We start from the raw sequence: 144,179 nt of genomic DNA on the forward strand, positions 1-144,179 counted from the left end.
TTTTTAAATAAGTGTGACTCCTTAAAGGGCCAAGCTCTAATTATACTGATCATCACATAATTGGGACAGTTTACTTTGAATCAATCCTGGAAAAAATAATGCATCATACAACAGCAGACTTTATTATGTTTTTTTGAGCAGAGTTCAAACTGTGGTATATGAGAATAATGAGCTATCATTTGAGGTTTAAATTATACAGATTTATACGGATTGCACAGTTGAATCACTAGGGTGATGTAAAATAATTGTTCTGAAATGCACTGTTACTGTTAAGCAAAATACTCCCACTAATGTGCCCAGTACTGTGCTAGGTACTGGATTTATTAGTATTAACTTTAAAAATTGCTTTCACTTTTAAGATTGTAAAGATACTCCAAAACTCTCATTCATATTTTTAAAGGTTAAATGAAATTCTAAATGCACAACATAGCCATTATATAACAGGCATAGAATATCTTTGTATAACAGTTAACAGTACTGTTTTATGACTTGGATTGTTTTTTAAAAGTACACTAGCAACTCTATTTTCAAAAGCTATATTATTCTAAAGGATATGAAAACTTACATGTAAGACTGGAGTGCCTCATCCGCTAATGTGTTTTGTGTAATATGTGTTTTAATACAGGTATGCCATTTCAGAGTTTAAGGTGAGGCTAAACTGACTTTGGCTTTTTTTTTTTTTTTTTTTTTTTTTAAATCAAGCACAAATTCAGCAACAGCACTAATTTCCTCTGGTAATTTTTTTTTTTTCTTGGCGAGTTACTAAATGCTAGACGCCAGAGTCGAAAAGAAACGTGACATCAGGAAAGGTGTTGAGGGGTGTTAATAGATCTAGGTAGATATTGGGGAGCATTGAGGATAAGATTTTGTAACAGCAAATACAAGACGGGGGAAATCATGCCGCCGTATGACTCTCTCCTCCCTCAACTTTCTCTCTTTACCAATCCATATCCCCCCAAATTAGAGGCGGGTTCAGCGAGATTCGGCTGCAGGAAACACAGAGGCTCTATAGCGCTGCCGCCCGGGCCTCGTGATGTAATAGCTATTTCTTCTTTCGAGACTGAACCGAGGCGAGCAGCCGAAGAAGCGGCAGCCCTGTTCCTTTTGCCGCGTCTTGTGGGGTCAAATTCTTCCCCGGGATGAGTCGATTCTCTGACAGACTCCGAAGGAGACTTCGCAGTGACAAAGCAGCTGAAGATACACCCTGCTCCTGGGTCCTACATCCGTCCAAGGAGCTGAACGGGGCACTGCTCAGGTCTCCCGCCCAATTTGTTTCTTGGAGTCACTCCACGTTTATTCCTGGGTGCCTACTACGTGCTGGGCATGGGGTCAAAGTGACGAGTTAGTGCCCGTCTTCCCCAGCCCCCAAGATTAAAGCAGGACACGCAGGTGGAAGTTAGGGGTGAGGGAGCCCAGAGAACGCTGTTGTGGGGTGAGATCGGAGGAGGGGACGCCAGTACTCAGGCGGGGATCCTGGGCGTCCTGACTCCCAGGCTGTGCTCTGAAAGCGAGCCTTTGGCCTGTGTAACCAGAACGACGCCCCAGGCCCCAGGGAGGAGCTGTCCAGGCGCCTTCAGCAGTCGGGGGGCGGCTGGACAGAGCCGGGAGCCAAGGGGGACAGCTCGGGCACTCGGAGCACCCACCCTTCCACCCTTGGCCGAGGCGTTCCTCCCGCTGCCTCGGGGCCCTGCAGCCCCGCCCGGCCATCTGGAGGGCGGGCAAGGGGAAAACCAACACACAGAGGGGTGTCCTCGGCTCCCTCGAGCTGCCCGGACCCGAGTGGCTTCCTCCTGCCCTGGTGACAATGGGAGGGAGGGGGAAAAAAGGGTTAAGAAACTTGGCAGAATTGCTGAATGGCGTGGAGAGGCGAGGGGGAGGGACTGGGCCGCAGCGGACTCTGCCGGCGGGCGGCGAGCGAGGCGCTCAAAGTCAGTCTCGCAGACATTGCAGCAGAGCCCCGAACTCGGGAGGCGGCAGTAGCAGCGGCGGAGGAAGAAGAGGCGGCGGCAGAGGCGGAGGGACAACCCAGGCCCACGCCCGCCGGTGGCCTTGCGTCCGCCTCTGTGCTTGGCAGCGCTGCCAGTCGGAGGGAAGATCTCGCCGGGGCGCCAGGGGAGGAGGGGCGGCGGGCGCCTTCGTGGAGTGAGTCTACCGGAGCCCGAGGCTCGGAGCTGCGGTGGCCTCGGGTGAGTGCGGCCGCAGGCGGGGGGCTCGGAGGAGCAGCCGGCTGGGCCGCCGGAAACGGCCGGGGAGCACGGCCCGCGGCGGCGTTGGCTTTGGCGGGCAAGGCCGCTGGGGCGTCTGGACGGTTGGGACAGCGCGGCAGTGGCAGGAGCGAGTGCAGACGGCGGGGTGGGCTCCTCGGCGCGGAGGAATCGTTTTCGGGGAAATCCCGCCTCTCCTACTGCCTTCGAATCTCCCCGGCAACTCTCGGGGCCCCGGCAGCGGGGCTGGCAAGTTGTGGAGTTGGCCCTGAGCTCACCAGCCGGACCGTGCCAGTGCTGGGTCAGGGGCTGCCGCCTTGTGCCTGGTGAGCCAGGTGAGCGGGCCGCGATTGCGCCTCATCGGCTGCCCCCACAGCCCCGTGTGCTGGGCGGTTCTCACCGCGCAGCTCTCGGTCCTGCTGCCCCGGGCGTTCAGGGCGGCGCCGGGCGCAGCTCCCCGCCTCTCGCCCGGGTTCCTCCCTGCTCGGTGCTGCGCGGATTCCTGGCCAGGAAAAGTGAGTAGGCAAAGGAGCAGCACTCCCAGACCCCACCAAAGCCCCTGGCCCGACGCATCGGTACTAGCCCTTCCCTTCCTGAGGGTGAGGCTCCTTGGACCCGAGGCCGCAACCATCACTTGACCCCAGAGCCAGAAACGGGGCTCACGTTTCTGGGTGAGTCCTGGGAGGCTTCGGGAGGCTTCTTTTCTCTCTTTCTGTATCTGTGTTCTCCTTACTACTAGTGAATGTTGTTGTTTTATGAAGGATGCCCCTGGAAATATTCATAGATCCTCCCATCCTTTCCAAAGTGCTTTCCCAATTTTAATCTAGAGTTGGTGTTCGGTCTGAAGGAACAAAGGAATCAACTGTGCCTTAGAGGCGAGCAGGCTGGGAGTCTGTGACACATGTTGATCTCTGAAGCATTACAGGAGTTTCTACCTTCTGTCTCGTTAGGGGCTTAACTGAATTCAGAAGACAGTAAAAGTACAGAATAAGTACTTTTTGGTTTTTAAAATATTTTTTATAATAGGACATTCTGTTTTGGAAAAAAAGTTAAGACCTTTCCAGCTACAAGGACTTTTCAATTGGTCTAACTGAGTTGGAGTTTATCTCCAGTAATGCAAGTGATTAAATGTGAGATTGTTTGTGAAAATTTGTCGTTAGAGGAAGAGAGACTGTCTATAGGTATCCAAAGTAAAATGATTATCAGGTTATATATGACGAATACTCTTTACATTACGGGGGGGGGGGGGCAATTTGTGAAGCAAAGGGCTGGTAATTTATTCTTTAAAGTTATGAATTGCATTGAACCTGCTTATTAGTGAATCATATTTAGCAAGTGGGTTGGATCTTTCTGATGTGATTCAGTATTTAACCACCAGTTCGCTACCTTTGTTGAAGAGATACTGAAATAAGTGGACTTTTTAAACAAAGGGGCTTCAGCTGCTTGGCACCTAATGTGCATTGCTGCCTGTAGTAATGTTGAAGTGTTTTTCAACTTCAAAGTAACTTGCATTGTTTTTGCCCAGCCATTTGGTAACGTGGATTGGGTTTAACTGGTTCTGGCACTACTGGCTTCATGACCAATTGTAACTTTTCTCTGCCTGGAATTAGTTCTTGGAGACAAAGAAGGGTCAGTCAGTGGAACAGCTACTATCCTGCACTCTGCAGGGTTCTTACTCTGCCTTACTCTGGTCTGTTTCATACATTCTCATGGAGAAAGGCCTCTTACCATACTTAGCTGAAAAAGTGCCCTAGGTGTGTGAAGAGGGAAACTATATATATATATATATATATATATATATATATATTTGCTTTTACTCAAATGAGTTCTGTATAGTGCCTTTGAAATAGTTGAAAACCAGATTTAACATCTTTGGGAAGGCTTGATTTAAATCCACTTCTTGCATGTGACTCTAAACTATGCAGAAGCTGGATTTTGCTAATTTAAACACCCTAAAATAGTGTAAGGTCCCAATAAAGAAGTGTCTATAAAAGAAGCTGAAGGCTGTTATGACTCTTGAAGTTTTAAGAGCAAAACATGGTAAAAAATAACCTATACCACCACCTAGAGTCTGTTTGTTAATTTATTGCTCCAGAAGTTTGCTTACATTGACATATCTCTTGTGGTTCTAACAGAATGATTAAGAATTGCTAGCTTACAAAAGGCCATCCAAGAGAACAATTATTTGTGTAATAAATAGCAAGTGCCAATTTAAATTATTCATGCTGCCTTTAGAATGGAAAGTTATGACATATCAAGTTGAGTGGGCTGTTCTCCAAAAGATATTAATTCAGAAGGATTTAAAATAGGAATGAATTTTCAGTTTGTGCTCCAAGGTAGCTCTAATTGCTGAAAAACTTTATACATTGTTACCAGAGATTCAAGGAATCCTTAAGAATCTAAATTCCATTAGGACTTTTTGAGGTCCAGGTGAAACAAAAGCAATGATAAAATAAAAATATAAGGGAGTGTTAAACTGCAAAGGCAAAGGCAAAAGAGAATGTAGACTAACTATAGTAGCGTTGTGGTTTCTAGATGTGAAAAGTAAAATCAGTGTGAAGTGATGATCTGTCTTGCTGGTAGTTCATACAAAATAAAGCAAACTGTTAAATGGAAGATTTTAGGAAGGCAGCCTTGTTGCCATGGGGCTTATCATATTGTTCATGGAGGAAGTGATGTTCCTTCTTTAAAAGGTATAACCATAGAAAAAGATGGCCTCCAAGATCTTTAATTAAATTCCGGTTGAACAGAGAGAACTAGCACACTATTAATTCTGTCAAACTTCACTATTTTAGAACATTGAGGACAACTAAAAATGAATTAACTCATCTGGAGGCAGAGTTTTATGGAAGGTGACAGATGAAGTAAAATATGTCAATCTAATAGAACAAATAGGGAGGCAAGGAGATGTCATCCTTGGCTCTGTGAAGATTAGAGGGAAGAAAGTTATTATTAATTGTATAGATTCCATTGCAAACTAGTACTAGAAGATGCTGGCATAGAAGTAATTTTAAGCCAGAGTGGCTTAGAATATATAAAGTTAAAAGAATTAGGTTTTTAATTTTAAAACTTTTAAGATCGTATGAAACTTAAAGCAATAATAATTTTGTATATCAGGTTCAAAGATAATTCTGCCCAAAAGAAGTTCAGAACATCTCATTTTTATCAAGAAAAATGGTTTACTTTAAATTTTGATAGGTTCAGTTTTGCTTTTCAAACTTTAGGATTAGTTTTTAAAGTGTAGATTAGTAGAAAAGAAGGAGTTCTAGTTTATCTGTCCCTACCTCTTTCTTTTTTACTACTCTCTCACTCTCTTGTCCCCTTTTCTAAAATAAATAGCTTCCACATCTTTGGAAGTTTTCGTCCATAAAAATTGACTTCTTCATTTGTTGCTTCCATTCTTGGCTGTGATGGGGTGAAGGTAATTCTTTACTCTTGCTTTTTCTATATGCCACTTCTCATGGCTAATACACAGTCAACATGGGTTTGGTTTGATTTTAATGGTGATTTACTGGTACATGGATGAAGACTGGGGGGAAACTTTCCCTTCTGAAAAAGTCATCTGTACCCATGACCTTCAACTGGAGAAATATTTTTATGAAAAGCAATTTTTGATTGTTGAAAAGTAGAACATTTTCAACAGAATGGTGAAGGGAGTGCTTTCAGAATAATGAGTTTGAATCTGTGGATTTAATTGCTCAAGCTGCGTTTCCTTAAATTGAAGTTTTTTTGAAGGGACTGTGGGAGGTAGGGGTTTGAGAAAACTCATTCCATAGTATTTAGATAACACAACAATCAGAGAAATATAACACGAAGATAGTCACTAAGACTGGAGAAGGTAAAAATCAGGGGTGTCAGATGATGAAGCAGGCCAGTGGAATGGAACTGAGGATTATGTCCAGAGGTTGCAATGAACAAAAAGTAAATGGAGGAGAGCTATTGTGTTTCTGTGTCCTGTTTGCCTCTGATGCTGAAGCAGGGAAATGAATTGCTGATGGTAATGGATTCCCTTTTATGAGGGCAGCGATATTACATAAATAGTGGTTGTCTGAGGGGAAGAAATGACAAATTTCCCATTTGTTACTGTACACTTTGTTTTCGAATTTCTCTTAAATATATATAAAGGATCAAAATTGGCCGCCAGAATAGAACCAGGAGTTATAGTTTGGAAGAAAATAAATTAATATTAGATTACTTTTTTTTTTAATTATTCTTTTAAGATCTGGCGTTTTCCAAGGGTCTTATTGAACATGCAAAACAGTGCTGAGGTTTGGGAACTCGTACACAGGATATCTGATAAAAATAACTTGATGTAAATAACTACAGAAAGGGTGGTTTTAATTTTTCAAAATAAATATGGGTATTGAGATAAGTAGGGCCTTACTCTGTATTAAGTAAATTCAAATAGATTCCTATACTATTTTGCAAATATTACACACTACAGAACTTGTGTTATTTTAGGGAAATAAGAGACTTTTTTGAGATCATAAAACTTGGAGAAGAACAAGAATAAGAAAAATAGAAAGGTGAAAATTTTACCATTACATTAGAATTTTGTTAAATTAATGGCTTAACCCATGGTAGGGTTAACATTTAGCCTGGAACTAAAAGAGTGATATAATGAGAAGCAGATTTGAAGAATTTAAAAGACTGGCAACTCAAAAATGTAGAAAAAGTCATTCTTTGAATTATGAAAATAAAGATTCCACTATATTTACTTAGTTGTATTAAGATATTTTTTAAAGGCTATGGCAGATTTTAAGATAGATTGTTCTTGAAGATAATGTTATAGATAATCTCCTGTTAAAGAAATTATAATTTAACTGATTTGTTTTTGGGCAAAATAAATTTAAGAAGAATGCTGGAATATGTTGAATCTTACGTTAGGAAGGTGCTTGTGATATCCATTCATTTATCCATCCATCCAACCATCCTCCTTCTTTTCCCACCTTCCTCAATCCTCCCTCTCTCCCTTGTTTGAAATAGAATTGCTTCTCTGATAGGGTTAATAGTTACTATTGAAAGTCAAAGCTAACATGGTTCAGGCTCCCCAGAACATTTTTTAACTTGGTATACCTCAGGGAATAAAGCTCTAAATTAAAACCCATCTGCCTCTTTAGCTTAGTGTCCTTTAGCAAAAATATCTTTAAGAATAGGAGGAAGAGACCCTTATTTGCCTTAAATTCCAGGTCACTGTGTGACTAAGCCTAATGTCTCAAGAAATCTTAAACTAGAAGCCTGCTGGGAATTTGAGTCATCCACTTAAGATACCACTGAGACCAGGACTACTCTCATTGACCTGATGCTGGTGTTTATTCAGAGCTTAGATGGAAAGGAGTCTTTTACCCTTGGACTTCTAACTAAGGAAGTCATGTTTTAGTCACCTGTTAAATGATAATCTGCGCTACTCCTTGTTTTCAAATGTATAATTAGCTAATGGGCTGAGAACAGCTCAGGAAATAAGGAGTTAGGAGCTTTTGTTGTTAGTAGTGTGCTTTGATTATTTTGCTTATATCTTTAAAAAAAAAAGTTTACAGTATTTATTTATTTTTAGAGAGAGGGGAATGGAGGGAGAAAGAGAGGGAGAGAAACATCCATCGGTTGACTCTCAGACATGCCCCAACTGAGGACTGAACCAGCAACCCAGGCATGTGCCCTGAGGAGGAATTGAAGCAAGAATTCTCGGTTTGCGTCACTAGGCCCAATGAACTGAGTCACACCAGTCAGGGCTTTACTCTTATCTTTACCGCTAGCTATGTGAGGGTACCAGGAGCTAGTCAGGTGATCATCTTTAGATAAATAAAAAGTTAAGCCACATTGGAGGTCAGCTAGTTTTTTGTAGTTGTATGCTTTTTATTGTTGAATTTGCCTATACTGTGGTGTAAATAATGTGTGAACATGTTAAATATTACTGCATTAAAAATAATTTAGCATTGCAGCAGTAAGGTAGGAAATTGTGTTTATATTCATTCTTAAAATGGGAATGGTATTATAGTTGGTTTGGTGATTTAATGACAATAGAGGTAGTAGCCTGGACCTGTAACAGAACACAATGAAAGTTTGAGAACTAGAAGTTCAGAATAAAAAACGGACTTCTCTTCAGAGGAGTCAATCTAAAAATTGAGAGAGGTGAAGAGTTTAAGGGATTGCATCTGGTTTTTGAAAAGCAGTCTTTTAGACTTTTCTTTATTCCTGAATTTATAATATTCTAAAATATGATGGTAGATTTACACAGTGGAAAAAGAAACAACTTAAGGGAAGAGAGGAGGACAGAAGAAAGTGGAGAACATCAAGAAAAAGTATTTGAAAACATGTGAAACACTATCAAATGGGGTATAGAAATATCCTCAAAATAAATTAATCACAGTTACATTTTTTCCCCTCAAGGGAATATATTATAGCACAATGGGTCGTATAGGCTCAAGTTTGATTTTTTGAATAACGTTTTAAAAAGAGTATTATTTTTGTTTTGTTAGTCCACATGTACTTTTCTAGCTTAGATTCTGCTACTGAAGCAATATATGTTACAGATAGAAGGAACGTTGTTTTATATCTCTGGGCGACATCTGTAGAACAGTGAGTTGGATTTGATTTCTAAATTCTGATTATATACATCAGTATATGCTCTTGTTGACAATAAACAGTAAAGATTCAAGCCTGTCCTTTTAAAAATAAAGTAGAGGTGATTGGGTAAAAACTTGAAATATGAAACATTTGTTTTCTAGTTACAAACCTTTTGACTTGTCTTTTTTGGGGGGAGGAAGAGCAGGGAGGAGAAAAAGGCTTGGAGCAGTTGCTTTGTGCTGGCCACCTCACAGTTCCCCGGTGACATATGGGCATCATTTTCTCTATTTTATAGATAAAGAAACCTAGTCTTAGAGATGCCTGAGTAACTTGCCTGAGGTCACATGGCTAATTTCATTGATAACAATTAGCTTTTTCATGAGAATATGCCATCTTTTAAAGGGAAAATCAGCCTGTCTTTGATTTTTTAAAAGGTCATCAGAAACCCTGTTCCCAATCTGACAGCCACAGAACTCATGCAGCACATATAGTCTGCACAGCCTGGATTCTCAGATGAGTCTCTCTGAGAAGGGACATCACTTGCAATGTATGATTCTGCAGCAGTTGATGTTAGTTCTCCGAGAGCTGTGTCCTGATCCCTGTGTGTACTGGGGAAATGTAGTCACCAAGGGCTGCTCTGCAGTTTCTTTTCCCTCCCAAATGCTAACCCATGTGAAGTATACCACAGAATCATTGTAGTGTTCTTTGAGGCAGAGAAAGCAACTACGTTTCTTGATATAAATCATTAAAATAGCTTGTCATGGTCTTAATCCTGGTATTCCCAAGGCTAATTATGTTTGTCCACTGCAAGGGGAGGTTGTAGCAAATTCAGAGCCATGACTCTTCCTGGTTGAAAAGTTAAACCTCTTGACTATTGCAGTTCTTAACATGATTTTTTTTATTGCCCTATCTTCATCCACAATAATTTAAAATTATTTTAAAGACTATGCTATACTATTAACCTAGTCTCTGCAATACAAAGAGGAAATTGATAGTTGTTTGTGAATTTATCAGAGGAAAGCATAAATAGAGAGATGAGAGTATTTGGGTTCATTTTGGGAGTAGACCATGGTGAGGAAAGAAATTTTTGAGATGCGGAGGTGTGTAGCATATAATATTTTTTAAGTATACATCAGGCATGTTGTTTTCTTGTTGAGGTCATGTGAAATGGAGTTATAAACCTCTCCACCTCTTTTTACTTGCCTCATTTAAAATTTATGGAATTTTGAACTCAAAAGAATCAAGCTGAGTGGTTCCTTCTACACTAAAAGGTATAGTCAAATTGAAACTATATTGGAGACACAAGCGTGAGTAATAAGTTTCTTATACATAATATTTTCTATTGAGCTTTGCATTTTGAATTGCCAAGGAAATGTTGGACAAACCAAAGTGTTTGCATAAAAGCTGCATAGGAATGTTTCACTGCAATTTATTAAACTAATACATTGTATCTAGCCAAACGAGAGAAACTGTTTAAGTGAACAGTCTAGGAAAAAAATATGTATTTCTGGAGTTCAGAAATATATGTATATTATTTATCTAACCCATTCATGCCTTTAAAAAAATTTAATTAAAATAGGTAATCTGTTTAAGGCCAAGAATTAAAGATGGAAGTTTTTTATTTACCCTATGGTTCTTCCCCAGTATCCAGATGTTTGGCGTTACTGAGGCAAAAGTTAAGCAATGAAACTCATTGTTCACTTTGTTAGTGATATGCTGCTCTTGCCTATCCTTGTAATCCATGATTGACCTGATCACTGTGATATTTTCTTCTTTATTTCTTTTAACTTTGATTATTTTGATTTTTACATTTTTATTTATTTATTTGTTGCTGGGCTTTCACAGATTGAAGTAATTTATAGAATCCTTAGGTTTTTAGGTTGGAAGGGAATTTGATATGGATGCTCTGAGTTACTCTTTTAGAGATACCTTGTTCTATTTAACCATTTTCAAACAGATCAATTTTTAGAGGCATCTTGTGTAATGGAAGAGCACATAAAATAGGTAGTTGTTGTTGACTATAAATCAAATAGTGATAAATACTACCATTTAGCACTTAAATACCTTTTTTCTCCTTGGTCTCTTTTTTCCTTTATTTTGGTTTTCCCTTTTCCCTGTTTTTTCTTCTCAATTTCTCAACCCTCCCCCCACCTTTTTAATTTGTCAAGGGTATCCTTGTAATGCAATGGGGTACATGACGACTGACTTATCTTCCAACAATTTTGTCATTGTTGGTAATTGAAAATTTCTGATACATTTATTGTCTGCATTTTACATAGGAAGAAATTGAACCGCTAAGAATTTAAATTAAACTCACACAGTTAACAGTTGGGTAAACTCAGGATAAGAAACCAAGTCTAGATTTATTTCACACTTTTTTCTTTGTTTATTTTTTGCTAAATCAGTCTCATAAAGAGGGGCTTGTGTACCAGGTGATGAAGAGTGGTTAATAACTTTTGGAAATGGATCCAGCAGTAAAGTCCAAGTGAATAACAAGGAAGGATCTTTGATAACTAGAATAACTGCATCTTCTTGAGGAAAGTGAGAAAAGGCCAATTATATCACCCTTGCTTTTCTAGCCTGTTTTCGTCTCATGCAATTAAAATATGGTCTTCAGAGCAGTCTTATGATCCATCTGAAATTCTGGTACTTGGAATGTATTTTCTGGGCTAGACTTTACAGAGCATTTTTATAGTACAGGTTCACATCTGTTCATCAGTTTTGTTTCTGCATGTTACATATCAGTGGGAGAACTTCTTTTTGTAGATTAACAAAGCCAGCTACCTTTAGTCAGCTAGTGTGGTCAGAACACTCATGGCTGGTTCTACTTACTACTGAAGAGTAATGTCCTAAAATTTTTAGTGGAGGTGGTTGGGTCTTTTGGTTTATTTGGGAATATAATGCAAAGATTATGGGCCCCATTCCACTATTCTCCTTTAAAAAGATAATAAGATGAGAAAGCACAGTGTGGACCATTGCTGAAAATGTGGGCCACAGACTGACCGCATTCCTGACCTTGGTGAAGCAAATGAGAAAAGAATATGTCACTCATTGGACAGTGGGAAAGAGTGTAATGCTCACCACAGTACCCAAGTCTCTAACAAGATCAGATTTGTCCCTCATGGTTCTCCATACCCCTCATTGTTAATAGTTACACTTGTTTAGTTTAATGTATGTCTTCCTCAGTAGAAGCTTCCTCAAGCTTCATGAATAGAAGCATATTCATCAGTGTATTGTCAGTGCTATAGTTGCCTTGCACATAGAAGTCTGTTACAAACACTTGTTGAATTGCACTGTACCAGTAACAACTATTGATAAAATCTGTTTTTTTGAAGAGGGGTCAGGAATGGAACCTTTTTGTGCTTGTATATAATAGCTTCTAATTATTATGTATAACTTGTGCATAATAGCTGCTGCTCAACATTTTTTTAAGTTATTTAAATTAGAATGTCTAAAAGGAATAATATTTCTTAAAATTTATCACCTCTTTTTCTAGGCATATTAATTTGAAGGAAAAAATGAAACTGCTGGTGACATTATAATTACTTGGCACTTGAAATTGTTTTGTAATGCTAAGTTTCTTTAAAAATACTCAATTTACAAGGTAGTAAAAAACATGTTCAGCAGAATCTTTGGGAGCAACATTTAAATTTTTTTAAGGAAATGAAACAAAATATTTTTAGAGCCTTACAGGCGGATTCCTTAGTCACTTCCAGTAGTCATAGAACCCACCAGCTTGACACCTTTAATGGCATGGGATTTGACTGGACGGGCAGAAAGGGGCCTCTCAAATATCATGTCTTGAGTTAATACGGGCATTCAGTAATCTTAAAAGTTAGAGGATACAAAGAATAACTTGATTCAAACCAGTAAGTTATAGGACTTAATATATGAAGCCCATTTGTTATTTTTTTTAATAAATGAGGATTTGTTCTTTTCTAGAGGTGAATCTTCTGTTAGAACACTGTTGTGTTCAACTAGATTAATAATGCTGAAGCAGAAAAGAAAGTTATTCTAAAATGCAGCTCAGAAATTTCTAGACCAGAATTTTCAGATGCTAAAGAAAATATATAGATTATCTGGGATATATATTTACAGCACTGAGATTTAACAAATGCTCTTACAATAACTTTAACCTAGTTTCTTGCTTTGTGAAGACAAAAGTTTTTTACTAAACATAACTTTATGTGTGCATGGAAGTAGATGTCTTTTGTAAACAGAAAGATTATCTCTTCTCATGACTCATATATTTTTCTATCTATTTACATGTTTATAAATCATAGCAAAAGAAGATTTGCAGACTAATGGAGTGTTGTCCAAATTAAAGAGTAAAAATATTAGCACATTTACTATATTTATGTGGTATATTCTACTTACTTTGTGTTTTCATCAGTGCTTATCCTGAGTGTCTGTACGGCCTTTCCTTTTCATTTCTTTGCCTGTCAGTATGTTATAGAGTGCATCAATTCTGTACATTAGTATGAATTCTTCAGTGTTGGATTTTTCAGCAGAGACCCAAACTTAATTTCTGTTACCATGAACTGTCTTTTGCAACTCATGCATGATGTTTCATTTAAATTAACATTATTGGCCAATACAGTAAAAAAAGGCACATAAGAATATAAATCATTACTTTGCTGCTACAAGTGTTTGTTTTAGTTTTGACTACTCATCCATCCATCTGTTTTACATTTTGTACACCTTTGTGTATATCCTCCAAGAGATGCTTTTCTTTTAAGGTATTGTTTTAATAGCATGAACACATTCACTTTGAGTTTTAAACTCTTGTGCCACATTCTTTTTTACTCATTAAAAAGTAGTAAATTCTGGCATTGGAGTTATTCATCATTTTAACACAACTATGAATGATCTTTAAATAATACACATTATCTGTTCTATTTAGTAGTGGCATTAACCTGTAAGGTTCCAAGTTGCTAAAGGCAAAAGTGACCATATTTGTTAATATTGAAAATAGGCAAAAATGAGCCTTTTGGCAGTTACCAAAAAAGATGAAATTAAAATCTGACTTTAAATCTTCTGAAAATCTAAAATTGATATGCATTTCCTTACATGAATTATAAGTAGAAGTCCAAGCTTTATTTTGTTATTAACCTTTAAATTGTTTTTATATGTCAGAGTGAGAGTAGTGAAATTTTTTCTAGTTGTATGAAGTAAATGGAAGGAAAAATAATAGTACATATTACTATATGCTAAAACAAAAACACCCCTGTGATCATAACTTGTTATAGTTTAGACTATATTTTATTTTACTTTACAATGAATTTTAAAGTTTTCTTTTTATTTTTTATAATTCTGGTAAATGTGAACAATAACTCATATACATATAGGTATTAAAAGATATTTTTAAAGATATCCATCTGAATTTGTCCTTTGGGGATAAGTAGCAAGTTGTAATTGCTTTCTGAATCTTTTAGGTCATTTGTCCTATTGAATACTTAGATGAAGCATCAGGAAAGAAAAATATTATATTAATGCACATTGCCTTGTGAATGTTGCAGAATTTAGCAGTTCTCAACGACCATTGCTACGTTGAAAAAGAAAAAGGAATGAGGGGCTAGAAAGCTTTGGTGTGGGGAAAAAAGGAAAAAATTATTTCTATTGCCCATTTATTTTGCTTTAGGTCTGTTTGTGCAGTGTACTCTAGAAGGTGGTGAAATGTAATAATTTGTGGTGAAAATATTAGTAGTTTATTAATCAGAGATACCATGAAGAATAAAAGATTAGAGGTGGCAATTAGATTTCAGTGAGGCTCATCTGAGGCCATGAAATGGGTGAGTCATTTAGTATTTTCCAGCTTCAGTATATAAAATAGGGGGCTTGGATTAGAATGATAATTTGGCTCTTCCCCACTCTAGACTCTAAGATCAGTATCACTCCAAAAGTGAGGTTTGACTGTCACATACATTGAGTACCAGGGTGCATAGAACTACGGGCTGAGAAGATGTCCCTTATGATTTTTTGAGCTTGGCATTTAATTTTTTACAGCAAACTTTTTAGTTTAGCATAATTGAACTTGTACTAGATAGGGTTAATAGGCTAGAACAAAAGGTCAAAGCATAAGGCTTTAGGCTTAATTAAGGGAGAGCAAGAATGGCAGGAGTGTGTGACAGTTAAATGGGTTTCCCACAGACTAATGTCGGTTACAGTGCAACCATGCCTCAACTTAAGTGGGTTATTTTGTGCAAAGGGCAGCAGTGATTAGCAGTTTGACATGCCAGACACTTCTGGCCAATCCCATCTGTTTTAGAGGTTAAAAAAGTACACCTTTATGAGCTGATGGATTGATTTGTGTGCGTGTCTGGTAAAGATTAGAAGTCCAAGGCCAGTGCAGTAAATGTCAGTTATGGAATATTGTACTTTATTTCTTGGCTCATTGTTTTAACTGCCAACTGTTTTATAATGGGGGATAATTGCTATTTATGGAGTTGAATACAAGATGGGTGGGGGAACAGGTGAGAGAGGAAGGAAAATGTTTTCTAAATGGAATTGTTAATTAACATATTCTGTTTCAAGTGGCAATACAGTATGGCCTACTCTAGATACACTTGATTTTATGGAGTGTTTGTGGCTTGTGTCTTATAGTTGGAGTCACATTGTTCTTTTCTGAGTGTTACCTAAGCAATTGCGTCAGTCCAGGATTTAATTTTGCATACTTAATTGGTAGGTATTTAGGTGCCTCATTTTTAGACCGTTGGATAGTTCACTTTCATACCATCATATATATTTTGTTCATTGACCCAGGGAAGAGGAAAGTGAAGAGAAGAGAAAAAATGGAAAGAGACGTACACACACAGAAACACACACACTTAGCTTTGTGGGTAGGATTTACTATGCTCACCTGAGATTGATAGATTGTGTTAAAATTAAGTGTGTCTAAACCTAGACTAAGAGCTATCTCTTTATTTAACTTTGAGAGCTGTAAGAGTGATGCCATTAATACAGTTTATTTTTAGTTCAAGGTTGTAGCCCATTTAAGGATAAACAAAGGCTAGATTGCAGTTTTAAAAATTGGCTTTAACACATCCAAGAAAAGGAAATCCTAATTTTATGTAGATGAAATAGAACTTTAGACATTATGATTATAATCAATGAGCCTTAGAAAAATAAATATTTCAGTCATTTGGGTGGACAGAGGGAATTATTTGAGAAATAACAAAAAGTTATCTTTACCATCAAATTACTGTCAACCTGAGATTTCAGTTCAAACAAAAATATAACCAAGAACACTGAAAACAATGTTAAGAGATTTTGATTGGCTCCAGTGTTTTTACCCTTCATAAAGAATGTTTACCATGAATTGCCTGTTGCAGTTTTACAGATTACAGTCGACCCTTAAAGCCAGGGGTTACGGTGTCAGCCCCTTTGCCCTCCTCCCTGCCCACACTGTTGAAAATCCCCGTATAACGTTTGACTGCTGAAAAACTTAAGTTGTCCCTCCTTATCCTCGGGATTGGCTCCAGGACCCTGTGGATATCAAAACCCACAGATGTTAAAGTCCCTTGTATATTGTAGAATGGCACACAGTTGGCTCTCCACATCCACAGATTCCCAACTGGGGGTTAAAAATGGTACAGGTATTTATGGAAAAAATCTGTGTATAAGTGGACCTGCATAGTTCAAACCCATGTTGTTCAAAGGTCAATATGTATATTATATTAGACCCTGACTTGCTTCTTAGATAAAGAAAACTAAAATATCTAAAGATATGGTCACTGAAAGGTACATGTGGTTCATAATAGTATCTAATACTTGTAAAAATAGATGGATGCATTTATTTTACTAATAAGCTATTCCAAAGGAAATTGACTTATAGAGAGAAATTGAGATATTTTATTTTTTATCTAGAAAAGACCAAGTGACATAATGTTATTGGAGTTTATTTAGGAATATGGTACTTAAATATGTATTCACCTCTCTGTTCTTTGTGAAGTAGCATCAGTTGAAATGATTTGGATCTATTACAGATTTACATGAAAAAATGTCTTGCCCTTCTATGAAGGAAGAGAAGGTACAGAAACATAAATTTTATAATATCATTGCTTCTCTTTCATTAAATCATTTTAAAATTTATTTATTTTTAAGGAGAGGGGAAGGGAGGGGTTAAGAGAGGGAGAGAAACATCGATGTGAGCAAAAAACACCCATTCATTGCCTTTTTCCTGTGCGCCTAGACCTGACATTGAACCTGCAATCCAGGCATGTGCCCTGACCAGGAATTGAACCAGCAACCTTTTGCTTTGCAGAATGATGCCCGACCAACTGAGCCACACCAGTCATGGCTCATTAAATCATTTTTAAATTGCAAAAGATTGTTTTGAGTAGTATGAAAGTATCTGGGTAGTAAATTAAATATGGGATATTTATCTAATTTAATGGATGCATAATTCTTAAATGAATTTCCCGGTGATGTTATAATAAACCTAAAAATATTTGATGATCTACAGTTGTCCTAATATGACAAACATTTTTAATGTACCCTAGATTTTATTCTTTATAGCTTACTTTTCTCCAGTAAACTGAAGTTCCAATAACACCTAGTTTGTGTTAGAATTTTACTTAACTGAAGGGAAATATTTTGTAGAGTTAACTTGTTTTTGTGTTTTGATATATTCTGAGGTTTTTGAAGAATACATATTGTCCCTTGTAATTTGTGGTAATTAATTTCTGTCAATCTATTGTGTTTCCTTACTTTTACTAAGTGGCATTACTGGCTTTGAGACATGTTAATTGTTCTACTCCTCTCAGCAAATTAGTTGGATATATGCTTGTTTAGGTTAAAAAACAACAAAAGCAGAAACTGTTAATATAAAGATGCTCCTCAACTTATGATGGGGTTACATCTGGATAAATCTATCATAAGTTGAAAATGTCATAAATCATGATAGTTTAGCCTAGCCTGCCTTAAAAGTGCTCAGTACACTTATATTAACCTGTAGATAGGCAGTTATCTTGAGTTTTATATCAAAAGTAATCACCATCCTCTTCTTCCCACCAGAAGCAGAAGACACAAATGGACATTTTGTAGACCTGGTGGGATGTTGAAACACAAAATACAATATCCAAAACATGCTGGCAACACAGAACACTGTAGAGTAACAATAGTTTACCCTTGTAATTGCTGGCTGACTGGGAGCTGTAGCCCACTGCCACCGTCTAGTGTCCCAAGAGAGAGGACCATACAGCATATTGCTAGTCCAAGTAAATATCAAAATTCAAAATTGGATGTATAGTTTCTACTGAATGCATATCACTTTTGCCCCATTGTGAAGTCGAAAAAATAAGTTGAACCATTGGAAGTCAGAGATTGTCTGTACTTAGGATGCTGTGTTAGCAGTTCTTGTCCTAAAATTTTTTACAGCTTTGTAACCTGAATTTTAGTTGTTAGCAATTTTTATGAGACACTGGAAAAAATAATAGCCCTATTTCATGTGTTGATTTTAAATGTTGTTAGGGCATGGAATTGTCATTTGCCTTTATTCAGGCAGATCAGTTTTAATAAGGAAGCTGTGATATATGATAAACTTATTCAAATATATGTTATTAGTATATTTTCTATATATTTATAAAATTAATATATATATATGTATATATGTAATACATTTCAGAAAGAGATGTCTGTACCTGTTGATTGCATTAAGCATTTGGTATCCTAATGTCGGAGGGAGAAGGTGCTACCACACTGTCTTAAGTAGATCATTCCTCCTTAGTAAATTGCATACATTTTACTTTTTTGTATTCTGTGACCTTGAGTCAGTGACTTCAGCCCAGAATAGTTTCAAAGTCATGCAAATGAATGCAATTAAGGTATTGCTTATCATCTTTCATAGTTCAGATGGAATCTTATTGGATAGAGAGGTTAGCTTGTTTTATGGGGAAGGTCAGAATAAGGTTAAATTTTATTACAGAAAATGATTTGGTAATGTTTTTATTTAGCTGCTGAAAGAGGAGCGACTTACTAGGAAATTATAATTCTTTTTTATTTTTTAATCAGTAGGAGGTCTCTTCAGGGTGTTTGTTTTTTCTAATAGTTAGGATTCTATTTTAAGACAATGCCTTATGTCTTCTAAAATTTGAGGAATATTCTGCCCTTAGTTTTGATTCTAGGTATCTTGATTTATACATATAGGTGATGTTTTCTGCTGCTAAAAGAGGGTAGCTTAGGAGCTGTTTATATGTGCTTAGGGAATTTGTTTCAATGTCCAGTTACCATGCCAGTTGGTGTAGAACCTCGGATAGCAGGACTGGAGTCCCAGTTCACCTGAAAAGAGACCTGCTATGCTAATTGTAGGGGTTGGCAGAGCATTGACATAAATACTAGAAGAGTCTTGCTGTTGAGGAGCTGGGGTGAGGGGAAAGAGAGCAAGAGAATGAGAAGGAGGAAGAGAAAAAAGTAATTAAAAGAAAGGCAGGTATTCTCTTCATTGTATTATAGTTGAACCATATAACTTTCTTTCCTTATATGGTATTACCTTTATTTCAGCATGGTATATTAATTGATAAAGTCTCTTTAACATTCACTGATTTATTAAACAAACATTTACTGAGCATCTGCTCTATTCCTTCATTGTGCTAGGTATTGAGGGATTTAAAGATGAATGAGGAGTTTATAGTCACAGGGAGAATAATAAGCAAGATACAGAGACAGTGACCTAGAGTACAGTTGTTGAAGAGCCTGGTTTGCTAGGATTTTGAGGAAGCATCACTCAGAGACATTTGGTACCTGTGTATGGTTTTAAGGACACTGAAGGCCATTGTTAAAATGAAGTGATAATGAAAAATAGCTACTTTATTTTGGGAGGTTAAAGTTCAGGTTTATGGATTTGTTTTTGGGCTAAGCTGTCATCCATGAGAACAGATTATAGGCTATGGGATAGAAAATGAGAATTCTAGAAATGTAAAGCAGATGTACGTACAGTGGCTGATACAGATGGAATGTTGCTATAATGGAGTTTGCCCCATGCCTTCCTTATCACCAGCTAGCTTCACTGTCCATTGGCCTGTAGCTCAAGATGAAGTTTCCTCGGCCACCACAGTTATTAAAATGTAGGCTATGTCTTTTGCCCCAAACATTTTCACCTGCTCTTTTGTTCCTGAAAGTATAAACTTTCCCAACAAGTTGATGTCATTTTAGATCTGAGATTGTTCTAATTCTGAGTTAAACTATTTTTGTTCCTTATGGTTTAGGGAAAAAATGAAGTGTTTTCAACTCTATTGACTACTAAATAATTTTAATACTTTTTCTCCCAGAATTCTTGAGAATAGGTGATAGTGTTTATGTAATAGAAAGACAGACGACAGACAGGTAGTGCATTTTGGTAAATAATATCATAATGCAGATTTTTATCAGATGTGATCAACAGCTGTGCCCGAGGAAAACATATAATTAAGAATATTTTTTATCTTACATCTTTTTTGTTGTTTTCTGAGTTAAGACTTTGTTGTAAAACATGCTATTGAATTTTAGATATGATATACTTGAAGTAACACTTATTTCTCTTAATTTTCAGGGAGTGTTTGGATTGTGAGCTACTTCAGAACTCCGTTTCAGGACCCATTATTTTAACATTTGGGAGAAACACATGTAGAAGGTATTGTATTTTGTCTCATTGCTTTATTTAAAAAAATATATATATTGTAAGAAAGAATATTATGTCATACTTTGTTTTTTATTTTTCAACTTTTAGATACCAATAAATAAGATGTTTGATGTTTGTAGCAGAGGAGAGGGATACATTTCAGTATTGGTGAATGCTGAACATAGCCTGAGTGAAAGAAATCTGGTTTAGATGAAACCAGTTTTGCCTATTTTAAACATCTGAAATAATTACATTTTATCTTCTTAGTGTAGAACTATCTTAAAGAATGTTTTGATTAAAAAATGAGATATAAAACATCTCTGTTTATCTGAGATAGTATGAAATAGACATTAAATAAATCTCGCCATTCTTAAGTCCTCCTGGCTATGACAACTCTACCTTCTACTTTAGGGATCAGCTGCCATCTTTGTTTCTATCAGCCTTTCATCAGGACCCATGGACATATACAGGCAGGTCACTTGACTAGGCGTTTGAATGTCTGTCTAGTAAATTTTCTGTCTGGATTGCTACATGTGGTTACATGGATGTAACATAACAATTCATCTGCTTGTTGGTCCCGAGTCTTAGGACATCTGATGAATTACTAGGAAGGAAGGAGATAGATAGTATAATTATCAGTTGAGAAACTTAGCTGCTTTGTGTTTTGTCTTTGCAAACTCAAGATACATGTTAATACACCTGCTAACATGACTGAAGTCAGTGGTAAACATGGTCCCCTTGGGCCATATCCAAGGTTCCCTTCTTAGTGTCCACCTTTATACCTCCCCTAAGTGTTGCCTTTTCCTTTAAAAAATCTTGCTAGCTGTCTTGCTTGGAACATAAACAGATAAAGGAAGGACACATAAATGTATTTAATAAAATAAAGTAGTAAGTAGGTCAACTTCTTTGAGGACATACTTACTTTATTAACTGGATATTCATGAGTTATATTCACCTGAAATAACACAAATCAGTTTTACATATTTTCTTAATCACTTAAGGAGTATGAATTTCTAGAATTGGATGAATTTAGTTTTTTTTTTTTTTAATTTTGGTTTTTTAATTACAGTTGTCCCCTTTTCCCCTAATTTCTCTCCCCCACCCAACCCACCCCCTCTCCCGCAATCATATCCCTCCCCGTTGTCCATGTCCATGAGTCTTTTATGCAGGTTCTTTGACTAATCCCTTCCCTTACTTATCCCCCTTCTCTCCCTCTCCCCTCCCCCCTATTGACTGCTATTCTGCTCTTTGTTCTATTTAGTTCCTTTGTTTGTGTTGTTCTTTAGTTTCCTGTATTAGGTGATATCATATGGTATTTTTCTTTCTTTGCCTGGCTTATTTCACTAAGCATAATTCTCTCTAGTTCCATCCATGTTGTTGCAAATGGCAGGAGTTCCTTCTTTCTTTCTGCTGCATAGTATTCCATTCTGTAAATGTACCACAGTTTTTTGATCCACTCATCTACAGATGGGCACTTAGGTTGTTTCCAGCACTTAGCTATTGTAAACAGTGCTGCAATGAACATAGGAGTGCATAAGTTCTTTTGAATTTAGTTTTTAATGTTTCCATAGCATATTATATTGAACTTTTAAAGTAGAAACTCTTATGTTCAAGATTATTTACTAGTGGGAAAGCAGCATTTTCTCCTTCCTGTCAGTTTTGAGAGGAAGGGTAAAAGCAAATAAGAAATTTAAATAAACACACTAGGATTATAAAAGAACTTGTAAACGAACCCCCAAATATTAAATTTATTTTTTACTTTCTATATAGTTTATCAGTGAAATAAATGATATGATCAGAAACTCTGGAATATGTGGAATTAAAAGTTATCTCTCTTTAAAAAAATATTTTATTTATTTATTTTTAGAGAGAGGGGAAGGGAGGATGAAAGAGAGAGAGAGAGAGAGAGAGAGAGAGAGAGAGAGAGAGAGAGAGAGAGAGAGAGAGAAACATCAATGTATGGTTGCCTCCTGCGTGCCCTCAACTGGGGACCTGGCCCATAACCCTCACAGGCATGTGCTCTGACCAGGAATCAAACTGGCAACCCTTTCATTCACAGGCTGGTACTTAATCCACTAAGCCACACCAACCAGAGCTAAACTTATCTTTTTAAATTTAAAATAAGAATTAACTATTACAGTTAAATATTTGAAGACATAACCATTCAATTTGTTTTTACTTATTAGTTAGAATGAGGATTATTATACTTTTAAAATCATTGTGAATTATTCATTTCTGAAAAATATGTAATTTCAAAATTGAGACGAAATTCAAATAACATTGAACTCTTTACTATTAAGATATTGCAAAGAAATTGAGTTTAGATGCAGAATGAGAAAGACAAATTCTCACATAACTTTGGGTTTAAGTCATTCTTTTGAAAATAACTCATATTTGGCCCTTTTTTAAAAGAATTACTTATCTTTAAAAAACATTTTATTGAAGTATAATCTCTTATGGTCAAATAGACACTCTTATTTGCTAGTTCAGTGGTTTTTTACATAGGCATACCATTCATAATTAATGCTCTACCCCAAACGGCTGTCTTTCCTAGTCCATACTGCCTCCACCAACAGAATAGTCTGTGGTATTTTTAGCATAGATTAGTTTCGCCTGTTTTTGAAACTATATAATTGGAATCATACAGTATGGACTCTTTGGAATCTGAATTTTTAATCAACATTATAACAGACTTTTTATCATTTGTGTCCTGCCCATGCAGTCATCTGTATTCCATTGCATGATTTTATCACCATTTATCCCTTTGGTGAATGGACAGTGAGTATCTTTCCAATTTGGAGCTACAAACAAGGCTTCTCTGAACTTCTTTGTATCTTTAGTAGAAATAAGCATTTATTTCTGATAAATATATGCACAGGAATGGGACTTCTGAAAAGTGGAGTATGTATATATCTAACTTTAGTATAATAAAGACTTGGAATACATTTCAGGATATTTAGGAAATGTCAAGCACTGTATCTTTTTCTAATGATAGATTTTATTGTGAGATGGACTTATTTTGTTCCAACTTTATGTAAACTCTTAAGTTGTTTTTTAAGAGTTATAAATTTTTCCTGTTCATTAAAAATATGTTGCCTGTTTTCTGATTTCATTATGGTGTATTAGATTTACACAATTTAGATTGATCCTAACCCTTATGAAGGAAAATAAGACATAGAACCCTCCTATACATACTTTTAACTGTGGAAATATTGAAAATATGTTTTGAATCAAATTAGATGTTTTGTATAATAAAGCTATTTTATTGTTAAAATTTTGGATGCCTCTTTGAATATTTAAATTAATAGATACTCTAGAGTTACAAAAAAACTTACTTCAGCATTTCTGTTGAATGTTTTTTGCTACATTTATCTGTGTTTGTGTTAATCTGTTTGGCAATTTAAAGTGACATTATTCCTTCTAGAACATAAGTACTTGAGAAATTTTGCATTAATATTTTTCTCAGTCTTTACTATAGAGCAGTGCTGTTTAATAGAAGCATAATGTGAGCTACATATGTAATTTCAAATTTTCTAGTAGGCACATTAAAAAAGGGAAAAGGGAGATTTCTGGTCAAGTTAGCGGCATAGGCACACAGAGCTCGCTTCTTTGCACAACCGCATCAAAACTACAACTAAAACATAGAACAGCCGTCATCACTCAGAACTGGTAGAAATAAAGTTGAATGGAATTCTGACAACTTCGGGATTAAAGAAACCACATTCATTGAGATGGAGCTGGCAAAGTGGTGCCATATCAGAGACTACATCAACCTGGCTCACACTGACCCACCTTAGAGATCCCCAGAGACTCCACCCACCCAAGCTGCTTTTCCAGATGAATGGCTGGTCTTGGCTGAAGTGTCACAATTTCCTAAATCCTATCAAACAAGCAATAGCTGGCCTCAGTGAGCCTCAGGCCAGGCACTAGCAGCAGCCAGCCTAGTTTCACAGCTTGTCTTTGCTTGGGAAAATCTACAAGCTCTGCATCAGTAGCAGCCATCTCATACTGGTATATAGCTCAGGCAGGGTGGCCCCAGGTAAAACACAGGTGGGGGCTGACCTTGGCCTGCACCACCCTGGGAACCCCAGAGCCAACGCACTCAGTGGACAGCTACAGACCATGTTGGAGCACCACCACCCTGCCCTTGTACAGCTGATCCTCCATGGAGAGCAGAGGTTGGTGGTCAGCGGTCACAGCCAGTCTTTGCAGCTGACTGGCCTGGGTAAATAGCTCTCATTGATCTGCAAACAGCAATCAAGGCTCAACTACAAGAGGAAGGTGTACACAGCCCACAGAGTGGGCACACCTTGAGTTCCCAGCTTGCGTTATAGGGAGGCTATGCCGCTTTACCCTACAAAACAGCTACTACATTAGACCACTCTACCAAGCCTGGGGTACATAGCAATTCTACCTAAAACAGAAAAAAACACAGGGAGGCTGCCAAAGGGAGGAGGCAACGAAACATGGCCCAAGTGAAAGAACAGATCAAAACTCCAGAAAAAAAGAGCTAAACGAAATGGAGATAAGCAATCTGTGGACTTCTGGCCAAGATGGAGGTATAAGTAGACACGCTTCAGCTTTTTCCACAACCGTAAGAAGGATTGTATCTATCTCAACACAAAAAACAACCAGAAGTACCAGAAAATCAAACTGGATGGAAGTCCAACAAAGATATAAAGAAGTAATACTCATCCAGACAGGTAGGAGGCGAGAAGACGGGAGGCCGGGGCAGAGAGGATGTGGTGCGGTGGCAAGGCAGTGGCAGCTGCTGGCCGGTGGAAAGAGCAATCACACATTATAAAAGCGGGGAGGGACACCTGGGAGCTATCCCAGTCCCAGGCCAGACCGCACAGCTAATGGTTCCAGCTCCGGGAAAATAAAGCCTCATTGCTTATGTCTTTGAAAACTAGTGAGGGTTGGTGCAGTGGAAGAAACTGCCAGTCTCTTGGGAGAGTCCGTTTAGTGGGCTCCCACAGTCCTAGAACATACGCACCTACTCTGGGAATCATCACCAGGACAATAGCTAGAGGGGTACCAGTCACAGGCAGGAAGCAGGTGAAATGACTGGAAAAGGGGCCAGTGCCAAACAAGCGTCATTGTTCCCTCTCTGATCCCTCCCTGACATACAGCACCATAAGATGGTGAAACAGGGCACCCAGCTCTGGTGAATACCTAAGGCTTTGCCCCTTATAATGTAACAGGTGCTATAGCTCTACCTAATACACAGAGGCAAATACAAGAGGCTCTCAAGTTGAGGCGACAGAGAAGTATGGCCAAAAGAGGGATCAGATCAAGGCTCCAGAGGGAGAACTAAGTGAGGGGGAGATAGCCAGCCTCACAGATGCAGAGTTCAAAACATTGATAATAATGATGCTCAGAGAAATAACTGAGTATGGCAAACACACAAGGAAAGAAGTGAAGATTATACTAAGTGAAACGAAGAAAAATCCACATGAAACCAATGGTAAGGGGAAGGAAGCTGGAGCTCAAATCAACGATTTGGAACATAAGGAAGAAATAATCAACCAGTACAGAATGAAGAAACAAGAATTGAAAAAAACAATGAGAGGCTGAGGAACCTCTGGCACAACTTTAAACCTATCAACATCCAAATAATAGGGATGCCAGAAGGAGAAGAGGAAGAGCAAGAAATTGAAAACTTAGTTGAAAAAATAATGAAAGAAAACTTCCCTAATTTGGTGAAGGAAATAGACATACAAGTCCAGGAAGCACAGAGTCCCAAACAAGCTAGACCCAAAGAGGATCACACCAAGACACACATAATTCAAAGCCAAAGGTTCAAGATAAAGAGAGAACCTGAAAAGCAGCAAGAGAAAAGCAGAGTTACCTACAAAGGAGTTCCCAAAAGACTGTCAGCTGAGTTCTCAGAAGAAATTTTGCAGGCAAGAAGTATTAAAAGCAATGAAAAGCAAGGACCTACAACCAAGATTACTCTATCCAACAAAGCTATCATTTAGAATGGAAGAGCAGGTAAAGTGCTTTCCAGACAAGGTAAAGCTAAAGGAGGTCATCAGCAAGCCCTGTTAAATGAAATGTTAAAGGGACACATTTTAAGAAAAAGAAGGTCAAAACTATCAACAAAATGACAACAAACTGAAAATATCAACATATGAATCTAAAAGGACAAAAACAAACTAAGCAAACAACTAGAACAGGAACAGAAGGATAGATATGGAGATCACATGGAGGGTTATCAGTGGGGAGGGGGAAGAAGGAGAATTGGGGGAAAAGGTGCAGGGATCAAGAAGTATAACTGGTAGGTACAAAATAGACAGGGAGACATTAAAAACAGTAAAGTAAATGGAGAAGCCAAAGAACTTATATGCATGGCCCATGGACATGAACTAAAGGAGGGGGAGATTGCTGGAGGAAAGGGAGTTACCTGGCAGAGGGGGGCAAAGGGGAAAATAATTAGGACAACTGTAATAGTATATAATTAATAAAATATACTAAAAAAAGCAGTCTATGAGATGCAGAGTTCAAAGCACTGGTTATAAGGTTGCTCAAGGAGCTTAGTGAGGACCTCAACAGCTTAAAAAAGATCCAGTAAGAAACAAAGGATACACTAATGGAAATAAAGAACAATTTACAGAGAAACAAGAGTAGAGTGAATGAAGCCTAAAATCAAATCAATGATATGGAACAGAAAGAAGCAAAAAACAAGCAATCAGAACAAAAAGAAGAAAAAAGAATCCAAAAGAAAGACAATGGTATAAGCAGCCATCAGGACAACTTCAAGAGGTCCCAACATTCACATCATAGGGGTGCCAGAAGAGAAAGATCAAGAAATTGGAAATTTATTTGAAAAAATAATGAAAAAAGACTTCCCTAATTTGGTGAAGAAAATAGACATGCTAGTCCAGAAAGCACAGAGAGACCCAAACAAGATGGATGCAAAGAGGCCGACTCCAAGACACATCATAATTAAAATGTTAGAAGTTAAAGATAAAGATAAAATCTTAAAAGCTGCGAGAGAAAAGAAGTTAGTTACCTACAGGGGAGTTTCCATAAGACTGTCAGCTGATTTCTCAAAAGAAACTGCAGGCTAGAAGGAGTTGGCAAGAAATATTCAAAGTCATGAAAAATGGGGACCTACAGCCAAGGTGGCTCTATCCAGCAAAGACATCATTAGAATGGAAGGGCAGATAAAGAGCTTTAGACAAGAAAAAACTAAAGGAGTTCATCATCACCAAACCATTATATATGAAATGTTAAAGGGACTTAAGAAAAAGAAGATCAAAACTATGAACACTAAAATGACTACTGGGTCAAGGGGGAGCAAAGGGAGAACAATCAGGACAACTGTAATATCAATAATAAAATATAATTTTTGAAAAAGGAAAAAGAAGCTGGTAAAAAATATTTTATTTAACCCAATATCTACTAAATATTTTCATTTCATTGCATAATTAACATGACACTGATATTTTACATTCATTTTCAAGACTAAGATTTTGAAATTTTTTGTGTATTTTTACTTACCGCACATCTCAATGCAAACTAGTCACTTTTTAATACTCTTCATTCGATGGGATGTAGTGGCTTCCGTCCTGGACAGCACAGCTATAGAGTTACATCTTGAGTTGTTTAAAGACTATTTTTTCAGTCAAGTTTATGTCTAGTTGAAATTATCTTGAAAAATCCAGTAGGAAGATGCCATATTGTATGCTGACATAATATCTTTTAGTAGATCTCAGTCAACCTGTTTTTCCTTCATTGTTGGAATAGATAACATTCCTTTGGTTGAACACTGGGTAAAGCAATTAGCCAGTGTTTAAGGGGCATGTTGTATGAAAAATACATATCTTTAAACTGTACAGTTAAAATCTGTAACGACAGATTCACATCTTCTTACTCTAGATTATATGCTGGATAGAATTTTACATTTTTGGTTTGTGGGTTTTTTTTTTTTTTTTTATTTAAAGCATGCCTGATTTAATCTGAATGTAGGAAACCATATGTCATAACTACTATCTTCTGAATAAAATGGGTCAGTTAAACAAAAAAAGGTTGAATATATAAATGTACTTAGAACTTTTCATTAATCAGGATATTTAAAGGTTACCTAGATTTTTCGAGTTAATGTTTCTTTATGTACATATTTGTCAAGTAGGATAAATCAAGAACTGTAAGATGTCTTATATGAACCCAGGTCAGATTTTGCTACCAAATTGGTTTGCTTTAAGTGCTTCAATGCTCAGAATTTGGAATGTGGATGAGGTACTACTTACTGACCTGTGAAAATGGTCATATAAGGAGTGGTCCTGAGGAGTAAAGCCCCCTTGGTCAGCACCTGCCATAATTGCTCATTAGCTGTTATCTTGAGTCCCAGATCTGAGGTAGTTGTTTTATAGACCTACGCACCAACATATTTTTTCAGTACTGCCTCTTCCCTTTAAATGAAGTCAACTATACATTTTGACACCCGGTTCTAATAGTGTATCTTATTGACTATTTAAAGAAAGTCATCTCTCTGCTTAAAAGCCTTCATCTCAGTTGCAGTAAATCTCAAGTCCTTGTATTAGCAGATAAGTCTTCTCAATGAGGCCTGGCCTGGTGACCACTCTGCTCAAAGCAGAAGCCTGTTTTCTTTTCACTCTCCTCTTTTCTTTTCCACAGCATTTGTCACCTTACTCCGATTTTTTTAAAAAATGAGTTGCTTATTGCTTGTTTTCCTCTCCTAAAATGAAAGCTCCCTAAGAGCAGGGATCTTTTTCTCTTGTGTTCATAACTGATATATCTGAAAGAATCTGGAATAATGCTGGGCATCAGTTGGTGCAGCTACTACAGAAAACAGTATGCGGGTTCCACAGAAAATTAAAAATAGAACTAAGACATGGAAGTAATCCACATATTCATGAACATTTGCCTGGAATAAGAAAATGTGGTATTTACGTGCAGTGTAATATTATGCATCTCAAAAAGAAGGAAATGCTGTCATTTTAACAACATGTGTGAATCTAGGGGACATTATCCTAAGCGAAATAAGCCAGACGCAGAGGAACAAATACGATCAACTTATATGAGGAACTTGCATAGAAGCAGAGAGTAAAATGGTGGTTACCAGAATGAGGGGAAAGCGGAAACAGGGAGGTATGGGTCAAAAGGTACAAACTTTTAATTATGCAGGATAAATACAGATCTCCTGTGCGACATAATACGTGTAGCTAACAATACTTTTAATTTAAACTTTAAAAATCTGCTCAGACTTAGATCTTATGTTGTGTTCTTACCACACACAAAAAATAAATAAAGCGTATGGGAGGAAACTTTGGAAAATGATGGATGTGTTCATGGCATTAACTGTGGTGATGGTTTCACAAGTGGATACTTATCTCCAAATTCATCAGGTTGTATGTAAATATGTGCAGCTTTTTGTACATCAATTATACCTTAATATACCTTAAAAATGTTAGGCATTTAAAAGGAGCTTCTAAGTATTTATTGACTAAATATTTATTGAATGCATGGAGAAGATAAACTTTTTTTTAACCTTTGTTGATTTTTCTGAGACAGGGTTTAAGCAAGAGAAAATAAAAATCTTCAGTTGTATGTATAATAATGCATTTTGATAATTTGAATTAGTTGAGAATAGTTTATTCATCATACTGGTACATATATCCCTATGAAAAATAATATGTAGATACGAGGTTTTCCAAAAATAGGGTTTATTATCCTGGTCAGATAATTTATCTTTTGGGTATACGTATTTGTGTTTTTCCATGTGGGTCATAAAATAATGTTGGCTAACAGTTTGAGAACTACTTTATAAGTTATTTCATTTGTTCCTATAAAATATGGAAGCATATATTATATTTTCGTATGGATCAGGTAGACCTTGATAGTTTTTATTATGCAGATATTTTCTAGTCTTAGTTTTGAAAGTTTTTAGACTACCTCCAATAAATATTTTTAAAATAGTACAAAAATGTAATAGAAGATTTATATTAAGAAATGGTATTTGCAAACTTAGAATATATTGAAAGGAGATGTTGTCTTTATTGTAGAATATAACTATGAGATTATTTAATCAAAGTGTTTCTTGTAAATTTATTTGCAAGTTTTTGTTTTTATATTATGCCTTTATATATTCAACACATGATAGAGTGCCATATACATTTTCATTAGAACAGGAATAATTGAGAGTTTTGGCTTATTTCTTTCTCTTTACACTGCCATCCTCCAAATTCACTGCCATCTTCCAAATTCAGGCTTTACTATCTCATGGTTGTTATACAGTTACCATAATAGCTTTCTAACCGGTCTTTTGCCTTTTAGTTTTTATTATACAACATATTCTACATAGTGTAGCACAATAAACTTTCTGAAGGAAGTATTACTGTGAACAAAGACCTTTGTCCACAAGATAAAGGCCAAGTCCTGTTTCTCTCTGTCCTGATTATCCCACCATCATATCCCTTTTGCCTCATCCTTAAATGTGTTAATTGCACATTTTTACACTGCCATACTGTTTGTGCCATCTTTATCTCAGATGTCTTGTGACCTGAGGTGTCTTGTGACCACCACTAGTTTTCTTTTATCAATACGCTTCTTGTCCTGTGATTTGTATAATCACCCTAAAGAAAAGAACATATGCCCTCTTCCACTTCCCCTTAGTAGTTGATGGTACAATTCCCACTGCATTTATTTTATTCATGTTTTCAGCAAAATTGTAAACTTACAAAAATAAGAAACCGCATCTTTTATAAACTTGTGATTTACAAAGCCCCTGGCTTGATGGTTCACGTATACAGAGTGATTGGTAAAATGTTGAAACAACTCCAGAGTATATCCTGGAGGTTTAGAAACAATAAAGGATAAAAATTAATCCTGTATTATGTATACTACCCAAGTTATTTGAACTTATTATGCAACAGTTTTTGCATGTGGTGTGTGTGACAATGAAATGATAGTCTGTGTATTAGAAATTTGCAGGTTCCAAAGTGTGATACAAGTATCTGTTATAGTACCCAAACTGTACTTTGTTGAATATTTAAGTTTCTTTGGCTTAACTTAATGTGAAATATGTAGAATGTTATTTTAGTATTTCAGAGAAGGAAAACTCTGACTCCAAAAAAACCTCCGCTGCCTTGCGGCATACCTCTTCAGGGGAAAGGCTAAGGGAGTAAACCCCGACAGAAAATCCGGAGCCGGAGTCCCTAAGGCGGTTTGACGTTGTAGTCAACACCGGCAACTCCTGCGGCGCACCTGAAGCCAAGCTGTATTGACTCCGTCTTTCCCTTGGACCCTTCAGCTGCGAAGAGAGGGGGGGTCTGCTGCATGGGCAACAGCAGACCCTCCATATCACCCTGCCCAGGCTCTGTAGCTTCATCGCCAAATGTCGATTCAACACGGGAGGAGACAGATACGATGTCACTCCCGAGTCGGACTGCACAGCCATTCTCGGCGGTGCAGATAGACTCTTAAGAAGCTACACCATCGTCTCTCGAGACGGACGGCTGCCGCCGCTATTTTAGTATTTCTTACCTGAATAATGGCAAGATGGATTTAATATGTAAGATATAGGTTTCTTTATTCATCTGAAACAAGACATATAGTGCATGTGCCTTTGGTGAAAGTAACAAATTGCCTATGCAATAATTTAAAAGATGAATGAATTTAGAAGTTTGTTAATTTTTCAAATTGATCTATAATTCTTAAAGGTCACCACATCCCTACCAATTCTATTTTTCTGGGCGTATTTAAAACTAAATAGTGTACCTGGCTAGTAGAAGTTCTAAACTGGACTGGATTTGGGATGAGGAAAATATTTTTATTTGATTGGGGTATATTTCCAGTGCTTAAAACCAGTATCTAGGAGTGGGATAAGTTTTTTTGCTTCAGAAAAAGATCTGAGTATCATATGTATCAGGGTGGTAACTGTAAATTAGTTCAAGGAAAGAGATCAGTTGAGGTTCAGGGAGGAAATGAGTTTCGTAAATCCAGCATCTTAACCCATAATGCCATCACATGTAAAGTAGGTCCTGAATGTAGCCTTTCTGGTTTTTGTATTTAAATATTCAGATTTTGGTGACATAAAGTGGTAACAGAGACAGAATTTGTAAGGAGGAGTCGATGATTGTGGTTTCTAAGTCTTCCTTATAACAAAATACGGTGTGCAATTTGGATAATACTCTTGGCAAATAAATAGGTGTGGAAAGTTAACTTTACATAGGCCACCCAGATATAGTGAGGCAGTCAGCGTACAGAGCCTTATTTTATTACCTAGGTTGTTAAAGCTTAGGAAAGATTTAGCTTTTTTTTTTTTGTAAGGGTAATTTTAAAAAATCTATCCTTTGGTTTTATTTTATATTACAGACTAAAATTCTGAAAGAAAGTTTAAATGTTTTTCTAACAGAAATGGATCTAACCTGACAGTAAATGTTATTAAAAATTATTTTGGTAAGTGTATGAAAAATACGTGCATGGAGTTTGTATTACTACTGAGTTCATACTAATTTGCTATTTTCACAGTAATTTCAGGAAATAAGAAATGAGTAATATTTTGTATTATTTAAGTGCTCTCATGAATTTCTGTTAAGCATAAAAAACATCATTACAGTATTTGTTGGAAAATCAAATACAGTTTAAACTGAATCTGGTGACCATAGAATGCTATTTTCTTAGCTTTTTAGTCTTTTACAGTAGTGTAACCACTCTTCAACTTGGTTACTTTAACGTAAAATGGATTATCGTGCCTACTTTTTTTTACACCAAAATTCTTTGGAATGAGTATATGTATGTGAACTGTATAAAATTTCAAGGTCTAGCATTTAGACTTGTTTTTGATAGGTTTATCATATGCTCACTAGTCATTCTTTTGTAAGCTTGTATTTTAAAAGAAAACATTTATTAGGGATAGGGAAGGCAGAAGTAGTTGTTTTGTTTCTGTGTTTTATATAATAAAAAGCTAGCCCAAAGGATATATGTTTTTTTACCTCTTGTGCAGATACTAAGAGTAACCACCGTCATGGCCATAGTTTAATGCAGTGGTATATAAAAGGCTGGTCTTAGAATCATAAGGTTTATATTCGAGCGGTAGCTCACTGCACCGACTATTAGCAGATTATTTAACCTGAGCCTCAGTTTTCTGATCTGTAAAAATGAGGATGCAACCAACATCACAGGAAAGTTATGAAAGTAAATGAAAAAAAGTTTGTTGTCACTAATTAATGATTTAGAAAAGTAACGTGTTATTGACAAATTGTTATTCTATATTTTTAAAAAGAAATAAAATAGGTTTTTGCATGACCACTGTTTTACTCAATAGCACACCCTTTCACACGTTTTGCACTTTTCTTTTTTCTACTTTAAGAATTTTCACAAAGCTGGTTCGTGCTTTTGAACTTCTTGCAAATTTGAATCAGTTAACATCTGCCACCTACTGACCCAATTTTCTTTACTTCCTCCGACTCTGCTCTTGCTTATTTTGTTGGTGATTAAACAACTGGCTTTCATTTGATTTTTCCAAAGATCGAGATTAATACACTATTAGAAACATCAGCTTCTAAATGTGTTTGAACTATAAAGCAAGATATATAGGAGCCTGTAGTAATGCTTCTTTTTCCCCCCTCGAGACAAGTTTTCAGAGAAAACAATTGGTAAAACCCTACATGGACTTGCTTTTTCTTTCATTGTATAGCAGTTATAGGCTTTTAAAGTGTATTTTGCCTACATATCCAGGTTAAAAATGTTCTCAGTATGAAGTTTGTGAAGTGACTTACCACATGTGCAAGTACTTCAAAATGCATGCCCTTAACTATTTGAATTTTTATAAGTTTGTAGTTTTGCTGACTGCAAGAAAATAAAAGGCCTAGTGCCAGTTCTTACTGGGTCAAGATTTATTTTAAAGTATCCACATTTGTTCAGCTCTTTTGATACTTAAAAAATTCTAAGATTCTCCTGCAAAAAAACGGTTTAATAAGCTTTATTCTAGGAAGGGAAATTTTGGGTGCTTATACCATTAGTAACAAAAGCAATGTAGTTGGTGAGTTTGTTCATAGAAATTGCCATACACTAGACTACCTTAGAGATATATTATTATTTTAAGAGGCTAGTGGAGGCGTCAATGACTAATAATTATATTTGTTTCCTCAGCATAGCTTTACGTGCAGGAAATTTGACCAGTGATTTGAAAACAGTCTGTTAGTCTTTCATGAAGTGATCAGGAGACGAGATTGCTCAAGTCAATTGGTCTGACATATGGAGGTTTTATTAGGTAGCAGTTTGTGGAATACATTAAGGAAGCACACTGCTCTGACTTTGAGTCTTGGATTACCCCTCTATCTGTTGTACAATTTTGGGCAGATCACTCTAGAGCTCTGAGCCTCAGTTTCTTCATCTGTAAAGTTGTATAATATTTATTTTATAGGTAATGATTAAGTGAGATAATACATGACTTAGCACTATTGTCAATAACTGGCATTTACTTGCTATTCAATTAATGAGTTGCTCATAATAGCTGGGAATTAAGCCTCCAAATAGTTGTTTAATACATAATTTACATTCTATGTTGAAAGTCATTAAAGTATAGAAATATGTTTGAAGCTTCTTTAATATCTTTAGGAAACCACATTAGAGCCAAAGCAGTGTTTACAAGTAAAGCAATTGAATTTGACAAGGATTGAGACGCTTGTTTTGAACACGTGTGGATACCGACTCTGCCACTTTACTTAGTGGGTTGTTGTCTTTGGGCTAATCATCTCACCTTCTAAGGCTCAGTATTCTCATCTGTAAAATGGGGATACCTTTGTAGTGTTTTATTTTTATTTTTATTTTTAGAGAATTAAAGGAATTAAACCATAGAAAGCACTTCCTGCAGTACATGGCCCATGTGCACAGTAAGTGTATTTATTCTTGTTAGTCCATAGATGCTCTTGGACATGGCCTTGAGTACTTGAGGGAAACATAGTTCTGGATTTTTTTAATGTAATGGTTAATGTTGGAATTTTGGGATTAAATACTTCCTTCATTTGTATAATACTTATGTAGTTGACTTAACTTTAAGATAAAACACTTTATATTTTGTAAAATTAAGCTTCTACATTGGATCTGCTATGGTCTGAATGTTTGCGTCCCCTCAAAATTCTTATGTGGATATTCCAACCCCCAAGGAGATGGTATTAGGAGGTGAGCTCCACCTTCTTGAATGGTATTAGTGCCCATCTTTGAAGTGTTTGTGCCACACTTTTATTTGTGCTATATTCACCCCATAGTCCCTGAAAGCCTTCTAAGTCTTCTGAGTAGTTTCCACGGAAGAACAGTGAAGCTTAACATAAAATCTGATGCCGACTCATTGCTCTACTTGCTCAGTCATTTGGAATGCGATGGCCACACAGTACACATGCTCACTCAACAGTGTCTACCACCCCCACTGAATAGTGCAGTGAACGCAAGTGCATTCCACTCCACTCTCCTTGTTGCACAAACGATTCTCATTATATTATCCATGGCTGTATTTTTTCTGGACAGACATTGTGTATATAAATACATAATCAGGATGAGTGGCCTTCCTTTTGAAGAGAAATTAGTCCAAGGTACCTTTTAATCAGATTATTGAACTTGTTTGTGTTTAATAAGGAGACAATACATAGCTAAGATTTTCAGTGTGTACATTACATAAAATGCTGAGAACACTTCATAAAGTATCTTTTATATTATAGGTAGTCAAATATTTAGATAGATAATTTGATTTAGAACATCATTAACATTTCTAACATTTTAGGATTTTCAAAGTATTATCTTGCATGGAGTAGATATTGCTTGATAATGCAGAGTTATTGAGAAAATTGAATTGTCACTGTTTTGTCAGATAAAAGTACTATTAAGTAAGTGTAAGAAGTTATTTATTGGGCAAAGAAAATTTGCTTTTTAAAATACATTAGGCTCTCCTCATTACACTTTTGGCCAATCAGGGTGAATATATGACTGATGGCCTGTATGACCAATGAGGGGTAACATTTTTATTTAGAGGAGAAATACTGTTTGTTCAGAACATGAGTATGTTGACCCACTGCTATGCAAAGTCCTACTCAACCCAAACCACCCTTCCAGAGTTTGGACTCTGACTCTGGCACCACACTGTTCCCTCCACTCCACCACAGACCCCACCTCACTCTGCTCGGTCCCTAACACCCTTTATTAGGAATAACCTCTATCCATTTGACCCATTTTTAATATAAATATTATAGGGTACACAACACACATTTTCGATACCTAAATCTTTTCTGACAGCGTGCTTTGTGATGTTGTAATTGATCTTTTCATTTTTCTTTGTTGTATTTGTTGATGAATAGAAGTTTTTAATTATAATGTAATTGAATTTATTTATCATATGCTTTATAGTTAGGCCTTCCCACGTCTTAAGAAAACTTCCTACTCTTGAATTTACAACAGTATTCTCTTATATTTTATTTAGAAAACATTCAAGGCTTGCCTTGCTGCTTAAAACTTTCATCCCTCTGAAACTTATTTTATGTTATACAATAGAAATTAGATTTTTTGTCTTCAAATGAGTAACCAATTATTTCAACACTAATGGATGATTCCTCGTTCCATCAATGATCTGCAGTCAGCTTTTGTCAGATACCACTTTTCATGTGTGTGAAGATCTTTTTCTCTCCAGCAGTCAGTCTGTCTCCCTTTCAGGAGCACTAACTTCATTGGTGCCGCTTCATAACAAGTCTCAGTGTTGATAGGCCTCGGTCCCTAATGTTACTCTGTTTTCAGGCTGCATGACTTGTCTTTTAGAGACTTTTTGCTCCATTATAACTTTTAGAATCAACTTATAAACCTTGTGGATTTTGATTGGTTTTGCATTAAATGTACTGGTTTAATTTGAGGAAAATTTTCATTTTATGATATTCAGTCTTTCTGTTATGGACATGGTATGTCATCCCATTTATTTATGTTGTATTTAATGTCTTTCAGTGTATTTTTTTCATATAGAATATGCAGTATTTGCAAGTTACTTTTACTCTTTTTGTATATTTTATTGTTGGATATTTTTAGTGTTATTTTTTTGTTCGTTACTGGTGTGTAAAAATAGTTTATTTTTAAGGGCACAAGGGTAATGGAAAAAATACAATAAAAAAGTACTGAAGAAAAGAAATTGGAATTACATAGTGATACTGTTACTGGTATAGAAAAAGATATCTGGATCAACAGAATAGAGTCTAGACAAAGATAGTATTTTAGATTAGTGAAGGAAGAATGAGCCATTCAATAAAAGATTTTAAAACAAATCTTCATGTATGGAGGAAAAACAGTCAACCACACTAAAGAAAAGAGAAGTTGATTTTTAAGTGATTTATATTTAGCCACAATAATTGAATAAATATACACCTATTCATATAAATGTGAGATATGCTTAAAAGCAAATAAATAAGATTAGAAGTCCAGCCTTTACCCTAAAATTATTTTGATGTTTTAATAAGTACCAGGTAAAAAAGTCATCTTTTTTTTACAGCTTTATTGGGGTATAATTCACATACAATAAATTTCACCCATTTAAAGTATTCTTTATAGTCCTGCAGGTGGGCATCCATCACCACCTAATTTTGAACATTTTTTATGACCTGACACGGAAGCTCATACTCATTAGCACTCACCTCCAAATCTACTTTCTGTTTCTGAACTAGTCTGTTCTAGATATTTCACATAAATGAAATCATTCAACTGTGTTTTTTTTGTGTGTGTATGTGATTGGTTTCCTTCACTTAACATAATTTTTAAGATTCATATGAGTTGCAGCATGTTTCAGTACTTCATTCCTTTTTACGGTTATAAGAATACTGCATTGTTTTGGATCTATCACATTTTGTTTATCCATTTGTCAGTTGATGGAGACTTAGATTGTTTGCAATTTTGGCTTTTATGAGCATGTATCTACAGATTTTTTGTGCAGATATTAAGTTTTCATTTCCCTTCTCTTTATACCTAGGAGTAAGAATTTTGGGGTCAAACAGTATAACTCTATGTTTAACTTTTTAAGGAACTGCCAAGTTGTTTTCCTTAGTGATTGTACCATTTTACATTTCCGTCAGCAGTGTGAGAGAGGTGAATAGCCATCTTAAGTCTATTTTTGCATTCTCCAAAGAATAATTGTTTTATATTTATCTTAAATTATGATCATTTTAAATAATGAGAGAAATAACTTATTTTACATCATATTCAAAAATTTTAAAACAATTTATGATTCTCTTTTGAGCATATCTTTTATTTTTTACAGTCTTATTGAAGTATAATTTACATGTTACTCAATTCGCAAACTTTAAATATTTAGTATAATGATTTTGAGTCCGTTTATTCAGATGTCCAGTGTCAGAACACTTTAATCACTCTAAGGAATTCTTTTGTGCTCTTTGCAGTCAATTTCTGCTCCCTTCTCCTGTCCTAGGAGAAGATCTGCTTTCCTTCCCTGTAAGTTTGGCTTTTCTAGACGTTTTATGTATAAATGGAATCTAACAGTATTTGTGTCTAGCTTCTGTCACTAGCTTCTGTCACTGTGGTTCCTTCTTGTTGCAAGCGTTTTTAGTTCAACATTTGTTGTTGTTGTTAGCCACTTTATGCTCATCCCTTCACCCACTGATGGATATTTGGGTTGTTTATAGTTTTTGACTATTATGATTGATGCTTCTTTGACCATTTGTTTTTGTTTCTCTTGGTTAGATACCCAGGAGTGATATTGCTAAGTCATACCGTTAAGTGTGTATAAATGTATGTTTAACATTTTAAGAAACTGCCATACTGTTTTCCAAAGTGGAAAATATATGAGGGTTTCAGTTTCACCCTGTCTTCCCCAACCTTTGAATTATTTAGTCTATTTAAAAATTTTTATTTATTTTAGTGGAGTGTAGTGGAATCTCATTGTGGTTTTATTTGCATTTCTGTAATGGGTAATTACATCTTTTTATGTGTTTACTAAACATTAGGTATCTTTGGTGAAATGTTTTAAATCTTTAGCCCATTTTTAATAATTGTTTTTTCTTTTTATTCCTCAATTCTAAAGTTTTAGTATGCTGGGTACCTTTTCTTTATCATGTATGTGATTTGCAAATATTGCCTCTCATTCTGGGACTTGTCTTTCATCTAAATAATGTCTTTTGAAAAAGTTGATGAAGTATCATTTTTTAAAATAATAAATTGCATTTTGTTGTTCATATTTAAGAAATGTTTTTCTAACCTAAGGTCACAAGATTTTCTTCCCTATGCCTTCTTCTAGAAGCTTTGTAGTTTTAGTTCTTACGATTCAAACTAATTAGCCATTTTTAGTTACTATTTTTGTATATTGTGAAAGGTTTACAGTTATTTATCTGTTTACCTATTAATTGATTTACTTTTGCATATAAATATATAATCATTCCAGCACCATTTATTGAAAACACTATTATTCTTTAACCCATTGAATTGTCATGATACATTGTCAAAAATCAAATAACCATGAATGTGAGAGTTTATTCTGGGTTCTCTGTGCTGCTTCATTGTCTATATGCCATATCATACTGTGTTGGTTTTTATAGCTTTATAGTAACTTTTGGAATTAGGTAGTTTAAGTCCTGTAACTTTAATCTTCTTTTTCAAAAATGTTTTGGGTATTCTAAGGCTTTATGCTTTTATATGTATCTTAAGATCAATTTCTAAAAAAACAAACAAACAACCCACAATGAGATTTTGATAGATCACTTTGGCAAGAATTGCTATCTTTATAATATTGAATCTTCCAGTCCATGCATATAGAATGTATCTTCATTTAGATCTTCTTTATTTAGATCTTCTTTAATTTCTTTTAACAGTGTTTTGTAGATTTCAGTATGGGTTTTCCAGTTTTGTTAAATTTACTCTTCAGTCTCTTACTCCTTTTGGTACTATTATGAGTAGAATTTTTTAATTTTTATTTTTGCACTATTTTTAGTGTATAGAAATACACTTAATTTTTGTATATGGATTTTGTATCTTCCAACTCTTCTAAACTTTCTTATTAATTTCTGTAGCTTTTAAATAGATTCCTTAGAATTACCTACATTCAAGATAATATTGCCTGCATATACAGTTATAACTTCTTTTTCTTTTTTAATTACATTTATTGAGGTGACATTTGGTTACTAAGAGTATAAGTTTCAAGTGTACATTTCTGTGATGCATGACCTGTATATTGCATTGTGTGCCCACCACCCAAAGTCAGATCGTTTTCCATCACCATATATTTGACCCCTTTACCCTTTACTTAGCTCCAACCCCCCTGCTCTGGGAACCAACATAGTGTGGTCTGTGTCTGAGTTTTTGTTTGTTTTTCTTGTTTGTTCATTTGTTGCTTTCAGTTTTATATCCCACATATGAGTGAAATCACAGGGTTCTTTACTTTCTCTGTTTGACTTATTTCACTTAGCACATTCTCAGGGTCCAACCCATGTTGTCACAAATGGCAGTATTTTATCTTTTCTCATGACTCAGTATTATTCTATCATATATATGTACCACATATTTTTTTATCCAGTCATTTATTGAAGAACGCCAGTTGTTGGCATGTCTTGGCCACTGTCAATAATGCTGCAGTGATCATAGGGGTGCATATATCTTTGTGAATAAATGTTTTCAAGTTTTTTGAATATATGCCCAGAAGGGGGAGGGCCATATGGTAACTCTCTGTTCATAATTTCTGGAGGAACCTCCATACTGTTTTCTATAGCGGCTGTACCAGTTTATATTCCCACCAGCAGTGATGAGTGAGGGTTTCTTTTTCTCCACAGTCTCTCCAACGCTTACTATTTGTGTTGTTGATGATGGCCATTCTAACTTCTGTGAGGTGGTATCTCATTGTGGTTTTGATTTGCATTTCCCTAATATCTTGTGATGTTTAGCATCTTTCCATATATCTGTTGCCATTTGTTCAGGTCCTCTGCTCATTTTTTTTTTTTTTTAGTGGTTTGTTTGTTTGCTATTTAGTTATATGAGTTCTTTATATATTTTGGATATTAAACCCCTGTCATATGTGTTGTTTGCAAAAATCTTCTCCCACAACTTCTTTTTCAATACATATGTCTTTATATTTCTCGCCTGATTGCAGTGAGTACACTCTCTGGTACACTGTTGAACAGCAGCACAGCTGCAGTAGACATCTTTGCCTTTTTTCCAGTATTAGCGGGGAAATATTCAGTCTTTCACCATTAAGTATGGTGTTAGTTATAAGCATTTATCTCAGAAAAGGAAAGTTCTTTTCATATTAAAACAGTCAATTACTATAATAGACCTCATTAATGAATAAAGAACGAGAACCACATGAGTATCTCAGTAGATGCAGATATAAAAAAAAAAAAATCAAGGAGACAGCAAACAAATAAAATAAAGAGTTTAAACAAAGTAAAAGGTGGAGAGGAAGCTATTTTACATAAAGTGATGAGGAGAAGCATCTCTGAGGAAATGGCATTTAAGCTGATATCTAAACAACCAGAAGGCTTAGTCACTCAGCACTTGGGATTGCACTTGTTTTGTTTACTTTGCAATTCCAACACCTAGCACAGTGCACAATCCTGGAAATTTGTTTAACAAATGGATAGTTTAGTATCTTGCTTTCTTAACATTATTTTACTATGTTTGTCATTACTTTTTCTTTGAAAACTTTTATCTTAATGATTGCCACACTGTAAGGATAACAAGGTTATTTAAACATTTTCTTATTTGTAGACATCCTTCTGTATTCGTGATTCAAAACACATCTGAAACATTCAGTTTCATTGACTTGGATTTAAGGCTAGTTTACCTATTTATTAATATAAGACTTTGTAAATATTAATCTTTGAGTAGTTTATTTTATATTATTTTTTGCTAATTTTAATTTAATTTTTTTTATATTTATCTTTCATGTGATCATACATAATGTTCTAAAGGGTTATAACTGCTTTAATAGAGATCAACCATCAAAACAATTCCAGAATATGGCAAAAATAAGACAAAAATTGTGGGCTCTGGATATTTTTAACTCTTCACATGGAAAATGTAGACTTGAACTTTATGTACCATTGCTAAGTGTTTTGCACTACCTGACCTTAGACCATAATAGGTGGGTAGAACTAGAAAAATTAAGGATTTGTGTTCCAGAGAATTGCCAAGGCCCCATCTTTGTTTCAAGGACAATATGCCAGACTTTGAGTACTACTTTAAGCTCATACTAGTTTTGTGATTTGGTTTAACTAAAACTTACGTTTCCTCACCTATAAAATGAGGATGTAATAGCAGTCATTTCATAAGGTTGTTTTAAAGATCATTTATGTAAAGACCTTAGCACAACGTCTGACGACATGGCTAGTCTCTCGTAGTCCTGACCGCAGTGTTGGGAAGAGTGGTAGCTGTTGAGAGTTCCTTAAGCTTCATGGCATCATCAGCAAATACTGACTAGTTTGTCAATAGTGTTCTTTTGAAGATGTTTACTTCTACTCTTGTCAAAAGTTGCTCATTTTCTTCACTGACTATGCCTTATTTAGGGAGTGTTTATTATCTGCACACATACCAAAAAAGATTTAGCCCAAAAGGCAGTATTTTAAAGTACTGTTAAGTTAGTTTTTAACATCAAACTGTAAGTCACTATTTTCAGTGTTCATAAATGTACTTATGGTTACTTTTTCCAACTTTAAAAGGTAATACCTTTATTTTTCAAGAAGGAAAGAAATGCAGTTGAAAACTGAACAATTAAGTTCTACTTGAACTTTAATGGTTCAGTAGGTAATGTTGTCAAGGGGCCAGATGGGGTTGCCTTGAGTATAACTTCCGAGGTTGGGTACTGGGGATTTAGAAAATTTCTAGAGTCCCTGTCACATTGTAATAGGAATATTAATGTGATTGCAAATATGGTTATTTGTAAGTTCTCATGTAAATCACTGCCTTACAGATAATCAGGGGAAGTGACTATTCCCTATTCCTCTGAGAATTCCTATCATAATTTATAGTCAAGGCCCTATTTGAATCCAAGACCTAGAAGTTGGGGGCATGACACTTGGCAGGCCCTGCTCATTGTCTGTTTTTCTTCTAGAAAATGGGGTAATACGTTCTCTGCTCATTGCACTGAGTTATGAAGATCAAATTAGGTCATGTCCATGAAAGCACTTTGTAACTGGTCAAGCATGCAGCTTACTAATTATTACTCCAGTTCATCCTGTCAGACCTGCCCTATTCTCACTGCTGTGTGGTAGGTTGTTGATGAGGGGGGTGACATAATAGCCTAGAATTCTGGGATGTGCACCACCTCTTAGGAATGCTTCTTTTATACCTGTACTAAGGAATGGACAACTGGTAGATTGTTGCCACTTACATCCTTTATTTTGTTACAAAAGTAATACATGTTTATTGTAATTAAAAAAAGAAAACTAGAGAATATAAATCAGTAAAAGAAAAATTAAAATTATCATTAAATGCAGAAATAATTGCTATAAATTCAGTTCTACTGGACACGATGTTCTTTTCCTATTTTTATCATTTAATATGTAATAATTTACATGGAATGATACACTGTAATTATATATTTTAATGGCCACGTTAGTTTCCCACTATAATATATTTAACTAGTTCTAAACTTTTTATTTTGCCACTTACTAGTTATTGTAAATGTTTTACATTAGAAATAATGCATATAATAACATTGTTATGGCTAAAGATTTGTATATATCCTCTTTTTTTCCCACTAGGATAAATCTCAGACTAAGAATTGCTACATAAAAGGGCATATAACATTTTAAGAAATTTGATTTTTTTAAAGCTTTTTTGAGGTATAATGGACATGTAATAATCCACTTATTTATGGTTTGATAAGTTTTGACATATATACACCTAATTAAGATAATGCCCTTTTGTAGTCCCTCCTTCCTGTACCTTCTCACTTCTCCATCCCCAGGCAACCACTGATCTGTTTTCTTTCCCTGTAGGTTAATTTTCATTTTCTACAGCTTTATGCAGATAGATTCTCAGGATATCTGTTCCTTTTTGCCTGGCTTCTTGCATTCAGCATAATTACTTTTGAAATTCATCCATGTTGTTTATATCAACAGTGTATCCCTTTTTGTTTCTGAGTAGTAAATATTCCATTGTATTGACATAGCATAATTCATTTACCTAGTGATAGGCAATTGAGTTGTTTTCAGTTTTTGGCTATTAAAAATAAAGCTGCTTTAGACATTGGTGTATAAGTCTTTCTTTGAACATAAAGCATTTGATATTCATGATACATTTTGTGCTGGAAAAGTTTATAGGTAGTTATTTTGAAACAGAAAAAGCTTGATATGAAAGAAACTAGTCATAGTTTTCTCTTTCTTTTTTTGAAATATAATTTTGGAGAGGATTTAGTATTTTTAGAGGTAATTTAATTGACTTAATTTGACAGAAATTTGAAATTAACAAAGATTAGTAAGTATCTTAGCAACTATAAATCTTTTTTGCGGTTTGTTTTCTTGAAGCATCTACTTTTATCAAGTTAATGTATTGTCTAGAAAGCAAAAATCTGTTCGTTACTTTTAATGAACAATTTATATTTTATAAACAATCTGTATTTCTCTGTCAAATGACTACTTCAACTTTGAACTTAATAAGAGGTGCTAGGAATACTTCACAAAGCTTTACAAACATTCCAGAATCTGGTTTGCAAATAGATGCCAAACTATCTTTTTCTCCTCTTCAGATGTACCCTAGACTGGAGGAGAAGCGGGAATCTGAGGACTCCAGATGACATCAGAGTTACTTTTCAACAGCCTTCTCAACTTTCTTTCTCAGAAAGCAGAGACTCAAACCTTGGGAGACAGACGGTGAGAGTATTTTTCCTGAGTTCTTAAGGCTTAATCATTGTGATTTTAATATATTTTAGACAATCTTTTCTATGTTATAAATTAGCTTATAATCACTAGCTTTGTATTTTGTGTTTTATCTGTGCAAATTATTTCACCAGGCAATGTTTTTTTAAAAAGTGAGTGAGATATAGTTCTATAGTTAAGGAGCTTGCAGGGCAAGGATAAATGTAGATAAATAAATTTAATCAGACAGTAGCAAGAGGTTAAATGCCAAAATATTCTTGAGAATTCAAAAGTGTATATTACTTTTGGAGAGAAGAGTTGGGAATCTTGAAATAAGTAGTGTTTGTATTGGTGACACTTGTTTTTACCAAAAAACAGAGAAAATGGATAGTTAATGCAAAACCTGAAATAGCAATTTGATTTCAGATAAAAAGTTAATTATTGTTTTGAAGAAATATAGAAGCATGTTTGGTTGTTGGTTCATTATAGTCTAAGTCAATGATTACTTTTTGAATTATGTAAAATAGTTACTTCTTACACGGCAAATAGAGTATTAGCATTTTTGAGAAATTTTAAAGTAATCTGATTAACACAAATAGGTGGGCAATGCAACAGAAAGAAAGGACTGAGTGGTTAATTCTACTTGGATTAACACTCTAACACTCTTGTTTTCTAGTATAGCTACTACCTATAATGAATTTGTCAAATCTTAAGCTCTTGAACCTTATGCTGTTTTTGCCAGGGCAGAAGCAATCCAAGTGAGCTGGGAAAAGATATAGTGATTGATTATTGTACTTATCATTAAGATAGCATTATTGTGAAGAGTTCACTTATAATTGGCTAGCTGAAAACTGTTCAGAAGAGAGGTAAGAGATAGACTATCCTAAACTTCAGTGTTTTCGTGGACCATGGTGTTTCAAAAGGGGGGTTGGCAGAGGTTTTTTTGTTTGTTTTGTTTTTTACTATAGGCACAACATGGTTGTCACAGTGATAATACTAACTCCTTTTTATGTATTATTCTGATTATATTCAGAACACCTAGAAGTTTTTAATCATTCTGCTTTTCTTAAAATTTTAATCACTGATTAGCCTTTCTTATCATTTTAGCAAGAAGATCTTTAAAAACATATTTATTAAATAAAAAGACTAAAACTATTTGGTTTTGTAATAAATTGGTTTCTAGTCATTCTTCACATATATTATTCTCTAAATTGAAATATTTAAATCTATCAGACTTTTATTTGTAAATATTAAGCATTCTTTCATTCAGGTATAGTAATGTTTATGACTGTTTGATAGACCAATAATATCTGCTCTTATATTAATGAAACACAATTGATACTGAGCTCCAATTTTCAATTTTTAATTTTATTAAAATGAAAATTATAACCATGTATATTTTTGTTACCCGAACGACATAATTAGTTTGTTGTTGTTCTTAATTTGTCAACACCCTGTTTTACCAAGTAACCAGTGACCACTTATGATAGTTGCTTAAATAAATTTTAGGTAGCCAGCTGGTAAATATACATAATCAATAAACTGTCCTTGAAAAGTGATCAAATTTAGATCGTTCTCTCAGATAGAAAACAGTGTTGAGATTATACAGTGAACAACTTTGAAAGCATGTAAAAATGAATTATTAATGATTATATTATTTACGTATGTTTAAAAATATTTTAAGATTTTTAAAAATGTATGTTTTCTGAAAATGTGTTTTGTTAAACAATTCTTCCCTTTGAATGAGGATCTCCTGGTCACATAAAGTTTGGAGAAGTGGAATCATAATAGTAGGCCTTTCATCAGCCAGGGGACAGTCAATCTCCAAAGGAATCTTGTATATCAGGATACGAGTATTCAGTAGAATACAATTGAAGACTCTGAACTAACATTTCATGAGGTTTTACTGAAGTCTGTCAGTCATACAAATATACTCTGAAAGTAGTTACATTAAACATTTAAATATAGTAATGTTCATCTGAATGAGAGGCCAAAGAGGATGATTAGGAAAAAAGGACAAGAATTATTTGAAATGAATATTGCAAACCATATAAAGCATGAAGTGTTTATAAGGCTTCTTGGTATCTTAGTCCAGATGTTCCTTACTCACTTGTTAGCTCCCCCTTTTGAAAGAAATAGTCATCCCATACAACTAATAAAACCACCATTTATTGTATTTTATAGGACTCCATATACTTTCTATACTGTTTATCTCAGAGTGTAACATTTATTGGCTAATTTGGATAAATATTGATAATACAAAAATGGTGAATAACTCAGATTGAATTAGATAACTGATTGTAAATCAGTTTACCTTAAATACTTAAATATACTCATTTTCTCATTAAGTGGAGTTTTTATTGTTTTATCTCATGATTTCTCACTAGAAAGAGTTCTTTTATTGTATATTTTTTTCTAATGCAATTAAATTGTTGATGACTATTTCAACAGATGTCTTGTGTTAAAACTAATATTACATATAGAAGGATCTGTATGAAAAGTCAAAAATGGCAGTGACTCAGCTGGTTTTAACAGATTGGGGTAGCAGGTTGGTAAAGTGAGGCTAATCGTCTATATAGAATGCTTTCCACAAACTTTATAAAACACTCCTCAAAGTAATGTTTTTAATTTAAGAACACTTTGAAAACATGTTTAAACTACACAAAGTTTTCAGTGAGAACATGGTACTAGTGAAACAATCCAGATCTATCGAGAATCTTGGTAAATCATTTTAGCTAGATTTAGTGGCTATAAAATAACTTGTCTATTTCACTAATGTTCCTGCTTTCATGGACAACATTGGCAAGAAACTTTGGATGCTTGGCTCAAATAATTCATTGTTAGTTTCTAACATTGTTCCCAAGCATTCTTTAATTTTCATTCCTACATCTGGCATCTCGGTTCAGAGTTCATTTCTAACCTTGAGTGTTTGTGCTGCTAAGTAAGCCTCTTTACTATGTCCTCACCACAGTCTCTCCTAGACAGAATTTCCTAAAACTCCAATTTGCTAGTGTTACTTCTGTGATCAAAATAACTCAGCAATCTCAATAACATAATGACCATCAAAAAGTAATAGGCCTTTCTTGACCAATCCTAATTTACTGTTACAATGGGAAACATTAATATAATTAACGTTTTTCTAAATTTCTTGTTTTCAAATAATTGATTTTTCTTAAGTCTTTTATGTAATACCTTAACTGATATAACTAACAACATTTTGGGGGAAAAATTCCCCACTATACCAAGCCTCCATATCAACTCAGGATTTTTCTCTGCCATGAAAGGATTCAAATAAAATAAGTAAAATAATTTTAAAATGTGCTGGTGAAGTGTCAGTTGACTTTCTCTCCTTAGACAGCCCTTTCTCTCTTTTTTTAACTTAAATTAGCTGTATCGAACTCAGTATTTTCCTTGATACTCTACTGTTTGACCTTCAACCATGTGACCTGTGGTTTGCACAACAAAGCGTGATTCTAAGAGCATAGCTTATTATGCACTGTATTTAGATAATTAGAATTTCCCCATCCTCGATTAGAGATATGCTTTTAATTTTCAAAGACTATTTATTTATTTATTTTTGCATCTAGTTATAAAAAGATTATTTATAATACAGTCTATATTGACTTCTAGCTTAAAGCTTTTATCTCCTGCTGTTGCCACTCCTCCTCTATGCCATCTTACCACCGGTCCTCTGAGCTTCTCAAAGTATCAGTGACGAAGGAGCAGTTTTTGTTTGTTTTCATTTTATTTTTTAAATAAATTACTTTTATTGTATTTATAAAAGCTCCTATTTACAACAGATTGAAAATTATGAAAAAGAAATATAAACTGTAAGTCCCAATCTTTTATCATTAAACTCAACAGACATCAAATTTGTCAAATTTTATGCAAGTTTCTAATTATTTACAATTTCTGAATTTTTTCTCCCCCCGAGTAGATTACTTACTTTAAACTTTCTACAACATCCTGTGTGCTACTGTGCTTGCCTGCTGGGGCTGATGTTCCTCCTACTACCTGAGGGATACTTTTTAGCTTCTTTTCCAATGGACAAAGCCTTGATTATTATTAGGGTCAATTCACATGCCACCTCTGATGAGTGCCTACACTAAGAAAAGTGCTCCATGCCTTTTTAAGTTTGTTAGGTCTTTTCTTATAGCATCTCACTGTGTGGCTGATCATATCTTTCCTGAGAGGACAGTGAGCCCACTAAGGGCCAGTTTATCACTTAGTTAACTTTCTGTCTTCAGCTTTTCACACACGGTGGCTTCTTTACTTATTTATTTTTATTGAACTTATTGGAGTGACATTGGTTACTAAAATTATATTGGTTTCAGATGTACAATTATATGAATACATCACCTGTATAAGATCATCTTTTTTATAAATATTAGAGGATTTGTTAATTCTTGTATGGTAAGTTTAGAATAATAGTGACGGGAAATATGGGAGATATTTCATATCCCCTTCATTGCCTACTCATCTTTTAAAAATATCTTTTTTCTTTTGCCTTGAAAAGATTTCTGCACAGAGGAGAGTTTATCTGGCATAGTTACAGTTTAAATTTTTGACAATTAAGAACTAGAAATTTTGTTTGTTGCTTAAAACCAACATCGCACTTCTTGGTGGTTTATTTAGTAGACTAGCAGCAGTTCTCAAACTCTTTGGTCTCAGGATTCCTTTATACTCTTAATTTATTGAGAACCTAATAAAAGAGCTTTTGTTCGTGACAACCATATTGACTAATATTTACCATATTAGAAATTTTAACTGAAAAAAATTTAAAACACAAGAATACACAGGGAAGTATTCCATTAGCCATCAGTACAGTGACACATACCGTGTTGCCTCTGGACTTCACGTTATACTTATGAGAGAAAGGGACAGAAGAGGAGATAACAGTTTAGTATTATGAAAATAGTGCTAACTTCATGTGCCTCCTGAATAGATCATGGGAACTGTTGAGGTCCATGAACCACACTTTGAGAACTACTACTTTACAGGAATTTACTTGTCTAATTGAAAACAGAATATTAATAATGTTTTAACCTAGCTCTTGTATTTGTGGATTAGTAAATCGTTAAGTTTTTAAAATATCTGCACAGCTTATCATATTACCTACCCTTCTATTAATGTCTAGACATAAAATGTACTGGAACTTGTTACTAGTGTTGGCTGGGCAGCTATGAGACAGAGATGCTTACTCAAGGAGAAGTCATTTTATTTGTGGATACTTGGTAAGGTCATTTCTGGTTGTTCCCTGTCAGTACCCTGGCTTTCAAGTGCTAGCCCTTTTAATGACTTATGAACCTCCAAATACTTCTCCTCTGATGATTCTTACTCCAGGGGGTTTGAAGGTCTGGTCATTCTCTTAATTTGATAGAGTGAAGTTTACTTCTTTGGGGGAGCAAGAGGTCTTCCCTTGGAAGTCTTTGCTTCTTCTCTCCTTTGTTTGACCTTCCCCTCCACTTACTTCAACCTGATCCCTGAGGTTGGCTCTCCTTCTCTGAGAGTACAGTCTGCTCTCTGGCAGATAGATACTTGGCCCTAGTGACTCCTGTTCTTTTTCATTCCCACCCTCTTTACCTTGGCTGATACTCTGTTAAATTCTTTCTGAGGTCTTAGCAGGACAGTCAGTCTCTAGAGTATTTGACGACTCTCTTCAAATTGCATGGGTACGGGGCCTTCCCACAGAGTTCTGGGAATGCATAGTATACCTGTCAGTGGCACGGGGATGCCAAGATGGCTGCTGGTTCAGACTCTTCTTTCACTGGCAGCTCAGTATTAGTTTTCCTTATTGTCTTTTTTTATTGCGTGCTGGTGTCATGGTGTGAGCTGTAATTTAGGAACTGACATTGTGAATAATAAACTAGAAATCCAAAGCTGATCAAATCTCGGGGACTTCTTATTTTTTAATTCTATGTCCTAACCTAGTAGGCACTCAATTAATGGCCGAGTTTATTTTATTCTCATTAATGTTTGTATATGAAGATCTTAATTCCAGCCACCACTTAACGGCTTCAGCCAGATCTCTCCTTCTTACATTCAAGGGAAGTATGCCATCACACCATTCTGGAAAGGTACATGTTGCTGCCTTAATAAGGAAAATCCTTACGTGATACTGAATGGAAATTTGTTATTTGAAATGTACAAAATCCAAATCTCTAACAATCTGATTCTGACTCTGTTTAATACCTCTATAGGAATTCTTAGTTTTTTTTGAAACTTTGTACATCATGTCAACAGTTTCTTCAGTAATTATGTTTATCATTTTTCATTTAATGAATTTGCTATTAAAAATACTCTATTTTATGGCACTATTTTTATTATACAGACTGCTTTCTAAATATTCAAACAGGTCTTCACTGTTTTTCAGTTGTCTTTTTCTTTAACTCTCCTGCCCTTACCTTATTTTGCCTTTTTTCTGCTATGCACTAAATTGTCTCAGTTTCTTCTCTCCTCCAAAGCCATCAACAGTTCTATTTTTATTTTTATTTTTATTTTTTATTTTTATTTTTATTTTTATTTTTATTTTTTTAACATGCATTTAATCATACCACTGCCTACCAGATAAGGCCAGTTCCTTGGCATAGCCTTGATTCAAAGTCCTTGGTATCAGTTGCATTTCTAGCCTAATCTCTAGTCACAGTGGACTACCCTCTTCCTGGGTCCTGCTCTGCTCTTACCTGCCTGTTGTAACAGAACCCTTGGGCTGCTCCGATTGAAACAGAACCCATGGGCTGTTTAGTTAGGGGCCCGATTGCCTGCCGCCAGAATCATAACTCTGAATACCAGAGTTTGGTGAAAAGAAAAAGAATTGTTTATTTACACATAGTCCTGCCTCCCCCTCCCAGACCTGGCCAGTCTTAGGAAAGTCAGAAACACCGTTTCCCTACTTCCTAGGCACAGTTCAGCTTTACCAGTGGCTGCCAATCACTCAGTTCTGATTGGGGAGGTCCTTTCTGTGCTGTGGTGCCCTCCAGCTCTCAATGCAGGACCGCCTGGATTCTCAGCCTCCTTGCAAACTGCCTTCTTCCTGCAAACTGCATGGATCTCCTCTCCTTCTCAAAGCAGCCTGGCAAGAGCCTCTTCTTAAAGCCACCTGGAGACCCCTTCTCCAAGCCAGATGGAGGGAGCCCACAAGAGCCAGAGAGTGAGGGCATGAGGGCCAGAGAGAGACTGAGAGAGAGAGCCTCCTAGAGCCAGAGCCAGCCCAAAAGGTCCGCAGCTCCTCTTTTCCTCCCTGCCTCCTCTCTCTCCCACTGCGTCCTCTCACGCAGTGGGTGTTGCAAACAGTTCTGACCATTCACAGAACCCTCCATAGGCTCTGTCTGCTTCTTCCCTCCCATCTTCCTGAGTCTTAGAAGTAAAGCGGATCTTTGCAACAATGTTTCCAGCCACTAGCTCCAGGCATGCAAGGGCATCCTGAAAGCTGCTTCCTGCTCCCTATCTCCCAGCAAACTCTGGGGTTTGTTTTTGGATTCCCCTGTTTCTGTAACACTGTGAGTTACATGTCTGCAACCTGACATGGCTGCCCTTTTCTTCTGCTCTTTCTCATTGTTTTAACCATCACTGACTACCCTCTAGGGCACATACACATATGAACTGAAAATCTAGTCACTGCCCGCTTTGTGTTCCTAGAGCACTTCTAACAGACTTCAGCCATAACATTTAATACAGTATATACTCTTGACTCCTTTTGCATGGTGTCCAAAGAAGAAGCTCACATACACTGTTCACTCTTATGTGTTATCTACTTACTAGGTAGTACTTTTTTCCTGTTCCATTCAGGAAAGCATATCTGAATTCAGGTCAGTGGTTGTTATCAGCATAATCTTGAATTTACTTATTTTTCTAAAAAGGGCATAATTTGCAATCTACTGGACTTCAATGAATTCTTATGTTTTACTCTAAATATGACAACACTGTTCATGACATACCTTATATCTGCTGATGACAAACTAACATGTCATAGGTGGAGAAACGCTGATTTTAGAACATTGCATTACAGCTGTTTCTTCTCCCGGTTTATTTCTCCAAAGCTATAGCTGCTAAATTAAACTTTGAGAGCAGTGCCAGGGAATACTCACACTCTGCTGGCATTACTACATTCTCTCTGGGCCCCTGCATTGGAAATACTGCAACACAGCAACAAAACAAAACATCCTGCTGATTTTTATCACAAGACTGAGATTGTTTTATCTTGCTCTACTTAATGTTCACTTTCACTATTCTGATTCCTTCCCCCTCTTAACAGTGTATCCATTGAGTTAGGAATTAGTCATTGAGTAAACATGATGCAATTTACTTTACCTGTTGTAATTTTAGTGAACTATATAATATGTATGAAGTCTGTGACTTAATCGGCTAAAAGCTATTCTTTAAAAAATTCTAGAGATTACTGTTGATGGAAACATTTCTTTATCTTAATCTATCACTGTGCTGCAAATCTAAAAGATAACAAATAGAGCTTTAAGATTTATATTTCACAGCACTAAAATATGGTCAAGAAAAAAGTCCACCAGATTTCTTTAATAAGCGCAATGGGAGGGTTCAGTTTTGAGGACTAGTAGCGGCCCCATTTTCTGTGATTGCTTGCTTACATAATTTGTTATGAAAGAATGCTTCTAGGTAAACCATCTCTCCAGAATGCTTGTGATTTGTTCTGTTCTGCTAGGGAAGGGTTAAGAGGAGACAACATCCTGTCAAAGACCTTGTTTTTAATTTTGCTTCTTTCACTGGCACAGATCCTGCTAAGAGCAGCCCAGATTAGTTCAGAAAACCTTTGAAGAGATTTAAGATGTCCTTCAGCCAGTTTGAAGGTTTTTGTCTTGCAAATCCAGTACAAGGGCGCCTGCAGGCATCTCGACCCTTGCTGTGCTGCTGATGTAGCTCAAGGTCACACTAACCCGCCCTGTGACATTCAACAACAAAAAAAATTATGCGGTGAAACTGCTTCAGCATTCAGCCATCCAACAACTTCCTTTAGTGAGGAACTAGGGAAGAAATCCCCCCCCTTTTTTTTTCTTTTTTGGGGGGGCTCTGTGAATTTTTGCTGTACGAAATAATCCCGGATTTTCTGGTGTATGTGATGACAAGGTCATTTCTTAATTAGAACACATGTAAAGAACAAAGCTAAATGGCTTCAAAACAGCTTTGTAGTTGATGGAGAGGATTTAAATTATTTAAAGAGATAGTCACCCATGTATGATGGAAGCTGAATTCTAAAGGCATTAACTCCTTCATTTCTGTCTACTTGCTATTTCTTTGAATTATTTATGTCTGACTTTAGAAGGTTGCCTTCTAAGTTTAAGAAAATTTATAAATGCCCATTTTTTAAAAGGGTAAAATGTTATTTATAAATCAAATTCTCAGATAAACTTTTATGACGTTTTCTCCCCATAATATTAATATCTTAGAAATTTTATCAAATGCTTGACTGGTAACTAGGAATTATAAACTTTTCCCTCTGGTAACTGTAATTTATTTATAATTGTTGGAGGAGGAGAATAAGTAAATGGCTTCTTTACTCCTCACCTTCTCATCCTCGCTTTTACAACCTTTTGTGACTTAGAATTCTAGTTGAGCAGTTTGCCCCTGTTTCTTTCAAAATTATACCACATATTCAGGTTTTTCAACTATCAGAGAAGTGGTATTCAAAGACACGTGCTTTTTTTTTTTTTAAGGAAAAAAATGTAAATTTAGTTTAAAGTGGACTTTAAGAAAGTTGTTTCTAAACATAAGTAACTGTTAAGGCATAAGGAAACCATGTCCATAAACACTTAACAGCCATATTGGATTTTTTCTCCTCTGTGGAGCTTGTTTCCCCATTTTGTGCCTCCTTTGTTGCCTGCAGTGCTAACTACCAAAGGCATTACTTGGATTGAGTCCAAGTGAACTGGCTTTTCTTTGCTTGAGACAGTGCATATCCCCTCTGTAGGATTAGAGCAGAATAATCTAGGAAGAGTAATTTTATAGTTAGTAGTTTCTTTCATTGCAGTTATTTCTGTATACACAGAATCACATGTAGAGAATTATGCTATTAACAGTTTTCTCAGAATTCATATCCAGTTGCTTACTTAAAAAGATGTTTCCTGGAAGTGTGACCAAAGTAGAATCAGAGCAAGTACTTTATGAAGGTAGATAATATTTTAAGTGTGATTATTTGAACTGATATTTTGAATTTTCACAGCCACACTTAAATTTGGTGGAATAACAGCATGGATTGCATAAGAACAATTTAGAATTAACTATACTTAATAGTCTGGAGGCTTTTCCTCCTATCAAGAAACAATTTATTTGGGTTCCCATGAAAAGTAAAAAGGTATGTACACTTCAGGTTATGGGTGTTTTAAAGGATTTTAGGTTTACAAGAAGAAAATGCTGGGGGCAGGGAGGGAATCTCTGCAAGAAAAGGGTTTGTGTGATTCTGTGGATCCCTGCCCTTGCCTGTAGTCTGGTGTGCCCTTATGTCATGTATGACCCAAGCTCACCTGCTAGTAATTTCTAATTTACTGTCCTAATTCATCGATTTGTTATCACTAATTGTTCTTCATTTACTTCTGTGTAGTTTCCAGTACCTAAAGGGTTGAAAGGTTGCTGTAATTGGCACCCGCAGCTGCTCTTTCTTTTGACAGGGGATAATTTTGCAGCCTATGCTTTGTGTGACAGCTGCCTAATTGGGCATTCTCCCCTTGTAGCAAGCCTGCCTCCTCCAGCCTCCCTGCTGACAAATGGTGGTGGATTATAGATGAGGACATGCTGACCCATTCGACCTTGCTGAGACAGCAGGGAGGGGCCTCCTGCTTCTTGAGGGAAGCTTTAGGTCATTTAGAGGACAAGGTCATGAGCCAGGTGGGGAAATGACATGATATCACATGACGGTAGCCTGATGACATGGTCAGTGTGTCAAGGACAAAAGCATCAGTATCGATTAAACATTATTGCAATACTTTAGTGAAGGTCTTAGTATTTCTTAATTGTTTCTACTCTTTTTTTTTTTTTTTTTAAAGAAAGAGTACAGAATAAGACGTATTATAGCAGTGTTAAAGCAATTGCATACATAAAAATAGAGCTGGTTTAGAAAACTTCCTCATGAGTTTTTCCAGTTACCTGGAGTATTTTGTTCTTAATTATTCCTTAGTTTGCAGCCCCTTGACTGTCAGTACTTTTCAAGAGTTATTTGAAAATTAAGGCAGGCAAATTAAAATGAGGTAATGTGTGCTGTTAAAAAATATTTAACAACATCTTTCCTCACCCTAATTAATGATTGGCACACCTTTTTATATTTTGAATAAAATAAAAATAAGCCAAGTGAAAATGCTTAGTTGAAAGGACCCTAGAAACTCTGTATTTATGAGATCAAATATATCATCATGCTACTATAATTATAGAGTGTTAAGATGTTTTTAAAATAATTTTTGAGACCTGAAAATATTTTTTAAATAGCTTGGGATTATACTCCTTAATGTAAAATTGTCAATAAATGAAAATCTTTTGGACATCTTTCCATTATTGGTAATGTACCTGCTTTTCTTGAAGAAGTAGACTTGAACTATTAAAATTACAGTACCTTTTTAAGTGCAAAATTTTAAGAATCTTTGCTGAGTCTATTAACTATTATGTTAATATTTGAAACTAAGTTCATGTAAACTCTATTGGGTAGTCTAATTTAGAATAATGCTGTGTTTTTATAAACAGTAAGCAGTTTAATGCACAGAGTACTGATCATGATTTTGGTTTCTGGAAAAAAGTAATTCTTGTTGGGTGTTGTTGGATCTAAGCCCACAGTTCAACAGGAGATGATTTTATGTGCTTCTGAGATTTAAAAAAACGAACAAACAAACAAAAAACACTATCAGTGGTAAAGTGTGATGAATTAGTTCACTGAAGTAGACACATCTGTATTTTCATGCCACATGCATGATGTGTGTGTGTGTGTGTGTGTGTGTGTTTAATTTTGACCCTGCTGTGTATGTGTTAGCTCCTCTCAAACCCTGACTCAAGCTTGGTGGAGGTTTAATCCTATGCCCTTGTACACGTAGACTTGATTAGTAGTTGTGGTTATCTCAGCAGAAGACATACTGCCCTCCTCCTTGTATTGGTCGGGACCCGGGCTTTGGGGAGTCAAGGCAGAGGAGAAAGAAAAGAGATTTTGCATTAGTATTCTATGAAAGCCTTTCTGTCTGCAGAACAAATTGATTGCTCCGGTGTACCTGTGATTGGCACCACTGCTGTGAAAGAAAGGTAGGGTTGTAATCTGTTTTATTGTATTACATATCGTGACACTCCAGGAATATTTAACATGCGCTCTGTCTATGGCACGTGCTATAAGTCTTAAGTAAAGAAAAAAGATATAAATGAATGGAAAGTATTTGAGAGCAGTGGGCTACAGCTTTATTTACTTCATTTCATGAGAGTTTACTCTAATAAGATAATTTTGCTGAAAGCGTCACTTGGAACGTAACCTGATTGATAACGAAACACTATAAAGTGTTCTGAGGCACTAATCTGCTTCACTGCTTGTAACCTGTCAGGCAGAGGTGAATATTGTAAGATTTTAACCACAAGATGAGTGGGAGAAGTCATAGAGGTGGTTATGGACCTAATTAGTTTATAAAATGGTTTATAATTATTTTGTAATGCATTATGTTGTTAAAGGTCCCACATAACATGGTTTAGAGAACAGGAAAGAGATTTTCATTTAAAAAAATTTAGAGGCAGCCACTATCCCACCTTAAACTATATTAAGGAAATTTTAAAATGTGTTATTTACTTTATTTTTACTAGTTTCATTTGTGTAAACATTGTACTGATTCTGCTGGGGGGAAAGAAATTGCAGTATATTTTCTAGTTTTTTTCTTTTTAATTCTATGAATTTTTTTTTTTAGGTAGAGACTTGCTTAGTATGAATTGAATAAACATTTTAACATTTCACAAAATGATTGAAATATCTGTGATTGGGATTTGACCCCTGCCCATTTTCAGGCATTCTTGAAATGTCAGGCTGCGCTTTTTAGGTTACGTATCAACCTGTACTGTAAGGGGAGAGGAGAAATTCCTCCTGTCCAAGCCTCTTGCCACATGTGAACTGCAAGTGCCCTTTGCCTCCTCTGTCCCCATTCTGATCCTTTGATTATAATCAGAGCACTAGAGAGGAAGCAAAATAACTCACTGATGAAACTAAGGTTGTTTTCTATTGTTTACTTTTATATTCTTGAAATTAGTACTATATAGTTTTACATTTTTTAGATTACATTTCACTTCCATTTAAATTGTGTGAATAATTGTTCTGTATATATTAATTATATATTATAAAAACATCCTGATATAGAAGATTGATATAATCAGAGGCCATGGACATTGGTTTAGACTTGCTCCCAAATACATTTATAGAAAATGAGTGAATGGAGAAACATTTTAAAGCGTTTTAAAATAACAGATACAAATACACCAAATTCAGACCTTAAAACAATTATTAAAATTAACTATTTTTGTCATGTTTCTATAAAGGAAGGAGACTGTTTTTCAAGAACTTGATTTGACGGCAACATCAAGACTATTAAATATGTTTTCAGTTGAATATAGGCATAAAATGATTAGTACTGTATTTTTACACATTTACTTTTATAGGAGGTTTCTTTCTTATTGAAAAAATATGTAAAGTGAGAAAATGTGGAGAAAAAATAAACCATAAAACTAAGAATCAGAATATTTAATTTTCCAGAGTAAAATGTTCTAAACTTTTTCTAGTTTAATTTTTAATTTTTAAATTTGTAATTTCTTACGAATTTTGAAAAATTTGGAATCTTCCATCTTTTCAAGGAAAGTGCCTGGTATCCATATATTTAATATTTAGCAAATTCAAAATGGGGAGATAAGGAGGGAATACCAAATAAAGGAAATTGATGTTTGTTTTGTTTTGTTATTGTTGTTGTCCTCCTCCTTTTTTGTTGGTGTGGGAGGTTGGTTTTTGCTTATCAAAGTATCCATAATGCTTAACACTGTTACCTGGCACATAATAACTGCTCAATAAATATTTCTTGGTCAAGTGAATAAAGAATTCACCCTTGCCTTGGCCAGGTAACTCAGCTGGTTAGAGTGTCTTCCTGATATGCCAAGGTTTCAGGTTCAACACACAGGAGACTCAACCAATGAATGTATAATTAAGTGGAACAATAAATCAATGTCTCTCTCTCTCTCTCCCCCTCTCCCTCTCTTCCTTCCCCTGTCCCCCCTTCCTCTCTCTCAAATCAGTAAATTTAAAATAAAATAAAGAATACTTAAATCAGTCCTCTCACATACACACATACCTTGATTTTTCCCCTCTTGTCACTTTACCATTTTATTTTGTGCTTGACTCATGGTAGTGAGATTATACATCAGCTTCTCTTCTGAAAGCATTCTGTATGTTACAGGAATAAGAATTTAATTTTTAGAATCAACTTAGGAACCGTGTTTATAGAATTATTTTACAGTCAGAGTAGTTGAAGTGACCACACCTTAAATGTTCTTTCTCTGAACATAGACAAGCATGTAAGACAAACATGCTTAGAGTACTTCACCTGAAATTGCCTCCATCTTTTTTCCTCATATGCTGACCTACTGTGATGTTGAAATTTTTAAAGCCGTACCATCTATTTCTTACTAGATTTCATTTTGTGAATCTAGGTACATTATATTAACCAATATCAACAAATTATTTTGAAAATCCAAGAAAATTGCATGTTAACTTTAATCAAAGAGCTCTAGGTACATTAAATCTATGGAGAAAACAAACGTATTTGGCTTGTCGTTATGACTATTAATTTAAGTCATCAATGAATGTCATCCATGAGGACAACTTGAAATATGTGGGCTACACTTCTTTAAGCATAGGTAATGTACAGATGTTCTTATTATATGGTGTCCAGTATTAGTGAGGCTTGGACCAGAGTTTTTGAGCAGTAAGATCCTTAGAAATCTGGTAGTATAAAGAATAAAATTAACAAATGAGAAAATTGGGCTTTAAACAGGTTGCTTATTTACCCACTGTTATAAAGCTATTTAGTAGCTGAACTGGGACTAAAACATAAATTGCCTAGCTTTATAAAAAGTAATCATTTTTTCACATATCAACTTTTACACAATCTTAATCTTCTAAACTAATAATTGTTTTTTTGGTGCTAGCCAAATCTCATTTTTACAGTCACAGTAAAATTTAATTTGTACCCAAACTGAATGTAAATTAAAACACACTGATATTACATCATTTTATATACACACACGTACACACTATTATGGACTGCTCCCTATGAATGTGGATCAGGTGTATTTTTATACCAGAAAGAGTGACAAAATATTGGATATCACGAAGAAGGATCATAAACACTAAGAAAAAACTATATAAAATTAAAGTGTTTACAAAAGAATAAACTTGTGAACAGTACAATCACAAATAAATACACTATAGTGTATTGATATTGAATACTTTATGGCAGTGTTTTCTTTAATAGTGTAGACATGGCTGAGCATAGAGAGAGGGCAGCTAACTGAGACTCTTGCTGGGTAGGGACCTCCATGGGGAGATACTAGTCAGTCATGGCCTTCTTCAAGCATAATGAAATACTGTATTGCCAAATGCAAGAAATATTCTAATTCAGATTGTTCATGGAAAGATTAAATTCCAGGGGATGAAGGTAGGGTTTGCAGATAGGTCTAAGAAGTACATGTCAATGGGTATCCAACTTAAAGACAGAGAAGTGCCATCTAGAAATCATTACCTGATAAGACTAGACAGACTTTCCTTCGTCCAGCTGGGCTGAGATCCGTAACTAGATTTTATTACCAGCAAGAGAAATGAACAAGAACTGGAGACATTGTCAGGAAACCAAATTGACCAAGCATTTAAGCAGTGGAGAAACTACTGTGCAGAAGTGTAGTTTAGGGACTTGGCTATTTCATGTTCAAAATTAAGTTTATTTTTGAACAGTAAACATTTTAAGCCTTTCCCTTTGATTAGCGAGGAAAAAAATCTTCACATCTCTTTCTTTGGTTCAACAGTTGAACAGAGCAAAATTTGCGGGCAAAATATTTAACCTCTAAGCCTCAGTTTGTCCATGTTCAGAAGCGAGATTATTATAATATTTGCCTATTTAAGTTATTAAGAAAATTAAATGAGAAGACACATGTATATTGCCTGGATCTTCAGATATATCTGACAGCTAGTTGTTTGCGGGTTTTTGTGGGTGAATGTAAGACAATCATGCTCTATGTGGATGTATTCTTTACACCACTACTGATGACAGAGGACTTGACTAGGTAATCATAATGTACTGTAGTAGAACTGTTCGCTATTTCAAAATGAATGATGTAGTCTTTCCACTTTTCTATATGCAGTATGGTGAAGCTGTGTATAATTCTTATTCCTACTTTTTACCTGTCAAATTAGTCTATTTCAACCTTTGAAAAGTCTATAGTTTTATTAATATGATTCCCTCTCAAAAGTATTTACTTTCTCTTATCAGTTATATGATTCTTATTTGTATTGAGTTTATTAAAATATGTATCAAGAACTGTGCATAATTTTTAATGAAAACCTTTTCATCTAACTGTAAAATGCCTAAGTAAATCATTGATCTCACTTTATTTTTTAATTATATTTTGTTTATGCTATATAAGTTGTCTCAAATTTTCTCCCTTTGCCCCCCTCCACCCAGCCCCCCCACTCCCTCAAGCAATTCCCACACTTGTCCATGTCCATGGTCCATGTTCTTTCTGTAACAACCAGTTTTGTACTTCTTAATCCCTCACCTTTTTTATCCATACTTCTGACCCCAACTAGCTACCATCAAAACGTTCTCTGTGTCTATGATTCTGTTTCTGTTTTGCTTGTTTATTTTGTTTTTTAGATTTAATTGTTAATAGATATGTATTGGCATTTTATTCATATTTTTGATCATTTTACAGAAGACCCTTTAACATTTCAGATAATACTGGTTTGGTGATGATGAGTTCCTTTATCTTTTTCTTGTCTAGGAAGCTCTTTATCTGTCCTTTGATTCTAAATGATAGCTTTACTTGATAGAGTAATCTTAAGTCTAGGTTCTAGCTTTCATAACTTTGAATATTTCTTGCCAATCCCTTCTAGACTGCAATGCTTCTTTTGAGAAATCAGCTGACAGTTTTATGGGGGTTCCCTTGTAGGTAACTAACTTCTTTTCTCTTGCTGCTTTTAAGATTCTCTTTTATCTTTAACCTTTGGCATTTAAATTATGATGTGTCTTGGCGTGGTCGTCTTTGGGTCCATCTTGTTTGAGACTCTGTGCTTCCTGGACCTCTTATCTATTTCCTTCACCAAGTTAGGGAAATTTTCTTTCATTATTTTTTTCAGATAGATTTCCAATTTCTTGCTCTTCCTCTTCTCCTTCTGACACCCCTATGATGTGAATGTTGGTATGCTTGAAGTTGTCCCAGAGGCTCCTTACACTATCCTCATTTTTTTGGAAACTTTTTTCTTCTTGCTCTTATGATCGGTTGTTTTTTTCACTTTAGAATTATAGTGAATAATTTGGAAAATGAGAAGCTAGATCAGAAAAGTTAAATTTGTTTAAATCTTAGCTCTAAAAATTAAGCATTCTTCAAGTGCTACTCATAGTTTCCAGATTTTCTTTTGTTAACTATAAAGATTACTTAGCAATTATAGACTTCTGTAGATCTCTAAGAGGTTGGGGTGATCTGACTTTACAAATGTGAGTGACTGATAAACAGTAATTAGCAGGTTTTTTTTTTTTTTTTTTTTTTTGAAGGTACAGAAAACAAAAGAGGAGAAATGCCTTATGATTTGTCCTGAGATTAAATAAAGTTTTACTTTTTTAAAAAGATAGTACTTGTAATTTTAAATGAAGTGATTGTTCCTTTCATCTTTATAAAATTAGAAGGATTTCTAAACTTATACCTTATAAACATCTAATTGATAAATTTAAATAATTTATATTTCCTGTGCTTCCTGTTGCTTTGCGTATATTGTGTATAAAATTAAGATCAAAGAGATACTCAGCAAAATGCAGTATCTCAAACATGCCTGTGGAAAACAGAATAAAACTAATTCTTGTCCTCATGGAGCAATAATTACAGTGTAGTGGAGGAAAACAGGCAATAAACAAGTATAAAAATAAAAATCAAGGAAAAGCAAGCAAAAAAAAGTTAACAGAATGAGAGGAATCCTAAAACACCTGTCATCGCCTGGGTATTCTGCTAGTGAAAAAAATGGGGAGACTTATTTACAAAGGTTATTGGGAGGTGACATTTAAGCTGAGTTGGGGAAGGAGGCAAAGATGCAGCCATAAGAAGAGCCTTCTGGGAAGGAGGGAACCATGCACACGAAGGCTGGCAGACTGGAAGCAGCTTCGTGTTCTGCAGTCCTGTAGGTTGGTGTAACTAGAGTTATGCTGTCCAGTACAGCAGCCTTGAGCCACACATGGTTTGTCCAAATTCAGGTATTCTGAGTGTTAAATACATACCAATTTAGAAGACTTAGAATGACAAAAAGAATGTAAAAATTTGTCAGAATTTTATATTGATTTCATATTGATACCATAATATTCAGGATTAAATATATTGGGCTATAAAAATATATTCAAATTTTACTTTTTTTAAATATGGCTACTACAAAACTTTTTTTTACACTTGTAGTTCTCATTACATTTCTGTCGGACAGCACCTGAGTAATGTAATGAGCAAGGGACTAAATGACTTGAGATAAGATTGGTTAGATTCACTGGAGCCAAATTATGCCAGGCCTTGTAACTCGTAGAGAGGAATTCCAACTTTATTTGAAGTGAAATAGGAAACTATGATGGGTTTCAGCCAATGGGATTTACCTTTTACAAAGAGCATTGGCTACAGTGTGGAGAATGTAGTGGAGGGAGGCTAAGTAGGAAACTAGTACAATAGAACGTACAAACACAGCGAAAACAATTATCACAACGGTTGGCAGATGGTGTTATTTATAAATAATCCCTCTATTCATCAGTGAGTTTCTAAGTTTTATTTGATGGAATTTCTTAAGTTATTGCAGGTGTTGGTTTAGGTTTACATTTATAAGAATTCTTTTTCCTCCATGTTCATGGAATATTAAAATTCTTACCAAATTGAATCTCTGCCAGCCTCCCAGAACACTATATTGTGTAGAAATATAATACATGCTTTAAAATCATTTATAGCTTTAATGATTTTCAAGAGTTTTGACAAGCTCGCAACATTTCTGAATATTTGGGACTTCAAGTAATTATTTGATGACTTTGTGGAAACTATTGACTTTACAAGGTCATGTAGGCCTATACAACCACCATTTGGGAGTGTATGTTGTGATTTCCTTTTATCTAATTACTCCTTTTATGTAGAGAGAGAGAGAGAGAGTGTGTGTGTGTGTTTGCATGAATGTGAATTAGACTTGCCATTTGTTTTAGTTGGTTCAGAAGCTGTATTTGATTTGTCATGCCACTGTTTAATTTGTATAAAATTGGAGTACTTCTTAATTCTTGGCTTTTACTGTTGCTTATACTACTCTGTGTTGGTACAGGTTTGGGATTATTTTTCAGAGTACTAAAAAAATACAAGACATCAGTATACAGTAGGTTCTCAAATAATGTCATTTTGTTAAAACGTTGAGGAGGGGAAAAAAATCTGAATACTGTCCAGGGCCACTGTCTGATTGGAGTTTGCATGTCCTCCCCATGTCTGCATTCATTTTCTCTGGGCACTCTGGTTTCCTCTCACATCCCAAAGCTGTTTACATGAGGTCAATGAGCATGTCTGCATTGTCCCACCTAAGGAACTGTAGGGGTGTGTGAGTGAGCTTTGTGATGGAAGGGCTTCCTGTCCAGGGTGTGTTCCGCCTTGCGCCCTGAGCTGCTGGGAGAGACTTCCATCACCCACCACCCTGAATTAGAATAATTCTCGTGCTCATTTTTATTCATATTTGTTAAGTGTATGTATAGCTAACATTTATTTCAATACTTAATATTGGAAGTGTTTTGGATCTTTGTTTAGAAGCTTGGTGATGTTTTTGTGACTAGAAATATGCCTTAGGAACCTAACTCTTGTTTTTATCATGTTGCCTATGGTGAAATTGATTTCATTCTGTCATTTTGCCTGAAGTCACAATTTCCAAGAACTTATCTAACAATGTTAAGTGAGGACTCACTGTAGTTTAGGTTTTTGTTTGTTTTGCTTTAGAGGGAAAAATACAGTTTATTTGTTATAGAATCTACTTCCACTTATGAGTACTTAGAGGATACCAGCCACAGTGCTATGTACTTTGCACATTTTATTTTATTAAATCTTTTCTGAAGCCCTATTAAATAGGTAATGTCATCTTCAGGATCTCAGAAAAGTTAATATCCAAACTAAGATTCAAAGCTCGAACTCTTAGCTTCAGTATATTACTCACTCTTTAGGTAACTTCTAAATAGATTATCCTCACAGTATCCTTGTTATGGAGCATTCACACTGTCAACAGTATTTTTCACTGTAGAAAGCAAAGGTCATTTGAAATTTGGTTTTTAAAATTTGAATTTTCAAATTTTAAAAACATCACATTTATTTAGTGAAATTAAAGTTGATTCCTGTCTTATCACTAACAAGGCTGACATGACACTTTAGTAAGCTGTTTTATTTCTTCTAGTTAGATGAAAATAAGGGGGAAAAATCAGGTAGTACTCAAGGGAACTCTCCTTGTACAGCATGAAAGTCCAGTACTTTTCTTTTAATGGATGCTTTTATAAACAATGGGACAGTGGAATAGTGGAATCAAAAGACCTGCTGTGACTAAGCAGTGTCATATAACTTAACATACCAAGTTGTCATGAAATATATAATATATAGCTCTACTTTAGATTTCAGCTTCTGTAAGTTAAGAATTAAAAATGCCACGTACTTGGTATGTGGTATTACTATATAAAAAGTTGCTTAAAGTGCTCAGGTATCCAAAGCATTATAGTACCATTTTAGTTTTCATTATATTTTTTGATTTTGGAAATGGTAAATTTTGCCTAATTAATATAAAATTATATTAAAACAATTATGTAAATTATCAGTGTCTACAAGAGATATAAGTGGCACATAAAGGGGAAAAGTAAATTAACATTTCTTGACTTGTTCTGTTGGATATTTTGTATATATAATTCAGTCTTCGTAATTGTCCCATTCAATAAGTTGCTATCATACACATTAAACTGAGGTTCAGGCAGGTTTTCTCGAGGTTACAGAGCTAGTGGGTGAGTCCCAGGGTTACTGTTTTGAAAGCTCATGGTCTCTTTCAGAAATGAAAACTGGAATGAATTTTTGATTATATAGTGTGTTGGAAGGTGTAAAAGGAGCTTTCTTAGAGCTGACTCTTAGGATTTCTTCATTTTAAATTGTTGAGATTGATAGCTGGTGAATGGGAGTGGTGTCTAGTCCTGGGAGTAGTCTATGCAGTGAAACAGTTTATGAAGTCAGGTTTCTCCGTCCTGAGTTTTGTTGTTACTGGTCTCAATTTTAGCTGGTTACATCCACCAATCATCTTTTGCTTCCAGGCTCATCCCTGATAACACAAAGGTGTAAGTACGTAACACTACAAAATGCAAAGATTACCCTCTGCAGTTTTAGAAGTGTTTTTTCTGTAGGCATTTTTTTGAATAACTAAAAACTGGTTATTGAACAGATGTAAGAAAGTCTAATCATTTTTATCCCTTCCCAACCGTAATTTTATTAATAAGATTTGACTAGTATCACATGACCATTTTTCTTGATTATACAGTTAAAAGTAGCAATTCAAGGCATAATCTTATTTAGTTTTGTTTCATAATGCAGGTTTTAATATATAATTCTGTTCTTCCACTTTGTGTGTTATATGGAACACCACCTAGGCCTCTCCCGCTGGCCTTGTGTCCTGGCCAGTTCTACTCCGTAATGTTTATGCTACTGAATAATATGTTTAGAGCAAATTTATTGCCAGATTTTGGAGGTTTTCTTAGTACATTATAGATTTTCTATGTATATTGACTTTCTTCCCCTCCTCTTTATGTCAGTCTTCCTGATACTACAAAAGAGGTGCTCTTTGGGTCCAACTTGTTTGGGACTCTGCTTCCTGGACATTAGGGAAGTTTTCTTTCATTATTTTTTTCAAATAAGTTTTCAGTTTCTTGCTCTTCTTCACCTGGCACCCCTGTGATTTGGATGTTGGTACATTTAACGTTGTCCCAGAGGTTCCTAAGCCTCTCCTCCTTGTTTTGCATTTTTGTTTCTTCTTTCTATTTCAGTTGAATATTCATTTCTTCTTTTTGTTCCAAATTGTTGATTTGAATCCTGGCTTCTTTCCTATCACTCTTCACATTGTGTAACCTTCATTTCTTCCTTTATTTTTTTGCTGTACTCTGAGTTTTTTTAATATCTTTATCACCAGTGTTTTGAACTCTTCATCTTATAGGCTGGCTATCTCTGTTTCATTTTGTTCTTTTTCTGGGGTTTCGTTCTGTTCTTTCATTTGGGCCATATTTCTTTGTCTCCTCAATTTGGCAGACTCCTTGTGTTTGTTTCTGTGTGTTAGGTAGAGCTGCTTTTACTCTGTCTTAGTAGTGTGGCCTGTGTAGCAAAGGCCTCTGTAAATTGTGTGGGGTGGAGCCTTAGGTAATTGCCTGGGCGGGGCAATTCACTTCACTACTTTGTGGCTCTGTTTGTGGTAGGGGACTCGGAGAGGGGGCAGTGCCGCTGCCTTTCAAGTAACTTCACCCACTCCTGTATGCAGTCGGCTCCCTTCCAGTTGCTGCCCTGGAGTTTGTGTACATTCTAAGACCATGTAGGCCCTTTCAGCAGCAGAAATCTGGCAGTTTCTTTTGCCACCCCAACCCCCAGTGGTTTTTACAGCCAGAGGTAATGAGGATTTATCTTCCCAGTGCTGGAACTCTGGGCTGTGTGGTCTGGCCTGGGGCTGGGATTGCTCACTCAGAGTATCCCTCCCGATTTTTACCCTCCATACGTGTATGTGGGACCATCCGTTCCGCTGCTGCCACCGCCACTTCTTCAGGCTACACTGTGACTCCACCCCTCCTACCCGTCTAGATGAATGTGGCTTCTTTAAATCCTTGGTCGTCAGACTTCCATATAGCTCAATTTTCTGATGGTTCTGGTTGTTATTTGTTTTTTAGATCTGGTTGTAATTCTTTCTATGGTTGTGTGAGGAGAGGAAGCGTGCCTACCTACACTTCCATCTTGACCAGAAGTCCTTGAATGGTATCCTTTTATGTAAAAGGAATGTAGAAACTTATCGACCATTTATACTAATATATCATAAGCCACAAAACTCACTCAAACTGAATTTGTAGGTTAAATTGTTTAAATGATATTCTTGCCTCTGTAATTTATTTCAAAACCTGGCTAAGTTCCTTAGGTACTGTAACATATTCAGAATAGAAGAGAAAATGTTGATCAGAGAAATGGGGGAAAAAACAATTCTTAAAGGAAAAGCCACTTTTTAATGCTGGAATAGGTTTTATACCATCTCAGATGTAAACGGACAATATTTTTAGTCATGTTCCATTTTAATATTGAGAGTAGTTTGTCAAATCTTTGTTACCTGTTTGGACTGTAAAAATGTTGTGGAGAAAGTAAATGGAATAATGAGCACCGTGTTTTCTTTGATTTTTTTTTTTCTTTCTCATAGTAAAAATATATTATCTTTTTCTATTCACTTTTTAAAAATTTGTTATCATTTATATAGGTACAGTTGACCCTTGAACAACACGGGGGTTATGGGTGCCGACCCTGTGCATTTGAACATCTGAGTATAACTTGTAATTCTTCAAAAATGTAATATAGTCCCTTAGTATCTGCAGGAGATTTGTTTCAGGACATCCCCTTTAGCCCTGCAGATACCAAAATCTGTAGATGCTCCAGTCCCTTCCTGTAAAATACACAGAACAAGGCATAGTCAGCCCTCCCCATCTGTGAATTCCTAAGGATCAAAAATACTGCTTTCGATCCTCAGTTGGTTGAATCCATGGATGCAAAACCCAGGGATACAGAGGGTTCACTATATATTTATTGAAAAAACTCTGCCTAAGTGGATGCACACATTTCATACCCATGTTGTTCAAGAATCAACTATTTTTATTACCTTTTGACATACATGATAATTACCTTTTAACTGCAAAAAAATTAGAATGACACTTATAAAAGCCTCTTTTGTGGGTAAGAAGGAAGATGAAAGAAGGTGTTTTATTCCATCTAGAATAAGAATATATACTTACCCCCTAAAAGGAGAATCATTCCTAAAAGATGGAGAAGAGAGAAAACAGAGTGATTAGGCTTAGCAGCATGAAGAACATTCTCAAGAAGGACTTTAAAATAAGGAGCTAAAATTATTAGAGCCTTGGAAGATACAATAGAATCCTGTTGAACCATCTGCTTTTAAACGAGTGAAGTGAGGCACAAAGAGATAATACACCATAAGTCGCTCTTTTCTTTAGCATTGCTCATAGTCCGAGTCCAGGTGTTGGGCCACATGGCTAGATTCGTCGTCTTACCTTTGTCGCTGCCATCCAGGTCCTGTCATAATAAGAAGAGGCATTTTATATGATATGCAGGAAGGAATTGAGTGAGAAGTAGTTATAGAACTACAGCAGTGTAGCCTCCTATCTCTTTTTTTCTTGTTTATTCCACCATGTAATAATTGTAATTTCTGAATCCTTCCTTTGGGCATTATTGTCAAAACATTTTGGGCCAAGGCTGTAATCTAGGATGAGAAGCTGCCAAAGTTTATTTCAGAAGAATTGGGGACAGGTGGAAACCCAATAGTTTACAGCAGCAAAGGAAACAAGAGAAGCATTTGGAGCCCTTAGGTACAACCTGGCCTTACCTGACCCAGGATAGTAACCCTGCTTCCCACTCAGTTTCACTAATGAACTTTGACTGCAGGTACTACTCACTGTTAGATGACATGCCTATTTCCCATTAGAAATGGGGGTATATTTTGCTAGAGATGGTAGAGATTAGCTGAACCAAGATCCTCTTATCTAATATTTTGCTATCTAGCCCTGTGAAAAAGAACCATCTGGTTTTTATTTGCTTGCCAACTTCAGTATAACCCATTCACCAGCCCTTTGTGCTAGGAAATTTATTTTCTGGAATCACTCACACATATGGCTTGAATACTGGTCTCTCCCTTAAGATTTCATTCCCTCATGTCTGATTCCTGCTATATAGTTCCCTTAATGGACCCTTACCCTTTTCAAATTAATGGGCATAGTACCTAGCTTGTGTATTCAGTAAAAATGTTCCATTTAAGCTAGGGTTTCTTCCATCCATTCATTCGTACGGTCTTAAAACTTGCTCAAGGCTTGTCATCTAGGGCTTGGACAACTCTAGTTTGACCCACAGTTGGGCATTAATATTTGTATTATTATTAAGTGTTAATAACCCACCCTATCCCATCCCTATACACAATTCTCAACATAGCAAATGGGGCCTTCATATTAGTATCAGGAGTCTGTAGTTCTGAGTACCAGCAGCATTCATGAGTAAGACTACTCGTCGTCGGCAGCCGTCCGTCTCGAGAGACGATGGTGTAGCTTCTTATGTGAAGCTACAGAGCCTGGGCAGGGTGATATGGAGGGTCTGCTGTTGCCCATGCAGCAGACCCCCCCTCTCTTCGCAGCTGAAGGGTCCAGGGGAAAGACGGAGTCAATACAGCTTGGCTTCAGGTGCGCCGCAGGAGTTGCCGGTGTTGACTACAACGTCAAACCGCCTTAGGGACTCCGGCTCCGGATTTTCTGTCGGGGTTTACTCCCTTAGCCTTTCCCCTGAAGAGGTATGCCGCAAGACAGCGGAGGTTTTTTGGAATCAGAGTTTTCCTTCTCTGATGTGCCCTGACTGGAAGATCGAACCAGCGACACTTAGCTCGCAGGCCGACGCTCAATCCACTGAGCCAAACCAGCCAGTAAGACTACTAGAATTAATTTAAAACTTGGGAATTGAAAGATGGAAAATGAGAAGAGGAGAAAGTAAATAATTTGGGATAAGGGAGTGGTAAAGCAAGGCAGGAAGAGGAAAGGAATGGTTGGGGGTACATGCTGAACCCTAGACTAATGGCAGGATTAGTCAGGATTTGAACCCACTCAGTGGTTGTGAATCTGACTCTGAGGTCTTAGGAGGTTCTCTTTAATCTAGATTTGTTGTCATTTTAGCACAATTATAATGTGGAGGAAGTCTGGAATGGACAAGGAAATAGGCTACCTGTGCTCTTTCATGGTTCTTTTTTCATTGATTGAGCGGAAGACCAATATTTTGTTTTAATTTTCACATTCATTAGTAACACTGAGTGGGTTATCCTGGGTCAGGTAAGACCAGGTCATACCTAAAGGCTCCAAATGCTTCATTTCTTTTCTAGTGGCCATGATCTAAGTGAATTGCCTTTTTTAAAACATACAAAATTATTTCTAACATCAGGAAATTGCAGTTTTCTCTGCCTGTACACACACAGAGGATATATATGTTCATGTAGTAACTTAAGAGTCAGTTAAACTGCTTGGCTAATATGAAAAACAAAGACATCTACTTTAAAATTTAATAGAGTAGAAGGGAATGATAAAACAAATTAAACTGTGAAGTTCTTCAACATCAGTAAGTTTCACACAGCTGCAGAGATAACTTGACGAAAGGACATGTTCATCCAGATGGCCTGTGCTGGCCTCCTTCCCATTCCTGCAAAAGATATGTTATTCACTCCCAGGGTAGCTCAGGGAAAGAGCTGATTATGGAATTAAAACAACCAATGTCCAATTAACCCCTGTTCTGGTCAATCTTTTCTTCACAATTTGGATAATTGGCATACTTTAGCTCCATCAAGGGAGGCAGCTGGTTTATTGGTTAGTTCAGGCTCCTGGGAATAAGAAATCTGAAATTCTCTTATAAGCTCTGCCCCTACAAACTCTACATGCCACCTTGGACATCTTATTTCCCTCTTTGTTTCATTAGGTCTCCCCATCTGAAAATTGAATATACAGTATATATTGCTCTTGGACCTTACGTGAGGTGGAGATGCTATAGGAAAAGTATTATTGATACTTGTAGAGGTCTTTAGGACCATGGATGAAAAGGTGCAGTTTGTCTTACATATTATTACTACAATATCTTAGTAGTAGGGATGTTGTGAATAAACAGAAGCCCACTCAACGAAGCTTAAGCACAGGGGTATTTTAGTAGAGACACACAGTAGGCTTTTTAGGAACCCAATTATAGGAGTGCATTGCACCTCTTTGAAACTGGAAAACTATTCAGCAACTCCTTGCTTTCTTTTCTCTCTTCTTTTTGCCTTCCTTATTTTTTGCTTCTCTGTATGCAACTACTTTGCTCTTTCAGCATACTGACACCTTATGAGATGTGGCCTCATTAAAGCAATCCAAAAATGAAGGTTTCAGTTTCTTTGAATTTCAGATCCCAAGAGAGGAAATGAATTGGTTCAGTTTAGTCAGGTTCCCAAAGTTGGTCCATTCCCCTGTGGACTGGAAACAGGTTCTTTAAGAAAAAGGTATAGGGGAGAAAGAAATGATAGGCATCCTTTGTATATGAAATTACTCTTTGGTTTAAGTAAACCTGTTTTACAAAAGTATAAAAGCAAAGAATTAGCTAGATTATTAAATTATTTTACAGATCCACAGTAATTTTTTAAGGTTTTTAGGATACGTAAGGAATATGTTAAAGCATTCAACAGATAACTTTGAGTGACTCTTAGCTATTAGGCATGAGGATACAAATGCAAAGCACAATCCTACATCTCAGGGGACTTATGTGAAATGACTCTCAAGAGAAGGATGTTTGGGAGGAGGTGGGGGGGGTCCTTTGGGGCTATATCCCTGAGTAATAGAAGAGTTTACATTAAAAGGGTACTTAGAAAATGCCAAATATTATACTGTTTTACGTGCATATTACAATTAATACAACAGCTTTGTGAGCTAGATATTTGATTCCTATTTTATAGCTAAAGAAACGGAATTCCAGATGGATGGGTAACTGGACCAAAATCGTCCACTGATGAATTGCAGAGTCAGGAATCCAAAGACTACTTGTTCTCTTAACCACTGAGTTTTGTGGCCTTTGTAATAAAAACCAAGAGACAAAACAATAGAGACAAGATTTTAGAACGTAGGAGAAGTAATCCAAAGTTTTCAAAGTGCTGTAAAAGCATTTACTTGCCTTATCAAATGTTTCCAAACTCACTTTGGTCATAGTCTGTGGCAATTTACTACAATAAGGAAGGCTAGAATTCACAAGATCCTAATATGGTTTTGAGGAGCCTCTTACTAGCCAATTTAACCAATCACTCCATTGCTCTGAGCTTTAGTATTCTTGTTTGTTAAAATGTAAATGAGGATAACTTAATATTCTGCCAACCCCATGAGGAGAAACGAAAAAAATATACCTAGATATTTAATTTGAGGAAGACGTATAGGTTAAAGCATTTGAGAAAAAGCAGGGTTTTTTTAGTGTTCAGTGAACTCCGTAGGAGTCAACAGTCTGGCGAGAGCTCCCAGGAGTTTTTTGCACTTCTTTGACCAGTCAGGAATTTGTGAAGAACTGTAGCTAACTGTTCCTCTTCTTTGTTTGCCCTTTGCTAAACTCTTGTCAACAGTGGAATTTATCTATCTTATCTAGGCGTTAACTGGGTGATAGACTTAGTGGACTATGTATGGTTGCTATTTCCAGTGTTTGAAGGATAACTGAAGGATTAGTTTTGTTTTCTATGTCCCAAGAAGGACCAGGGAGGGGTCAGACTAACAAGAGACAGATTATAGCCCAGTGCAGGGAAGAATCTTATATTGTACTGTGGCAGTTTTGCAAATAGGGAATAAGTTCTCTGAATAATGGATAATGCTTGAACACCTGCTCAGTGTGGAGGCACTACACTGAGCATTATATGAAAACTGCCATATTTAGTCCTCGAGGCTCTGAAATAGAACTGGTTTTTGCATATTTATAAACAAAACTTTCAAGAGTAGTTAACTCGTCCAAAGTCAAACAATTGGTAAGTGGAAGAGGCAGGAATTGAACCCAGAGCTGCACGATTCCAAAAGATACCATCTTGGAAGACAGTTCAGGGTCAGTAGAGCTTTCCAGAAATAAATTATACAACTAGAGTTAGCAAATAGGTTACAAAGGATGATTAGTCAGGCAGGTGACCTTTCAACTCAATACTAACCTTTAAATTCTATGATCCTATCATGTTTGTAGAATCAGTTCGTAAGATGTACTATAGAATCATTATAGAAAATTAAAGTCATTAGTCCAAGTAAATAAAGTGTCTGCCAAAAAAAAAAAATTATAATGATAGACAAGGAAATTTGATTTGAATGGTGTAATATCTTCAAATAAATGCTAAATATATAGTTTTTACATATAAGATTTGTTTTGTTTTGAGTACATTTAAGTGTCTTACTGTACGTTTTAGAAAACTAGATTTTCAAAATCATATCCATCTACATAAATGTTAGATATTTTCTGGACCCACATGACTTCTTAGTCTCCTCGAATCTGAGAAACATCCCTTAGGTTTAATACCATGCTATGAAGCAAGAGGATATCTGAAACTTACCCCTTCAATGCAGGTCAAAGGAATGAGTGCAGACTTGGTAAGAGTAGAAAAGCATGACAATGACATGTTGACTCTTCTTGTATCAGTATTTAAGAATTGCTTTGCTAATGTTTCTTTTTGGTTTTTAGTTTTTCATGGTTCACGTCTTAAAAAGTAATTTTATTACTTTTACATATTGTGACTTGAGTCTCTTTTTGGTAGGATAATCTTTTTATTTAGCTACACCCAGTGAAAACTCATATTTGAAACTCTTCAACAAATACAGGTTCAAATGAAAAAGACCATCCAGAGAAGAGCTTTTACCAATTTGATTTGATCTTTCATACAATGTAAAGGATTCAGGTTCTATAATTTGGCATTATTATTTACTTCAGTGATTCATTTTTTTAAATGGGTATAGGGAAACAGTTTCTCCATTGTGGTTGACACAATACAAAGTTAATTAATAAAGGCTTTCTTTCCCCATTTTATCATAACTTTTAAAGGCTGAATTGGATTTATCTTGTTTTAGAGAATAAATATTTTGAGAAAATTTAACAAAATGATATGTTAATGTAAAATAGATTTTATTCCACTTTTTATAGAGTGATTTGTTTGAGAGGGAAAAGTGTATTTTGAAACATTTGCTCATTCTTGGTATAGACTATGGGCATATTAGATCTTAGAAACCTTGCCTGGGGAGTTGCCAATTAAAAGAAACTAAATGAATATGATTATTTTTTCTAAACAGATGTTAAAGCAAAGAGCCTCTTATAAAAACTTTAAAATCTTCTAAAAATATATATATATTTCTGAAATGTTTAAATCTTGTGTTCTTCTAACAGAATGCTAGTCACACATGCTTTCCAGACCCACAGAACCTCCTGAGGATGATAAAATAATTTATTACTCTTAAATTTTGTGAAATTTTTGTTTATAATATTCAAGGTGGGGAAATATCTTGAATTTAAAACATTATAAATAGCCGTGTATAGTAACAAGAATATAAAACAAATTATTTATTTTACATAAATGCTCCAACTGAAAGCACAGCAAGGGCCAAAGCAACAAAGAAATATATCAACAGTAGGAGATATTGTTGTAAAATTTTAAGTAATTGATACTAGAGCTGAACAAACTACAAAACAGAGAAGTCAGAAGCATAGTATATCTGTGCCATTTCACATATCATTCTATCTCAAAAAAATACACAAAAGGCAGAAAAATGTACATAATAAAAATAGAGATTCTTGTAAAGCTTAAGTATTTAACTTTTCAGTGTTATTTTTTTTTAATTTTAAAAAATAATGCTAATAGTAGATAGTAGTAGTTATTAGTTATTTTTGATGATCTTCACTGCTAAAGGTTTTTTTTTTTTATCTAATAAGTCAGGAAAAGCCTGACCTTGTTTCTCAGACTGTGGTTCTTGTTTCTTCTACAGCTCATAGTAGCCTCTTCTAAAGCTTCCTTACTGCCACCCCCCTCTTCAGTCTCTATCTGTGTCTGAGTATCAGGTGCCCTGGCAAGGTCCACGCTCTGGTGGTCCCTGCTGTATGGACTAAACATCTCTGAGACCTGGACAGCAGCGAAACTGGCTGCAGATGAGCCGTTACTGGCTATAGTTGCTGATATGATTACTGCAGACAGTTGCTTATGTGTACAGATGGGCAAAGAAAAAGTCAGGGGAAAGTATGGTGGCAATTTCTTCATTAAAAGCTAAAACATTTAAAGTAAGTAGCCTACTGATGGTGTGCCATTTGAAGAATATATTTTGGAGGTACTTGTGACTATTTAAAGACAGAGATTCTTATTTTTTGTTTATTAATCCTGTGTCTGGTTTGTTGAATTCATATTGACAGATATCATCAGCCTGTCTGTCCATGGATTATGTCTGTAGTGATAATTTCTCTATTACAGTCTGACCAAAATCTTCAATCTAGAAAGCTTTGTGTTTTGGGTCATTAAGGACAGGAGTGATGTCAAAGTTCATGTTTCATTCACAACAGGGCATCCCTTTCCTCCAAGCAGCATATAAAGAAGAAGCTTGATTGATTGATAAGTGCTTCCTCTAAATAGACCTTAACAGTGTAAAGAATTCTATTTATTTTAAAAGAAAATATGTCAATAGATTTTATGATCAAAGCTTGATGAACAAAATTAGTGTCCATTACTAGTAATTTTGATATATCCATATTCTGGTTCTTCCTGGTAAAGAAAATTTCATTTTCAGTGGTATGTAATTTGAAAATTTGATACAAATATATATGTTTTTTACTTCGTCATTGAGAAACGAGCAGTCTCTCTAGAATATATCAATTCTGGTGTTTTTTTTATTCAAACCTATTTAATTCATGAAAAAACTTTTCTACTAAATGAAAAACTGATCATCAAGAACATTTACATGTACATGTATCATAACTTGAAAATTACATAAAGCTACAGTAGGTAATAATATGAATTATCAAGGAAAGCTTTTATATTATAAATTCACTTCAACAGCATTATGCATACTTAAACTGATTTTTTTATTGTACTGCTTAAGTAAGAATATCACATAACTCTTAGTTTCATAAATATAATTTAAGGTAAATTTAATACCTTGTTTGAATAGTTGAAGCAAGAGTTTTGGTTTTGTTAGGTAATCACATTGTATAGTAATATATTCCATTTAATAATCACTTTTATTGCTGTTGTTGATAACCAAAGTTTCTACTTATATGTATACTTTAGAAAGTCTCATAGAAGACTGTGGATACATTATAAAACTTCTGGTTGAACCAATATTTAGCAGTTAAACCCATACAGTTGGGAAGAAGTGGCCCAAAAGATTGAGAAATATACAATTAATTTCCATTTCAGCTTATATAAAAAGTGGAGGAGCTTGGACAATTCGAGGACCTGCAAGTTAAATTAATTTAAAAATTGTCACATGGCAGTAATTATAACAAACAAAACATTAAATAAACGTACAAGCATATATATACATACATACATGTATAAAACTCATGATTCGAAAACACGCATAGAATATGCTTTGTGACAAAAAGTACATGAAGACCTTGTCTTCAAAGATGGAGAACATTTTAAAAACAGAGTGCACCCTGTGAGTAAATGCAGAATGTCTGGTAAGGGTACTAAAAACCCTAGGAGCTTTGATCAAATGCCTGTTGTTAACATGAGTTCTGTTGATAATTTTTCTTCCTGATCTGTAACCTTGACCTTGTGCTGTGCCTGTATGTCAAATCTGTTTTAGGGATGGGGGGACCATAGTTGTGTTTAAGTTCCAGAAAGAATTAAAAAAGCACCATTTTCTATTATATTTCATATTTTGATAAAATTGGAAACTATTATGCTTTTGAAAACTGATAGAAAGCACTATTTACTTTAAAGAGCTATTGAAAGAACTATACCCTCTGTTTGTTTTATATTTAAACCTTTTTTTCACACTATGTGCTACCAAAATAATTTTTTAATGATTATTTTATGTTTCTTCAGAGAAACTATTGTTTTTCTAAGAACAGTGGAAGGCAGTAACGGGCATTAATATTAATGCTAAATAAATATCATATGTATTTCTTAAAACTATAGTTAGAATTAATTTTATTTAACAATTTCTAGTTTTCCGTGTATCTAAGATAATGCAACACAGCATCAGGAAGTTACTGCAATTTTGGAATAGAAAGTGTTTGGCAGTTAGGCTTTCTCCAGCTCCTTCGATTCTGTGAGCCTTTTTAGCTTAAAATCTCCAACTTTTTTCATCGTAATTTTGATTTAATATTAATTTTTTAAATAAATTATAGCGGCCGAGTTCAATAGATTTTGGATTTTATTGAATCTGATTCATAAACCTAAGCCTTCTGATGATAATTCAAAACAAAGAAGCTCTTACCAATTTGCTATATCAGTTATAGGAGGTATTTGTTTCTGTTGCCAGGAAAATTATTTCACCTCTCTCATGAATTTATCTGCTATTAGGGATACTGAATTCTTACTACTGCATTTTATTCGGTACATAGCCATTGTGAGATAAGCAAAAGATATAGTTTGAATATAAGCTCATACTTAGCTTATAAATAAACGTCTGTTTGAAATTTGGTAACTCCATTGAAGAAAGTAGTATAGATAAATAACTTTTGGGGATTGGACAGGTAAAGATATGGCTATTTCAAAATAATTTTATTCCCCTAGAATTCAATAAAAAGCTTATAAAGCATATTGGTCATGGCTATTTCTGCAACTTTTTAATAACACATTATCTTTTTGGTTAAATTAAATGTCATTTTTATCAACTACAATTTGAAAAATTACTTGGAATCATCGAAATAAAATTTTAAATTTGAAGAGGTCTTCAGGTACATATGTCCTTGTGTTGAACACTCAGTCAGTCAAGCACTAGTGTGTCCTGAGTCTCTCTTGGTAGGAATGTGAGCGACAGTATTTTACTTCGTGAAAGCAGCTGACAGCAGGTTAAAACTGATGGACTTGGAAGTTAGAAGCAAATTTGGCCTTGGGCAAAAATATGTAAGTCCCTGAGATTGCAATGGAGAGCAGTCTGGGCCGCTGTTTTACTGCAGTGTCAGTAGTTTCTGTTACCAATCTCTTAAGATTATTTACACCTAAAATGAGAACCCCTGGGAGAGAACAAAAAGCTCTTAAGATCTAATTGCAAATGTTGAGGCCATCACTTGAGCAAAATGTTTTTAGGTAAATTTATTTTCTTGGCACCCATCAAATTGTACAACCACACATCTGTCTTTTGATAAAGGTAATGCTACTAAGAAAGTTATTGTCTTGGAACTCAAATTATAGCAAATGATTTTGATAACTTTTTTCAAGAATAGAAATATCTGAAAAATGAAATTTGAGGCCTACTTTTTTACTACACGCTTATTATTTTCTGCTCTGTGTTTCTTTTATTCTTTTTCTTAGTTTTCTTTTTTCAAAAACTTTTAATATATAAAGAGGATTTACTGTAGTCTTCGCTTTTCAATGAAGCCCCAGAACCCTTATCTATAATGTTATTTTTCCTTTCTTATTCTGTGAAATTAAGTATTGGGATTTATGTAGTTTAACTATTCATTGGTCCTTGGCTTGGGAAGTTAATCTTATCTATTTGGATATAATGTTTATTGTTATATCTTATTGATAAATCATTCTTGAGTTTTCGTTTGCTGTTCAACTTTTAAAACGTATTATCAAAGTCTCGTCTTAGAGAACACCTTAGAGTTCTCTCAATGATTTCTCTGGACTTGAATTGATTAAATAAAAGGATCAATAATTAGGACTTTGTACTAAGATATGTTTCTTCTAATCCTTAATAAAACATTTTAATATTTTTCTTATCCTTTGTGTGAAAAGCATCTCCAAAATAATCCATAGTGGAATTTAGATAATACTGTATTGTTTAATAGGAATTATTCTTTAATGCCAAAGTTAAGTAGCCTTTCAATTACTTCTGCATTTTGAAGAACCAGAGCTAAAAATCCAAATAATCATAACACTGCATTGCAGAAATACCTTGAAATTTAGTGTTCATATAGATATTACTTGATAATGCAGAAGAAATTGGAGTAGATTTCATGGAAAAAAAATCACAAAATGAGATATTCATTAGATAATTTAAATAGCATACAAAGTGACTTTATGGAATGTGTTTTTAATGGAGAATTTGATTCCTTTCCTTAAAAACAGCTGGAGAAAGACCTTTCTCATTATTTATCTCTCAACCAAAAGTAGTCTCACATATAAGAATCCCATTAGATACATTCTTCATTTACCCAAGTAAAATCTAATTACTTGGACTTCACCATTTTAAAAAGTGTTTTAAAATGTAGCAAACTTTCCCTTTGCTGAATAAAACATTTCCAAATACATGGCAATGAAAATAGTTTTAACTACTTCAGAGAATCATTATAACATTTAATTGGAAACTGTTCAAAGGTGAATTATTTACAACTGTCTTATTGATTAAAGCTCTGAAGAAAGTTCAAAGTTCAGTATAATTTCATATTTTTTAGGTATTTAAAAAAAGAAAATGCAGCTTTATAAAAAGCTGCGCTATGAATTCAAGCATTTGACTAGATATTTCATTAAACTAGTCTTTGTGTTGAAACTTGGATCTTTCCTAAAATCTGTCAGTGTATATTATATGGTCAGGATTCCATGACATTCTTTTATGGTTTCGTTTGATTTTATTATTTAAAAAATGATTCTGCCTTGCCATTACAGTCATTTTTTTACTACATGCTAGTAGACCAGTAAAATCTAAGAAGCATTTTTATGTTTAAAAACAATTTTAAATTAATAAAATGAAGATTAGTTTATAATTTTAACTTTGTAAAAAGTAGTTGAGCATGAATTTCTTAAATTGTCATGAAATGCATTAACCCTCAATATACCATCTGGGTTCTTGGAACCAAGTTTTAGTTTTTGAAGTTTTTCTTTTTTTAAATATTTTTAATGAGTAGAAAGTGTCTGAGTAAATTTAGGCCTAAGTATAGTCTTAGAATTCCTGCTTTATTAGGTATTTCATTTTCTGCCAGAACGGTGGCAGGTGTTGCTACTGAGTAGCACATGGAGCAGTCTCTTAGGAAACAGAATCTTTGGTTTACAGATTTTCCTATTAAAAAACAGGTTTCTAGGAGAAGCTCCTCTATTTCTCTCTCTCTCTCTCTCTCTCTCTCTCTCTCTCTCTCTCTCTCTCTCTCTCTCTCTCTCTCTCCATGTGCTGGTGCTGTTTATAGAATTTCTTTTCGAAGAAATAAATGAAAAATAATCACATTGACTTAGATAAAATTTTCTGGAAGCAATTATTCATCTTCCCTTCAGATCTGTTCTAAATTGTTTCTTGCTCACTTTTCTACAGGATAATGTGCTAGCTTAGTGTGTACTCGTAGTTATATGTATATGAATTATAGTCAACATATTCTCTAAACTAAAAATTGGTGCAAGTACCTTAAAACATTTTTTAATTATGTTTTTCATTTAAAGATTTTTATATTAGGAATATCTTACAAAATTATGGTTTCAGGTTTACCTGTAACCTGTCTTCTGCATCTGGTAGTAATGGACCTCTCATTAAAATTTCTACATAGAGCACATAAGTAAGGATTTTAAAATTGACACATTAAGCCTTTGATCGATCTGAATGAGGATGTAAATAATCATTCTCTGCTGGTTTTACTGTCATGGTAAAAATTAGAGGTAAAATTGTGATTATATTTAAATGTTTATGAGTATGACTACTCATAATAATTTTATACTTGTTAGTGCTTTTCTTTCTTTGAAAACAGAAATTCTAAAACTTAATGGGATAGCTGATGTTGGAGGATGATGTCAGAAGTGAATAGGTTTTGTAGGCCCGCATCCAACTCATCAGACAGGTCCATGTCACATACATCTCTTTCCCTTTTTCTACACTTCTTCCTTTGTTCATTCCTAAGTTCACAGTAAAGTAAGGAAGCTAGCTCCAGCTCCCTTATAGAGTAATACTGCTATAAAGTAGACTTAGCATTCACATTACATTGCAGAAGTGTGCTTATGAAAATTCAAAAACTTGATGGGCTTTGGAAGACAGTTATATAATATTAAAGTATTTAATTAATTTGATCATTTTGTAATATGATTTAATTCATAGTATTTCCAGTAGAGATTTCTACTTTATAGGAATGGCAATAATTACTAAAAAAGTGACTAATGCAGTTATTTGTATATTATTCATGTATATATACATAAAAACTACAAGTACTTTATATTTTTGTTTATAGTTATCATAGCACAATTCTAACTCAGCACCTCCTTAACTTTTTTTATGTTTTTTTCTTTTTTAGAACATTGATGTTTGCATTTACTGTGGAACAAAAGATGAAAAAGCAATCAGGATATTCACTAAGGATTAAATCTGCTTACTGCTGCAGACCCATGTGTTAAGGAATTCTCCTGCTTCTTGCTTAGGAGTTGATCAGACTGAATTCAAGTTTGCTTGTCTCGTCTCTTGTCATTACCAGAAGAAATCCTGCTCAGAATGGAACAGTACATCACTGTTTAATTACTATGGAAGATGATAAACTGACACTCATTAAAGTTATATCTCACTCACCCACAGAAAACAATTCTTGAAAGTGAATAGAAACCTAGCCCTCGTGAACACTTCTATTGAACATGACTCATGGAGAAGAGCTTGACTCTGATGTGCACCAGGATTCTATTGTTTTAACTTATCTAGAAGGATTACTAATGCATCAGGCAGCAGAAGGATCAAGTACTGCCGTTGACAAAAAGTCTGCTGAGCACAATGAAGAAGATCAGAACTTTAACATTTCTGGTAATACATATCCTACCTGTCACAGTAATGGTCCAGTTCTCAATACACATACATATCAGGGATCTGGCATGCTGCATCTCAAAAAAGCCAGACTATTGCAGTCTTCTGAGGACTGGAATGCAGCGAAGCGGAAAAGGCTATCTGATTCCATCGTAAATTTAAACATAAAGAAGGAAGCTTTGCTAGCTGGCATGGTTGACAGTGTACCTAAAGGCAAACAGGATAGCACATTACTGGCCTCTTTGCTTCAGTCGTTCAGCTCTAGGCTACAGACTGTTGCTCTGTCACAACAAATTAGGCAGAGCCTCAAGGAGCAAGGATATGCCCTCAGTCATGATTCTTTAAAAGTAGAGAAAGATTTAAGGTGCTATGGTGTTGCATCAAGTCACTTAAAAACTTTGTTGAAGAAAAGTAAAGCTAAAGATCAAAAGCCTGATACCAATCTTCCTGACGTAACTAAAAACCTCATCAGAGACAGGTTTGTAGAGTCACCTCATCATGTCGGACAAAGTGGAACAAAGGCCATGAGCGAACCCTTATCATGTGCTGCAAGATTACAGGCTGTTGCCAGCATGGTGGAAAAAAGAGCTAGTCCTGCCACCTCACCCAAACCTAGTGTTGCTTGTAGTCAATTAGCATTACTCCTTTCAAGCGAAGCCCATTTACAGCAGTATTCTCGGGAACATGCTTTAAAAACCCAAAATGCAAATCAAGTGGCAAGTGAAAGACTTGCTGCTATGGCCAGATTACAAGAAAATGGCCAGAAGGATGTCAGCAGTTTCCAGCTCTCCAAAGGAATGTCAAGCCATCTGAATGGTCAAACAAGAGCATCATCGAGCAAACTAATGGCTAGCAAAAGTATATTTCAAAATCCAATGGGTACTGTTCACTGTTCTTCTTCCCCCAAAAATGCGGGCTATAAGAACTCACAGGAAAGGAAAAATATAAAGCAAGCTGCTAATAATAGCTTGCTTTTACATCTTCTTAAAAGCCAGACCATACCTAAGCCAATGAATGGATACAGTCATAGTGAGAGAGGAAACATATTTGAGGACAGCAGTACACCGACAACTATTGATGAATACTCGGATAACAACCCCAGTTTTACAGATGATAGCAGTGGTGATGAAAGTTCTTATTCCAACTGTGTTCCCATAGACTTGTCTTGCAAACACAGAACTGAAAAACCAGAACCTGACCGACCTGTTTCTCTGGATAACTTAACTCAGTCCTTGCTGAACACTTGGGATCCGAAAGTCCCCAGTGTAGATATCAGAGAAGATCAAGATACCTCAAAGAATTCTAAGCTGAATTCACATCAGAAAGTAACACTTCTTCAATTGCTCCTTGGCCATAAGAATGAAGAAAATGTAGAAAGAAACAACAGCCCTCAGGAAGTACAGAGTGATGTGACAAAGTTTAGTAAACAGACTTACGCGAGGACTTCTGTAATAGAAAGCCCCAGTACACACAGGGCTACTCCAGTGAGCACTCCTCCATTACTTGCAGCCACCAAAGCAGAGTCTCCCATCAATCTTTCCCAGCACTCTATGGTCATCAGATGGAATTCCTCACCGTACGCCTGCAGCACTCAGTCTGAAAAGCCAACAAATACCACATCTAACCCCTTGATGGACCTTACAAAAAGCAAAGATTCACAAGAAGAGAAACCAGTCCAGAACGAAGGTGCACAAAACTCGGCGACTTTCAGTGCCAGCAAACTGTTACAGAATTTAGCGCAGTGTGGAATCCAGTCTTCCACTTCAGAGGAAGAGCAGAGACCCAGTAAACAGCTCGGCATAAATACAGATAAACCCATTGGTATGGTCGATAGATTCAGTAGCCCTCTGCTCTCAAATAAAACAAATGCTGTTGAAGAAAATAAAGCCTTCAGTTGTCAAGCAACAGGTTCTGACCCAAGACTTTCTGGTTCTGAAATAGAAAATCTTCTTGAACGGCGCACTGTTCTTCAGTTGCTCCTGGGAAACTCTAACAAAGGGAAGAGTGAAAAGAAAGAGAAAACTCCTTTAAGAGATGAAAGTACTCAGGAACATACAGATAGAGCTTTAAATGAACAAATATTAATGGTAAAAATAAAATCTGAGCCTTGTGATGACTTACACATTCATAATATTCATAATACAAATGTGCACTTGAGCCACGATGCTAAGGGTGCCCCGTTCTTAGGTATGGCTCCTCCCGTGCAGAGAAGTGCAGCTGCCTTACCAGCTTCCGAGGACTTTAAATCGGAGCCCATTTCACCTCAGGATTTTTCTTTCTCAAAGAATGGTCTGTTAAGTCGATTGCTGAGACAAAATCAAGAGAGTTACCTGGCAGATGATCTGGACAACAGTCATAGAAATAGTGAACTGACACTTTTAGAATCTAAGAATCTTTGCATGGTTCCTAAAAAAAGGAAACTTTACACTGAGCCATTAGAAAACCCATTTAAGAAGATGAAAAATAACAGTGGCCCAGAGGCACTGTATGGGCCCTTGATTAACCAGCAAGAGCTGAAATTTAGCAGAAATGATGTGGAATTTAAATATCCTGCCAGTCATGGTTCAGCCAGTGAAAGTGAACATAGGAGTTGGGCCAGAGAGAGCAAAAGCTTCAATGTTCTGAAACAGCTGCTTCTCTCCGAAAACTGTGTTAGAGATTTGTCCCAGCACAGGAGTAACTCTCTCGTCGAGAACAAAAAGAAAGGACACAAAAATAATGTGACCAGTAGCAAACCTGACTTGAGCATTTCTTCTGTAAATGGACTGATGTACAGTTCTGCTCAGCCCAGCAGTTGCATGGATAACAGGACATTTCCATACCCAGGAGTAGGAAAAACTCCCATGAGTCCTCCTTTTCCTGAGCACTTGAGCTGTGGAAGGTCTAGACCGGAATCTGGGCTTTTGAATGGGTGTTCCATGCCCAGTGACAAGGGACCCATTAAGTGGGTTATTGCAGATGTGGATAAGAGTGAGTATGAAAAAGACTCTCCGAGACTAACCAAAACTAACCCCATACTGTATTACATGCTCCAGAAAGGAGGCAATTCTGTTACCAGTCAAGAAACACAGGACAAGGACATTTGGAGGGAGCCTTCATCTGCTGAAAGTGTCTCACAGATTACAGTCAAAGAAGAGTTACTTCCTGCTGCAGAAACTAAAGCCTCTTTCTTCAATTTAAGAAGCCCTTATAATAGCCATATGGGAAATAATGCTTCTTGCCCACAGAGCACAAATGGAGAAGTTTATGGACTTCTGGGAAATATGCTAACAATAAAAAATGAATCAGAATAAAATTTACCTGATATTCAGCTTTGGATCTTTTTAAAACTAATTAGTATGAACTTGAGATCTGTATAAATAAGAGCATGATTTGAGAAAAGCATGGTATAACAAACTGTTTTCATTTTGAAAAGTATTGGTTACTGGTGATGTTTAAATATGCATACTGTTTTTTTGCTTTACGTTAGATGTCATAAGGAAACAATTGAACTAGCAATTGGTTGTTTAACACTTCTGTATGCATCAGACAACAACTGTGAGTAGCCTATTAATGAAATTCTTTATAATCAGACAATAGGCATAAATTAAAATGTAAATTTCCATCCATAGTGGATAAATGCATCTTGCTGCCTTTATGAGGGTACTTTATTTTGCTTTTCAGACATCAGCCTACATAACATTTTTTTTAAGCCCAAAATGTTAGCTCTTTAAAGGATAATTATTGAATAAAAACCTCGTGCCGATTCACTTTTCATTATCAATTCAAAAATAAATTAGAGAAAAATGTGCTTGCATTTTTCACTTTTGCTAAAAAAGCAAACAGGCAACGTTTATTTTTAACTATTGGAAAGAGTTTTGTGGTTCCCCGTGTGTCTTCCCCACCCGTCCTTTTCAATATATATTTCTTTAAACCTTGTACTACTTAGTAAAAATTGACTACACTGATTGAAGTTTGATAGATCCTTAAAAGCGGGGGTGCAGATTTTCATTTTTGTATTTTAACTACTTTACTAAATTAATCCTCCTTTTACAGAATTAAGAAAGTTAAAATCTATCTTCAAGTGGTTTCCTGAATAGCTGAATACTTAAGAAGTTGTTTTTAACAGAAGCAAAATGGCTTTTCTTTGGGCAGTTTTCACCATCTCTGGTATCTATTGAGTCTTATGACCAGGGCTTCTTAAAGCTGGACTTAGACCACCTGCATTAGAACCATCCGGAGTACTTGTTTTAAAATGCATATTCCTAGGCAGCACCTCAGAGCTACAGAACAAGAATCTCTGCTAAGTGGACCTCGGAGTCTTCCATCTGCATCTGAATACATTTAAGAAGAAACCCGCTAGGTGTTTCTTCTACACACTGAAGTTTGAGAACCATTGCTTAGAACTTTTCATAGAACACAGGACTGTAAAAAAAAAAAAAAATTTGATGCCTGTACTTTCCCCAATACAGTCACACATTAAATATTTGCAATATTGTAGTTCATATATTATTGTTATATCTTTGGAAATCAGGTTCAGAACACTTTTTATGACAAAAAAAAAAAAACTGGGTGGAAGGGGCAACTTTCATATCTGGCTCAACATCTCAGGAAAATCTGTGATTTATGTGTTCTAATGAGTAACATCTACTTAATTAGCCTTAGGGAATGGAATAACAGGGCCACTTACCAAACTCAGGTGATTTTTGGATGGTTTAAAAACTTCTGAATACATCCTTAACTTCTATTAAAATCATCATCTTAAGAACAATGTTGACAAAGATGGAAACATTTATTTCAAACCCAAGAAAGGCACTAACTCAGATCAACTAAAAAGAAAAGTACAAAGGGTACATATACATGACAGAATAGAATTCTATACAGTGACTGCATTGATGTGCTTTACAATAGTGGTTAAAGAATAAACATTGATGTTGTCTTGGAAGAATGTAATACATTATTGAGTCACCTGGGGTTTCTATCTGTTTTTTTAAGTTCAGTTTTTACAATCCACAATTCTTTCACCAGATATTTTTGTTTTTAGTTGTGAACCAGGTTAGCAACTGACCTATCAAAAAATTGTTATATTATCAATTGTTAATTAAAAGGAATTCTATTTGAAGTTCTACTTGAAGTTGTTTCTAAGATTTTTATATTAAAAATGGGCGTTATTTCCTAATATGATCTAAAACGCTAAATGATTATTTTTTTCTCAAGATGATTTGTAAGTAGTTATTGAATATATTATAAAATAATAGTCAGGAGTGAATATTATGCTACATTATGGAGAGATGAAGTCATATGCTTATTCTGAAATGAAAATTCCACTGGCCAGTGCATCTGTTCTGCTCCATCCCATATTGATTCAGTGGCAATCATATTGTCTACACTATATAAATAAGCTTTTAAACAAGTCATTTTTTTTTCTGCCATTGTGAAATAACTGGAGCCTTGGAGGTATGCCAGAAAAAAAATGGGCTTTTAAAAGAGCATGAAATTTAGGTCAGGGAAAAGAACATCAAGGGCCAGCATTGCTATTTTTTTGTTTGTGTTTCTTTGGGTGGTTGGTTGTTTTTGTTGTTAATAGTTAAAGGAATGAGGATAGGTAATAAATAAACAAGACCACACAAAATGCTGTTCTAATTTACTAAAGAAATCCCCAATTTGAGTTTAGGATAATTTCAAGCAGAACAGTGAGAAAGGGCATATACCCATAAATTCACTTTGTTTATGCATACCTAGGTACAAGGGTTCGCATATACACATTTTCAAGGACTATTTTAGATATCTAGACAATTTCCTAACAAAGTAGTTTGTGAAAGGTACTACAGCTCTCATTGACATCAGTAAGGTAGCATTACCTGTTTATTCTCTGTTGCATCTTACAGAAGAGTAAACTGGTGAGAGTATATATTTTATATATATATATATAACATGTATATATATATATGGACTTGTTACATGAAGATGTTAAAATCGGTTTTTAAAGGTGATGTAAATAGTGATTTCCTTAATGAAAAATACGTATTTTGTATTGTTCTAATGCAACTGAAAAGCCTTTTAATCTCTTTGGTTTCTGTATATTTCATGTATAAGTGTAAATATAATCAGACAGGTTTAAAATTTGTGCATGTATGTATACAGTTGCAAGTCTGGACAAATGTATAGAATAAACCTTTTATTTAAGTTGTGATTACCTGCTGCATGAAAAGTGCATGGGGGACCCTGTGCATCTGTGCATTTGGCAAAATGTCTTAAGTCAAATCAGATGTTCATCCCAACATGACAGTATTCCATTTCTGGACATGACTTCTGTGGTTTAAGCTTTGTGAAAGAATGTGCTTTGAATCCAAGGGTCTTAAAACTTTTTAAAATCAAGTCAACCACTTTTCAACATTAAGGAGTTCACACAACTACTTTCATGAATTTTTTAATCCCATTGGAAACATTATACCAGGAGCGTTCCAGTATGCTGGAATACAGGCACATTACCATTCATGGTATGAATTCTGGGGTTTACACAACCAATTTTGATGCAATCTCAGTATATCATTTGTCATTTTTATTAGAAACTTAATTTCTTCATGTGATGTCATGAAACTGTACATACTGCAGTGTGAATTTTTTGTTTTGTTTTTTAATCTTTTAGTGTTTACTTCCTGCAGTGAATTTGAATAAATGAGAAAATGCATTATCTCTGACTTGAAATGACTGTTAGTTTGTGGGTTTTCTCTGAATTTGTGTTTTCCATAAGCATAAAAGTTTGTGGTCATGAAAACAGCAATAAGTCTTCAAGGATGCTTTGCCCTTCTCAGAAAAAAAAGGAATAAAAGAAGAATGTGGCCTGTGAGTTAAGTGTATCTAGAGATAGGGCACTTGAAGCACGTAGCTCAAAAAAGGCTATCAGCCTATGTAGTCTGTCATACCTAGCCTTAATTCTGCTACTCATTATGTAACTAGAATGATCACTGTAGAGTTTTAAGTAGAAATGAGTTTGTACAGTGCCCAAGGTAAATTTAATTTAATATACACTTGTTTTAAGATAAGATTTCATTAGAAGGTTTTTATCCATGTTTTGGTGGGTGTTAAATTTATTTTAAATAAAAGAAGGTCTTCAGTCATTTTTCATTAAAGAATGTGTGTGTGCTCACATGTAAATATGAACTGTGTGTGTATCAGGAATGAGTATTGAAAATGATGAGCAATATCGTCGTCGGCAGCCGTCCGTCTCGAGAGACGATGGTGTAGCTTCTTAAGAGTCCATCTGCACCGCCGAGAATGGCTGTGCAGTCCGACTCGGGAGTGACACGGCATCTGTCTCCTCCCGTGTTGAATCGACATCTTGCGATGACGCTGAAGCTACAGAGCCTGGGCAGGGTAATATGGAGGGTCTGCTGTTGCCCATGCAGCAAACCCCCCCTCTCTTCGCAGCTGAAGGGTCCAAGGGAAAGACGGAGTCGATACAGCTTGGGTTCAGGTGCGCCGCAGGAGTTGCCGGTGTTGATCACAACATCAAACCGCCTTAGGGACTCCGGCTCCGGATTTTCTGTCGGGGTTTACTCCCTTAGCCTTTCCCCTGAAGAGGTATGCCGCAAGGCAGCGGAGGTTTTTTGGAGTCAGAGTTTTCCTTCTCTGATGTACCCTGACTGGAAGATCGAACCAGCGACACTTAGCTCGCAGGCCGACGCTCAATCCACTGAGCTAAACCAGCCAGGGCCAGATGAGCAATATACATATGTAATAAATAACAGAGAACAATTTTTTTTAATGTCTTTGTGAACCGATGGCCTGGGACTATTATTGTTACAAATACATTATTAATGATAATTTAGTACAGGAGGAAGGCATCTTCCCAAAGATGAGTTTCTATTTTCTGGCACTAAAATAGACCTATTATCTAACAGTGAAAATTTAGCAGCCTCCTAACAGGTTTATAAATACTGTCTAAAAAATATCCAAATAATAGAAATACATCCAGCTTTTCTACCTTATTAAAATGTTGAAAAATTACACCTTGCTAAATATGTAGACAGCAGAATCAGAGTTCTATCTACAATCATGCTTTGTTTATTGATTTATATGGTAAAAAAGCATAAAAAGTACGTCAAGTAATGTATTTTCTGAGAGGGATTTTTTAGAGAACCGCCAGTTAGTAATCATTGACTATAAGGTAGTGCCAATGACTTTAATGTGGAGGGTCTTTAATAATCAAATAAGATTATGATCACCCATACTATGCAAAGCTGTGTTTCAAGCTTATTAATGTAGGAATCTCAAGAAATAACTTTGAAATTTTTCTTCTAGCACTGATAACCACTAAACTGTGACCTGTTTGGTTACAGAATATAGGTTTTAAATATTTATTATTAGCCACGCCAGTTTTACTTTATTTTGTAAAACTTAAGGAAGGATCTAACAGTAGCAATTTGTAAAGGTTGGTTGGTGGGGGAATCCGTTTGCATCATTTAGCATTAATGTACTGCTTTATTTCTCTAAATGCTTTGTACAGTCATATTTACAACGTTAAAGATGTCATCTTTATAGGTAAGTTAAAGACCCCTGCTCTGAAAAAAGCAGAGTTAATGTTCTCTTTAGTTGGTAGAGAATAATTGGAACTACAATTCAAATCCCATTAATTCCAGTTCCAAGGAAATGCTACTGCACTGACAGTGCTTTTTTAAGTATCTAAAAGTAAATATATAAGCCTTTCTAACAATAACCCAAAATTTTAAATAGTATATTTCTGCAGTCAGAGTCAAGAGTGTTTTTGAGCCATTCTTGTCTTTTTGCAGCCTTTTGTTTGACACAAAGACCTAGAGGAGCTTCTATTTTCCACTCTGCTTTTCCCAGTCCTCGTTGGTAGGTGCTCCAAACTTGGAGAAAAGTTGATAATCCCTTGGACTGTGCATTTTTGCTCATAAACATTTACCTCCAGGGTCACACCTGGAAAAGAATATAACCTAACATAATATGGGTGTGTGTTTGTTTTTTTCAAAGCTATCCAACAGGGCCACAGAACAGAGCCAGAGTGCAGATATGTTTTTCTGCAATTGTATCTTCACTTAGCTGATTGACAGGAAATGATAATTGGAGGATAGAACAGTGAGATAATTTTCTTAGGATTGTAGCTAATCTTTTCATAAGCAAGCTGCAAATCTTATAAGACTTTTAGCACCCCATTGGGTGTGCCAGCTAGCCTTGCTACATTTTGTAGTGTGCCCTTCAATTTATGGCCTTGCTTGTCACACTTTCAGCTGATTCTTCCACTATCAAACACCTTACTGCCAATAATCACCAATCATTCCAGAGTTCAAACCTCCCCTTTATTGCTTCCTGAACACATCTACGTTCTTGGTCTTGGCATCAGTGCCTTCAGTCATGTAACATTTTCTACCTAAATATACCTTCCTCCTTTGCCCTTTCTTCCTTATAAACATCTCTGTCTCCAAAATTAACAAAGATCATCTCTGTAAAGTAACACTTCCCCTCCACCAAGTGATTTCTCTAGGCAGATGTTCAGCCCTCCTCAATCTCATAATGCTTTGTGTAGACCTCCCTTATTGCACTCTATAATAGAGTGGTTAACCTACCTTGTTTTTCTAATGGCAAGTAGTGTGTGTTCTTAACTCCTTACATTCAGTACCAAGTCCAAATCCTGATAATCTAGAAGTTAATAAATGAATACCTGGTTAGAGAATGAGGGAAATCTCCTGCCACACACACACAAAATGAAAGACTGGCTTTCCCTCCCTGGTCTCTCAAGGCAACAAAGGGCTTTGTAAGAAGGAACACATCCATTTCCCTGTAACAATGCCAAGCCCTTGCTAGCCCTAGGGTTCATGAACTGTGTGGGTGAACCCAAATACTCTTCCTCAGTCTTCCCTCATCTGTAAATGTCACCTGCTAGAAGTTCCTGGTAAGAGTTGGTTCTTAAAGGGAGAAGGGGAACTTTAGGGGCTTTGTCATTATAAAACAACCTGTTGTACAATATCTTTCTACAAACTGCAGGGAGCACCTTAGAATCTTTGCCTTTAGCAGGGAAGTTATCAACTTTTCCCAACACAACTATGCTGGTAGTCCTGAGAAAAAAATGCATGGCCTCTCCTGCCAATCATGAAATTGTTCATGTTCTAGAGGGCTACATTCTCCTAAACTATACAGGATCAAACCCAGGCAAAAAATACTCTTGGTGAGTGTAGTACAACTAACTCCTTGATAAGAAATTCACCAGGGTAGACGCTGGAATTAGCATTAGGCTATTTCAGGTCCTCAAGGAAATCTGGGTCCATGTGATATGGAATTGCAAGAAACCAGTGCCACATACAAACTAGACCATAGAATTAATATTCAGTGATCAGAAGCCTTTGATGATGACAACTTAGCCATCAGAACAAATCAGGTTTCAAAGAGTAGAAAAGTAGTACATATGTTCCACTGAATAAAAACTGTCAGTGGGTCCTTAAAGGTATATTAAACTGACAGAAAAATGCTCATCTCATATATGCGGAATTGAGTTAGTATATGTAATATCCTTTTATTCTGATATAAAATTAATGTAACAAGCATTTTTTAACTATTGCATTTTGTCCAGAAAAACCACATTTCCTATTCCTAAGCCCCAAAAGAAAAATTAAGGTTTTGAATGAAATCACGCTTATTATATGTCCAAAAGGAAGTGAAAATCCAAATATAGAGCATATGCAGGAGGAGGCTGGTTTGCAGTGAGAATGGAATAGGTCCCTTTCCCTAGCCAAGTAGAACTGATAAACATGACTCTTGATTTCTGCCCAATATAAGGCCATGGGGAAGAAACAGATGACAACCTCTGGCTTCAAGAGTGTCTAACTCAAATAAAGGGGAGATTTTCACAAAGGTGTTTATGTAATTAGAGGGACCTTAGAAACAGCTAGATGTGTTTAGAGGGTTTAGAGGAAGGATGGAGAAGTTTGAAGCACCGTGTCCCTAATTTGCTAAGGAAGAGAGGACCCTCCTTAATCTCTTCCTGTAATAAGCTCCTTTCAGTTTGAGCAAATCAAGAAGGCTACTCCGTCGGCAGCCATCTGTCTCGAGAGACGATGGTGTAGCTTCTTAAGAGTCTATCTGCACCGCCGAGAATGGTTGTGCAGTCCGACTCGGGAGTGACACGGTATCTGTCTCCTCCCGTGTTGAATCGACATCTTGTGATGACGCTGGGGTGTCCTCTCCAGTGAAGCTGAAGCTACAGAGCCTGCGCAGGGTGATATGGAGGGTCTGCTGTTGCCCATGCAGCAGACCCCCCCTCTCTTCGCAGCTGAAGGGTCCAAGGGAAAGACGGAGTCGATACAGCTTGGCTTCAGGTGCGCCGCAGGAGTTGCCGGTGTTGACTACAACGTCAAACCGCCTTAGGGACTCCGGCTCCGGATTTTCTGTCGGGGTTTACTCCCTTAGCCTTTCCCCTGAAGAGGTATGCCGCAAGGCAGCGGAGGTTTTTTGGAGTCAGAGTTTTCCTTCTCTGATGTGCCCTGACTGGAAGATCGAACCAGCGACACTTAGCTCGCAGGCCGACGCTCAATCCACTGAGCCAAACCAGCCAGGGTAGAAGGCTACTAATCTTAACTATTTTGGCAAAGGATAATCATACTCAAACTTTCATCAAAGAAAAGGAGCTTCTACTGAGAGCAGACAAAGTTGTATTTTTCCCAGCATCTCTTTGTACTTTTGTACTTTTGTACTTTTCTTCTGGTTACTTCTCATTCATGCACCAACTGGATGGGGAATCTAATCGGCAACCTTTCACTTTGTGGGATGACATCCAACCAACTGAGCCACACCGGTCAGGGCTCTTCACCTTAGGTAAGGGTGTAGACTTGTACAACTGGGGTATGATGTATTAAGGGAGAGTTGATCACACTAAAGTTGTACTCCAGGATTCTCTTTTGCTTCAAATTGTAACTGATAGTAATGTGAGGAAGGTTTCTAGAGGCCAAGAGTCTTTGAGTAGTCAAAGTGCATCTTGTAAGATAATGGTGACATTGATGCCACTATTGTCCTGGCTGGTTTGGCTCAGTGGATTGAGCGTCGGCCTGCGAGCTAAGTGTCGCTGGTTTGATCTTCCAGTCAGGGCACATCAGAGAAGGAAAACTCTGACTCCAAAAAACCTCCGCTGCCTTGCGGCATACCTCTTCAGGGGAAAGGCTAAGGGAGTAAACCCCGACAGAAAATCCGGAGCCGGAGTCCCTAAGGCGGTTTGACGTTGTAGTCAACACCGGCAACTCCTGCGGTGCACCTGAAGCCAAGCTGTATTGACTCCGTCTTTCCCTTGGACCCTTCAGGTGCGAAGAGAGGGGGGGTCTGCTGCATGGGCAACAGCAGACCCTCCATATCACCCTGCGCAGGCTCTGTAGCTTCAGCTTCACTGGAGAGGACACTCCAGCGTCATCGTAAGATGTCGATTCAACACGGGAGGAGACAGATACCGTGTCACTCCCGAGTCGGACTGCACAGCCATTCTCGGCGGTGCAGATAGACTCTTAAGAAGCTACACCATCGTTTCTCGAGACGGACGGCTGCCGACGATGCCACTAGGTGAATACAACCATATAATAAAGGTACCTTGGTACTCATTGTTAATTTGTTCTGGAACTCGTGACGAGTATGAAAACCAACCAGTAATGAACAATGGAACATTTTCTCTTGCAGGGTGACATCGTGACTCATACAAGTTCTAGCAAATGTGACGAGTCCCAAGCAGGTGCCAAGTGCTGAAACTTTTTCTTATCAAAATATAACAAGTACAAAGTTTGATGAGTTCTGAAGCCAACGAATAGTGAGAGATGACTGTATAGTATTTAAAGGCTATTTCTGATCACCACCAAATGAAATTTTACTCAAGCAGTAATAGGCCAGAGCATCCTACTTATCAGAGTTCTTCCTCCTTCCCAGCTTCCCTCTTTCTCTTCTTTCTCCTGCCTTCCATGTAATATATTTAGGGAGATATAGTTGAGATATTGTATAATTCATCCATTTAAAGTATACAATTAAATGATTTTTAATTATTCACAAAGTTACTATAATCAACTTAGAAACTTTTTTCTCACCCCAAAAAGAAACTCCATTTCTTCCTATCGCCTTAGATAATCACTAATCTAGTTTCTGTCTCTAGATTTATGTGTTCTAGATGTTTCATGTCAATGGAATCATAATGTGATCTGTGAATAGCTTCTTTCACTTTTAGCTGGAAGTTTTCAAGGTTTATCCATGTTGTGGCATATGTCAGTACTTAATTCTCTTGAGACAGATTAGGAAGCCAAGACAAGTGGAACAGGGAAACTCAGATGGTTCAGCGGCCAAGCTCTCTATTCTTATTGCCTGCCTTAGTCTCCTGGTCACAATTTCTGAGCCAGTGCTCCATTGCTGAGGCACAGATAGTGGCCTGCTTCTTTCAGAGTAACACTCCTGCTTTATAAACAGGGTGTTGGGTGGGGAGAATAGCCTCTAGCCTTCTCAGCTTATGGTACTGAGCCCCAATAATTAGGTCTGTGTGCCTGCACACTCTCACCAAAAAATGCATGACCAGTGGTTTGCAGTAAACAAAAAGAGGGGGGAAAAAAACCAAACAATTAGTTTATTAGAATTGGCCAGTTCAGAGAAGGGCAAGCTTATGTTCTGAAAGACCCAACAGATTTTTTAGGGCAAAATCACAAGATGCTATGGGCTAGGGTGTTGGGGTTGTGTTAGGAGCTGATTGGTCAGAAGTCAGATAAGGATAATAAATCTTTGCTCTATGTTTTGAGGATAATTCCAAGGTCAGCTCCAGAGTCCAGAACTTACATCAAGGAAAAGTAGCCAATGGGGTCATCCTGCCTTAGGGCTCAGGAACTGAAACGTAGTTTAAATTAAGGTGTTATCTTTAGCCTGCCAGGGACTTAAATCATGTGACCATTAGGCAGAACGAGGCTATTGTCTTCTGCTGCCTCAGGGTTCAATAATCATCAAGGTGAGAGACTAAGATCAGGTCAGTGAAGTATACTGAGGGAGAAGGAAAAAATCATTCTTTTAAAACTACAGTTTCAATCAAATCAGATTTATGAGGCTGTTTGTTTCATTATGATTCTTGATGGGGAACCTCTACCCTACGAGCAAGCTGGAGGTAGGGGAATCAAAGCCAAGTATTCTTGGCTTGCCACACCTAGGGTAGAGTGGAAGCTGGGTGGAGGAAAAGCACCCTTGACTTTCAGTGGCACTCAACCTGGAATTTAGCCTCTGTAACACAGAGCTTCACCAGGGATGAGAAATGCTGGTGATCTGGCCCTTCCAAGGGGATACTGACACCTTTGTAAGCTGGAGAGGGAGAGTCTCATCTTCTTTACCACACACGTGAACAGAAAAGGGTGGGTTCTAAGAAAAGTAACTTCACATGATGACCGGATCACAAAGTACTAGCTGAGTAGATATGATGGGTAGCATGCCCCAGGAATTTTCCTTCTTCAGAAAGTCTTAAATCTTTGCCTGAAACTAGCCCTGGCCATTGTTTCTGTGCATCTAGTTTAACACATCTTTAAAATAACAGAAGTAATACCCCTCAAAGGCCTCAAGAAAGCATATAATCTTATGCACTATCCTGTAATCCAGTCCCCACTTGCTTTCTCCACTTGCTATTCTCCATTTGCTATTACTTATTTTTCTTCTAATCTGCTAGGGATTAAATAGTGTATTTAAAACATTGTTAGGATTATGCTCTGTATATACATTATGTCCTTGTGTATTTTCCAAAAAGGGTCACAAAATATTTTTTGATGCCAGAACTTTGCCTCTCCATCAAGAGATGGGGTCTTATTTTCCCTTCCTATATAACTGGCTGGGGCTTGCAACTGCCTTCATGAATAGAACGTGGGGAAAGTGATGTTGCATGGCTGTAAGGCTAGGTCGTAAAAGGTGATACAGCTTCTGTCTGGCTCTCATTTTTAACATACTGGCTCTTGAAACCCATCTATTATGTTGTGAGAAAGCCTAGGTCACATGTAGAACCTATGTGTAGGGGTTCTGACTAACAGTGGCAATTACTAGACACATGAGCTGGTGACCCTTCAGATGATTTCAGCCTTTGAGCTGCTACAACTGACACCAACTGGAACAGGGAGAAGCTGTCCAGTAAGCCCATCCCAAATTATAAATTCACAAACAAAACAGATATTGCCATTATTTATTTCACTTAAATTGTGGATGCACATTTTTTCTAATATCTTTAACAGTTACATCAACTTAAGGTGACTAAAATATTATTTCATTATATGGATATTCTATAATTTATATAAATATTTACTTATTGATTTCTTAAAGTTCTCTCTTCCATCCTTTAAAAAACTTTTTTTGTTTATTAATTTGAAAGAGAGGAAGAAACATTTATTTGTTGTTCCACTCATTTATGCATTCATCGGTTGATTCTTATATGTTCCTTGATCAGGTATTGAACCCACAACCTCGGCATATCAGGATGGTACTCTAATCAACTGAGCTAACTAAGGTACATGGCCAGGCTCTCCCATCCTTTTTTATGCTATGATACCTAATGTTGCCAAAACCAGCTTTGTATACACATTTTGACTCTTGCTTTTCTAATTGCTTCCATTGAGTAGATTTTTAGAAGATAAAACTAAACAATTTCTATACCTCAGTTACATTGAGTTAACTTTCTGTGGCTCATTAGAATCAAAACTTAAATATTGTTATTTGTATAGAAAAGTGTTCTAAGATCTGAACTTTACATAAGTACTTCATAAAATTTTGTAAGATAATAATCTTCCAAAGTCAGGGACCTCTTTTTGCACTGATTTCTGAATCACGGTCAGCATGAGATTTTTATTGAGAATGCCTCTTCCAGTCATGGCTTATACATATTATCATATCTTTGATATTCCTGAGATGACTTGTATCCCAGAAGAAATTTGTTTTTATTAGATGGTGTTTTCACCACCTATGGTAGGCTAAATATAACCTCCAAAAGGATCACCATAACTGAATCCCTGGAATGAATGTTATATGATAAAATAGAATTTGCAGATGTGACTAAGATTTTGAGGTAGAAAGTTTATCAAAGATTATCCAGAAGGCTATGAAATACAACCACAAGTGAAAGGCAGATGAGAGATTTGATGAAGACAGAAGAAGGTGATGTGACTATGGAGGCAGAGATTAGAGTGACACAGCCACAAGTCAAGACGTGCCAGCAGCCACGAGGAGCTGGAAGAAGCAAGAAACAGACTGTCTTGAGAGCCTCGAAGGCACTGTGGCCCTTCTACCCCTTAATTTTGGCCCAGTAAAATTGATTTTGGACTTCTGGTCTCCAGAACACCGACAGAATAAGTTGCTGTTGTTTTAAGCCCCCAAGTGTGTGGTGATTTGCTACAGCAGCCCTAGGACCTTTATAGATCACTTGCTGCTGCCTATGATATATCCAAAATTACAAAAAAAATTTTTTCAAGATTTTATCTATTATTAGAGGGGAACGGAGGGAGAAAGAAAAGGGGAGATAAACATTGATGTGCAAGTGATACATCTATCAGTTGCCTCTTACACACCCCCAACTGGGGGCCTGGCCCGCAACCCAGGCGTGTGCCCTGACTGGGAATTGAACCGGCAACATTTTGCTTTGCAGGCTGGTACTCAATCCACTGCAACACACCAGCCAGGGTTTATTTATTCTTAGAGAGAAGGAAAGGGAGAGAGAAAGAGAGGGGGAGAAACATCGATGTTGTGTGACAGGAACATTGATCAGTTGCCTCTCACACATGCTTGCAAACCCAGGCATGTGCCCTGACGTGGAATCGAACTGGTGACCTTTTGTTTTGTGTGATGATACCCAACCAACTGAGCCACACCAGTCAGGACCAAAAGAGTTCATTTTAATGCCTCAAATTCTATTCCTCAAATATCTTCCTAGGGTTGGTGCAGGCTCCAGTAAACATACACCAAATACATTAGAAATCTTTGTGTTTTATGTGTGTGAAAATTTGTTAAGTATCATGTGTTTATTGCCCTGTAGTGAGAATAATAAAGCAAAAAATAAGATTCTTGTGCTTGAAGTAATTATATGTTGGATATACACACAAACAACACACGCACACACAACACCTAGAGTGGTGTATGGAGCCCTGTGTTTCCTCGAACTCCACCTTGAGGCACACACTTAGAAATATGTCAGAATTCAGAGCACATAAACATAAAACTATAGCTTAAATCCCTCCACACCCTCCCCCCACCACCCTTTAGAGAAATAATTGCACTTGTAGAAAGGAAAATAACAAGGGGTCACAGATAATAGGACTCCAAGATCTCAAAGAAATAGGTTAATCTCAGTGTGGATCCTAGCATGTCATAAAACATCAGTGTACACACTAGCTTCTCTCTCCCTTCCTTGGTTAAAAATGTCCCTTTATTGTCAAGGTCTAAAAAAAGTCAAGACATAACAAATGAATCTGCAGTGATGTTTGAAAAATATGCCCTGACACATTTGGAACATACCCACTGTTCAAAATCTGCCAGCTAAGAGAAGCTGATTAGAACCCCTGATGGCCCGTGGGGAGCCCCGTCCAGGTGCCTGTTACCTGCTGCTGTCAGCTCTGCCCTGGGCCAGCATGGAGCAGCATGTCCAGTTGCTTCTCAACTTTATGTAAACACCAGACCAGGAGGCAGCCACTGCTGCTGATAGAAAAATGAAGAGAGGGTCACGCTGGCTAGAGACTGGGATGAGGCCCCTCTCCTCTTGCTTGGCATGAGGCTTTAGCTGGGCCGCTTCAGTGATAAAAGCATCATGCTTTTTCTTAAAGAAGTGCCTTGACTTTGGTAGTTTTTTGTTCCTTCACTTGGAGTCAGAAAAGATCAACTCTACACACCCCCCTGAAGCTCAGAGCTGAGAGAGTCTTAACATGATCATCACTGTTGTTACCTGGATTTTGAATTGAAAGGACAGTTCTAACGTTAGCCAGAGCCTTGCCTTCCAACTCGATGTGGTGGATTTTAAGTGTATATATCGTCCACATTTTCTATCTGAGGGTAAAAAAAAAAAACCTGCCAAATTTCATTTAGCTGGTATATTAGGAAATAAATAATTAACGTGATTATAAATAAAACGGCACAAGAAAAGTTTTCTAGGAATGAAATAAGTCACAATAGAACAAGTGTTGCTGTCAGCCATAGACAGAGCAGCCATGATCCATGGGGCCGAGAAATCCTTGTTAGGGGAAAAGAGATACATAAATATATTCATTTATTTAACAAAAGATTTTTTAGTGCTCACTCTATAAAAGCATTGTGTAATGTCTTAGAAATATGATGAATAAGACATATTTGTGTCTGTTCTTAAAGAATTTAAAGTCTAATTAACTGAAATACTAATAGGAAGGTTGGACAACTAGCAATTACCAGTTGGTTTCCTGATAAGGTGCAGTAGGAAGGCCTCTAACCCAAACCTGACCTGCAGGCTGGCTTTGCAAAGGAAGTAATAATTTCTTGGAACTCAGAAGATGCAGTGGTTTGGTGGTAGGAGATAACTTGAAAGGTTACAATTTCAGATCACACTGGTTGAGAGATGAGGCTCTGAGGTAAAAAGAGACCTCTTTATATGTGTTTTGTGATTAAAGACAATGAAAGTTTTGAATGATGTCAAGCTTAGGTTAGTGATGCAATCCAATTTACCCTCTAGAAAGAGCTCTCTGTCTACAATGTACAAGATGACTGCTGGAGCTATTGCAGCGGGAGATGACAGTGACCTGGGTAATGGCAGTGATGGTGAGAAAGCAGATAAATGGATGACATGAGGACTATTTAGGAGAGATATTTGTCTGCCTTGGTAACTGAGTGGGCATAGGGTAAAAGGAAAAGGATAAATCAAGGATGACTCCTAGTTTTCCAGACTTCACCAAGTAGTAGGTGCAGTTACTGAGCTCAGTTTCATACGAATGAATTGAAGATGTCTAAGTTGAGGACAAGATGTTCAGCAGATAGCTGGATAAACATGCTATTTTATCCAAATCTCTCTCAGGAGAAAGTTAGGCCAAAGGAACAGATTTGGGCATTGTCAGCAGGCAGTCAATAATGGAAGCCATTGGAGCCAAAGGGAACCTAGTAGGTAAAGAAGAGATGTTCAGCTGGGGCAGAACTCTGAGAAATACGGTATTTTAAGAGATGAGAAGAGAATCTCGGAAAAGTGTGTGCCATGGTTGCCCCAAAGAAAAAGATGTTTAAGGAAGGATGGCATGGTCACAAATGCTGACTGTAGCGTTCATCAGTACCCGGTGCATTTAATACCTGGGGCAGAGTCCCTCCTCTGTATGGTGAAATTATTTTCAGTCATCATCATGTACGAATCAGTAATCATCTTCATTTCATGACTTATTCTTTAATTTTAAAATGAGCACATTTTTAAAAAGGATAATTTTCAATTTTAAAGGTATTATTTAAATTCATAAATTATTTCATGTATGGATTAAATTAGTATTTACCAAGCAAAGAACACCTCATGGATCTCCCTCTGTTTTGCTGTTTCCAATTTTAAATACAAATAAAAACTCCTAACATGGCCATGTGAAATGACAGAATTAACGGAATGCAATCTCTATTTCTTTGTCTTTATAATCTTTGTGTTCCTACGTTTATTTTGAATCTACTCATTAAAGATGTGAATACTTGTACCATATGGCTGGAGACACAGACCATGCTCGAAGCAAGCCTGTCTGATTCTGAATGGTTCTGAATGATTATGGATTTACTCTCTAAATGAATACATGTAGAAGAGCCCCTGTGTGTCTGAGGAGAACTTCATAACTGCAGACTCTTAAAATTAACTTTGGATAGAATGTAATATTTGTTAAAGAATAAATAATAAAAGTGTGTTTATTTGAATGGTGATACATATAACAAAATATCATATATATATATGACAATAATATATGTTATTAAAATGCAACAATAACTAGAGCAATTGCATAGAACTTAGATCAATAGGAACAAAAGCATTTTGAGGAGAAGTATTTTATACTTACAATGTTTGGAAGTGCTGGTGTATTGCAATAATTTAAAAAATGATCAAGTTTTGTAAGTTTTTATTATTGCTTTTAAATTCTTTACAGAAAATGCACCCCCTTAATGACTATACCCAAGATGGACCCTACTCTCAGTGGCCAGCTTTTGGTCCACTACTGGCCTAGGTGATAAGTTAAATGAGGGCTGAAAATTATTCACGTATTTAGTCATAAGAAGGTCATTGGTGACTTAGACAAACATAGTTTCAGATGTAAAGCTGTATCACATTGGGCTGAGAAACCAGAAAGTAGAAAATCAGTTTGGACTGTGACCTACCTTACTGGTCTGTTCCCTCCAACTTCTGATCACTCTTTATCCCTTTCTATACATTTTATTCCCCAGGCACACTGAACTTTCCTGCTCTTCCTTGAGCATGCCAAGACCTTCTCTGCTTTTGGCAATGTGATGATGAGCCACAGTCATGGGTGAATTTGGTCACTGGCAGATAATTAGTTCAATCTGAAAGTTATTATAACTTTATGTATAAAACAGTCAGTACGTGGTTCTAACTCAGACTTTTCAGTTCTGGGTGCCCCGCCACTACTAGGATTTCTCTGGTCCTTGTACTGTGGTTCTCTGGCACTGTAACATGAGGGCCATTTCATTCTGCAGTTGAAAGGAAGCAAGTCCAGGCTTCTGCACGGCACTTTTGTCAGGTCAGTTTAGAAAATCAGTTGAGCAAAGCAGGAGTTATTGTTGCCTTAAGCTGCCCTGTTTGCCAAGGAAAGGCTGGGTTGGGTTTTCAAAATGAATGATTCAGATACATCTAAGTATTTACATTTGTTTGGAAAAGATTGACATTTCAGGATGTAATTTGATATGTTCCTTTTCTCAATACCTTAGCCCCTCTTCTCCTGTCCTTTGTTAATGTTCAATGACATAAAACCATGTGGCACTAGACGCTCCAAATATCTAGAAGCAGCTCATCATGGGCTCCAAAGTCAATCACTTGCCTGTGGGCCAGAAGGAAAACTGGGCTGTGACTCCATTTCCTACTGCTTCAGACTTAGGGTTTCCCTTTACCCAACTCTTGCGAGTTTCTTAGTACTGCTCTTACTTGTTAAGTTTAAAATGGCACTTTTATATGTATCAAGCACAAACAATGTGAACTTACAGAGACTTATTGATAATGGAACTGCTTGAGGCTGGTGTCCTGGATGGAATATTGGTCACTTTATTCAGAATATTTGTTTTCAGACTGTGCCAATGGAGCTTCCCAGCCTACTTAATGCTGATTCACTCTGTCTCTAACAAGAGCCATTTAAATATTTGCAGTGCAATTCTCTTCAGTGAGTTCAGTTGAATGAATATTTGAATAAATAGTAACAGGATCAATTTCTGTGAAAGAACAGTAACGTTCCATAATATCGTTTTAAGTACATATAGTAACTTTTAGAACTTTTAAATATTAGAAAATCTCAACAATGTGCAGCTGGCGAGTGAAGCCCTTTTGATAACTAAATATTTTTCTGGGATACTAAGCTCTGGATATAACAGCTGTCCAGTTGTTGGCAGCAAAATGTTGGCTCTCCAGGTGTTAGGCTAGTGGAGACAGACCAAGCCTTGGTTCAGCAACATCAGTACTTGAGTTTTGGCTAAGAATTCAGAGCCAAGACTCAAATACAAGCAAAAGTATATTTAGGAAATCACAAAGGTAGAATAAGTGAGCCATGGAAGAAATGAGCTCAGGAAACAAGTAACAGAGACAAAAGAAGGGCCCTTGCAGCTTAGGAGCAAGGAAGGAGGCAAGAAAAACCCACCTGGGGAGGAGGGGCTGAGGAAAGGTGCAGGCATGCTCATAGAAAGAGTCTTGCTGGGTCCTCTGTTTTAATGGCTTTTAAGGGTGGAGATTTTAGGGGAGGTCCCAGGGTACAATTCAATAGAATATTCATCAGCTTTCCAGGTGTGTCCTTTCAGGGTCATGGTCTCCACCTCCACTGATTTGTCATGCAAGGCAGGGGGTCATTAGTCATAGCAGCTGGTCCTAATATGAGCCCTGGTATTACTTTGTCTGATTTTGCTGCTTTACTGGGCCTGGAGCTGAAACAGAACTGAAGCCTGAACATATTTTATGCAGTCAGAACCTCATTGTCCTGGGGGCTTAATGCTTAAGGGCTATTCTCAGGCCCCCTTGTTTGTTCCACCTCTAAGGGGGTCTATCTAACTCGTATGACTAGCAACATGCTAGGGGAGGAAAGGTCGGGGAAGATTTGAAACATGAGCAGCAATATGAAAATTTATGCAGCCCTGGCTGGTGTGGCTCAGCGGATTGAGCACCAGCCTACAGATCAAAATGTTGCTGGTTTGATTCCCGGTCAGAGCATGTGCCTGGGTTGCAGGGCCAGGTCTACAGTTGGGGGCATATGAGAGGCAACTGATTTATTTTCTCTCCCTCACTTTCTTCCTCCTTTCCCCTCTCTCTAAATATAAGTTTAAAAAAAAAAAAAAAAGGTCATGGCATCTAAATTACATGACCAATGATATACTAGGGGGAAAGGTCATCCTGGGGGCAAGGTCTTTGTTTTCCTAGTTTTGCCCATTGCTAGGCACCTGGGGCTTTCTGCCCTGGTGACCTTCTGCACCCGGCCTATTGACCTTGCTCTGCTCATGTCTATCTAACTGCCTACCACACAGTCAACAGTGAAAGTTATACTCAGGGGTGTAAACACTAACTTTTGCTTATTGAATTTTCCTCCGATTTTGTTTATATACATCTGGGTACCTTTTTTACAATGGCCTATCCAAATCTTGAACAAATTTATATTACTTACTAGCAACTCAGCTAGAGTTGAACATAGCATGGCCAAGATAAGAATAATAGGATCTTGTTATTTGGTGATAACAAATTGTTATTTTGTAATTTTTTTTTTTCAAGGGAGGATATACATGCTAAAATGAAATTTGGGAAACAATTGCTGTAATAGAATGATCTCTGTTCCAGTCCTGTGTTAGCCATTAAATCTACCACATACCCTTAGAAAAATCAAGTAACATCATTGAGCCTCAATTTCCTCATGATTATAATTGTGGACCCCCAAAAGAAAGATTCATTTGAAGGGAAACCCAAGAAGGAATTTATCTGGTGAGATGGACACCTCATGGTCAACCAAGGGCCTGAATTTTATAAATAATAAGAGTCTAAGAGGTTATTTTCTGACAGGGGCTCCTCACATACTCTGTGTAATGAGGTGAAGCTCAACTGAAGTCTTAACTTTCTGAACTTTGTTCTGCTTATTTAAGTCTCTGAGTCAATTACTGCATGGAAACCCTGGTTTTGTCTTTCTACCAATGGACTGAGACCTGCTCTGTCCAATCAGAACTGCACAATCTGGATACATCATTTGCATAAAATGCACCTAATTGAGAACCTGAGCAGGATCTTTGGCTATAAAAGGCAGCTTCCCCTTTGCCTCAATGGAACACAACTTATGTTGTTACCTGAATCTGTCTCCTCAGCTGCACCTTCCTTTTCTTCAATTAAATGCTTTTTTAGTCTTTATTACAGTCTAAAATTAATTTTGAAGAAAAATTCAATTTACCATAGCAACAAGAAAAATAAAATACCTAGGAATAAACTTAACCAAGGAGGTAAAAGACCTGTACTCAGAAAACTACATAACACTGAAGAAAGAAATTAAAGAAGATACAAATAAATGGAAGCATATACCATGCTCATGGATGGGAAGAATCAACATCATTAAAATGTCCATACTACCCAAAGCAATTTATAGATTCAATGCAATCCCTATTAAAATACCAGCAACATATTTCACAGACCTAGAACAAATACTTCAAAAATTTATATGGAACCAAAAAAGAGCCCGAATAGCCACAGCAATTTTGAGGAAGAACACAGTAGGAGGAATCACAATACCTGATATCAAACTATACTACAAGGCCACGGTAATCAAAACAGTCTGGTACTGGCATAAAAACAGACATATAGATCAATGGAACAGAATAGAGAGCCCAGAAATAAACCCAGGTTCATATGGTCAACTAATATTTGACAAAGGGGGAAAGAACATCAAATGGAGTGAAAAGAGCCTCTTTAACAAATGGTGTTGGGAGAACTGGACAGGGACATGCAAAAAAATGAAACTAGACCACCAACTTACACCATACACCAGAATAAACTCAAAATGGATCAAAGACTTAAATGTAAGCCGTGATACCATAAAAGTCCTAGAGGAAAAAATAGGCAGGAAAATTTCAGATATCCCACATAGCAACATTTTCACTGATATATCTCCTAAGGCAAGGGAAATAAAGGAAAGAATAAACAAATGGGACTACATCAAACTAAAAAGTTTCTGCTCAGCTAAAGAAAACATCAGCAAGATGAAAAGGAAACCAACCATATGGGAAAATATATTCGCCAATGACATCTCAGACAAGGGATTGATCTCCAAAATATATAAAGAACTCATACGACTCAACACCAAGAAGACAGACAACCCAATTAAAAAATCGGCAAAGGACCTGAACAAACACTTCTCCAAAGAAGACATACAGAGGGCCCATAGACATATGAAAGTATGCTCAACATCACTAGCCATCAGAGAGATGCAAATAAAAACCACAATGAGATACCACCTCACACCAGTCAGAATGGCCATAATCAACAAATCAACAAACAACTTGTGCTGGAGAGGATGCGGAGAAACGGGAACCCTGGTGCATTGCTGGTGGGAATGCAGACTGGTGCAGCCACTATGGAAAACAGTTTAGAATTTCCTCAAAAAACTAAAAATGGAACTGCCTTTTGAACCAGCAATTCCATTACTGGGATTATATCCGAAAAATCCTGAAACACCAATTCAAAAGAACCTATGCACTCCAATGTTCATAGCAGCACTATTTACAATAGCCAAGTGCTGGAAACAACCTAAAGGCCCATCTGTAGATGAGTGGATCAAAAAACTGTGGTACATTTACACAATGGAGTTCTATGTAGCAGAAAGAAAGAAGGAACTTCTACCATTTGCAACAACATGGATGGAACTAGAGAGAATTATGCTTAGCGAAATAAGCCAGGCAACGAAAGAAAAATACGTTATGCTGTCACCTATTACAGGAAACTAATGAACAACACAAACAAATGAGCAAAATTGAACCAGAGGTATGTAAACAAGGAGTAGACTAACAGTAACAAGGGGGGAGGTGGGAGGGAGAAAAGGGGGTAAGAAGGGGAAGTGTCAAATCAAAGAACATGTATAAATGACCCACAGACATGGGCAACTGAGTGGGGACTGAATGTGGGGGAAGGGAGGGGCAGGATACAGGGAAGCAAGAGGGGAAAAAAAAGTGAGACAACTGTAATGGAAAAAAAAAATTAATTTTGGTTTACATAATAAAAACACACAAAGTCAGGAAATATTATGTAACATATGGTTTGTATTCTCCGCAATGTAAGTTTCCTTAAGGGCTAACATAAAATTTTGCCATAATTTTACTTTACTATATAACTGATCAGTTTGGGTTTTATCACAATTTATGAAGGAGTTAATGTTCTGCCTTTTATCCACACCCCACACCCTGTCCCCACTCTCAGTCTCACATCTTTCTGATTTGACTTTTCCTATCCAAGGATAAATGTAAGAAATACCTCTTTTATGATATCTTTATTAACTTATCGACTCATGTAAATTAATTCTTTTCTCTAATCTTCAATGAAATAAGCACTTTGTGTCCTCTTTTATGTATTTTTATCCTCTATGTTACTCTAGGCTCCATGAGTTTCACGTTAGCATGACTGTGGCAGCCTCTTAATTGCCTCCCCAATATCCTTTCTCCTTAGGGACAGCTTAATGCGTCTTCTGACTATGTTCTCATCTAAAGATGATGATTCTTAATTCATCTAAGTCAATCATGGAAATCCTGTTTCCATTTTTAAGACTCCCTTCAGCTGAAGTTGACCTGTGACCTAGTTCTGACCTGGGACGTCTGAAGAGAAGATTAAGGGAAAGAAAGCTTTTATTCACTCAGGGAGAATTGTCCTTTCACCTTTCTCATTGTCCTTGCCTTGACCACAGATAAGATGCCTAAAATAGCTGCAGCCATATTATAAATACAAAGCAACCAAGTTGAGGGAATGTCCAAGAAAATCTCATGGATATAGGGCTCTGATCATTTTAAATTACAAAATCAATGACATCAACTTACCTCTGGAGTTTTGTTTTGTGAGACTATTTAGGTTAGTTAGTGGAGACTTCCAGTCAAGATGGCGGCATAAGCAGACATGGCTCCCCACTTCACACAACCACATCAAAATTACAACAAAAATATAGAACCGTCACTCAGAACTGTGAGAAATGGAGTTGAATGGAAATCTGACAACTTTGGAATTAAAGAAATCACATCCATCCAGACTGGTAGAAGGGGCACAGGCATAGAATGGGCTGGTCCCACACCGATGTGGGGTGGATACAAATTTGGGAGGGATATTTCTAGATTGAGGAGTCCCAGCCCCATGCCAGGTCACCCAGCTAACAGTCCCAGTGCCAAGAAAATAAGTCCCCACAACTTCTGGCTATAAAAACCATCAGTGATTGATTAAGTGGAAGAAAATTCTGGAGCCCCAAGCAGCTCCTCTTAAAGAACCCACACATGAATTTACCTACTTAGACTCACCCGCTCTGAGCTCCTGCATTGGAGTAGCAGCTTAATGGGCACCAGTGACATACTGGGAGAAGCTGATGTGTCTGGCACTAAGGTGAGCAGAGGCCATTGTCCCTTTTCTAAACTTTCCCCAGACAGAGCCACAGAGTCAGCAAAAGACACACACATACAGTTTTAAAACAGGTTCCTAGAGCCAGAGTCTGGACAAACATTTTATTATATTTATTTTTTATTTTTTTAAGTTTTATTGTTCAATTACAGTTGTCACAATTTTCCTACATTTCTCTCCTCTACCCCCTCTTCCCCCCCTACGCCCACAGTCAGCCCCCACTCTGTTGTCCATGTCCATGGGTCATTTATTCTTGTTCCTTGACAAGACCCTTCTCCTTTCCCTCATCACCCCCATCTCACCTCCCCTCTGGTCACTGTCAGTCTGTTCCTTGTTTCCATGCTGCTGATTCTATTTTGCTCATTTGTTTGTTTTGTTTATTAGGTTCCTGTATTAGGTGAGATCATATGGTATTTGTCTTTCACTACCTAGGTTATTTCACTTAGCATAATGCACTCCAGTTCCATATCCATGCTGGCATGAAAGGTAGGAGTTCCTTCTTTCCTTCTGCTGTGTAATATTCCATTGTGTAAATGTACCACAGTTTTTTGATCCACTCTTTTACTGCTGGGTACTTAGGCTGTTTCTAGCACTTAGCTATTATAAATAGCACTGCTATGAACATAGGGGTGCATTGATTCTTTTGAATTGATGTTTCAGGATTCTTCAGGTATAATCCTAGCAATGGAATTGCTGGGTCAAAAGCAACTTTCAATCTTAGCTTTTTGAGCAAATTTCATACTGTTTTTCACTGTGGCTGCACCAGTCTGCATCCAGCAACAGTGCACTAGTGTTCTCTTTTCTCCACATACTTGCCAGCACTTTTGTTTGTTGATTTGTTAATGATGGCCATTCTGACTGGGGTGAGGTGATATATCATTTTAGTTTTAATTTGCATCTCTCTAATGGCTAGTGATGTTGAGCATCCTTTCATCTGTCTGTGGGCCCTCTGTATGTCCTCCTTGGAGAAGTGTCTATTCAGATCCTTTGCTCATTTTTTAATTAGATTGTTTGTCTTCATGCTGTTGATTTGTATGAGTCCTTTATATATTTTGGAGATCAGATCCTTGAATTGGATTTTATTATTCCCTTTTAATCCTACCAAATTTAGCTCAAGAGTAGATGGAAGAAGTTTACACACATAAGACTTCATATATTAAGGAACAATTTGTAAATACAATAGAAAATTAGCACAATTCTTCTAAAACTAATTTGACTGAACCTAAATAAAACTGTAGTGGTAATAGCATTTTTTTTGACAAAATTTGTAGAAATTTAAGAAAACTCAAGTTGATAATTTCAGGTCAAACTATCCACCATAAAGTTTGCAGAACAACTTTGAAGATTTTATAGCATTATATCACTGGCCATTTTGGGTTCCCAAGATAATTATAATGTTAAGTGTATGTATGTGTGTGTCAAGGGGGGCAGGGTAGATTGAGGGTGTGTGTATGTTTGCCTAAGTTGAATATTGGCAAATCCAACTGGATGAGGTACCACAAAGTGGAGGTATTGGTGAGACTGAAATTTTTGTTGAAAAGACAATGCATAAATCTAGATAGCATTTTAGTTTTTCATTGTATTTTGTGCGCTTCAGCTATAAGAATAAGGACAGTGGCATAATAGGACATTTCTTATGTATATGAGATATATTGGCTATGATAATTAAATAAAAACTGCAGGAGAAGCAAAAGTTTTTTCAAGCTTTTAAAAGTTAAATATATGAGGAAAAGGGCTTGTTATTTGATCTGTAGGGGAAGAAAAGTTTCCCTTGACTCTCTTCAGGTTCCTGACTGGGTCTGAATTTTAAAATGACAAAGACAGATTAACAGGAGAGAAGCATACCAATTTGATTGAAATTTACAGCAGCAGTCCCCAACGTTTTTGGCACCAGTGACCAGTTTCCTGGAAGACAAATTCCCTACATCTGACCAGATGGGACAGAGTAGGGAGGAAGGGGGGACAGGAGGCAGAGCTCAGGCAGTAGTGCAAGCTGTGTCCCTGGGGGATGGAGAGGAGGGAGGTTGGGGACCACTACTGAGAGTCTTTACAAAAGAATGAATACCCAGAGAAATGATCAAAGCAGGAAGATTTTATATTTTTTAGATAAAGAAACAAAACATTTGAGTTGGCAAGACAGAGAGGTTTGGGCTAGGAGAAGTAAATTGTGAAGCAATTAACTGGGGAGATAAGTGTTAGTTTAACAGAATTTATTAGTATAAACTGCTTGCCCCCAATTCTCTGTCTCTGGGGATAAGAGTGCTCTCATTCCTTCTGATACATGGAGGGTATCTTTCACATGGGAGCTTTATGACTATTTCAAAGAAGAAGAGTGAGTGAGAGGTCAGAGTGGCCTTCCTGCTTTTGCCATTTTCTGAAACTCCTTCAGCTTAAGATATTCAAGGTGTCAAAATGCTATATTTTGTGGTAGTATGTCCTGAACCCCATCAACTATTTCTCAGAAAATGCATAAATTGCAAATTAAACACTTCTGGCTTGTCCTCATTTACTGATCCAAAATGTAGGGATTTTTTTCTGAGACACTTGGGTTTGGTTTTTGTTTATTACATATTGAATACATGAGGCCTGCTCACCCTGGCTGGTTTGGCTCAGTGGATTGAGCGTCGGCCTGCGAGCTAAGTGTCGCTGGTTCGATCTTCCAGTCAGGGCACATCAGAGAAGGAAAACTCTGATTCCAAAAAACCTCCGCTGCCTTGCGGCATACCTCTTTAGGGGAAAGGCTAAGGGAGTAAACCCCGACAGAAAATCCGGAGCCGGAGTCCCTAAGGCGGTTTGATGTTGTGATCAACACCGGCAACTCCTGCGGCGCACCTGAAACCAAGCTGTATTGACTCCGTCTTTCCCTTGGACCCTTCAGCTGCGAAGAGAGGGGGGGTCTGCTGCATGGGCAACAGCAGACCCTCCATATCACCCTGCCCAGGCTCTGTAGCTTCAGCTTCACTGGAGAGGACACTCCAGCGTCATCGCAAGATGTCGATTCAACACGGGAGGAGACAGATACCGTGTCACTCCCGAGTCGGACTGCACAGCCATTCTCGGCGGTGCAGATAGACTCTTAAGAAGCTACACCATCGTCTCTCGAGACGGACGGCTGCCGACGACGACGAGGCCTGCTCAGAAAGTAGTCAGCCTATGAAAACCAGAGATATTTAATAACAAAGATACAAGATACAAGATACAAGAAACATTGTACATAGGACAATGATGCCTCAGTTCTGCTGAAAGTAGGCATCTTGGGACCTCACACAATTCTCCCAGTGGCTCTTCCACTGTTCAAAACACTCTGCAAAATTCTTTGTTGGAATTGCCATCAGCTGCTTGTCATATTTTCCTGAATCTGGTAGTCTGAAATCTCTTCCCTTTCAAAGGTGATTTTAGTTTTGTCACAGGGTGCCAAATATGGGCTATAGAGGGGCTGAGTTACCTGGGTGATTTCGTGTTTCACCAAAAAACTCTGCATGAGATGTGATGCATGAGTGGGTGCATTGTCTTGATGAAGCTGCCAATCACCAGTTGCCCATAGCTACAGATTTCTGAGTCATCTGAATAGTTTCTGCAGAGAAATGTTCAAGCTTAGTGCATAATCGATGCAGATGCTCTGCTCTACTCACTCAGTCATTTTAAATGAGATGACCATACAATGTACATGCTCACTCAACAACATCTACCACCCACATTGACAAGTACAGTGAAGTCGTCATTGTTCATGCACTCGTATTCCAGTGTACTCTCCTTGGCTGCCAGGTTATAGTGATGTTGGGCAAAACGTTCTCATTATATTAACAATGGTTGGACTTTTTCCAGACAAACTTCATATGAAATATTTTTACATTTCTTAATATTCAAGAAGAATTTAAATACCATTTACTAAATGCTAAGTTCTACATGTGCGATGGTAACAAAGATAAACATACCCCTATTCTCAAGAAGTTTTTCTTATTTTATTAGAATGTTCATGGTATTTATGAAAATGTCCACATAGGATGTCATGAGCTAGAATATCAGAGTTTTAGATATAGAGGAAATCCTTACAACTTATAGATGGTAAAGCCAAGGAGCAAAATCATTAAATGACTAGACCTAGGTATGTACTAACAAAGCCAGAGGAGAATCCAGGTTTTTCAATCTTTTGTGCAACATACTCAACCATAAAATTACATAGAGTTATTGTTGGGGAGAAAAGATAAGGAGGGTATGTGGGGGATCTCTTAAGTTGATTAGCTAATTTTTCCAGGAGGACAGACATGATTTTAATGAGTAAATCAAATCAATATATAAGAACATAAGTGGATCTTGGAACTGATCCACCTTATTTGGAGAATCTGTTTTAGTAGTGAAACCTGGCATAAATAATGGGGATCCTGTCCAGAAATGTCCCAATATTGCAGAGCTGCTGCTCTGTCCTGAGAAGTAAGATAAAACTCCTCACTATGACTCTGATTGTGGCACTGAAATGGTTTCCAGGATGGGAAAAGTCCAGTTTTAATTCTTGTTTACTACTTAGAGAACAAAATCATGAAGTATGTGTTTTGTCATTTCACAATTTACTGAGAAGCAGCCTAGCAAGTGAGAGTATGGTGGCAAGACTGCAGACCATGGAGGCCACCTTCTGAGTTTAAGGCTTGGCTTTCCACTTACTAGTTTTGTGAACTTGAATACATGACTTAACCTCTCTGAGCCTTAGTTTTATTGCATAAAAAAATGGGATCATAGTACAATAGAGTTGTTGTGAAGATGGTGTTACTGCATGTAAATCACTTAACATAGTGTCTGGTACATGGTAAAATTTAAATAATTGCTATTTTAAGAGTAATCCCCAAGATCTGTGCAATATGAAATGGGGCTGCAAATAGGTACTCAGTCAACAATGTGCTGTGCGTGTGTCAGTGTGTGTGCCCACACATGACAAATTGAGAAAAAACCTCCAAAATAGTTGTTTCGAAATGTATTCTGTATTTTTGTTTTTTTTCACTTTAAACATCTCGCCTTTCCATCAGAGAGCTCTTTAAATGCAAATATTTACTGTGTACTATTGGTCTACTTAGGAAAGTTAGTAGGACTTACATAACTTTTCTGCTTTGTTAAAAACAAACCAACCAAACCCCCCTCACCCAAATCTGAGTAGAAAGGCCTCCCGAGCATTTTATGTGGTACTAAATCTAAAGTTTCTGTACACCAAGAGGTCTCAAAGTTTGGTATTGTATCAGATATACTGCAGGATCTCCTAGTCCCTGTGGTTCCAGGCAGAAAGTACACACTCCATTTCCATGTCACCCTGTCATATTAGATATTGCCACCGCCTATACACTCTTGTTTTCTGATGAAATCATTTGCTATTGTTGGTAGAGTATTTAGGCATATAAGGAGAGGCTTGCTGGGAGTGTCAATAACTTCATTTCTAGTCTTACCTCTTCTTCCTAAGGACTGAATTCAATACATGAAGAATCTCCTGTTGCAGAGAGTTTCTGTGTGCTATTTGACAAAGCTGAGTATTTGCTCATTCTTGCAAATTGTATTCTTTGTTTTATTTAAGTAATTTTAAGATCTTACATACTCTGAATATTAGGTGGATTTCATCAATACTTGTCTAGCGAGTCATTACTGATTTCTTAGTTTTATTAGATTAAGTTCACTGTGGAACTTTCGTATTTTACTTCACATGATTTCATTTAAAATGTTGCAGATTACAGAGAAATTAAAACAAATAGTTTTGTCATTTACCATATTTTTCACTCTATAAGATGCACCTGACTATAAGATGAACCTAGGTTTAGAGGAGGAAAATAAGAAAAAAAATATTCTGAACCAAATGGTGTTCTAAAATATTTAATAATATGTAACAGAATAATATTTCAACCATGTAAAGTGAACAGCAGTCAACAGCGGTATTAAGAACCATCATCACTGTCATTAACAAATGAGGAGAGACTTTAAGTTCCAAGTACTCTTCAAGTTTTCTGGGAACCCCAAGAACTCATCATCACTAGTGTCAGAATTTATGGATGCCTTTAATTACAGGCTTTGAGGAAGTTAAGAGGTATCACTAGTTGTAACAGTCACTGAGAGTATCACTATTCTAGTTACAGGTTCTGGAGGACTACCCCAGTGCCTGTTACAGCTAGTGATACCCCTTGATCCCCTCACTGCCTGTGTTACTATTAGAATAGTGACCCCACCAGAACCCCCTTTATATACTACAAACTTCAGCACTTATGGCTGCTCACCCAGTTACTGCTGGCCTCCTCACACAGAAATCTGCTGTGCACTGGAAACAGTATGGAGGTAGACAAGACAGCTGTAGCATCTAATGGAGCCAGTAGCCAGCCAAAAACATGTTACTTCAGCTCCACCCATCTGCCTCTCCTGATTGGCAGAGCTTAAGACACAGTGATTGGTGATTGGAGACAGTTCTACTGACACAGACCCCACCCAGTGTCAAAGACAATTGACAACTGGCACTGTGCCTCATACTCATTATTAGACTCAGCTGCTTCGACAGGTCAGAGGTTGTAGCTGGGAGTGTCGGGTGACTATGAACACTCTCCCAGGTCCCAGGTGATGGGCAGAGGCAGGCAGCAACTGACCAGATGCCCTGAGATTCAGCAGTAAAGTGGGACATTTAAGCATCCCCAGGGGTTTTGTGTGGGCCCATCGCTTCCTCTTTTAACAGCTGTCGCCACCACTGACAGGTCAGGTGATACACATCATGGTCTGTGATGCAATATTCTCTCCATAAGATACACAGACATTGCCACCACCACCCCCCATTTTTTTGGGAAAAAAAAGTGCATCTAACAGAGCAAAAAAATATGATATATTGTATGTATGAATGATATCTGTGAGTATTCATCTAATTATCAGTTAAATTTACTAAAATCAAAGTCTGATGCTAACGTCAAAAACATCTATGAAACAGCAACCATCTCTCAAAACTTATAAAAATTACCTCAAAGTTTGTCATTATGTCGACAAAGACCCCAGGTACAATGTACATAAATAAATAATATCTCTGAGTACCCAGGGGTCTATTTTTCCTTCAAGTCCATCCTTGCCCCACCTTCCTCAAGATCCTTTATTGGACCAACTGAAGAGAGGCAATCTAGTTCTGTAAAAGGCTGCATTTTTATGATGCAATGCTAATAAAATTACTTGTGATTTTCCTTTCCTGAATGTATTTTACTATGTCTAAATGACTTAAGGGAATACTGGTTTTTACATATTAGAATACATTCCTTGTCTATGAAAATCATGGGATGTTTTTCAGATTGGTATTTATACTAGAATTCATGGATCAGACATTTGCAAACTCCAGAAGGCTGTGCTTGAGCCCAATACTGTAGTGATGACTGGAATGGGAAATTTTAGAGATTTTTCAAGTGCACTTCAGGGGAGCCAATAATTAAACTTGGTCAGCCTGAAGAAAGTTGAACATACATGCAGCCCTATACTGGGTAGATCTAATCTCTTCTAACTTCAGAGAATTTTAAGTTGTCAGGAAATTCTTGGCATTGTGACATGATGTAGTATATATTGTAAAATAATATACTAATAGACAAATAGCTAGAAAACATTTCAGTTAAAGATAGTGCACTTGGCATAAAATGACTGCACTTGGCATCAACCTCAAATATACATGAAGAAGACTGAAAGCATGATACTATTAAATTAGTATTTTTTCTAAGATCCATTTATTTATTTTTTTACACTGTGTTGAGAAACTGTAGATCCTAGTCTTCTAATACTTTTTAAATTTTAACGCACTTTTTAAAATTTGTATTTGATATTGATATTTAGTATTAATAATATCTGCATTTACTCCCCCAAAGAGATGGTGATTTTATCTCAATTTCAACTTATTCTTCATCAACTCTGCCACCTCACATTAAGTTTAACTGGAATTTCATTTCTATGTGTTTATTGCATTTTTGGTTTTGCAGTGCACATCAATAATTATTTAGGTGTTACCATATATTAACTACTGCTCTTTGTATATTTAGAACTGCATCATGTTCTATTTTTGGATGCCTTGCTTATTTGTTTGTATGTATCCTCAACTAATTCTTTCAAAGATTGCTTAGCTTGGTAAACACTCTCAGGTTTTGATTTTCTGAATACTTATTTATATTATTTTTACTTGAATTCTACTTTGGCTGAGTATATGATTATAGGTTTAAAATTATTTCCCTATTTAATTTGGTAGATAGTAATCTTCTAATACTGAATTATGCTCATGAGAAATGAAGCTGATGTCAGGCTGACTTTTCAGATTTTATTTTTTGGTACTTGTTCTCCTTTTTTTCTTTTCTTAAACACCTTATGATTTTATTCATCCATGAAATTCTGAAATTTAACAATGGGGGATGTGGGTTTAGCTTTTTGAAAGTCTAGTTTAGCATTTTAATTTGAAGATTCATGCTTTCTTAAGACCTGAGGATTTCTTTGTTGGTATTTATTTGATTGTACAGTTGACCCTTAAACAATGAGCAGGTTAGGGGCACCAACCTGTGTCACTCTCATCATCGCACACGATCAAATATCCATGTTTAACTTTTGACATCCCCAAAACTTAACTACTAATTGCCTACTGTTGACTGGAAGTCTTACAAACAACAAAGTCAATTAACACATATTTTGTATATTATGCATTATACCCATATACTGTATTCTTATAATAGAGTAAGCTAGAAAAAAGAAAATGTTATTAAGATCATAAGGAAAATAAATTATGTTTATAGTACTCTACATATTTATTGGGAAAAAAGTCAACATGTAAGTGAACACACAATTCAAGCCTGTGTTGTTCAAGGGCCAAAACTTTTTTGCATTTTCTCTTTTCTCTCTTTTCTCTCATTCTGTAAATTGAATATTGGAGTTTCTAGATATGCTTTTCATATCACTTAGCTCTACACTTACATTTCCCCTCCTTTGTCCATATCTTGGCTCAAATTTTCAACCCACTTATTTATTATGTAGTATGCAGTACTACTATTATTGTGTACATATTGAAAATTTCATTTATGATGTTTTTATTCTAAGAGTTCTAGAAAATATATTTTCATAGAAGAATGAATTTAAAATCTTTCTGACTATATGTATACTTATTCCAAGTCTTTTTTTAAAACTTTATTAAGTCTTTCCTGGGCGTTCATTTTTTTTGTTGTTATTGCCTAGCTTTTATATTATTGACTTTCTTAAAAGGTTTAGTGCTTCTTGGTTGCCTCTAGCTTTGATTTTGAGAATCATCATTCATGTACCTTTTGTATTTCTATAACCAGCCTTCAATGTATGGAAGAAGCATCTGGAATAGAAACTTGTCTTCCAGACACAAGGTTTCCCATTACCCCTGGTAACGAGCACCACTACAAAACTTCTCCAGCACCAAATTCTTCTCTAGTCAGTCGCTAAAGCCCACATAGCACAAAAGAATGAGAAGGGAAGAAACTGACTAGCTGGTTGCTCTAAATGAAACTCTACAATTAAATCTCTTTCTGCATGTTCCAAGATTTTCCCTTAAGTCTTGCAATTACTGAAACTGGGCTTATGTACTTTCAAACCTCTTATCTCCACATCAGGTTTCTCCTACGTGTTAAAGCCTTTAGTTTCCTCCAATTTTGCTTTGCTGAAGATCTTATTGTATCTGCTTGCTATATTTCAGAGATTAAAAAATGTTGTGGTTTATTGGTTCTACTTTTTATGCTTTAAAAAATACTTTTGCCCTGACTGGTGTGGGTCAGTTGGTTGGGCATTGTCCCACAGAGTGAATGGCCACTGGTCTAACTGCAGGTTTGGTCCTGGCACAGGGTGTGTGTAAAAGGCAATCAATGGATGTTTCTCTCCCTTTTGTGAGGAAGAAGCCTACTATTTTGAAGCCTGCCATTCCAAATAAAAGCCCACCATGAGGCAGCTCATCTTCCTCCCCCTCGTTCCTAGCTGCCCTAAACTCAGGCAGCTATCAAGAGGTTGCAACTGGGCCAATCGCCAACCTGCTGGCCATATAAAGAGGCAATTTAGCCTATCCTGTACTGCTTACATATTTTAAGCCTCCAAACTCCTTAAAAACTCACACTGCCCTAACCCTAGCTGTTGGTGTCTGACCCCAAGACTCCAGCCTGCCATGTCACACATTCAATAAACCATTTTGTTCAACATTTGGCTGCTGGCCTTCTCTACCTCTGCCAACTCCCCACCCCCCACCCCCAAAATCTAAGACCTCTCTTTCTTCTTCCCTTCCCCCTCTCTAAAAATAAATAAACACTTAAGAAATACTTTTAATATCTTTAATACTATTTCTGCTTTTTAAATTTTATGTGATTTGAAGAGGGAGGATATAAGTGTATTCTTAGTCTGCTAGGAGGGACTCAAAATACCCAAAATTATCTTCTGGAGGGCAATACCCTTGTAGTACAGGATTCCCCCACTAGGTGAGTATTCTAGGAACCCATCTGTATAAATACCAGCTGGTATTGTTGTGAGAGGCTACATTTGGCATCAGTGATTTTTTTTGGAAGACTCTTTCAATGCATTTGCCCATTTCATAATGAGTGATTTATGAGTACACCTGCCCATACTGTGCTGAGTGTTCAGTAGCTTTTGACCAAAAATGGCATGACCCCACGCCCCACCCTCCCTATTCACCTGATCTCTCCCTGAGTGACTTTTTTTTGTTTCCCCAGATGAAAATGTCCTCAAAGGGAAATGTTTTGCTGATGTGGAAGTGGTAAAGCAAAAAACAGCAGAAGCACTAAAAGGTATTAAAATCAATAAGTTCAAAAACTGTTTGAGCAGTGGAAAAAAATGTCTCAATAAATATATTGCATCAAATAAAGAGCACTTTGAATGTGACTGAAGTTTAAGCATGTAAGAATATATACACAATTTTTAATAAATAAATTCCATTTTGGGGGTCCCTCCTCAGAGCTAATAAGAAATTATCCATATGAAAAGAACTTACCAAAATGAAATTATTTTCTCCAACTTAAGGCAAAACACTTCAGTTCAAGAGTTTAATTGGCCTTCAGTACAGGACTTTATAAACATGGGGATGGGACATTATATTCCACAAGCAGTCTTGAAGTGAAAATATTTTCTTAGGTCTTAGACAATAAGGTGAAGATGTTCTTCAATTTTTAAAAATTTATACACAACTATTTTGGGATTTTTGGTAACAATGTTCTCATCATAATAAAGTTTTACCCCAAGTAATATAAAATTTCCTTATAGTTTATTACATTGGTTGAGATATTAATTTTTAATGGAGTTCTCATCAAGATAAGGAGACATTATTTTTTATTATGTGGTGGTTTTACCCTTAGAGAAGAAGTCATTTTGAATATAGAACATCCCTTCATTTGTTTTATGGGATCATTGACCAATAACATTTTATCAGTGACCTGATGTGACTTCAATGCTGAGTTGTCTAAAATATATGCAAGACTTTGACATTTAATTACAACACAGTTTTTTGAAATACATAGTATCATTACATGTTAGCCACTGGATCATGTACATTTGGCAGTGGAGATAGGGTAATTTCAATGTTGCAACTTCTTATTTTAAACTGCAGCTACCAATGGAGACCCCAGAAACTCTCTGTGCTACTCTATATGGCTACAATCCTTCAGTAATATATTAGAAGGCTTTGAAGATGTTGATAAAATAACACTGAATATGAACCTTTTCATGATCTCCCTTCCGTTTCTCTCTTTCATGTAGCAAGTTGTGAATATCCATTTTGTATGTCTTTTAGCATTAAAAGATTATATTTTCTACAGTTTTGGATGTCACTAGAAAATTGCAAATAATAAAATTGTATCAGGAGTTCATGTAGTTTTTAATTTGATTAGGTGTTTCCACTGTTTCTTCTAATGACTTAGACTGGCAATGTTTTCTTATTTGTAAGGAAATATGTCTATAGTAGGAAAAGGTAAATACTTTCTGATTTAGCAATTGATTCAACACTATTGCATTAAAAATATTAATAATATAGAGAGATTAATCCAAAAATATATTTGATTTTCTATAGCAGATCTGATTTTGATTTTCTCATTCAGTTGAACCAGATATAAGCACCAAACACATTGTGCTCCTTCTATCTGTATATTAGTTCTTTAATGTTGTCACTCCTTAATATAAGTGCGATTACTGATTGTTATTCAGTTTTAGCAATGAGATGAAAAAGTTTAGTAAGTTCACCCAAGTCATACAATCAATCATTGGTAGGTCCAAGGTTAAAATTCAGGAATTCTGGCAGAAAAGCAAAGAAAATTTTCTAATGACTCAAAAATCTAGTAACAAGGCTATAAATAAAATATAAAAATAAGAGATGCCCCATGGACCTTAAGGCACAATGGAAAACCAGAAGGACTTGAAAAGACAGGTGTGTACAGGCAAGGATGAATGCCAGGTATGTGGCTCAGCTTCTGTGCCCTGAAGGGCAGACTGAAGGTCATCCTAAATGTTCCTTGCATAAGTTCCAGCAAAGCAGAACTAAAGATCATAAGTGATCATTTGCTGCTCTTGTTGTGTTTATGCAAATGAATAAAATAAATTAAAAATGGACTGAATTCAGTCCCTTTAATGACAAGGAGGATAATCTTAGGGAGAAAAATCATTATTCAAGGAAAGTCACAATGATCAGTGATAAACTATAAAGTAGTACAGCTAACCATCTTTAAAGTTTCTTTTCATTTAAAATTTGTATTCATTTTAAAGTTAAACTATGTCTGTGGTATTATCAAAGATGTTCAATTTACAGGCAAGAAGAATGTCAAATGCATTGCAACTGGATGTCTTTCCAAGAAGACAGTCTTACAGATTTAGAGACATATTTGTGGGTTATGTTACAGAAATTAACACATGTTTTCTGTTTTCAAAGGGCATAAGCCTATGATCTCATTACCTGAGTGATTGTCTGTACGTATAGGCCTCACTTAATCCTGTCTGCATCGCTGCCTCCTGAGACTCAATGGTTTGGCTGAACTAAGTGGCTGGGTTTGGGAAGTATGGGATGGTCTGTGGGCTTCACTTTAAAACTGGTTTCTCTTTTCTATCCTAATGGCTTGGACAGAAAGGGCCCAGAGGTCTGAGAGGGGGGAAACCTAAAATATTTCCCTCAGCCCAAAATAAGTATAATGGGCAAAAGGGTTTTGGACAGGTGAGTTGTGCCTGGCACACCTTCCTCCAAAGAAGCTCCTTTTTTCCTTTTTTTTTTCCCTAATGTGGGACATTGAAAAATTAATTCCTGCTTTTTGTCATCTAGTAGTTATGGATTGAATGATGTCTTTTAACGCTTTTGCCAAATCTGTTGTCCTTAGAATACAACAAGTATGCCAGCCTGTTAAACCAAGCGCGCCGTTGTCCGGGGACAGCCAATTGACCTGGAGTCTGCACCATCCTTTCCCATGTGGGAAGGCCACCCTCCCCTCCACACCCCCACTCTTATTAGGGATTTTTGGACCCAAGGGTAGGTAGGACGACGACCATGTCCAGCTTGAAGCAGTTAGAGGAGCTTGAGACCTTCGCCCATTGTCCTTTATAAGATTATAAAGGGTCTTAATATCTGAGAGGGAGGGATTGTTATTTTTTATTGTTAAAATAATTAATTAATCATTTATTTATTTAAAAAAAGTAAAGAAAAAGAGTATATGAAAGGGTGAAGCGGGAGAGCTTGTATGTACGAACCATGGGTATGGATTTGGTGAGGGATTGCTGGGGGATGGGGGGTGCTGGATGGAGGGGAGCAAAGGGGAAAAAATGGAATTATTGTAACAATATAACCAATAAAATATAATTTTTTAAAAAGTCATTAAAAACAAAAACAAAAAAGAGATACCCCATGGTTGAGAAAGCTGAAGATTGGATGAACATCACACTGAAATCCCCAGAGTATAACTAGAGCTAAGATTTCCAAACAAACAAAAGAGACATTTCTGATTTAATTCTTAATTATTTTGTGGTCAGTGGTCAACTGAAACTAACTAAACCTGTAAAAATGCCCAAACATAGTTTAATTATACATTAGGTTAATCCAGCTCATCAAACTTACATTCTGACAGGTAAAATTCTTGACTTTTATGTGGAAAAATAATGTTTTACTTAAGTCATTACTCTTCTATTACATACTGTGTCTAGAATAAAATAAAAATTATGAGACGTTATGAAGGAATAAAACATAATTCATGTTTAATAGGGGAAATAGTCAATAGAAGCAAAAGCAGAGCAGTTGTAGGTGTTGGAATCACCAGATAAAGGCTTGAAAATAGCTATAAACAATATGTGGAAAAAAATGGATTACATACATGAATAGATTAAAAAATTAGAGACATGAATATTTTAAAAAGATAAAATTAAACTTCAACAGAGAGATAAGACACATAACAATGAAGATAGAAAGAATTGAAAAAAGATGCTCTGACCAGTCTAGCTCAGTTGGTTGGATGTCATTCCACAAAGCAAAAGGTAACAGGTTTTATTCCCAGTCAGGGAGCATACAAGAGACAAACAATCTATGTTCTCTCTCACATCAATGTTTCTCTCCCTATTTTTCTCCCTCCTTTCTCTTATCTATAAGAATAAATAAATAAATAATTTAAAAAAAAAAAAAAAGCATAATAAAGGAACCAGTCAGAAATGAAGAATACATTAGAGGGAATCAACAGTAGAGTAGATAAAGCAGAGGATAGAATAAAAAATTTAGAAGACATGGTAGTGGAAAACACCCAATCAGAACAGCAAAATAATAATTTAAAATAGGACAGTTTAAGGGACCTCTAGTAAACATCAAGCATATCAATATTTACATCATACAACTAACAGGACAAGAGAGAGAGCAAGGGGTTGAAAACAAATATGAAGAAAAAATAATGAAAAACTCTCCTGACCTGATGAAAGAAATAGGAATACAAGACCAGTAAATGCAGAATCCCAAACAAGATGAATCCAAAGAAACCCACACCAAGAAACATCCTAATTAAAATGCCATAAGTTAAAGACAAAAAGAGAATCTTGAAAGCAACAAGGGAAAGACATTTAGTTAGGTACAAGGGAGTTCTCATAAGGTTGTTGTCAACTGATTTCTCAACAAAAGTTTGGCAGACCAGAAGGGATTGGCATGAAATATTTAAAGTGATGAAAAATAAGGACTTACAACCAAGATTACTGTACTTGGGAAGGCTATTATTTAGAATCAAAGGAAAGATGAAAAGCTTTTCATTCAAGAAGCTGAAGGAGTTTATAACCACTAAACTAGTGTTAAAAGAAATGTTAAAGAAAATTTTTTAAAGAAAAAAGAGAAACATAGATATGTATAATAAAATGCAATAATTACATACCTATCAATAATCACTATAAATGTAAATAAATTAAACACTCCAATCAAAAGACATAAGAAAGAAGGATGGGCAAGAAAACAGGATCCATATGTAGGCTGTTCGCAAGAGAACTACTTCTGATGGAAATACATATGGGGTTGGAAAAAATAATTCATGCTAATGGAAACAACAAAAAAACTGGAGTAGCAATACATACATCAGGAAAAAAAACAACAACAGACTTTAAATCAAAGGCTATAACAGAAATAAAGAAGGACATTTCATAATGATAAAGGGATCAATTCAACAAGAGGATATAACACATGTAAACATTTATGCACCCAACATAAGAGCACCTAAACATATAAAACAAATCTTAATGGACATAAAGGGAGAGATCAACAGTAATACAGTCATACTAGGGGATTTTTAGCAACTCATTAACATCATGGGATAGCTCTTCCAGACAGAAAATCAACAAGAAAACAGCAGACTTCAATGATGCAATAGACTAGATGGTTTTAGTTGACATTTTCAGAACACCTTGCACCAAAACAACAGAATATACATTCTTTTGAGGGGCACATGGACATTTTTCACAATAGGCCATGTTAGGTCAAAGAATAAGTCTCAATAAATTTACGATTTAAATAATATCAAACATCTTTGATCACAATGCTATGAAACTAAAAATCAATGAAAAAAAACCCTGAAAATCCCACAAACTCATGGAGGTTAACATACTACTAAACAATAAGCGAACTAAAAGTGAGATAAAGAAGTAAATTAAAAGATAGCTTGAGACAAAGGAAGATGAAAGCGCAACAATCCCAAATGTATGGGACATAGCAATAGCAGTCCTAAAAGAGAAATTTATAACAATACAGTCCTACCACAAGAAATAAGAAAAATCTCAAATAAACACTCTAACCTTACACCTAAAGGAATTAGAAAAAAAGGAACACACGAAGCCCAAAATGAGTATAAAGAAGCAAGTAATAAAAACTGGGATGGAAATTAGAAAAAAATTCTAGAGTCTAAGAAAGCAATCCAAAAGACCAATAAAACCAAGAACTGGCTCGTTGAAAAAATGAACAAGATTGATAAACCTTTAACCAGACTCATCAAGAAAAAAAGAGAACATAAATAAATAAAATCATAAGTAAAAGAAGTAATCATCGGCACCACAGAAATACAAAGGAGTGTAAGAAAATATTATGAACAGCTATATGCCAATAAATTGGACAATGTGGAAGAAATGGATAAGTTCCTAGAAACACAATCTTCAAAGTCTGAATCAAGAAGAAATTAAAAATCTGAATGACTGATTACAACCAATGAAATCAAAGCAGTAATCAAAAAACTTCCAGTAAGCAAAAAGTTTAGACCAGATGGCTATACAGGTGAAATTTACCGAAGAGTCAAAAAAGAACTAACACCCATCTTTCTCAAACTATTCAAAAAATTTAAGAGGAGGACAGACTCTCAGGTATATTTTTACAAGGCCAGCATTATCCTAATTCCAGAATTGGATAAATACACTACAAAAAAAGAAAATGATAGGCCAATATTCCTGGTGAACATAGATGCAAATGTCATCAGCAAAATATAAGTAACCTGAATACAGCAATATCTTCAAACCATGATCAAGTGCAATTTATTCCTGGGATGCAATATTAGTTGCAATATCTGCAAATAAATTAACTTCATATACCACATAAAGAAAATGAAGGAAAAAAATCATATGATCATATCAATAAATACAGAAAAAGCATTTGACAAAATGCAGCCCCCATTTATAATAAAAAGACTGAGCAAAGCTGGGATAGAGGAAACATACCTCAACATAATGAAGTTCATATATGAAAAACTCAACGAACATCATAAGTGGTGGGAGAAAACTAAAAGTATTTCCCTTAAGGTCAGCAATAATACAGGGATGTCCAATTTTACCACTTTTTAAAAGTATATTTTATTGATTATACTGTAATAGTTATCCCCAACTTTTTCCCCTTTGCTCCCCTTTGCCCAGTACCCCCCTACCCTCCAGCAATCGAACCCCTCTTAGTTCATGTTCATGGGTCATGCATATAAGTTCTCTGGCTTCACCCTTTCCTATATTATTCTTAACTTCCCCCTGTCTATTTTGTACCAACTGATTATGCTTCTTAATCCTGCACCATTTCCCCATTTCTCCTCCTTCCCCCTCCCAGCTGATAACCCTCCAAATGATCCCTATACCTATGATTCTGTTCCTATTCTGGTTGTTTGCTTAGGTTTTTTTTTTAGGTTCTGTTGTTGATAGATATGAATTTGTTGTCATTTTAATGTTCCTATTTTTGATCCTCTTTTTCTTAAATAAGTTCCTTTAACATTTCATATAATGGCTTGGTGATAATGAACTCTTTTAGCTTTACTTTGTCTGGGAAGCATTTCATCTGCCCTTCCATTCTAATTGATAGCTTTGCTGGATAGAGTAATCTTGGTTGTAAGTCCTTGCTTTCATCACATTGAATAGTCCTTGTCAGTCCCTTCTTGCCAGCAAAGTTTCCTTTGAGAAATCAGCTGATAGTCTTATAGAAGCACCTTTGTAGGTAACTTTTTTTTTTTTTTTTTTTTTGCTGCTTTTAAAATTGTCTCTTTAACTTTTGGCGTTTTAATCATGATGTGTATGGGTGTGGTTCTCTTTGGGTTTAGGTTGTTTGGGACTCTCTGTGCTTTCTGGACTTGTATGTCTATTTCCTTTGCCAAATTTCAAAAGTTTTCCTTCATTATTTTTTCACATAAGTTATAATAATATACCTAAATAAATACCATGTTCATGGGTTGGAAAACTCAATATTGTTAAGATGTCGATGTTCTCCCAAATTATTTCTTGATTTCATGCAATCTCAATAAAAACATCATCAGGCTTTTTTGAAGAAATTTCAAGATATTCTAAAATTGCAAAAGACCTAGAATAACCAAAGCAAAATTAATAAAGAACAAATTTGATAGATTTTAGGACTTAATACAATGTCACAGTAATTGTCAGTGTGTTATTGGCATAATAATAGTAAATTGATGGGATGGAATTAAAAAATCTAGAATAGGTATATGCACATATATGGGATATCCGTCGTTGGCAGCCGTCCGTCTCGAGAGACGATGGTGTAGCTTCTTAAGAGTCTATCTGCACCACCGAGAATGGTTGTGCAGTCCGACTCGGGAGTGACACGGTATCTGTCTCCTCCCGTGTTGAATCGACATCTTGCGATGACGCTGGAGTGTCCTCTCCAGTGAAGCTGAAGCTACAGAGCCTGGGCAGGGTGATATGGAGGGTCTGCTGTTGCCCATGCAGCAGACCCCCCCTCTCTTCGCACCTGAAGGGTCCAAGGGAAAGACGGAGTCAATACAGCTTGGTTTCAGGTGCGCCGCAGGAGTTGCCGGTGTTGACTACAATGTCAAACCACCTTAGGGACTCCGGCTCCGGATTTTCTGTCGGGGTTTACTCCCTTAGCCTTTCCCCTGAAGAGGTATGCCGCAAGGCAGCGGAGGTTTTTTGGAATCAGAGTTTTCCTTCTCTGATAAATATTACATATACATATACAAATATATTGATACTTGACTAAAGTGGCAAATTAAATCAGCAATAAAGAGAAAATTCTTTTGAACAAATGATGCAGTACCAACTGGATATCCATTAGAAATAAATTTGAATTTTGACTTTACACACAAAAGCTTTTTGGAGATGAATTATGAATAAAGTGTGGTAGAATAGGCCACCCTAAAATATGCCACTTTGGCATAAAGATTATTTTGAGCTAAATACGCAAGTGTAGGACAAGCACATTGGCCTTTATTTTTCTTTTTGAAAACAACAGATAAAATTCCTATGTGGAAGGTGTCCTCCTTCTAGTAGGAGGAAAGAAATATTCTTATCAAAGATAGGGAGTTGAGGCCAAAAGAAATCTGTACAAACAGACTTACTAATATAACTATTATTTTTTTGTTTCTTCCCATATATTTGCTTTTCTATAATTGCCTTCCTTTATTTAACATAGTATATAACCATTTAGGCCTAGTGAATTATTTGGGTCTTCATTTTCATATGGGCACTCCCATGCACATTTAAGAGTATGTATGCTTTCCCCTGTTAATCTGTGCTATGTCAGTGTAATTCTCAGAACCAGCCAGAGATCCTAAGTGGGTTAGAGGTAAAGTTTTGCTTCCTTTACATGAATTTCATTATAAAAACTAGAATAAAAATCTTCTAGAAGGAAACAAGTAAAAATATCTTTGCCACCCTGGGGTATACAAAGATTTGTTAGAATTTAAAAGATACTACCTATAAAAGAATACATAGTTGGATTTCATTAAAATTAAAAATTTCTGTTCATGACAAGAAAGTGAACAGGCAAGCCAGAGACTGGGAAAATACTCTTATCACTTCTATTTCATAGATAACTCATAACCAGAATATATAGAGGACTTTTATAAGTCAAAAATAAAAATTAAACTGACCAATAAAATACGGAAAAAAAACTTTAATAGATACTTGGCTAAGGAAAATGTAGGAATGAAGCCATTCTATATAGGAATGAAGCCAACAAGCACATGAAAAATACTCAACATCATAAGTCATCAGGAAAATACAATTTAAATATAATCAGATAACATTTTACACTCCCTGAAATGGCTAAACAAATGACAATACAAAAAATTGGTGAGAATGTGGAGCAACTTAAACACACATTGTTGGTAGTGGAAAGTGTTGCAACTATTTTGAAGAATAATTTACCAGTTTCTTAAAAGTTAAACATTTTATCATGTACCCAGATTCTCACTGCTTGATATTTATTCAGATTCTTACTGCTTGATATTTATTCAAGTGGTATGAAAATTTATTTTCTACAAAAAGCCTTGTGTAAAAATAATTAGAGGAAATCTAGAAACAACTTAATATCTATATTCAGGAAAATGAGTAAGCAAATTGCAGTATATTCATAATGAAATATTACTCAGCAATGAAAAGGAAAGAACTAGTAATACACACAACAACATGAATTAATCTCAAGAACATAATATTGAGCAAAAAAAGCCAGACATAAAAGAATAGATGCAGCAAATTACTTCCAAGACAGGCAAAATTGATTTGTGGCGATAAAAGTCACTACAGTGGCATTTACAAGAAAGGAGCATGAAGAAAATTTGGGGGGTGATTGACATATTATATTTTATATCTTGTTTTATTTACATCTTGTTAAGTATTCACAAGTAAACTTAAACTATGTATTTTATTTTAATTTTAAAATTACAGAATTAAAAAGATGTAACAGAAAACAACAATAACAATTTTAGGCATCAAAACTCCTTAAGAGTGTAATTTTAGAAAACTTGGTTTCCATCTAATAAATGTGTTTTAAAGCAATACTCTCATGACAAGTGTAGGATTTGCTATAAGTTATCTGTGGTGGAAGGAAAAGGTTAGGTTAGCCCCACCTGTTCCTGGCACTCTTCTGACTAGACACCAGATTGCCTACTGGCTTATTCCAGCTTTTCTAGACACAGCAAGAGTGGCAGTATTATCAGGAGCCTTATGCTTACAAGATGGACACCATATGTTTTCATTCCCATTTCATAGCTGTTCTCATCTGTTTCCTATGCCCTTCTAGCATCTGAGGTCTGGTGACTCTGAGAAATTTAATATAAAAAGATATCATGAATGAAATGTTAGTATTAATTTTTATCAAACACAAAAGAAAGACATATGTAATTGTTTATTCTCCTCAGCTGTCCAATAGCTGTTATTTATCTAATTATCATGGAAACTTTGAAACTGTGTCTTAAAATAAATATCTGTGCTTTATATGGATAGTTGTGAAAACTTATTAAAAACTCCTGCAACATATTATTTAAAGACATAATTTACACATAATGGGAATTCTAAATAAAATATATTAGAAGTCAAAGAAATAGCAACACGTGGCAGAAATTTTACAAAAAAAAAGATTAGTAGTTAAAGAGGACATTAAGAAAATTAGGTTTTTAAGGTAGGGCTATAATGGGCCATTGAGCTGGTTCTTTGCATCTTTAAAATGAACAGATTAAGATTTAATCACAAAATAATTTGTGCATAATTTGAGATTTCAAAGACTGTAGCTGCTAAATATAAAACTCATCTGCCTTCTTGGATTCCATTTTGCTATTTCAAAAAAATTTATTAGCAAAACTTTGTGCTTCTGGCTATAGGCATCTGTTTACAGTTTCTTAACCTAAAGATAGTTGAAGTCCCTGGAAAAGAACGGTGAAAAGGCATGTGTGTGAATGGTGATATTACTGATAGTAAGGATGGACAGGAGTGCAGTATTTGCCGACTGGTTCTGCAGGCTTGGGCATGGTTTAGAATTTAATGCTAAATGCAAGCCCAGAGCAACATAATCTTGTTGGGTATGTTATTATTCTTATTTTTTTCAAACTGCCCCTTATTTGTGGAGATAATTTCTTCTTGACCTCTAAAAATAATTACTTGCTTCTTGAATCACTCCTAGGAACAAAACAGTGTAATTTACTTATGAGGAAAAGAACCTGTTTGTAGCTTCAACACTGCATTTAAGGCCTACAGTTCTAGAATCTCTGAAGGAGTGAAGAGCAGACCATGTGGGTCTTTCAATTTACTTCCGTTTTAGTGTGGGCAACCCACCTCCCACAAAGCCTTAAGAAATAGCTTCTCTCTCCTAATTGATAAATATAAATTATTTATTTTCCTCAGTGTTTTATCATTTTGTCCAATCTCCTCTCTCTTTTTCTCCCCTTCTCTCTACGACTCCTACTTTTATTCCAGCCTGCTGTTACTTTTAGCCTTTTGATGTGTGTGATTATAACTATTTATAATGTTCAGCTCTGAATCAGTGTGTTCTGAAGTGGTGACAAGATATACTGCACTCGAGAATAGTAAAAGAGAGAAATGCCACATGAAAAGACATGCTACTGAGATTGTGGAGACTTCCGGCCAAGATGGAGATGTAGGCAGACACGCTGCATCTCCCTCCACAACTAAGAATGAATACAACTACCTCAAAACCAGAAACAACCAGAAGTTCCAGAAAATCAAACTGCATGTAAGTCCAGCAAACAAAAATATAAAGAAGAAATACTCATCCAGAAAGGTAGGAGGAGCAGAGCTGGGGCAGAAAGGACACATGTGGTGATGAAAGCAGCAGCAGCAATGGAAGTCTGGCAGAAAGTGCATCACACGTTTTAAAAAGTCAGGAGGGACATCTAGGAAGCATTCTCAGCTCTTCACCGGACCTCCCAGCTCATGGTCCCAGCACCGGGGAAAATCAAGCTTCATTGCTCCTGACTGTGCAGACCAGTAGGGGTTGGGTTGGAGGCAGAAACTCCCAGTCTCAGCAGAGTCCACTTGTTTAAAGGGCCCCCATGGTCCTAGAACATAGGCAAACCCACCCACTCTGGGAACGACAGCCAGGGCAGCAGCTAGAGGGGCGCCAGTCTGGTGTGGAAGTGAGAGAGGTGCCTGGAAAAGCGGCAAGTGCTAGGCAGGCAGCATTGTTCCCTCTCAGACCACTCCCCCACACATAGCGCCACAACGTGGTGAAACAGGTCGCCCTGTACTGACGAATCCCTAAGGCTCCACCCCTTACAATGTAACAGGAGTGACAGCTCTACCTAGGATGCAGAGGCAAACAAACACAGGAGCCTATCAGAATGAGGAGACAGAGAAGTATGGCCCAAAAGGGGAAATGGATCAAGGTTCCAGTAGGAGTACTAAGCGACGAGGAGATAGCCAACCTAACAGGTGAGGAGATAGACAACCTAACAGACACAGAATTCAGAACACTGGTGATAAAGATGCTCACAGGCTTGACAGATATGCTTTAGTATGGAAAACGCATAAGAGAAGAAGTGAAAGCTATGCTAAGTGAAACAAAGGGAAATCCACATGAAACCAATAGTGAAGGGAAGGAAACTGGGATTCACATAAATTATCTGGAATATAAGGACGAAAAAAACATCCAACCAGTGCAGAATGAGGAAGCAAGAATTTTTTTAAAAAATGAGGAAAACTTCCCAAATTTTGTGAAGAAGATGGACATAACAGGTCCGGGAAGCATGGAGGGTCCCAGGCGAGCTGGACCCAGAGGGGACCACACCAGAACACATCATGATTGAGATGCCAAAGGTGAAAGATAAAGATAAGGTCTTGGGGGCAGCAAGAGAGAGGCAGAGAGTTGCCTACAGGGGGCTGCCTATAGGACTATCAGCTGATTTCTCAGAGGACGCTTTGCAGGCAGGGAGGGACTGACAAGAAGTATTCGATGTGTTGAAAGGCAACCTGCAACCAGGATTACTCTATCCAACAAGGGTATCATTTGGAATGAAAGGGCAGATGAAGTGCTTCCTAGGCAAGGTAAAGCTAAAGGAGTTCATCATCACCAAGTCATTATATGTGAAATGTCAAAGAGACTTACTTAAGAAAAAGAAGATCAAAACTATGAACACTAAAATGACAACAAACTCACAACTATCAACAACTGAATCTAAAAAGTAAAAACAAAATTCAACTAAGCAAACCAGAATAGGAACAGAATCATAGGTATGGGGATCATTTGGAGGGTTATCAGCTAGAAAGGGGAAGGGGGAGAAATGGGGAAATGGTGCAGGGATTAAGAAGCATAATCGGTTGGTACAAAATAGACAGGAGGGGTGTTAAGAATAATATAGGAAAGGGTGAAGCCAAAGAAATTATATGCATGACCCATGGACATGAACTAAGGGGGGTGGGATTGCTGGAGGGAAGGGGGGTACTGGGCAGAGGGGAGCAAAGGGGAAAAAATTGGTACTGTAACAACATAATCAATAAAATATACTTAAAAAAAAAAGAAAAGAAAAGACATGCTACTTGGAAAAGAAGTTATAGGCCATTGAGAAGAGGGATTCCATGCCTCACTTGCAAATCTGATGTGATCATGATTCAGGTGGCATGGGCTGAACAACTTAAGTAACTGAGCATGTGGAAATCAAAACCTCTCAAGTTCTGCTGTGCTTCTCCAGGCAGTGTGATAAACCAGCCAGTCTGGGAGGCAGCTGGAGTGTGAAAGTCAATGCGTGTCTCATAACTTGCATTCACATGCCCTGTGTTTCCATATTCCTAACCTTCAGTGAAGCAGCATTGTCCTTTGGCCATCTCCTCAGGAGCTGGGAGTTTGTTGGGGGTCACAAATTTAGATGATTCTGTAGATACTAGGCCAGTTCTCCCTTCCCAGGCACTGCAAACTTTCACACAGTTCACTGTGGCCTTTATTTTATGGGGAAAGTTCTACTCAATAACATGTGAAGAGTAGAATAACTGGTTTTGAGCTTGCAGAGCTGGAGTGAGTGTATCCTGTACTTCATCACTCAGTATGATTATCATCTTTATTACTCAGGTATTTGTGATCATCAAGTGTGTGTGTATGTGAGTTTTTAAAACTCATTGATACTTCCTGTTTGCTTGCTTATCTTGTTGCTAAGGAAATTGGAAGGTGACTCTGGGATGCTTCATTCACTTTCTATCAGTTTGCTGGCTATTCGAGGTTTGCTTTGCTCCTGAGTTAGTGATATGTTCCATAAAGCCTGATACTCCTTGACGTGAAATCTGAAGTTCATCGTTTTTGTTGCTGGGTAAGAATAGGGCTGAGACTTCAGCTAGCAGAACATACAGAATCAGGCTTGCTCTCAGAGTATTTGAACTCTGACTGCATGCTTACTTGGTTAAGTCAGACTTAAAGTTTCTCGTAAATGCTTTCTGACTGCTGATACTTTCGTCACCTCAAAGGAGTGCCTCTCAAATCTAATGAGCTCTGCTGGCTTTGGCCTAACCTATAATACTCCAGTGGTATTTCAGATATTACCTCACCAGTGGTCATTCTGACCTACTTACTCTACAGCAATTTTGTTGCTGTAAAATGTTGCATCGTCGTCGGCAGCCATCCGTCTCGAGAGACGATGGCGTAGTTTCCTGAGAGTCTATCTGCACCGCCGAGAATGGCTGTGCAGTCCGATTCGGGAGTGACAATCCCTGCCGCACTTGGTACAGGTGAAGGCAGATGGCTGTTGTTGCTGCTGCTGACGCTGCTTCCGCCTCGATCTTTTCTGGACCGCCTCCTCGTTGCGCGCAGCCTCCGCGCGTGACGTACCTTGCCTGACCGCGAGCCTCCAGGCTAGGCGGTCGTCTGCTTGAACTTCCCATGTGTTGAGATTGATGGAGCATTGTGTCATGTCCTTTTTGCAGATGTCTTTGAACCGCAGTTTTGGGCGCCCTGTCATCCTCTTGCCTTCTGCTAGCTCGCCGTAGAGGAGGTCTTTGGGGATACGGCCTGCATCCATTCTTTTGACATGGCCGAGCCACCTGAGGCGTCTCTCGCTAAGAACTGCATGCAAACTGCTCATGTTGGCTCGCTTCAGCACCTCGGTGTTGGGGACCTTATCCTGCCAGGCGACATGCAGGACGCGTCGCAGGCACCTCATGTGGAAGCTGTTGAGTTTCCTTTCGTGCCTTGCGTAGGTGGTCCACGTCTCGCTGCCATAGAGGAGAGTGCTGAGTACGCAGGCTTGGTAGATGCGCAGTCTGGTTTTCTCAGTGAGGCTGGAATTGTTCCACGCTCGCCGGTTCAGTCTGGCCATAACTGTGGCTGCCCTGGCGATTCTCCGGTTGACCTCCAAGTCGACTGACAGAGAGCTCGAGATGGTGGACCCGAGGTAAGTGAAGTCGTTGACAACCTCCAGGGTGTATCCGTCGATGGTGATGCATGGGGGAGTCCCCGTGCCTTGAGCCATAACATTCGTCTTCGTCAGGCTGATGGCTAGTCCGAACTCCTTGCATGCGTGGGAAAGGCAAGTGACTAGCTGCTGGAGTCCCTCTTCGGAGTGTGATGTCAAAGCTGCGTCGTCGGCGAAGAGCATCTCACGGATGAGCACCTCTTTGACTTTGTTCTTGGCTCGTAGACGGGCCAGGTTGTAGAGCTTGCCATCGGATCTGGTGTGAATGAAGACACCCTCGCTGCAGTCCTTAAAGGCGTATTGGAGGAGCATGGAGAAGAAGATTCCGAACAGCGTAGGCACGAGGACGCAGCCCTGCTTTACTCCGCTGCTGACTGGGAAGGCCTCAGAGGTTGCGCCGTTGTAGGACACCGTGCTGTGCATGTTGTCGTGAAAGGACATGACCACAGCAAGCAGATGTGGTGGACAGCCAATCTTCCGTAGCAAGCTGAAGAGACCGCTTCGACTGACCAGATCAAACGCCTTCGTGAGGTCAATAAAGCGAGGTAGAGTGGTTTATGCTGCTCGTGACACTTCTCCTGCAGCTGGCGTAGGGAGAAGATCATGTCCACTGTTGAACGGCCAGCTCTGAAGCCACACTGGGACTCTGGGTAGACGCGGGAAGCAAGGGTCTGCAGGCGGGCAAGAGCGACCCGGAATGTTGCATATATGTTAGTATATACTATACAGGGCCATATTAATTTTTGTATTGTCTATAATCAGTAGTTTTTCTTCTAACTTGTGAACATTTTTAGGCAACTGCAAGAACAAAGGTGCACAGTTTAAAAATAATGTGAGACTATGGAATATAGTTGATAAGAATTTATATTACATGGATTAGGATATATTGCCTTAGTTACCCTAAACTACTTGTGGTAAAGGAAAACTAACATGAATAATAAATGACATGATATAAACCCTCTTCTGTAACTTATTGTGAGAAAATTATTCTAAACACCTAAATGGTTACTCTAAAACAATGGTTCTCAATTCAAGAGAAGGAGAAGCGGTGGGAGGGAGGATTTTGTCCATTGGTGGAGAGTAGGAATTAGCTAGGTCTGGAATAATTTTTGTCTGTCTCAGTTGAGGGTAGGGATGTTCATGGCATCTAGTGGGCAAAAGCCTGGGATATTGCTAAACATTTACAATGTACAGCACAGCCTCCACTCCATACCCCTAAAAGAGTCAATAATGCTTAAGTAAAGCAATCCTGCTCTAGAGACTACATCTCAGATAAATGATATTATTTTATGCCCTTTGGCAAAATTACCACATTAAATAAAATTATGAAACAAAGGAAACTTAGGCCCTAAGTCCACCACCTTACTGCAGCCATGTCTGCTTCTCTGCCAGCCTTTGAGCCCTTTACTACCCTGCACATTTTCACTGTCCTCCTGCCAATTTTGACTTTGATACGATTTGACTTTCAAAACATATATGAGTATTCTATATTTTAGAAAACAAATTATATCACTAAGAAAGACTTAAGACTCAAACCTCAGCATGATAAAGTTGAAAGATGGTAGAATATTGCTCCTAGGACCGCTCTAGGCTTCAGGGATTTGTAACCCACATTCTATAACCTAATGTCATATTGAATAATTATTTTAGAAGCTACAAAACACCCAAGTCAGCAGTCTTTGCCAATGAGCACAGTGGCAGAGAGAAACATTTTGCATAAATAAGTTTGGCTGAGTTTATATAATATAAATGCTAGGAGAATAAATTTGTATCAAATTCAAGTTCTAAAATTAAAGCAAAACATTATTTTACTGCATCTGGTAAATTTTTCCATACATATCACAGAAACAAATGTACAAATATTAATAACTACAACTAAATAGCATAGGAGAGATTATAAAAAATATTTTCAAAAGAAAAAAATCCTTAATAAAATAATATGATACTATAAAGATTATTAAAATTTCTGTGACAGCATCTTTCAGAGTGGACCTTTACACAGAAGATGGAAAAAATAGTTAAATTTCATATTTTGATGTATCTTTTTTTAAGTATTTTTGAGTTACTTGCAAATACTTTGCTCACTTATCAATGGTGACTTAAACCATACCTGGAGCAACACTTTTTTCCACAGATAATTGTAAATGATTGAATTCTGTAGATTCTTTGCTTTTACTATGTAATAAAACACACATACACATACTTAACGTATTCTCTTTGTCAGGAGCAGAATTCAAGACATTACTAATTTTGAAAATGAAGGCAACAAAATCATCTCTAAAAAGACTTAAAACAATGAGGTTTAACAAAATTAATAGTTCACAAAAGGTAAATACACCAAAAGGATATATCCAGACAAAGATTTTCTAATGTTCACCTTACATCTTTATGACATTGCCCAGTTTAATTGCTTTCTTGTCCTAGGATTTACTTCTTACTTTTGGTTACTTCTAGGTCAAATTTACACTCAGAAGAAACATTACCACATGACATTAAAAAATGTGGCACACAAAATGAAGGCCATCTTCAAAAAGTAACTCTAAAAAATATTTGGAGTAATAGCAACCTTATTAGAGTAAGTGTGCAGCCTCCCAAATGGATATTTTAAAAGCTATAACACACATTTGTTTAAGTCCTGATTTTTTAAAGTCATGCTAGTTTATGCCTTATAATTTTACTAATAGTGCATTTCCTTGTTGGAAATGCACTATTAACCCACCAGCTGCCTTTAACCCACCAGCAAGCATGCTTGTGTGCGCACACACAAGGAATTTAGAAAGGAACTTTCTCTTTTGTAACTAGGCCAACATAACATTGTGATGCCTGGGAAACATTCTTACGTACTGACTCAGAAAAAGGGGAAGCACTGATTCAGGCTCTGTGAAAGCAATACAGCCTAATGATCCAGTTTCTGTCTAAATGTCAATCATATCTTTATTCAAATGAGCATTTTTTACATCTAAAAATGTGTCTTACATCTCTGTCATGATGAAAACCAGAATGAAATCAGAAATTCTGTATTTAGAGATAGGTCTCTATTTTGAAATTAATAAGCAAAATATTTTTAAATACCCTGTTTTAGAACTACTTTCCTCTTCACTATAATAATTTAGGGCTTACAGAGCATACATACCAAGTTCTACATCAATTTTTTTTTTTTTTCTGGAAAGGGAGTCATCATTGTTTTTCTTTATTTTTAAGTATATTTTACTGATTATGTTGTTACAGTAGTTCTAATTTCTTTTTCCTTTGTTCCCCTCTGCTTTGTACCCTCCTTCCCTCCAGCAATCTCACCCCCTTTAGTTCATGTCCATGGGTCGTGCATATAAGTTCTTTGGGTTCACCCTTTCCTATATAATTCTTAACTTCCCCCTACCATTTTGTATCAACCAATTATGCTTCTTAGTCCCTGCATAATTTCCCCATTTTCCCCCCTTCCCCCTCCCAGCTGATAACCCTCCAAATGATCCCCATACCTATGATTCTGTTCCTGTTCTGGTTGTTTGTTTAGTTGGATTTTGTTTTTATTTTTTAGGTCCAGCTGTTGATAGTTGTGACTTTGTTGTCATTTTAATGTTCCTATTTTTTACCTTTTTTTTTTTCTTAAATAAGTCCTTTTGACATTTCAAAAATAAGTCCTTTTAACATTTCATATAATAATGGCTTGGTGATGATGAGCTCCTTTAGCTTTACTTTGTCTGGGAAGCACTTTATCTGCCCTTCCATTCTAAATGATAGCTTTTCTGGATAGAGTAGTCTTGGTTGTAGGGCCTTGCTTTTCATAACATTGAATACTTCTTGCTAGTTCCTTCTTGCCTGAAAAGTTTCTTTTGAGAAATCAGCTGATAGTCTTTAAAAAAAATTATTTGTTTGTTTATTTATTTATTAATTTTTAGAGAGAGAGGAAAGGAGAAAGAGAGGGAGAGAAACATCACTGTGTGGTTTCCTCTCACTTGCTCCCCCAAGTGGGGACCTGACATGCAACCTAGTTATGTGCCCTGACTGGGAATCGAACCAGTGACAGTTGGTTCACAGGCCAACACTCAATCCACTGATCAGTTGATAGTCTTATAGGCATCACTTTATAGGTAACTCTCTGCTTTTCTCTTGCTGCTTTTAAGATTCTTTCTTTATCATTAACCTTTGACATTTTAATTATGATGTGTCTTAATGTAGTCCTCTTTGGATCTACCTTGTTTGGGACTCTCTGTGCTTCCTGGACTTGTATATCTATTTCCTTCGCCAAATTTAGGAAGTTTTCCTTCATTATTTTTTCACATAAGCTTTCCATTTCTTGCTCTTACTTCTTCTCCTTCTGGCATCCCTATGATTTGGATGTTTGCACATTTAAAATTGTCCCAGAGGTTCCTAAGCCTCTCCTCATTTTTTTCAATTCTTGTTTCCTCATTCTTTGCTGGTTGAATGTTTTATTCTTCCTTATGTTCCATATCATTGATTTGAACCCTAGTTTTCTTCCATTCACCATTGGTTTTGTGTGGATTTTTCTTTGTTTCATTTAGCAGAGCCTTCACTTCTTCCCTTATACATTTGCCATACTTCCGCATATCTATCAAGTCTGTGAGCATCTTTAACACCAGTGTTTTTTGAACTGAACTGAACAGTGTTTTTTGGGCTATACTTCTCTGTCTCCTCATCTTGACAGGCTCCTGTGTTTGTTTGCCTCTGTGTCTGAGGTAGAGCTGTTGCACCTGTTATGTTGTAAGGGGCAGAGCCTTAGGTATTCATTGGTACAAGGTGACCTGTTTCACCATGTTGTGGTGCTATATATGGGGGAGGAGTCTGAGAGGGAACAATGCCACTTGCCCAGCACTTGCCCCCTTTCCAGGCACTTCTCCTTCCTGTATGGGACTGGTGTCCCTCTAGCTGTTGCCCTGGCTGCCATTCCCAGAGTGGGTGGGTTTGCAGATGTTCTAGGACTGTGGGGCCCTTTAAAGAAGCGGACTCTACTGAGAGACCAGCAGTTCCTTCCTCTGTCACAACTCCCACTGGTTTTCACAGTCAGAAGCAATGAGGCTTTATTTTCCCTGGCGTTGGAACTATAGCTGTGTGATCTGTTCTGGGGCTGGGAGCACTTCCCCAGGAGACCATCGCTACTTTTAAAAATGTGTGACTGCTTTCTGCTGGCCTGTTGCTGCTGTCACTGCTGCCACTGCCACACCGAGTCCTCTCTGCCCTGGCTTTGCCCCTCCTACTGTCTGGATGAGCTTTTCTTTATATCTTTGTTTGCTGGACTTCCATGCAGCTTGATTTTCTGGAACTTCTGGTTGTCTCTAGTTTTGAGGTAGTTGTATTCTTTTTTAGTTGTGGAGGAGACTCAGCATGCCTATCTAGGCCTCAATCTTGGCTGGAAGTCCATTGTTTTTCAGTGCATATTTTTCCTTTTTTATTCTTGTCCTTCATTCAAACATCTATTTCCCTTTCTTCTCTCTTTTAGCTCCCACTTTTCAAGTGTTCGATTCAGACATTCCTTGTCCTGGGTCACTCTAGAGTCATCTCACTATTGAGTACTACCCTTGGAATCAGTGGGCCAGTTCAATTCTTCTGTTGAAAACTCATTTTTTCTACTTTCAAGTTATTTGTACTATATATACCATGAATAATATCAGATGACATAGAATTACACTGATAAAATAAATATATCTCATTACAGTTATAAACCACTTCAGCCCATCTCTTTAATGTATAATACCTATTAATTCTCTTGCTAAAGTTCACAACTGGTATTTATTCTGCTATTTTTCTCTCTTCTTTCTATTCATGCCTATTTTATTTATTTGATAAGATAGAAAAATCTTTCTGTTTGCCATTATTTTCTGTGTCATGTCATTTTACCTAGCTAGCACAAAGTTTGTCCCTAGTTCAGCATATTTTCATTCAAATTTTTTTTGGCAAGCTAGGAGGAATCATGATGTTCATCTTAGTACAAACACAGAAGACTATAGTATAACAGTGACTCTGAATAGTATCTTTATTAACTATTGTAGTCTGGTGTTAAAAAGGAGCAAATGTAGATGTAGATTGTGGTCTTTTCTAAGCTTAAACTGAGAGCAGCTTTTTGGATTCAGCAATTCTCCCAGGCATATATTTGCATGTCTAATTTGCATTTGGAGAAGAGAGGAGAGAGGAAAGAGGAGAGAGTTTTGTGTTTGAAAACCTAGAGGGGCATTGGGAGATGAGAACAAAGGAAATATAGAGGGTAATGTGGCATCTCATTCCTGGATGGGGTGGGGGAAGTGGATATTTCTGAGCCCCATTAGTTCCGGAATTAGAACTATTTCCCCTATTTCTGCCTTACAGTGAGGACTGAAGGAAAGACAAAAATATGATGGCACCACAGTTGTGCAGCATTGGGGACCCAGTTGCTGCACTGGTTAAGGTAATATTCCCTTTAAGGATCAGTGATCTGAGATAGGCTGACACCCTAATGCCCCATGGACCATGGAAGAAAGCTAGGAGGGTCTGAATTAGCACAGCTAGCTGGCCTCTTAACCCTAGAAAGTGACAGTTTCTTGGGTGGTAGAAGAAACTCATCAGGGCATTAAGACTCTTATAAGCACGTGGCAGAGAGAAGCCTCTAACTTTGTGAACAGATATTAATGTCCCTTCATTCCAGCTGCAGACTGAGGTCTGAGAGGACATTGGGGTTTTGTGAACCAAGAGGAAGAGGATGTTGGGTCCACTACATGGTGGGAAAAAGAACAAACTAGAAATCTGTCAATATACAAATATTTAAGATAAGAGAACACACTTAAAAAAAAAAAAAAAAAAAAAAAAAACTCCTTTCTGTGTTTCCAGTGATATGTGATTTGAAGCCCGAAACATGGGGGACCTCCACTAGTCTCAGTTGAGAATTAGACCTGAATTTCCAGATCCAATACTTGTTAATAATTTTGAAATTTTTCAATTTTTATTTTGTAACTTTTATAAACTTACTTCTTGTTTTCTGGGCCAAATATGATATGCTATATGGAAAACTATAGATGGATTTGGGCTTTTGAGGTGTAGGTCTCCTTCTGACTGGAGCATAAACATTTCAACTAACCTTACCTGTGTGTGTGTGGGTGGGCAGGCAGTGTTTGCAGTCTTACTGCTTGAGTGCCATCAGGAAACCTTATAATCTACTTGTCAAGCTGTTTTGTTTCCAAGAACAAGACTACCAGCTTTCTGCCTTCCATAGATGATGAGCTCACCATAAAATCACTTACAATCTCACATACTCTTAGCATATACCTCTCTTAAACATGACTGGTCATAAGTCACACATACTCTCAGAAGTCTTTGGTTTTTATCCAGATGCTCTGGATATAAGTAAGGACTGCAGGATCTGTCTCCTCATTGACCGTGCATCCTGGCACATTTTCTTAATTAGGCCTTCTAGGAGCAAAGTAAAGTAAGCAACCTGCAGCAGAATTAGGGTGACTTCTTCCACAAGTGCCTCATTCTGCTTGGTGTAGTTCCAGGTTCTCTGGGGATGAATGTTTGGGTGTTCTATAGCAGTTTCAGGTCACCAAGATCATCCAGATGATGGGTGTGTATATTAAACACTGTACACTGGGGCAAAACAAAACAAAACTCCCAATAGCCAAACTCATACTAGGGGTCAACTTTCGAACAAGCCCCTAAGCTGTTTTAACCAAGTACTTAAAATCACTGAGCAGTTTGATCAACTATTTGGAGAAAAATTCTCTTCAATTTTGCCCTTGTATTGTGGACATGATCAGTTGGGATAACATTCTTTTTAGAACTTTTCTAATGGTGCTTGAGCCCTGTATAAATGTTAAACTGGCTAAATTCAAACAAAAGCTCTATAAAGACTGATGAAATATATTTCATTTCAACAAATGTTTCCAGTGCTAACCCAAACATTCTCTTCAAAGTTATAGATAGTATTCTTATATGCTTAGTTTAGTTTGTAACAATTTGAACTTCTTGAATTTTACAATTTGAATGAAATAGAAACGCACAGGAACAATAAATTAGTCCTTTTGGCATTGATGTGAAATCTAATGAAAGTACAATATGTGACCTCTCTTAGCATAACCAAATAGTTAATTTAACATGGCTTTAAAAAGTAAATTCTAAGATGATGTTTGTACTATCTAAAGCTAGAAAAACACAATATTAACAAATTTTAATGGAAAAAGGAACAAATTACTCAAACATTAACTGTTTGAATTGGACTCTTTCAGTTATGAGAAATAGAAAATGGTCTGAAGTAGTTTAAATGAGGTAAAGA

General features: G+C 36.6%; 1 protein-coding gene across 2 annotated transcripts; it reads left to right on the forward strand.

Moving 5' to 3' along the window:
• Window positions 1–1,921: 1,921 nt before the first annotated feature.
• NRIP1 (nuclear receptor interacting protein 1) lies at window positions 1,922–89,752 on the forward strand. Of its 2 annotated transcripts, none has more exons than XM_090275893.1 (4): window positions 1,922–2,186; window positions 20,296–20,376; window positions 45,050–45,173; window positions 82,572–89,752. In XM_090275893.1, the coding sequence occupies exon 4, from the start codon at window positions 82,903–82,905 to the stop codon at window positions 86,356–86,358; it is 3,456 nt and encodes a 1,151-aa protein (XP_090132019.1). In that variant the 5' UTR covers window positions 1,922–2,186; window positions 20,296–20,376; window positions 45,050–45,173; window positions 82,572–82,902; the 3' UTR covers window positions 86,359–89,752. The 2 variants fall into 2 exon arrangements, with proteins under 2 accessions (XP_090132019.1, XP_090132026.1); XM_090275900.1 differs by lacking the exon at window positions 1,922–2,186 and adding an exon at window positions 2,714–2,875.
• The last annotated feature ends 54,427 nt before the right edge of the window (window positions 89,753–144,179 follow it).

The sequence above is a fragment of the Furipterus horrens genome, unplaced genomic scaffold (assembly GCF_987537825.1).
Source record: "Furipterus horrens unplaced genomic scaffold, mFurHor1.1.pri manual_scaffold_1, whole genome shotgun sequence".
Taxonomy (NCBI): Eukaryota; Metazoa; Chordata; class Mammalia; order Chiroptera; family Furipteridae; genus Furipterus; species Furipterus horrens.

Bases quoted from the DNA above. Each gene is read 5' to 3' on its own strand.
- NRIP1 (XM_090275893.1), top strand. From the start codon at position 82,903: ATGACTCATGGAGAAGAGCTTGACTCTGATGTGCACCAGGATTCTATT.